General features: G+C 49.9%; 1 protein-coding gene and 2 non-coding genes across 5 annotated transcripts; all 3 read left to right on the forward strand.

Annotated features, from left to right (window-relative positions):
• Nucleotides 1–9747: 9747 nt before the first annotated feature.
• RAB11FIP4 (RAB11 family interacting protein 4) lies at nucleotides 9748–66561 on the forward strand. 3 transcript variants are annotated; one of them, XM_039914197.1, is made up of 15 exons: nucleotides 9748–9914; nucleotides 21040–21127; nucleotides 23566–23654; nucleotides 52837–53075; nucleotides 53651–53833; nucleotides 55716–55850; nucleotides 56364–56399; nucleotides 57928–58027; nucleotides 59032–59135; nucleotides 60122–60262; nucleotides 60986–61067; nucleotides 61870–62007; nucleotides 62109–62267; nucleotides 63668–63811; nucleotides 65201–66561. In XM_039914197.1, the coding sequence occupies exons 4-15, from the start codon at nucleotides 52924–52926 to the stop codon at nucleotides 65315–65317; spliced, it is 1491 nt and encodes a 496-aa protein (XP_039770131.1). In that variant the 5' UTR covers nucleotides 9748–9914; nucleotides 21040–21127; nucleotides 23566–23654; nucleotides 52837–52923; the 3' UTR covers nucleotides 65318–66561. The 3 variants fall into 3 exon arrangements, with proteins under 3 accessions (XP_039770131.1, XP_028935739.1, XP_028935740.1); XM_029079906.2 differs by lacking the exon at nucleotides 9748–9914 and adding an exon at nucleotides 14424–14477; XM_029079907.2 differs by lacking the exons at nucleotides 9748–9914; nucleotides 21040–21127; nucleotides 23566–23654 and adding an exon at nucleotides 38067–38220.
• A 13087-nt stretch (nucleotides 66562–79648) lies between these two features.
• Nucleotides 79649–79720, forward strand: TRNAT-CGU. Its single transcript has one exon. It is a non-coding gene; the product is annotated as a tRNA-Thr (tRNA).
• A 21224-nt stretch (nucleotides 79721–100944) lies between these two features.
• MIR365-2 (microRNA mir-365-2) lies at nucleotides 100945–101007 on the forward strand. The gene has a single exon (NR_127399.1). It is a non-coding gene; the product is annotated as a microRNA mir-365-2 (primary transcript).
• Nucleotides 101008–120927: the final 19920 nt, after the last annotated feature.

The raw sequence follows: 120927 nt of genomic DNA on the forward strand, positions 1-120927 counted from the left end.
GACCACACTGTCCCATTAATTAAGCTACTTCCACTCCTCATCCTTCTTACCGCCAGGAGCACTGACAGTGCACTGGCTCAGTGGGTGTCCTGGAATCAAGGCTGCAGAGACGTCAAGGCCGACGAAAATGGCAGCCAGTCCCATCCCTCAGTCGCTCTCGGTCACCTCGTCTTCCAGCCCGCAGCACATGCTCTGCGTGTTTTTTTCTTCCAGAAACGACACCGTGGCGGGGTGGAGGAAGGAGGGAGGAGAGTGAATAAGCCAAATAGGCCGAGAATTCCCCCAAGAATGCTTGAGTCTTGCCACACCTGGGTCATTTTGGTTCTTTGACTGGCGTTGCAGTCACGATAGAAGTGTCTTTGCCCAGTGGAAAGAGCAAGAGACTGGGAGTCAGGAGATCTGGGTTCTAATCAAGGCTCCGCCTCCTGCCTGCTGTGTGACCTCCAACAAGCCACTTAACTTCTCTGGGCCTCTGTTCCCTCATCTGCAAATGGGGATTCAGTACTTGATTTCCCTTCGCTTTAGACTGTGAGCCCTGGGTGGGCCAGGGACTGTGTCCAATCTAATTATCCAGTATCTACCCCAGTGCTTCGCACAGTGCTTGGAACATAGTAAGTGCTTAACAAATACCTCAATTATGTTCTTGTTATTACTAATAGAGTTAGTTTGTAATCTTGACAATTCTAGGCCTTCTTGCCTTAACCAATAAAGTCTGACATTGTCTCTTTTTGCTGAAGCTCGGCCTTCTGTTCTCCTGCTCCTCTGACCTAAGTTCCCCTGCAGTTGTAATTCTCCCAACTCTACCCCGTGGCAAGTCGGGATACTAACACAAGTCTCGTCGTGAGGACTAAAATGCAATAGGTGATGGGAAAATGCTTTGAGAAACCAAAGCATTCAAGGTGGTGGTAATCCGGAATGGGCCATTCCTGTCCCTAACCCCGCAATGTCTCTGGTGGTTTTTTCTCCGCTGGGCTGCTTGTCCCTCAGGCTTTTGCTGCCTCAGATCCAAATGCTCAACTTCCATTTTAACGGGTTGATGTGTCCCTGATCCATTGGTTCTCGTTTCCTCCCGAACTAGAATTAACACTGGGCTGTGGGCTGTTCCCCCTCCTTGCGATTCCACCCATAAATATTACAGAAGCTCTCCTCTGGTTGGCACCGCACTGGCTCATAAACTCTGCCTCGTGACTCGGGAAGTAATTGCTCTAGGGCCTTACTATCTACTTTATCATATTCAAATTTGACTTTTGTATGGGTTTCTGGCAGCTGTGTCAAGGAGGATGGTAAATTACTTCCCAGGCTGGCATGTATTTTAATTGGATTTTTAAGTGAAATCATTTGGCTAGTAGCTCCCATCTGTAGGGCTCCAAAGTTACTCGGTGATGCTGGAGAGAAACTTTGAAAGTCAATGGCGTACCTAAAGCCCGAGAAAGAGAGTGTTGGCCAATTCAAATGGGTTTCCATTCCAGTTCTTTCCCAGAGTGTTATTTCAACAAGAGCGTCCAGGCAGATCTTCCCGAGTTCAACACAAGTATCAGTGGCCACAGTCTTGCCTCAGTGCTATGAGGTCTCAAGGACTGTATTGAGCATTTGGGGAGATGATAAAGCAAAGACACAATCCCTGCCTTCAAGAAGCTTACAGTCTCAGAGGGAGATAGTAGGAACACATAAAGAACCGTAGTTAGGAGGGAGGGACTGATACAATAGGAATGAGCCAATAAATAGATGAACAAAAAATGGATAAAAGATAAACCGCTGGAGAAGTGAGGTGGCTGTTGGGATTTAATAAGGACTGCTTCTTGGAGAAGGCTGTGGCTTTTAAGAAGGCCAGAAAACGTGATCCTGGCCCTCGAGGAACTAACAATCTAGCCGAGGAGACAGCTAGGAGGAAGTAAGAGTACCGAATTTAAATCACGTAATTGCTCTCTTTTGGCATAAATTTTGCAATCCCAAAACAAGGGAGAGCCTCTTACCAAGGAAATTAAATTTGGCAATAAGGGGAGCAGGAGAGAAAGGAAATGGAAAAGGAGGGCACTTCTATACAATAGGCACTTAATGAATTGTGGTAATTCCCATCCCCGCTGATGATTTCCCGGGGCACGAACAATTCAACAAAAAAAATTCTCCACTCCACTCCAGTCTGCATCCTGGCTGTTCTGACCCTCCACCTCTTCCTACCCCAGCACAAGCCGCTCTCGCTGCTCTTAAAAAAAAAACCACCAAAAAAATGAACATAAACTTTGCTTTCCCCTTCAGAGATCTGGAGCGGCGGGAGGATTATGCAGTGGAGGTAGTTTTTTTTAATAGTATTTAAGCGGCTATTATGTGCAGACACTGTTTTAAGCAGTGGGGAAGATACAAGTGAATTAGGTTCGTCATAGTCCCTGTCCCCTATGGGGCTCACAGTCTAAGGAAGAGGGAGAACAGGATAACTGAGAACAGCACCACTTGTCCACTGTGTGACCTTGGGCAAGTCACTTAACTTCTCTGTGCCTCGATTTCCTCCTTTGTAAAATGGGAATTGTCTGTGACTGTGAGTCCTACACGGGCCAGAAACTCTGTCCAACCCAATTATCTTATATTTACCCCAGCACTTAGTATGGTGTCTGGCACATAGTAAGTGCTTAACAAAATATCATTTAAAAAAAATAACCTGAGACACGGAGAAGTTAAGTGACTTCCCCAAGGTCACACGGCAAGCATTTGGCAGAGCAAGATTAGAACCCAGGGCTTCTGACTCCCAGACCTGGGCGCTTTCCATTATGCCACACTGCTATTCATATTTATGTGAGTAAATATGCTACATCTAGATTTCCCACTAGAGGAGTTCTTAGTTCACTGATGGAGAAGACCCCTATCGTGCCCTAAATAGAAGTCCTCCGGCAAGAAGGGGTCAAGGATATTTATTTCTGTCTGAGCAACTCTATGGAAGAGGGAGGGGATTGCTCACCCCAAGCGTGGAAGAGGACCAGAAAAGGTGTCTCTAGAAATTTCCAGCTTCATCCCAAGCAACCAGGACTTATCAGGTCACTGTGATTAATGAGCTGTGTATCTGGGGTGCCAGAACTCCCCTCAGATCAGGCCCTTCAAAAACTCGTGGCTGATCCAGGCATGAAAATGCATTCTCGGGTCCAATTTGGCATTCCCCATTGACCAGCTGCAGCAGAAAATTCCCAGGCCTCTGCAGCCCAGGACCTGGTGTCCCTCTGGGAGCTCCAGAAAGCCTCAGTAAATCCCCTTTTTTCCTGTTGCTATGGCTAGTTCCCTTTAGGCCAAGTGAACCTCCACATAAATAAGGAAGAAAGTCAATTCTAAATTTCAGAGTGTCCTCTGTAAGACCCAGGAAAAAACTATGGCTTCCATTTGGGGTCTTTTCAACCCGATTGGAAACTCCCAAACCTGAGGAGGAGCATGGCCTAGTTGATAGAGCATGGGCCTCGGAGCACGTAACCCAGCATTTAGTACAGTGCTTGTCACATAGTAGGCAATTAAATTCACTGTGACTATATGATCCCTGCCCCACTTGCAGTCTAGTGGGGGAGACGGATACAAGATAAATGATGTATCGAAGGAAGAAGAGAATCACTCTGTTCCTTTATGCTATAGGTTGAAAATCTCAGACTCAGAGAGGACCCCGGAGAGCTGTATTAGGTTTTTGCTTTTGTTTGGTAATTACAAGGTTCCTCTCTCCAGTGAGATAAAAATTAGTCAAAGCAAATCACTGATTAGTTTTCTGCAGAGTCTCCAGCTTCTTCCTCAAAAGGGCCAGCCAGAGCTCAGTTTCCTTGGAAACGAAGCTATGTGAGAGAATAGGATTTCAGAATCTGACTCTGTTAGGAGGGCCACAGGCATCCCGCCCCTGGGATTTCCTTTTTGGGAGCTTGGGCTAAGGAGAAATGGTTTGTGATAGTGGGAAGTGGATGGAATTTCCCCTGTCCCTTTCACAAACTGATTCATCAAGTCTCTCCAGTGTGTCTTTTCCTGTCACCAGTGGCTCCAGATGGTGTGGGAGCCATGGGCAACTTCAGACTCCCTTACTAAAAAACATCCCTGCTCAACTCCTACGGAGGAAGTAGTAACTGTCTTTCCTGGGGCCCGCTGGGTGTATTGCCCTCTACAGCGGGCACTGCCGAGCATCTGGGAAAGCACAACTGTTCCCTGCCCACAAGGAGCTTCCGCTCTAGCGGGGGAAGACTGACCTAGAAATATTTACAAATAGAGTAATCAGAATAAATAATTTACAGTATAGGGTTGAGCTTCGAAGGGCCTTCATAATAACGATGGCATTTGTTATGCTCTTACTATGTGCCGAGCACCAGAACCAAGACTCGAACCTGGGTCTCCCGACTCACAGTCTCGACTTCTTTCCAGGAGGTCACACTGCCTCCCGGGCCAAAGATGTTTTCAGGAAGGTGGTGTATTGCTCTTGTCCTCTGTTAATAATCATAAAAATTATAATTACGGTACTTGTTAAGCACTTACAATGTGCCAAGCATCATTCGAGTGTTGAGGTAGATACGAGTTCATCTCACTGGGCACAGTCTCTGTCCCACAAGGGGCTCACAATCTAAGTAGGAGGGAGGAGGGTTTGGCCACAATTATTACTATTATTATTGTTCTCTGCGCCTCAGTTCTCTCATCTGGAAAATGGGGAGTGAGGCTGTGAGCCCCACGTGGGACAGGGACTGTGTCCAACCCGATTTGCTTGTATCCACCCCAGCGCTTAGTACGGTGCCTGGCCCCGGTAAGCGCTTAACAGATACCATCATCATCATCCCAGTTAACAAATGAGATAGCTAAGGCACATAGAAGTTAAACAAAATGCCCAAGGTCACAGAGCAGACAAGTCGCGGAGCCAGGATTAGAAACCATGTCCTCTGATTCCCAGCCCCATGCTCTTTCCCATAGGCCGTGCTACCAACAGAGGGATACCCCCTACAAGGATCTACCCCCAAATCTCTGAAAATGGGTGGCCCAAGATACTGACCGCTGCAGGGACAGCAGGAGCGTTCAGCACGTTGGACTGACAATAAATGAGGGAAAGCTGAGGGGTCGTTCTCAGCCCGGGGAAGCTGTGCACTCAATGAAAACTATATTTGCAACACAGGAATAATTGCTGTTACAGAACTCTGCCACCTAATCAGTTCACTGACCAGCGATACGACGGTAGGAAAGGAAGGAGAAAATCCGATCCCAAATTCCAGCATATCCTCTAGGAGGCTGTCAAACAGCATAGCGGGAAGGATGGTAACAGGCTACGGACCAAGGTTTAGGTCTCCACAGAGCTAGTGCGTTCCAATTTCCTCTACAGCTGTGAGACCTAGAACTCACAGAGCAGTCACATTTGCCTCCCTGAGCAGTTCCATCAGCATCATTTACAAACTATACTCTACATCAGATAGTGAGAGAGGATCACAGACGATGAAGTGTTTCTGGGAGTCGGAAAGATCTGGGTTCTAATCCCAGCTTTACCACTTGTCTGCCGTTTGACCTTGAGCGAGTCACTTTACTTCTCTGAGCCTCTGTCACCTCATCTGTCAAATGGGGATGGAGACCGTGAACCCCACGTGGGACGTGGACTGTGTCCAACCTCATCAGCTCGTCTCCACTCCGGCGCTTAGAAGCGTGTCTGGCACATAATAAGCACTTAACAAATGGCATTAAAAAAAAATGAAGCCCTAGAATGATGTCAGTCACCTAACACTGAGGTTCTGCTCATCTCAGTCCAGCTACAGCGGGCGGAAAATACGAGAAGAATGGATGACCGTGGGACAACCAAACAGCTGCTGATGGAGAAAGTGAGAAACCAACAACTGGAAGACAGAGGAAAAGTTTGAAGGACCCAGGAAAAAAAAGTCTCAGACAACACTGCATCCCAGATGAAAACTGGGAGTCAGTTGCAGAAGGCAGATCGGCACGGCCTACTGCCGTTGAGAAAGGAGTGGCTTTTAGGGCGCAGAGCCTCATAGAGATCATGAAACAAAGAGACAAAAATGAAAACAGTGCCAGATGCTGCAAAGAGAAAGAAACAATCTAGGTGTGCGCACAATGAAATAAGGCTTGGCCTTTTTAAACAAACACACCCACACACCCACGCACAGATTTCGGTGTCGTCTTTGTTAAAATGAAGGGCAGCTCTCTCTGTGTCTCATTCGGATTTATATTTATATTATCTTGTATTCATACTGTACTGCCCCAAGTGCTCGGTACAGTGCTCCGCACACTTTAAGCGCTCAGTGAATGCGATTGTTGGGTTGACTGATTTAGATTGACCTAAGAAAGAGGTGCAGAGAAGTGTGTAGCCACTTGATGGAGCAACGAGTCTTGCCATGTCTCAGATATGAGATTCTGTAAAGAGGGGGGCGGGAGGAATGAAAGCCAGGCCAGACTGGGGCCGGGTACTGCGGCTTCTCCGGGAAAAAGGCACGTTCCACTGATTCTGCTCTCCATCCCTTTCCCAGATGTTGCTTAGCACAACAGGCTCCCTAGGTATTGCCCGGGTGTCTGGTGGAACGGCATTCTGAGCGGCGAGAAATAATGAAGCCGGGTAGTTGAGACCCGGTTACTCACAGTGCAGCAAGTTTATCCTGTAAAATCCCCGAGACGGCGGGGCTTAGTGCAAAGAGCTTGGAACGGGGAGTCGGGGGAGCCAGGTTCTAGTCCAGGCTCTGCCTTTGGACCGCAGTGTGACCTTGGGCAAGTTACCTAAACGCTTTGGGGCTGTTTCCTCAACTGTAAAATGGAGATGAGATGTCTCCCCTCCCTCTTAGTCCACGAGCCGGAGGTCCAATCTGACTGTCTGGTATCTAGTCCAGCGCTTGGCACGTGGTCCGTGCTGCATGAATCTGTTAAGTAACATTATTGAGTAGCTGCTGAACTAAGCATCAGACTTCAAGACAGCAAACAGGAGCCGACCTGTCCCTGAGGCTGAGGAATTTGTGTTTTGCTCTTCCAAGGGGTTGGTAATTTAGTGTTTTGCATAGAGTAGGCATTCAGTAAATTCCACTGATGATGCAACGCCTTGATTTTTTTTTTTTTGGTTTTGCCCAGCATTTCCACACCAGTGGTCTTATTTTATCCCCACAGCATCCCTCTGAGGTACAGAGAGACAGTTTTATTATCCCTAGTTTACAAAAGAAGAACTGAGGCCCAGGGAAATTATGTAACTGTCCCAAGGTCACAGAGAGCAGGTCAGGGACGGAGCTAGGACTAGTACCTAGGTGTCCTGGCTCCCAGACCCATGCTCCTTCCACTCAGTAAGGCTGCTTGGTCGTCGACGATGACGACGATAGGAAGAGGAGTCAGTGGAAGTAATTTGCAAGAAGAAGCGATCAGGGAGCCGCAAAGACGGGAAAGAGCCGTCATAGAGTAATTGGCACTCGGCACCAAAGGGTGTCTGGAAAAGGCCTCACCCTCACCCGCCAAGAACACAGGACAGAGATAGCCAGCACCCTGAGCGAGAAGCAGATAGTCATCCCAAATAATAACCCAGGCAGGGTTGGTGCCAGGATGGGGAGTCATGAGGGTGGGAACGGAGTCCCTTTCGGAACGACAGACGGGCCAAACCTGGATAAACAATTCCAGCCACGGTGCCGGGGGCGAGGGGCATTAGCTAAGTTTAGCCTTTCGGGGGCCACCCACTCGTCCTCGGGCCCGTTTCCGGTTTGGTCGGTGAAGAGGATGCTGCAGCGGCCCAACATCTACAGCACCAAGGACACTTCCTCCAGGCGCTTAGCAACGAAAAGCTCGAGGGTACCGGGATGCTGCGGTCACAGCTGCCGAGGCTCCAGCCTGACAAATCCCCTCTCCGCTGGCCGGGGCCCAAGGACTCTGTCACTCTGGCCTGGCACCTAACCAAATAGGAGCTATCGGGGGAGGAATGATCCAAGACACTGGGGCGGGGGAGGGGGAAACCCAGATCACAAGGCTTTTTTCTTTGGGTGGTGCTAATTATTCATGATGTCAGGCAGCTCGTTAGCAGGAAGAAACCCGGAATAGCTTCGCTCCTGTCCCCTTTCCAACTCACACGGATCACGTATTTTTAATCAGTTTAGAGGTGAAGGCGAGAATCTCCGTCCCCTTCACATAGGGCTCGTAACCCTCTCGAGCTTTGCGGCGAGATGAAATCCAGTGGACTCTTCCTCTCTGCCCCCCAGCTACCGATACATCGTCGATCGATCGATCGACGCTATTAATCGGACCCGTACCGCACGCAGAGCCCCCAACTCGGCACGCGGACGTGAACGCAACCAGGAAAATACGCTTCCTGGACCCTCTGGGGGTTTCCAGTCTAATGAGGAAGACAGGAAGACATAAATTATTTAAAAATAAAGGGAGCAGGCCGAAGAGCAGGGCCACGGGAGACATAGCTGAATACGTCGGGATGAAACGGAATAAGTAATCGAATACACACAGATGCATACACGAGGAAGGTGGGTAGACATACACGAGTGCTAAGCTTCGCCGTCGGGGTGACGTACTTCGAGGCGTTAGGGCTTAATCGGGTAGGGCTTTCTGGAGGAGGTGGGTCTTCGAGAGGACTCGGGAGATGAAGTCCAACTCCTTCCTGAACCAACTCCCCCTCTACCGGAGAGAAGACTGAGAAGTAATTGAGTTACAACCTTCAAGCCCATGAGGGTGGTTGGTCACAGGAAAGTTTCCCCTCTGTTCTTCACCTCCACGGAGGCAGGGAGAGGTGAATGGAAGACAGGAACGGGTAGGTGTGTCTGCTGGGGAGAAAGGCGGGCTTTCCGACAGTGAGGCTGGTTAAAGCTGGAGGTGGACTAGCCTGAGAAGGACTGGAATCCGGGGTCCTCTGAGGCCTTTAAGACCCCAGTCGGGCGAGGCTCACCCTTCTGGAACCGGCGAGAGGGGCCTTCTTCAAGACTCTCTGAGCATCTGTTAGGCGGCCGGCTCACCTGCAAGCTTTGGGGGGGGGGGGCGCTCCCACAAGCTCTGAGAGGAGGGGAGAGATGGGGGAGCGGGGAGGAAGGGACGGGAGCGGAGGCCCCAGCGAAAGGTGAGGCGAGAGGAGAGCCGGGGTCGGATGAGGATGGGAGCGGCTCCGTGAATCCCTGCCCCGCTAGGCCCCTCTCTCCCTGCCTTTCTCTCCCGCTTCTCCAATCCTTCCCCTCCTCTGCTTCCTTACGGCATCGTTATCCTCTCCTCTCTGCCTATCCCGTCTGCCTCCTCCACTCGCCCCCCTCCTTCCTTTCTCTCCCCTCTCCTCTGCATCTTTCTTTCTCCCTCCTTTTCCATCTCTCCTCCTCCCTCCTGTCTCCCTCCCCTATCTCCTCTTCCTCCTCCTCTCGCCCCCCTCCTCCTCTGCTCCTTCCCTCCTCATCTTTCTTGCTCCCTCCTTTTCATCCGTCCTCCCCCGTCCCATCCCCCGTCCCTCCCTCTCTCCCCCCTCCATCCCCATCTTCCCTCCGGCTTCTCTTCCTCCGTCCCCTCCCTGTCCTCCCGCTCCTCCTCCCGCTCCTCCTCCTCCTCCTCCTCCCGGCCTCGGCCCCCTCCCTCGGCTCCCGGGTCCGCAGCGGTGGCGGATGACCCAGAGCTGCTGTCGGGGCGGGGGTCGCGGAGAGGAGGGGCGGTGCAGACCCCCGGAGGGCGGGGGGGAGGCGGCCGGGACCCTGAGCGCCCCGGACGGGGTGGGAGACGGAGGGAGAGGGGGAGATGGAGGCGGGGGTCCTGGGGGCGGGCTAGGCGGCCCCGCGCCCCCCGCCCGGCCCCGGGGGGCTTCCCGGATGGCGGGGGGCTCGGGCCGGGCCGGGGGGCCTGCGCCCGTGGAGCCCCTGGCCCGCTCGCTGCGGAGGCTGCGGGAGGTGTTCGACGTCTGCGGCCGCGACCCCGACGGCTTCCTGCGGGTGGACAGATTCGTGGCCTTGGCCCTCCAGTTCGGCCAGGGCGAGGAGGTAGGGACCGGGCTGGACCCCATCCCCTCCTTCCCCTCTCCCTCATCCTCCCTCTCCCACCCCATCCCCTCCCCCCCCCCCCCCCCCCCCGGCCCCTTTCTTTTCTCCTGATCACGATGACGATTACTCGGGACTGTGGGCCAAGCACTGTTCTAAGCGCCGGGGTGGAGTCCTTCATACATTCCATCCTATTTACTGAGCGCTTACCGCGTGAGGAGCGCTAGATCCGAGTTAATCGGGGCGGGCCCGGACCCCGTCCCACTCTGGGCTCGCACTCGTAATCAGAGGGGCACAGTGGAGAGAGCACCTTTCTTCTCCCGCACATACCCCGCTCCCAGCCCCGTGGCAGCCCCCCACCCCGGTCCGGACCCCGCTGAACCCTACACCCCAATTCCGTCCCCACCCTTCTGCACCCCCCAGGCCTCCGTCCACTCAGACCCCTGCTCCCCGGCCCCCTTCCCATCCTCCGAGCCCCCCATCCCCACCCCGACTCCCCCCCGGCGGAACATCTCCCCCTTCTCTCCCTCCACCTCCTCCCCTTCTGGCGACGTGGGCACGGGCGAGCTCAGCGTTCAGACCGTCTCCCCTTCCCCCAGCCTGCCTCCTCCCCAGCCTAACTCGCACCGTTCTCTGGGTTTCCCGGCCGGTCCCCTCGGACGACCCCAACTGGGCCCATTCCGAGGGGCATCCGGCCCGCTTGGGTCCCCTCTGCCCTCTGGTGACTCGTGGCTGGGTCTTTCCTTCTCCCTCTCACCCCCTTCAACCCAACCTTCCCCCATTCTCTCCTCCAGGGTGGGTGTGTATGGGGGGGGGGGGGCTGTCTCTGGAGCCCCCAAGCTGGCTCTTCTTGACTCTAGATTGGGAGTGGGGAGGACCACCCGCCTATGCTCCCGTAGCCGATCCGAACTGGGGAGCCCTAGAACTCCCCCGCCGTGTCCCGTTAGCACCTGTTCCCCTTTCCCCCCTCTGTTCTCCCCTCCCTACTGCACTGACTCACTTCAATCCGTCGCTCCCCTTCCCCCCAGTTATCCTTCCCCTTGTTCCTCTTCACCCACTCCAGTTGGGAAACGGCCCAGGGGCACCAGGCACTGGCACTCCAGTCCTTGACGCCCCAGAGCTGCATTCCCACCCTGTCCCTCCGAAGACCCGACAGAGAAGGGCAGAGTGGACAGTGCAATTCGTCTTTGGTCTCCACTGCAGCCTCCCACCTTTGGCTCCCGGGCAGGGAGCAGCTCTCTTGGGCAGGAGGGAGGATCTGGCTTCCTTGACCCCTCCGGGAATCTCTTGCAGCAAATATGAGTCGGGGTCTGATCCGGACGGAGCTTTTCAGCATCTGGCAGCTGGTCCTATGATTCTGCTCTGGGCTGAGTCGGAAACCGTGCCACCCCGAAAGCTGGACTGATCCCGGGGTGGGTTTCAGTCACTTAGGGATGGGGCGGTGGCACAGAAGGGGGCACTCGGGACAGAGCCATGGAATACCAGGCCGGCTTCCTCCCTCTCCATCACACACCTGTCTGTGCTCCCCACTTCCCGTCCCGGTGGTTACAGGACAGGTGGAGGGAAGAGGGACCAAATCGGTTGTTCGCTTAAATATCTTTGAAGGTGCTTTAGCGATGTGTAAAAATGAATTATTTGGGGGCAAGATGGCGTCAGCATTGAGGGGTGGAGATGGAGGGGAAGGGTTAAAACCAGCACAATCGCTTTACAATCACCCAGCCCACGTTTGGCAATCCTGAGGTAGCATGGGTTTCCCTGGACTGATTCTGCCACACGGAAAGGGAAAACCGGGACATCCCGTGTTGTCGGGAATCAGATTTAGGGGTGCCTCCCTCTCTTACCACCCAGCACCTCCTGGCACCTGCAGCGGCCAAAACAGGCAGGCTCACGTCGGTTATCTTTGCTGTATGTCTCCCTAGGCTTGACCGGCACTTTCTCTGAGCCTCCTCCGTCTGGAGTGGAGAAGCCACTGGTCCGGGTTTTACCAGACGGTCTGGTTTTTGGTTGGCCAGGCAATCAATCCATCACATTTACTAAGCGCTTAGTGTGCAGAGCACCATACTAAGCACTTGGGAGGGTATAATAGTTCGTAGATGCGATCCCTGCCCTCCAGGAGCTTACCATGTAGGGTGGTGGGGGTGGAGAGAGTACTAAAGTATACACAGGAGGAAGCGATTGAGTGTAAAGATCCATACCCAAGGGTAACGGGGGCATGTGAAGACCCAATGCTTAGGTGAATCAGCAGTGCTCAAGTGCTACTGGGAAGGGGCTCTAGGAGAGGGAGATGAAAGATTCATCCCTCTAAACTGCAAGCTCATTGTGGGCAGGGAATGTACACCAACTCTATAGTATTTTTCTCTCCCAAGTGCTTAGTACGATGCTCTGTACCCAGGAAGTGCTCAATAAATACCATTGATTCATTTAGTGCACACAATAGACGCTCAGAGAATACCATCCATTGGTTGATTTTGATTCCCATTTTTCAGAGGACTGCACAGAAGTGCCGAGGTGACATTTAGGGAATGTGGGATGTGCCGAGGTGACATTTAGGGAATGTGGGATGATTAGAATCCGGGTCCTCTGACTCTCAGCTCTTATATCCTTTCCACTGGAGCCCATGGATCTTCCCTACGTGAGGAATTTCTGAGCAAGCCCGCCTTGCTTGGAAATTTTCCTGTCGGATGTTGCAGACAAGCAAAACAAGATAAAAGGCTCTGAACTGGAAACTGCTCTCTTGGATCAGGGTAGAAATCATCAATAGCATGGTCTTTCACCTTTACTGCCTGAGGTGCGGAAACAATCTCCTGCTGCTCTAGATCAACCTAAGAGGGTTCATTTTAGTCTGTCATTTGGCAAGAAGCTGGCAAAATCCAGTCTTTTCTCCAAGATTCCCCAAGAGCCTACTCCTTCGTCCTGGCTCGGATGCTTCCTCCAAATCTTCTTTGCCTCCACTGTCTCCCTCTCTCTCTCCACTGTCCTTTCTCTCCCTTCATTCCTCCTTCCGTTCTGTGCATTTTCCTCCCTCTCCCCACATCTCCCTTCCCCTTCCCTTCCCTAGCTTCCTCTTTGTTTTTATCACCTTTCCACAGCCCATGTCTCTGTTGGTGGGATTGACTGACCTTTCCCCCCTCCCAGCCCATTCTGCAGTTCCAGAATTCAGTTCCTAGGGAGGCACGTAGGTACAGAGTTCCTTGTCCGCAGTGAGCTTACCGTCTAGAGGGAGAGACAGACGTTAATATAAGAATTTACGGACACAGACCTAAGTACAGGAGAAGCAGCATGGCCTAGTGGAAAGAGCTCGGACCTGGGAGTCAGAGGACCTGGATTCTAATCCTGGCTCCGCCAGCTACTTGCTGGGTGACTTTGGGCAAGTCGTTTAACTTCTCTGTGCCTCGGTTACCTCATCTGCAAAATGGGGACACTGTTCTTTTTGTTCCGTTCTTCCTCCTATTTAGACCGTGAGCCCCGTGTAAGACCTCATTATCATATATTTACCCCAGTGCTTAGTCCAGCGCTTGGCACATAGTAGGCACTTATAATAATAATAATGAGTGCTGTGGGTCTGAGGATGAGGTCAATACCAAGTGCACAAGAAAGAGCCCCTGCCCTCAATCAATGATATTTATAGAGCACTTACTGGGTGCAGAGCATTGCACAATACAACAGAGTTGGTAGACACATTTCTTGCCCACAAAGAGCTTACAGGGAGTTGATGATGTAGTGGGGGGGCGGGGTAGACTGACAAATTATTTACAGAGAGTGGGAAGAGGAGAAAGAACATCACTTCAGCTGTTGAGAATGGCAATGTGCCAGGGTATATAGGAAAATGAGTGTAAATGAGCACATCAGGAGATTACATAAGTGTCCGGCATAGGTGTGTGATCACTCTTCCACTTAGTTGGGTGTTATCCCACCTGTGTATGCTCAGGATATATTCGTTGGTGGAAACGGCTATTATTATTTCATGAATTGCTATTTTGGGAGATAGAATCGTTTCCTTAAAAAAACCCAACTTTGAATGATAAATAGAATACTTGTATTATCTCCTATCTTCTCCAGGGCTTAGGGATTGGCTCATGGTAAGCACTTAACAAATACCATTTGAAAGAAGAAGAGAAAAGATTTCCAGACTCTCTGAATTGGGTTTGATCTAGCCAGCAATCTGAAACTAATGTGCTCTCCTAACCAGGTGGACAGAACTGGCATTTTGCACTAGCTCTTGTCGGCTAATCAAGCGAACTGATGTTCGGCTCTGTGATTCTAGGGAACTCCCCTCCTCCACAGTGCCCGAACAACTCTGTGTTTGGACTCTGAATGGGCTGTGCTGACTCTGGCGTTCTTGTCGGTTGCCGGTTAGGGGGAGGGGCTGGGGCGCACAGGTGGGAAGAAAAGCAGACTCCCCGAGAGAGGGCCTGGATCTGCCCCCATTCCCGGTCCGTCCCAGCCCGCGGCTCAGCCCTCCGAATAAGTACACCGACATAATGATTGGGAATTGGCACTTCCAGAGGTTTTAGGGGGAAATCATCAATGTTCGGATTCAGGCTCCTGTCGGTGGCATCGGAGCTGGTGAGCTTCCGCTGATTTCAGTTCACTAGATCCTGGGGTTCGGAGGCCCTGAACCCAGAACTCGCCCAGGCCGTGGAAACGGAGCTAAGGGGGACTACCCTGTACAAGTCTCTGATCTTGTGAAACGGGGAACTCAGGACCAACTCTACCCTGTCTCCAGGCGCTGGTCAGTGGAGCAAACGCAGAGAATTGGGGTTAATTGGTGTCCTGATAGCAAACAGGCTCACGGCTCCCGTCGGTAACAATGGGGCTGTCTGTTCTCTCTGCTTATTTTCGGTCCTCGTGATGCTCAACACCTCATCCTCTGGTGTCGAGATGGGAGGATTTATGAGAAGAAGCTAGGAGATCGTATATTTTGGGGTCACTGTGAGGGAGTGATTTGGGCCATTCTAAGCATTAGGGATTTTTTTGAAACATCAGAAACCCCATGACCTTAGTCCCTATATTTGAAAAGTTCCAGTCCCCCCAACCCCTGCATTCAGGATTTATGGTTCTTTGTGTCAGTAAAACGTTAGATTTCCTGTCCTACATGTAGAAATGTGTCTTCCCCAGCCAGCAGGAGGGGGCCTCGCTATTTAAGTAGGATGCTTTGGGTGCCCTCAAAGGTTCCCTGCTATCTCAAAGTGAGAAGACTCCTCTCAAAGATCCCCTGGCCATGGTGGAAGAGGCTCCCATATGAGTGAGGACCTGGAGGGTGTGAGAGAAGACAGGGGTTCCCCCCGCTCCAAGAAAAATGCCCTAGGTTCAGGTGGTCAAATGGACTCCAGTAGCCAGCAAGCCCCACTGTCATTCCCCTCCTTATATGGAATCAGAGTTTGAAGGAATCCTTCTTGGGTTGAAACACATGGAATGTTCCCAGGACGGGGTGGAAACAGGCCCAAACGGGAACTCACTGGTCCCCTAGGGGACCTCAATAATAATAATACTAATTGTGGCATTTGTTAAACTCTTATTCTGTGCCAGGCACTTTACTAAGTGCTGAGACTGATATAAACAAATTGGGCTGGACACAGTCCCTGTCCCACGTGGGGCTCACAGTCTCAAACCCATTTTACAGATGAGGTACCTGAAGCATAGAGTAGTGGCTTGTCCAAGGCCACACAGCAGACAAATGGCGAAGCCGGGATTAGAACCCATGACCTTCTGAGACCCAGGCCCGTGCCTTATCCGCTACACCGTGCTGCTTCTCAAAATGGAGGTCCGGGGTTGATGGGGGAGACCCAATGCTTGCAGAGGACTCTGCTGCTTAAGAGAACCAGATTTTTATCCAAAACTCAGCTTTTACTCTGAACATAGGGAAATGGTCATCCGATTCCCTTTCTCAGTGCTTCCTGACCCAAAAAGATGCATGAGGCGGTCATCTGGTCATCCTCCTGCCTCAGGCCAAACCATTTCAGACAGATGAGCATTGACTAGTAATGGTACATATTGAGAACCTACGAGTGCATCCTGAGCCCTTAGAAAAACAGAAGAGAAACACCAAACAGGATTCTGTTTGTTAAAGACTTTCATAGGTGGCCTGGGTTGGAGATGATTTAATGTGTTTTCCCAGGCTGAGGGGATTACTTATCCTCGAGACTGTAAACTTGTTGTGGGCAGGGAACTGGTCTGCCAACTCTGCTGTACTCTCCCAAGCACTTAGTAGAGTGCTCTGCATACAGTAAGTGCTCAGCAAATACCACTGATTGATGGACTTAACTGACACATTTTCATTTGGGGTGGAAATAGGTCTACAAAGACAATGAGGCAGGAACTGCAAGAGTAAGGGAGAGCTGAGTTTGAAAGGGAGGGACTGGGGTGGGGGGGAGAGAGTCGAGAAGGGAGAGAGGAAGAGAGCGTGTGGGTTTCTGTGCATACGCGCGCGCGCGCACACACCCACACACAAAAACCCTGCCTCCGCCCTTACTTTGAGTGACGCAAGGCCTGTTCCTTCCGTTAGTTCGTAATAGAAAGAGACCAAACAGTCTCCTGTTATCTCTCAAGTTGAAGGTTTATTTGCATCAACTAAACTCTTATTTTGTCTCTGGGAACACTACCATCTGTCTAACTCCTAACGCATTCCTTCCCATTGAGCCAACGGTGACGGTAACCTTGTGCCTTTCCCATTTTATCCGAGTGACGCTGGGGAGTTTTGAGTGGGCCAAAACTAGAGCAATGAAAGTAACAAGGAGTAAATTGCCCCTGAGAGTAAACCTCTTCAGAGAGCCCCCCACCTCAAACCATCCACCCAGGGTGGAGCATCCCTGCTCCCTGACTGTGATGGGAAAAAATGTTCTTGGTCCAGACGATAAATATTAGAGGACCCGACCAGCAGCCAAGAGACAAGCTTTGTTATAGACTGTAAACCTCTTGTGGGCAGGGATTGCATCTATGCAATTCTGTCGCATTTTCCCAAACACTTAGCATATTGTTCTGCACACATTAGGTGTTCAATAAATACTATCCATCGATTAGAAAGACACCGGCATTCGTTAGAGAGGAACACACAGGAGATGTTTTGTTCAGTGCCAACAGCCTGGCCTTTTCCCCCTTCACCTTGCCTTGGGGGAAAATATGCAAAGCACATGCAAAAATAATAAGAGCAGCTGTTGCCCAGGCAAAATGCAGTACAAACGTATTCAACAACATCCTGTCTGTCAGGAACGCCAGTTCTCTTTGTGGCTCGGCAAGTCATTCGCATAAGAAGTCTTATTAAAACTAGACGATCTCCTGCTTTTTACCAGACCGGAGCCATCCCGGATGCGATCGGTATTCTCGGCAAAATGTCACCCCTTATTCAAGATCACTTTGGAAAATCACCTTCTCTGTGGTATTTCTTAAGCACTTACTACGTGTCGGGCGCCGCACTAAGCGCTGGGGTAGATAGAAGGTAATAAAGTTGGACACGGTCTATGTCCCACACGGGGCTCACGGTCTTCATCTCCATTTTACAGATGAGCTAACTGAGGCACCGAGAAGTTAGGTGACTTGCCCGAGGTCACAGAGCAGACAGGTGGTGGAGTGGGGATTAGAACCCAGGTCTTTCGGACACCCAGGCCCTTCTGAAAGAAGAATGCTTTTTACCCATTCCGATTTAGCGCAAAGTTCACGTGGCACTACGTTGTGTGTCTATCAGACCACTGCTTCTCCTCCCCTCTCCAGTGGCTTCACAGAAAACACACCCCCAGTCATCCGCCCACCCTTGCCTCAGCTGCCTACACCATTCCGGCACACACGCCAAGCTATTTTAACCCATCTTGCCTTGAGCTGCAGTTCTGAGTGACTTGTTCTTCACACCAGAAGACAGAATAGGCACAAGCGTCGGAAAGGCACGCGGGGCTGGCGTGAGGTTAGCTGGCACGCGTGTACCGCCTCAGCCCACAGAAAGTGAGCAGGATGAAGTCCCGTGAACATAAAGCAGACAGACACTGTATTGTCCAGCGTCAGTACCACATGGATGGATTTCTGGCTGGTCGTACCCAGCAGCAACGAGCCTGACTGGAGGGCACATCTCTGCCACCTGGCTTGTGGGACTGTCGCCAGAGAAGGAGGGCATCTGGAGGACTTATTCTTCTCCTTTTCCCAAAGTGCAACGCAGAGTTATCTCCTTCTGGGCAGGGAACGTGTCTATCGACTCTGTTATACTGTAGTCTCCCAAGCACTTAGTACAGTGCTCTGAAATGGGCAGGTTTGAGTTTCCCCAGAGGCAAAGCCTTACCTTACCTCGTCTCTGTGAGAAGGAGTGGACAAAGCAAACCTACTGAGAAATCTGCAGTCCAGTGGGAAGGAAGGACGCAGACACACATACATATAAACCACAATGGGCAATTGGCAGCGGGATGGTGTCTATCGGTCACACAAGAGAAGTGGCGACAGAACTGAAAGTTGGGGGTGGAGGGGAAGAAGAGGGCAGGACATCTGTCCGGGAATCTCTCCACTGAGAAAGAAAACATCAGAGAGATAGCTGTATGAAGTTAGAAGTGCTCCCTCGTCCCTCAGAACTCAAGGCAGCAGCACCACTTCCTCACCATTCATTCTCTAACCTAGTCTAATACCCCCTCCATTTCCCCAGCTGCCCCGACCCTGGCTGGGTGGAGACTCAGCCCTAAAGAAGAGTTTCCAGGTGTGTGAGAACCTCCATCTTTGACCCTTGATTTTAGCTCCACAACCCCCTACAAGTGTCCAAGGAAGCTCTTTCCCAGCCCCACCCTTCCCCAAATCCCAACACACGTCTCTCTCACCTCGGGGAGGAGTCAGACGACTAGACCCAGCTCCCCCTCCCCTCCCCAATTCACTGGTCCCAGGGAGGGGCTCGATCGAGCCTCGCAACAGGGACTGAAGCCTCCCGTTAGGGTTGTTCAAAAATAGCCTCCGCTTCTATGACTCTTAGGGTGAAGGAGACAAAAGTGGGTGGGGAAGAGGAGATGACGACATTTTGAGCAAAGCGTGTCTGTGGGTTTCAATTCTGTCAACAAGGTGGTTGGCACCGTCAGTGGGGGTTACAGAAGAGGTGGAGTAGTCTTGTTATGGGTCCCTCATTCACCCTGAACCCTCACCCCTTGAGGGTTATGCCTCAGCCTGCCTACACACTGAGCTATTCTAACCCACGTTGCCTTTAGCCGCGGTTCTAAGGAGTGACATTTTCGTCCCACCGGAAGACAGATTAGGCACAAGCATCACATAGCTGAAGTGTCATATGCAAGGGTTCCGCCGGGGGCGAGGGCGGAAGGGAGAGAAAGAGTGCAAGAAAGTAATTCCTTCAGAAAGCACGGAGTTACTGGGCTTTTAACCTGCCCTCTGTCTGGAGCGGAATAGCAGCCCTCCCACTTACTTCTCTCATTCATACTGGATATGGATTCTCAGCCTCAACTGGTCAATGACGTAATCATCAGGAGTGATAGAAATACCTCCATCATCCATCTCAGCTTCTCAGTCTCTCAACCCTAGTATCCCAGAAATGCCTCATCCCTGGGGATCGATGATGCCAACTCAACCCCAGGCAGCAGCCCTTAAGTGAAGGAGCAGAGAACCATCTGCACCCGAGCTCCATTTACTCTTCACTTTCCAAACCCAGGGAGGATCAAGAACCACCTGCTCAGCAGAGACTGAAAAAACCAAAGCCGAGGCCAACCCAGGCTTATATGAGGCGGGGTGGGGGCGGAGACCGGGAGCCATTTTTCCCCACTGAGGAGGAGCACCTGAGGAATAGGTGCTGCCCAGAAGTCCTTATCTACCCACCTAAACCCTGGCCTCTTTCGGACTTTCCCAGGACTGTAGATGGCACCACCATCTTTCTTGTCTCACAAGCCCACACCCCTGGCATTTTTCCCGACTCCGCTCTCTCATTCAACGCACATATTCAATCTATCACTACATTCTGTCGGTTCAACCTTTCCAACGCTGCTAAAATCCACCCTTTCCTCTCCATCCAAACTGCTAATCCAAGCGTCCTCGCTGACCTCCCTGCCTCCCGTCTCTCCCGACTCCAGTCCATACTTCACTCTGTTGCCCCGATCATTTTTCTGCAAAAACTTTCAGTCCGTGTTTCCCCAATCCTCAAGAACCTCCGGTCGTTGCCCATTCACCTCGGCAATCGGTCAATCAGTGGTATTTATCGAGCGCTTACTATGTGCAAAGCACTGTTGTAAGCACTTGGGAGAGTACAATAGAACAGAATTAGCAGACCCATTCCCTGCCCATAATGAGCAGGCAGTCTAGAGGCTGGAACGGCATCAAGCAAACAACCGTCGGCTTAAAAGCTCTCAATCACCTTGCCTCCTCTTACCTCACAACTCTTCTACTACAACCCAGCCCACACACTTTGCTTCTCTAATGCCAACCTACTCACTGGGCCTCGAACTCATCTAGCTCACCGCCCACCTCTTGCCCGTGTCCTGCCTCCGGCCTGGAATGACACAGTTACTTTCTCCCACTTCAAAACCTTAACGAAGGCAAAGTTCCTCCAAAAGGCCTTCCCTAACTAAGCCCTCTTTTCCTTTCTTCCACTCCCTTCTGCCTCTCCCTGACTTGCTCCCTTTATTCATTACCCATCCAAGCCCCGCAGCACTTATGCCCATATCTGTCATTTTCTTTATTTCTATTAATGTCTGTCTCCGCCTCTAGACTGTAAGCTCATTGTGGGCAAGAATGTGTCTACTATGTTGTTATTTGGTACTCCCCCAAGCATTTAGTACAGTGCTGTGCACACAGTAAGCACTCAATAATTACGATTGATTGATGGACTGATTAACTTCCCTGTGCCTCATTTACCTCCTCTGTAAAATGAGGATTAAAACCGTGAGTCTCATGTGGGACAAGGACTGTGTCCAACCTAATTAACTAATATCTACCCGTGCTTAGTACAGTGCCTGGCACATAGTAAGTGCTTAACAAATACAATTAAAATAAAAACCAAACAACCCTCTCTCCAGAACTCCCAAGGCTAAGTATAAGGCAGGGAGACAAGGAAAGATTGGGCTAGCACTGGGCAGGGGTAGCGGGTGGGGGGAAGAAGGGTCTCCCAGCCACAAGCAGCTCCCTCCCCGGCCCCTAACCTGTGTTCTTCCTGCTTCCTTCCTGGCAGGTGGAGAAGCTCGTGAAATTCTTGGATCCACATGACCTGGGGAGAATCACCTTCAAGGATTTCTGCCACGGCGTGTTCGCCATCAAAGGTGGGGATTTTCCTGGAGGAACCATGGCTGCTGGGTCCTCGGGCCTGGTGTCAGGGCGTTGGTGGCTTCCAGTGGGACCGGTCGTGCTCCCGATGTGGTCACTGCGGGATCTGAGTGGAGATAAATAGTAATTTAATTTAATTATGTATTTGTTAAGCACTTACTACTTGCCAAGCACTGTTTTAGGCACTGGCATAGATACAAGTTAATCAGGTTGGACCCAACCCCTGGCCCGCATGGGGCTCACACTCTCGATCCCCATTTTACAGATGAGGTAACTGAGGCTCAGAGAAGTTAAGTGACTTGCCCAAGGTCACAGAGCACACAGGTGGTAGAGCTGGGATTAGAACCCGTATCCCTCTGACTCTCAGGCCCACACTCCATCTGCTAAACCACGCTGCTTCCCTCTCCTTCCATTCCTTCCATTATTATTATTAATAATAATGAGGCTAGAGTGTATTAAGTGCTTATTATATGTCAAGCACCATCCTAAAAGTTGGAGTAGATACGATAGGATTTCAGTACCCATCCCAGGAGGGATTCACAATCTGAGAGCTGCGGAAATCAGGTAACATCCCCATTTACAGATGAGGAAACCGAGACCCCGAGAGGTTAAGTGACTTGCCCGGGGCCACAGAGCAGACGGGGAGTGCAGGGCACAGAGTCAGATCCGGCACTGAGGGAGAGTTGTCCCGGGTCCCTGTGGATATAGCGGACCGGCTCTTCCTTGGAAGAGGCCCTATCGAGCCACAGGCTGATGAATGAGAGGTCAGCGTTGCCCCGCTTGGGGGAGAGAACGAGGTCCGGCCTTTTGGCCCGAGAGCCAGGCCTGAACTGTGCTTTTCCCCAGATAAGTGCGAGCAAGTGCTATTGTCAGTCTTAAGCAGGTAAGACGGCCCTTCCCACAACCGACTGACAGCCTGTGGTGTGCAGAACACTGGAGTGTGCGCTTGGGAGCCTGGGCTCTGTACTGAGCTCTTAGGCACAGTCCCGCTGGGAGACTAGGGCAGTCTATTGAGTGCCTGGGTACTCAGGTGCTCTCTCAGAGCCTCCAGGATCTCTTCCACCATCACCACCAGCTCTGTGCCGCTGCTGCCAATGCCGGTGCTGCTGCTTTGAGCGGTCCTTCGGCGACCTCCCCGACCGCAGCGCCTGCCGGGCACCTCCCGGGGAGCGGCAGTAACTGTTGACTGCCGGTATCCCGCGCCTGCCTGTCGCTTCCACGGCCGGATGCCCCATACTTATGGCTGCCAAGGTGGCACGTTTCGGGGAGTCCTGCTGGCTGCCTTCCAGGTGGCAGGAAGGATGGACGGACGGTGAGATTCACGGCCCCCTTAGTCTTGCACAGTCATCTACAGGGAACTCCGAGAACTGACTTTTGGAGCCGATCCGGAGAGCCTCCCGCACCGCTAAGAGGAGCTGGCGGTTGTCCCAGCTCTGCCCCCGCCTTGCTGGGCGACCTAGTCAATTAATTAACCTCTCCTGGCCTCCGTTTCCTCATCTGTAAAATGGAACTGATAATACCTGCCTTGCCCTACCTCACGGCGATGTTTTAAGGATACGGTAAAATGCTTTATGAGGAAGCACTTTGCAAAAATTAAAGGGCTCTTCAAATTCAAGGTGTCATTATTATCGAGGTGGACGGGCCAGAGGCATCCAGTGGGTTTTGCTTTAACTCCGGAAGCACGGCCTAGTGGAAAGAGCACAGGATTAAGAGCCGGGAGCTCTTGGTTCTAACCGCAGCTCTGCTACTTGCCGGCTCTGCGGCTTTGGGCAAGTCGTTTCTTCTCTCCGTGCCTCAGTTTCCTCACCTGTAAAATGAGGATTAAATCCCTGTTCTCCCTCCTTTCATGTAAACCCCATGAGGAATAGAGACTGGGTTTGATCTGATGGTGTTGTATCTACCCCAGTGCTTAGAAGTGCTTGACACATATTAAGCGCTTAACAGATACCACAGTTACAATCACTATTATTTTTTAATGGTATCTGTTAAACACTTACTATGTGCCGGGCACCGTACTAAACGCTAGGAAAGATACAAGTTCATCAGTTTGGACAAAGTCCGTGTCCCGGGTGGGGCTCTCGATCTTATTCCCCGTTTTACAAGTGAGATAACTGAAGCACCGAGAAGTGAAGTGACTTGCCCAAGGTCACAGAGCAGACAAGTGGCAGAGACGGGATTGGTACCCAGGTTCTTCTGACTTACAGATCCGTGCTCTATCCATTAGGCAACACTGCTTCTCTGCCTACTATTAAGTTGTCTTGCTGCATGGGACTCCAGGATAGACTCCAGTTCAGTCCACATATCTGGGTTCCCTCCCTGCTCGGGACCAGGCCCCCGGCTGGCGTTTTGGCGGGGGTCTCCCCGACCGCGGTGGGCCCAGACGGGAACTGGGTGGAGCAGACGGAGGGTCTGAGCGGGATTTGTGTGTCCCTAGGGTGTGAAGAGCTGCTGAAGGAGGTGTTACCGGCGCAGAACACAGACACTGGAGAGAGCCAGCCCGAGTTGGAGGACTGTGACTTCCAGGTGAGACCGCGAAGGACCCGCTCCGGTGACAGTGACCCGGCCAGCCCCGGGGGCTGGTATTTATTGAGCGCTTACTGTGGGCAGAGCGCTCTTCTAAGCGGTTAGGAGAGTACCGTATAATAGAACTAGCAGGCATGGTCCCTCCCCATAATGAGCTTAGAGTCTAGAGGTGGAAATGGACAGTATTATGAATAAATTAATACATATGCATTAAAACATTAATATGGATGTTTAATATGAATGAGTATGAATTAATAAGAATGATTTTTTTATCAGATCCTAAGCCAGCTGTGAGTCTAATCAGTCAATCAATCACATTTATTGAGCGCTTACTGTGTATAGGGCACTGTACTCAGCGCTTGGGAGAGTGCAGTATAGCAGAGTTGGTAGATACATTCCTGCCCACAGTGAACTTGAAGTCTTAAGCGTCCAAGGGAAAGAACACGGTGCTGGGAACCAGGAGGCCTGGATTCTGGTCCCAGTCCCGCCACTGGTATGCTGTGTGACCTTAGGCAAATCACACGGTAAGCACACAGTTTAGCAACCGACCCCCGACGACAGCCCAGGACAGTGCTCTGCACACAGCAACTATCTGTTCCCATGCTCTGCACCCATTTGCTATCCAGTACAGTGCTCTGCACACAGCAAATATCCATTTCCACGCTCTGTACACAGTAGCTATCCAGTACGCTCTCTGCACACAATAGACGCCCAGTACAAGACTCCAAACACAATAGACACCCAGTTCAACACTCTCCATCCACCAGGCGTCCAGTACAATGCTCTGCACTCAGTAGGTACGTGAATAATGCTGTGCACAGAGTAGGCATTCAATTAATCAAGCAGTGGCATTTGCTGAACACTTATTTTTACAGAGTACTGGACTAAGGGCTTAGGAGGGTACAATATAAAAGAGTCGGTAGACATATTCCCTGCCCACAAGGAGCCTAACAGCCAGTAAATACTGATGAGGAGGAGGAGGAGGAGGAAGAGGAGCACCTTGGAGTGAAGGCATGCCTAAATGCCTAGGGCAGAAGGAAGAGCTGCTGAAATGGCAGGGACCACTGGGAGCCCGTGCCCAAGGCCATTCCAAACTTAGTAAGGCATTGACAGGTTTTCTGAGATTCAATCATCGGGAGAGCTCCAGGATCTCAGGAGGCCTGTCAAGCTCCGCAGGGCTTCATTCAACTTTGGCTGGATGAAGGGGAAAATCTCATTTATCTCTTAGCACAGTCCCATGTATAATGCAGAGGGGGAAAATATAGCTATCGATCGCACCTGGAGTTTTTATTAGTTCTGAAGCTGATGCAGGGAAGTCACCCTTGAGACCCGCCATTCGTCAGAGCGGAACATCAGGAGGGGGCCTGCGAAAGGAAAGAGAATGGGCCTGGGGAGTCAGAGGACCTGGTCCTAACCCAGCTCCGCCATTTCCTTGCTGTTCGACCTTAGACAAATCCCTTAACTTCTCTGTGGCTCCGTTTCCTCATCTGTAAAATGGGGTTTGAATTCCTGTTCTTCCTCCCCCTTAGACTGTGAGCCCGATGTGGGCCTGGGACTATGTTTTATGGTATTTGTTAAGTGCTTACTCTATGTCAGCCACTGTACAAAATCCTGGGGAGATCCAAGCTAATCAGGTTGGACATAGTCTCTGTCCCACCCAGGGCTAACAGTCAATACCCATTTTGCAGATGAGGAAACTAAGGCAGAGAGAAATTAAGTGACTTGCTCAGGGTCAGACAGCAGATGAGTGGCAGAGCTGGGATTAGGACCCAGATCCTTCTGACTCCCAGGTCCGGCCTCTGTTCTCTATGCCATGCTCCTTCCCTGCCCATCTTACTGTATCTACCCCAGTGCTTAGTACATAGGAAGGACACGGTAAATACTATTATTATTAATAACCTCAACGCGATAGCGGTCACCTCTAGGAAGCCGTGAGTTTTTCCGTCGGGGCAGTAGAGTCTAAATATGGACCCAGCACCCACGGGATGCACTGGGCACTGTATTAAGCGCTTGGGAAAGGACAACAGAAACTCATAAAATGGCAGCTTTCTGGCCTGTTTGCTCTCTGAAGTCTTTCCCCTCTCATTTCCACTTCCCACTAATTCCCCGCTCCCTTTGTGCCCCCCTACCCTCACAGAGAAAAGTTGGCACCCATGGCTCTGTATGTGTGTGTGTCGGGGTAGAGTTGCTTCCTGAAGATATGGACCATCCATTCCTGCCCACCCTAGCCTCCCGCCCTCTAGACCGCGAGCTCGTTGTGGGCAGGGAATGTGTCCGTTTGTTGATGCATTGTACTCTCCCAAGCACTCAGTACAGTGCTTTGCACACAGACAGCACTCAACAAATACGACAGAATGAATGAGGAGGAGAGTCCAGGGATTTTGGATACAGGCTCTGGAGTCGGTTGCTATGGCAAAGCACTGTGCACTGTCCACTGACCATCCAATTTAGAGATTTCCGAAAGGCTCTAACTCCTTCTTTGGCGGACGGCTCTTAATGAGGGAGACCCGGGAGCCGATTGCTTTAATTAGCAGCAGACACATCGTATTGATTTTCTAATTCTCTGGGTAAGTGCGATTTGAGCGGCAGTCAATAACTGGGGGGTTGGGAGCGAGTTCACACCTTTTCCTTCCCACCTCTCTGGATTTCCAAAGAGATGCTCGCTGGGCAGGGATCCGGGGGCTGACAGAAGGCAATTCTGGTGGGTGGGCGGGTGGAGGTCTAAGCTGGCTGAGTTTACAGATTCGGGTCTGGTCGGGCCGTTCCCTTCTTTCAGTCCATAACGATATGATCTTTATTCAGTGTTTATTCTGTGCCAAGCACTGTGCTAAGCAGACCCCTGTCCTCCAGGAGCTAACAGTCGTGTGGAGGATCAGCCAAATAATAGCATTAATAATAATGTTGGTGTTTGTTAAGCGCTTACTATGTGCAGAGCACTATTCTAAGCGCTGGGGGAGATACAGGGTAATCAGGTCGTCCCATGTGAGGCTCACGGTTAATCCCCATTTTACAGATGAGGTAACTGAGGCACAGAGAAGTTAAGTGACTTGCCCACAATCACACAGCTGACAAGTGGCAGAGCCGGGAGTCGAACTCATGACCTCTGACTCCAAAGCTCAGGCTCTTTCCACTGAGCCACACTGCTTCCCCGCATTAACTGAGCACCTGCATCAATCAAGCAATCAATGGTATATATAATAACAATAGTTCTAGTTAAGCACTTATTTGTGCCAAGCACTGTTCTCATTGCTGGGCCCGATAGAAGTTAATTAGGTTGGACACAGCCCCGTCCCCAATTTTTTTGACAGATGAGGTGACTGAGGCAGAGAGAAGTTAAGGGTCCTGCTCAAGGTGCAGATATGTCATTTCCTATGCGCAGAGCACTGTACTAAGTGCTAGGGCGACTACAATCCAACAGAGTTAGCAGAGACATTTCCTGCCTACACAGTATGTGCTCCTAAGCGCTTACTAAGAGCTTGGAAGAGGGCTGTAGAATTATTAGACACAATCCCTGCTCTCCAGGAGCTCACAAACCCCACTTCCCCTTGCAGGCAGCGTGGCCTACACATATACGAACGTCTGATGGTAATACCGACCTAGGCTAATCGATTCCATTTTCTGGATGACCGAGGCAGGCTAGAAGGACCCCTCACAGTCACTCTCCAGGGCCCATCCACGGAGATCTAACACTGAATGTCATTCCCCCATGTTCACGTGGCCACGAAGGGGCCTGGAAGCAGACGGTTGCTCTTAAGGCCGAACCGCTGCGTGAGATGAAAGACACAATATGTTTCAGCAAACAGCGAAGCGTTCTCAGATTGCGAGCAAAGCAGGATGTGCTGACAAAAGGCGTCGGAGTTGGTACTGGAGCCAAGAAGAGAGAGAGAATGCTGTACAGGTCCAAGTGCTACTTATTGGATGTCCCCCGGGAGTAGTGCTCTGACCTAATCGCTTGTGAAAGTATAAGGACTGTGAGAACCTCACGTGGGACGAGGATTGTGTCCACACTGCTCAGTACAGTGCTTGGCACATAGTAAGAGCTTAACAAATACCACAGTTTATTACTGAAACTGACGCACGAGGCCATTCCCCGTTTCCATTTATTCCAGGGAGGCAGACAAAAATATCTGCATGAGTTTTAAAATAATATTGATGGTATTTCTTAAGCACTTACTTTGGGCCAAGCACCGTTTGATGTATAATTAACAAATTTGGACTAACAATACCAGATCTCCAGCAGGAAATTTAGTATTCAGATAAAAAAATCTTTTCTTCACAGAGTGAAAATACACTGGTTTCAGGAGCAGACCCTGCCTCGGTTTGATTGTGCGGCAAACCTCAGCCAAACCCATTTATCAATCCACTAACCTAGCTCGTCTTTTTGCACCCCCAAATAAAGCCGGATATTTCCCCAGAAAGCAACATACTTCACACCGGTTTTCACCCATTTTTGTTATACTAAGAGTCGTACCCATTTCAGAAAAAAAGGAGGAAAATCAAAAGGGACAACCTCCCCTGCCCAACATCCACATCCACACACCCACACACACCTTCTCAAGTCGCTGCTGAAGGGAAGCAGGAGTGAGAGGGGCCTGCCTAGCCGCCTCCTCCTCTTCTTCTTCGTCAGCATCGTCATCATCATCATCATCATCATCATCATCATTAAGAGCAGTGGTATTTATCGAACACCAGCTGTGGACAGCGTACTGCACTGGGCCACTACAACTTGTAAACTGATATGATAGTAGTTAATCGTAGTGGAGGTATTTATTGAGCACTTACTGTGTACAGAGGACCGTAGTGCGCACCGAGAAAGGTGACACAGTTGGGAATTAGATATGGTCCTTATCCCTCAGGGAGGTCACAATCTAAAACTTGCTGGGCTCCTACTGCGTGCAGAGCACCGTACTCAGTACCTGCTGCATGGGGAGGACTGCACTGAGCCATCACTGTGTGCTAAGTACTGTCCTGGGGACCCATTACATACAGGGGGCTACAGTGGTGGGGGCTGTGCTGTATTGGGTGCCTGCTGCGTGTGGAGAACTGGGTTGGATGCTTGGAAACACCCCAGCAGTATTATCGCCAGTCTCGGGAGCCCCTCTCCCCGACCCAGACTGAAGTGGACCCCGGGTGGATCGCGTCCTGAGCTTTGGAGGGTGGAGAGCTGGAATCCTGAAATCTGTCCCTATCCCTCCCGTTTCGACACGTCCGGTCCCGTTACTCCACACCAGGCCAAACGCAGAGTCCCAGCTGGTTTCTAGAGATTTCCGGTCAGGCACCACCACCCCGCGATGGACCCCGGTGGGAGAGCTGGAGGGGTCCGGATGGTGGGGAAGGTGAGGACGGGAGAATGTGCGTAGAATGAAGAGCGGGCCAGTGGCGACTCGAGAGTCTCTAGGAATCCCGGCGACCTTTCCCATTGGTTAGCCGTTGGGAATTTCTCCTTCTAAAGGAATTTCTCCTTTCCCTGCCCACAGCTATTGTTGTGGCTTGTGGGCAGCATTATTTCCAAGCCTTCAAAATGCAAGTCACGTGCACCCCTACAGGGTGGCTCGGCAGGCCCCGTTTGGGCACTTTCAAATATTTTCTTTCCTGAACATTATTCTGGTCTTTTTCAAGCTCGTCTTTTCCAAGCTGTCGGTTGAGCGGTGGGGTGCTGGAGGAGCCCGGGAAGGAGGGGAGAAGGGGGGGCAGAGCCTTCACTTGCCCCGTGAAAGCCGACTATCAGGCGTGGCTATTTTAATGAGGAAACAGATACAAAAGAGGAGAAGCCCCCAGAGACCGGAGAGAATTGATCTGTGAAGCAATCATCTGCTGCCTCCAGAGAAAACCCCAGTGCTAATCCCATGGATTCCAGCAGCTTTCTTTCCTCATTTCGGTCAAGTTGGTGGAGCAGAGAACCCTTTCTCCTCCGCTCTCTCCACTCAGGGGACTGGAGGGTCTTTACTAAGCACCTATGTGCAGACTTTCGTACATAAGGGTTAGGGAGATATATATCCATAAGTTCTAAGGGTGGCTCTACACGAATAAGCATTAAGAATAACTGTATAGTATATGTACAATAATAATTTGGCGATTTAATTGCTTACTCTGTGCCAAGCACTGCCCTAAACCCTGAGGTAAAAACAAGATAATATGACAGGTCTCAGGAAGTCGTGATGGGTTTCAGTAGCAACGGCACACCAAAGACAAAATCCCCTAATTACCATTACGGGGAACATCATCCCTGAAAGGAAATAGGGAAAGCGTGGGCAGGCCATGGCTTGTCAGCAACGATCCCGCGCTCTCAGAGAAGCAACGTGGCTTCGTGGCAAGAGCTTGGGAGTCAGAGCACATGGGTTCTAATCCTGGCTCTGCCACTTGCCTGCTCGGTGACCTTGGGCAAGCCATTTAACTTCTCTGTGCCTCAGCTACCTCATCTGTAAAATGGAAATTAAGACCGTGAGTCCCACATGGGACAACCTGATTACCTTGAATTTACCCCAGTGCTTAGAACAGTTCTTGGCACATAGTAAGCGCTTAACAAATACCGTGATTATTATTATATCTTGTGGCCTGAGCAAGAATCAATCATCCATCAATTATTCATTCATTCATCCAATCCTATTTATTAAGTGCTTACTGTGTGCAGAGCACTGTACTAAGCCCTTTGGAAAGTACAATACAGCAATAAAGAGTGACAGTCTCTGCCCACAGCAAGTTCACAATCTGGTGGGGGGGCGGGGGAGACAGACATCAGTAAAAATAAACAGCAAAATAAATAAACAAAATTACAGATATATACATAACTGCTGCAGGGCAGGGAGATGGGAGGAAGAGCAAAGGGAGCAAGTCAGGGCTATGCAGAAGGGAATGGGAGATAAGGAAAAGCGAGGCTTAGTCTGGGAAGGCCTCTTGGAGGAGATATGCCTTCAGTAAGGCTTTGAAAGGGGGGAGAATAATTGGCAGATTTGAGGAGGGAGGGCATTCCAGACCAGAGATAAGATGTGGGCCAGGGGTTGGCGGCGAGACAGGCGAGATCAAGGCACAGTGGTTAGCGGCACAGAGGAGTGAAGTGTGCGGGCTGGGTTGAAGGAGAGAAGCGAGGTGACGTAGGAGGGGGAAGGTGATGGAGAGCCTTAAAGCCAGTGGTGAGGAGTTTTGGGAGGTGGATGGGCAACCACTGGAGATTTTTGAGGAGGGGGGGTGACATGTCCTGAACGTTGCTATAGAAAGATCTGGGCAGCGGAGTGAAGGATGGACTGGAGTGGGAAGAGGCAGGAGGTTGGGAGGTCAGTAAGGAGGCTGATGCAGTAATCTAGGTGGGATAGGATGAGTGATTAACATAGTATTTATTGACTGCATGAAGATCTCTGTACTAAGCACTTGGGAAAATACAATAAAATTAGTAGTTACGATCCTTGCCGGCAAGGACTTGGGGTGAACGACATTAAATAAATTACAGGTAGGGGGAAGCAACCAAGTATAAGGATAGGTACTTAAGTGTGGTGGGGGTGGGGTGGGTATCCAAGGATTTCGGGAGTACAGTCCCAAGCTCCAAGGAAATGCAGAATGGAGGGAGAAAAGGGAGAAGTGGGGATGGGAGAAGGAAAGGGCAGTCTGGTCAAACCCACCAGACAGACCACCACCCTCATAAAACCACCATCCACTCCAGAAAGCCTTCCCTGATTTCACTGTCCAGACACTAAATTGTTTCAACACAACAGCCACCCTTAGGACTTGGGCATTTATGCCCATCTTCTTCTTACATATATATCTATTTCACTCGGACATATTCAAGCTATCTCCCGGCACATCCTGCTCTTCCTCTTGTTCACTTATGCTCAGGAAAACGACCCCATTTTGCTATGAAGGTAAAATGGATCCTTCTTCAGGAGCAGACTCACATGGTAAATGCAATTCATGGAGGAAAAGCTAATATACTATTTGGTTGCAAGGTCCAGGATTCTTATCTGGTCAAGACTTTTCTAAACAAACCGGAAAGGTAGTCCTCGGAGGTTAGTGAAACCTTTTTCCCCAAAGGAGGAGGAGGTGGGGAGGGAAAGGGAGAGGAAAGGAAAGAGGAGGAGGGTGAGCAATGGTATTTATTGAGCAGCTTTCGAGTGTGATGCACTGTTGTAAACGTTGGAGAAAGTGCGTGCATTCAGAAAGCAAATTATTCTCAAACGAAGCAGCCCACGAATGAAATTCCACCAGCCCTAAGCGGGAGTGTTTCACTGCTGTCTAATGACTGTGCATGGGAACAGAGAGGCTGAGCTGGAAAAGCAATCTGTTGCGTGCCATTACGTAAAGTAAAATGGGGAGAAAAGCAGCCTCAATCAATCAATCAAATCATATTCATCTAGCACTTACTGTGAAAACCCACAGCCTTTCTGTTGTCCCACCTGTGGCTCACAGTCTCAATCCCCATTTTACAGATGAGGTTACTGAAGCCCAGAGAAATTAAATGACTTACCCAAAGTCACACAGCTGGTAAGTGGCAGAGCTGGGATTAGAACCCATGACCTCTGACTTCCAAGCCCGGGCTTTTTCCACTTCGCCACGCAACCAATGAGGATGGGTAATCTCGGCCATCTCTCCGGCATCTCGTGGTGGGAGATGACTCTCTGTCGGAGGTGCTTCGTTGTGAGTCCCACAGAACGCTTCCTTATAATAATAATAATAATGTTGGTATTTGTTAAGCACTTACTATGTGCAGAGCACTGTTCTAAGCGCTGGGGGAGATACAGGGTATTGGCTCTAAGAGACATTGTGTTGGGGTCAAGATCTAGGGGAAGCAAGACCAATACCACGTCGCAGTGGAAAGAGCATGAACAATCAATACCTGGTCTCCCTCCTTCTTAGACTGTCAATCCCACCTAGGACCTGATAATCTTGTATCTACCCCAGCACTCAGTACAGGGCTCGATAACATAATAAGCGACTAACAAATACCACAGTAAGAATTTTTTTATTATTATTATTATTATTGGTCTGTGGCATGGGAAGGATACCGAGCTGAGGTGGTCCTCAAAGGAGATGAAGCAGGGCTGGGGGAAATGGGCATAGGGAACACAATCCAGACCCCTCCTACTTCCAAATCAAGCTCACAGTCTAAGAGGAGGAAGAGCAGGTAACATCTTCCCATTCTACAGGTGCAGAGGCTGAGGCCCAGCGAGCTGTCGGCTGTGTGTCCTTGGACAAGTCACCTCACTTCTCTGTGCCGCAGTTACCTGATCTATAAAATGGGGATTGAGACTGTCAGCCCCACTCGGGACAGGGACTGTGTCCAACCCGATTTGCTTGAAACTACCCTAGTGCTTAGTACACTGCCTGGCACATAGTAAGCGCGTAACAAATTCCAGGTTTTTTACCTGAAACCCCACAGATGAGAGCTGGAGAGGTAAGAGAAAATGGTATCCACTCCCCAGGCCAATAGCAGGGGCCTACCTGTTCTTCCTCCTACTTGGACTGTGAGCCCTATGCAGGATAGGGACTGTGTCCAAACTAATCACCTTGTATCTATTCCAGCGCTTAGACCAGTGTTTGGCACATACTAAGCACTTCTCAAATACCATAAAACAAACAAACGATGACCGACACCTTCAAAGCCCCCAATCCCATGCCTGAAGCCTAGTCTCGCAGGGTTGTCGTCTCACAAATCCCAGCACCTAACAAACCCTCAATAAATAAAACAAAGTCAAATCCTTGCTGAACTCAGACTATGGCCCTGTGATGGTAATGGTAGGAAACTGATGCTGACATAGGATGAGCAGAAATTCATGAATGAGGACAACAAGGAGACCCTCAGACAGTGTGGGCCCCAACAGAGCTTAATTATCTTAGGGAAACGGTTCTCTTTCACGCTTCACAGGCCTTTAATCAGCCCCTTGGTAGAACCAGGCCCCTGATGATTCAGGGCAAATAAATTCGTTGCCACGATTCTGTGTTTTCCTTCTGATAGTGTAATTGTAGTCCATCACGTCAGGTCCGGTGTACATCTTTTCAGGGCCCAGCCTTGGCGCCCTGTCTCCCTCGCCCACGGCTCCTACGCCCAGTTCCACGACTCGGAAAGGGCGCCCGCGTCTGCAGGCTCTGGAGTAAGGTGGGGGGTAGAGGCATTTAGGGTCTCCCTGGTGACTGTCTGTTTTGTTTAAATGATGCCTGTTAAGCATTACTACGTGCCAGAGACTGTACTAAGCACTGAGATAGACACTAGCTAAACTGTCCGGACACAGTCCGTGCCCTTCAGCCTTAATCCTCTTTTTAAAGATGAGGTGAACGAGGCACAGAGAAATTAAGTGACTTGCCGAAGATCGCACCGCAGACAAGTGGCGGAGTCGGAATTAGAGGCCGGGTCCTTCTGACTCCCAGGCCCGTGCTCTATCTCCTAGGCCACATTGTTTCTTTACACTCTGCAGATTGCTGCCATCCTTTCATCACATTATGTAGTTTAAGGAATATATGGTGAATCTGACCCACCCCTGAGCCTCCTGAGATGCAGACGCGGACATTTCCAAAGGATCTGAAGTGACCACGCATGACCCAGGAGCTTTGGTCCCCTTCCCCTCTAGATTATACTGCCCCATTGCTTAGTAGAGTGCTCTCCACACACACAGTAAGCATTAGAACAGTGCTCGGCACATAGTGAGCGCTTAAAAATGCCATCATTATTATTCAAACCCCACTAATTGATTAGAGATGGCCGATCTCCGTCTACTGGTCTGGATCCCGGGAAGCAAAAGGTGGGGATGGGGCTTGGCGGGTAAGGAAGCACATGGAGAGGAGGAAAGGGGCCAGCACTTGCTGGGGTCTAAATAATAATAATAATGATATTAATAATAATTAAAGTACTTGTTAAGTACTTACTATGTGCTAAGCACTCTTCTGCTTCAAAGCCTTAGCCCCACTTCAAAGCTTTATTGAAGGCACATTTCCTCCAGGAAGCCTTCCCTGACTAAGCCCTCCTCTCTTCTCCCCCTCGCTTTTGCGCCGCTTATACCTGCTCCTTCATTCATCCTCCCTCCTTCCCCAAGGCACATATGTATATATCTGCAATTTATTTATTTATATCAATAATAATATTGGTATTTGTTAAGCTCTTACTATGTGCTCACTGTTCTAAGCGCTGGGTAGATAGAGGGTCATCAGGTTGTCCCACGTGAGGCTCACAGTCTTAATCCCCATTTTCCAGATGAGGGAATTGAGGCCCAGAGAAGTGAAGTGACTTGCCCACAGTCACACAGCTGACAAGTGGCAGAGCCAGAATTCGAACCCATGACCTCTGATTCCCAAGCCCGGGCTCTTTCCCCTTTTCCCCCTCTAGACTGTGAACTTGTTGTGGGCAGGGAACATGTTAGCCGTGGTTTGTTCTCTCACAAGTGCTTATTACAGTGCTTTGCACACAGTAAGTGCTCAATAAATAAAATTAACAATAGTAATTGTTGGACACAGTCCCTGTCATTCATTCATTCATTCAATAGTATTTATTGGGCGCTTACTATGTGCAGAGGACTGTACTAAGCACTTGGAATGGGCAATTCGGCAACAGATAGAGACAATCCCCTGCCCCATGACGGGCTCACGGTCTAATCTGCCCCACCTGGGGCTTGCACTAATAATGTTGGTATTTCTTAAGCGCTTACTATGTGCAAAACACTGTTCTAAGCGCTGCGGGGATACAAGGCGACCAGGTTGTCCCTCATGGGGCTCCCAGTCTTCATCCCCATTTTACAGATGAGGTCATTGAGGCCCAGAGAAGTTAAGTGACTTGCCCAAAGTCACACAGCTGACAAGTGGCGGAGCTGGGATTCGAACCCAGGGCCTTCAGACTCCCGGGCATGTGCTCTATATCCACTAAACCATGGTGCTTCTCTAACGAGGGAGGGTCTAAGCCTGTCAGACAGAGGAGCCCAGTTTGGCGGTCCTTTCCCCGAAAGGGAGATCTGAGGCAAAGAGAGAGCGGGAGAAGAATGTGGAGGCAGAGAGGACAGCTAGCTGTGGTTTCTTCTATTTTTTTTTGCATTTTTTCCCCTTGCCCTATGCAACTTTCTATTTAAACTCAGCATAAATATCAATTTGCTGTGTTTAAGAGGCCTCGCCTGCAGGGAAATTAGGGGCGGCACACTGTGGTGTGTGTGGACCCCTCCCTTTCTGCAGACCGCCACGCCAGCCTGTCCCTATTTCTGTCCCCCGGGCCCCTGGACTGAAGGGAGGCCAGTTGGATAGGAGTGGTCCAAGTCCCCGGAGCCCGAATTGTACATTCCAAGCGCTTAGTACAGTGTTCCGCACATAGTAAGTGCTCGATAAATACTACAGGGGAGGGTGCCATGCCAGCCTGTCCCTATTTGTGTCCCCTGGGCCCCTAGACTGAAGGGAGGCCAGCTGGATAGGAGTGGTCCGGGTCCCCGGAGCCCGAATTGTCCATTCCAAGCGCTTAGTACAGTGTTCCGCTCATAGTAAGCGCTCAATAAATACCACTGGGGAGGGATGGGATGCAAACAGTCGGGGACGAGGCCCACGGTCTCGGGAACGGTGAGGTGGGAGGCCGGGTGGGGTTTTTAGATTGTCGGTACTAGGATTAAGAGCACAGCCCCAAACTGCGTGGCACAATGGAAAGAGCCCGGGGCCTGGGAGCCAGAGGACCTGGGTTCTAATCCTACCTCTGTGAGCCCATGTGGGATGTGGACTGTTTCCACTCTGTTTAGCGCGTATCAACTCCAGTCCTTAGGACAGTGCGTGGTGCATAGTAAACACTTATAACAAATACCATCCTATCCTCCCCGCCCCCTCAAAATCCCCCAAACCCAGCCATTAAATAACTGGTGTTAAATAACTTTCTCCAACTGCGACAATTCCCCCTGAGGGCTTAACGGAAATACCTGTGGGATTCATCTTGCCGTGGTGGATAAAACCGGGGCCTGGGAATCGGAAGGTCTTGGGTTCTAATCCACGCTCCTTCACCTATCTGCTGGATGACCTTGGGCAAGTCACTTCACTTCTCCGTGCCTCAGTTACCCCATCTGTTAAAGGGGGATTATGACTACGAGCCCCACCTGATTACCTTGTATCTACCCCAGCGCTCAGAACAGTGCTAGGCACATGGAAAGTGCTTAACAAATACCAGCATTACTATTATTGTTATTATTATTATTCAAGCAATTAGTAGAGTGCTCTGCACTCAGTAAGCGCTCAACAAATAAGACCGAATGAATGAATTATTGTTATTATTACCTTAGCGCTTAGTACAGTGCCTGGCACATAGTAAGCCCTTAACAAAATACTGTAATTGTTATTATTATTACCTCATCTGTAAAATGGAGATGGAGCCTGGGAACCCCATGTGGCGTTGGGATGATTGGGGGGGTAGGTGGTTTCACTCTCCATATCCACCCCTGCGCTTAGTACAGTGACTGGCACATATTGAGCGCTTAACCAATACCATTATTATTTATCATTATTACCTCATCTGTAAAATGGAGATGGAACCTGGGAACCCCACGCGGCATTGCCTAGCTGGGGTCGGTGGCTTCACTCTCCGCATCCACCCCAACGCTTAGTACAGTGCCTGGCACATAGGGAGCGCTTAACAAATACCATTATGATTATGATTACCTCATTTTTGTCTGTCCATCTCCCCCGATTAGACCGAAAGCCCGTCAAAGGGCAGGGACTGTCTCTGTTACCGATTTGTCCATTCCAAGCGCTTAGTACAGTGCTCTGCACATAGTAAGCGCTCAATAAATACTACTGAATGAATGAATGAATCTGTAAAATGGAGATGGAGCCTGGGAACCCCACGTGGCGTTGGGTGGCAGGAGGGGGTGGGTCGGTGGCTTCATTCTCCGTATCCGCCCCAGCGCTTACTTAGCAGAGTGCTTAGCACATAGTAAGCACTTGACAAATACCATTATTATGATTATGATTACCTCATCTGTAAAATGGAGATGGAGCCTGGGAACCCCACGTGGCGTTGGGTGACAGGAGGAGGGGGTCGGTGGCTTCATTCTCCGTATCCACCCCAGCGCTTACTTAGCAGAGTGCTTGGCACATAGTAAGCGCTTGAGAAATACCATTATTATTATGATGATTATTATCATTATTATTATCATTATCATCGCGCCCAACGACCCGTTGGCCCTCTGCTGGCCACCTGGTGACAGGGTGAGTCACCTGAGCCCCGCCCCCGAGAAGACCACGCCCCCGGTGACATCACCCACGCCGACCACGCCCCCTCCCGTGACGTCACCAAGGTGTTGCCCGGCAACGGGGGAGGGCGGGGCCGCCGTTCTCAACCGTTGCCGGGCGACGTCCCACGCAGGCCACGCCCCCCCGGGAGGCCACGCCCCGTCCCCCACGCTCCTCCCCTCCCGCTCGTGACGTCACCGAGGTGTTGCTACAAAGGGCGGGGGGAGGGGGGGGCGCGTTGCCTGGCAACGGGGAGGAGGGGGGGTGGGGCTGCTGCTCAAGTGTTGCAGAGCGGCCCGGAAAGAGCGCGGTTGGGCGAGCAGAAGGGCGAGCAAACCTTCCCTCCTGTCCTCCCACCTGCCCCCGGCTACCTGCCCGTCCTTGTCTTCGGGGACCTCAGGTGTGTCTTTATCTCATCATGTGGCTATTTTCATAATGCTGTGCCTTAATGTTGGGGTTTTCATCATGGTCACGTTCAGGCACTAGTATTCTTGGAGCCCTTACTCGACTTGTAATCGGGGCTTCGAACCCCGGCTTGTCAGCTGTGTGATTGGGGCCAAGTCACTTCTCGTTCAGTTGTATTTATTGAGCGCTTACTATGGCCAGAGCGCTGTGCTGAGCGCTGGTAGTGATAATGTTGGTATTTGTTTCTCATCTCTAAGATGGGGGTGAGTAATCATAATGATAAATGGGGGTAAGTAATCATAAGAAAGGTTGGTATTTGTTAAGCGCTTACTATGTGCAGAGCACTGTACTAAGCGCTTATAATGATAATGTTGGTATTTGTTTCTCAGCTGTGAAATGGGGGTGAAGAATCATAATAATAAAGGTTGGTATTTGTTAAGCGCTTACTATGTGCAGAGCACTGTACTAAGCGCTTATTATAATAATGTTGGTATTTGTTTCTCAGCTGTAAAATGGGGGTGAATAATCATAATAAAGGCTGGTATTTGTTAAGCGCTTACTATGTGCAGAGCACTGTACTAAGCGCTTATAATGTTGGTATTTGTTTCTCAGCTGTAAAATGGGGGTGAATAATCATAATAAAGGCTGGTATTTAAGCGCTGACTATGTGCAGAGCACTGTACTGAGCTCTTATAATAATGTTATTTGTTGCTCATCTGTAAAATGGGGTGAGTAATAATAATAAAGGTTGGTATTTGTTAAGCACTTACTATGTGCAGAGCACATAATAATAATGTTGGTATTTGTTTCTCAGCTGTAAAATGGGGGTGAATAATCATAATAAAGATTGGTATTTGTTAAGTGCTTACTATGTGCAGAGCACTGTACTAAGTGTTTATAATGATAATGTTGGTATTTGTTTCTCATCTGTAAAATGGGGGTGAGTAATAATAATAAAGGTTGGTATTTAAGCGCTTACTGTGTGCAGAGCACTGTACTAAGTGCTTATAATGATAATGTTGGTATTTGTTTCTCATCTGCAAAATGGGGGTGAGTCTTCACCCCCATTTTACAGATGAGGGAACTGAGGCACAGTGAAGTGACTTGCCCGAAGTCACACAGCTGACAAGTGGCAAAGTTGGGATTGGAACCCATGATCTCTGACTCCCAAACCGGGGCTCTTTCCACTGAGCCACACTGCTTCTCTGAAGATTGGGAGTCTCACGTGGGACCACCTGATGACCCTGGATCTCCCCCAGCTCTTAGAACAGTGCTCTGCACATAGTAAGCACTTAACAAATACCAACATTATTATTATTAAATGCTTACTATGTGCCAAGCACTGTTCTAAGTGCAGGGGGGGAGATAGAAGATCATCAGGTGGTCCCAGGCTTCACCCCCGTTTTCCAGGTGAGGTCACTAAGGCCCGGAGAAGCTAAGTGACTTGCCCATGGTCACACAGCTGATAAGTGGTGGGGTGGAGATTAGAACCCACGACCTCTGACTTCCAAACCTGGGCTCTTTCCACTGAGCCACGCACTGGGTGCTGAGCACTGGGCTAAGCGCTCGGAATGGACAGTTGGGCAGCAGAGAGAGACCATCCCTGCCCAACGATGGGCTCCCAGTCTAAATGGGGGAGGTGGACGGTGTTGTTGTTGTTGTTTTAAGTGCTTACTACGGCATTGGGCAGGGATGGTCTCTATCTGTTGCCGAATTGTATATTCCAAGCTCTCAGTACAGTGCTCTGCACATCGTAGGCACTCAATAAATACGACTGAATGAAATGAATGTACCAAGCACTGTTCTTAATGCTGGGGGAGGTACAAAATAATTAGGTTGTCCCATGTGGGATTCAGTCTTCATCCCCATTTTGCGGATGAGGGAACTGAGGCCCAGTGAAGTGACTTCCCCAAGGTCACGCAGCTGACAAGCGGTGGAGTTGGGATTAGAACCCACGACTTCTGATTAGAGTGAGAGAGAGTGAGTGGAGTCAGAGTAGTGGATTCTAATCCCCACTCCACCACTTATCAGCTGGGTAACTTTGGACAAGTCACTTCACTTCTCTGGGCCTCAGTAACCTCATCTGTAAAATGGGGATTGAGACTCTGAGCCTCACATGGGGTAACCGGATCACCTTATACCGCCCACCCAGCGCTTAGAACAGTGCTTTGCACATAGTAAGCGCTTAACTAATACCATCATTATTATTCCAGATTGAGCCCTCCTTTTCCCTCCGTTCCTCCTCCCCTCCCCAATCCCCCTCCTCCCTTCCTCTGCTCTTCCCCCTTCTCCTTCCCACAGCACTTGTGCCTATTTGTATATATTTACTCTATTTATTTTGTTAATGATGTGTATATATCTATGATTCTGTTTTATCTTGATGGTATTGACGCCTGACTACGTGGTTTGTTGTCTGTCTCCCTCCTTTAGACTGTGAGCCCCTTGTTAGGCAGGGATTGTCTCTATCTCCTGCCGAGTTGTTCATTCGAAGCGCTTAGTACAGTGCTCTGCACATAGTAAGTGCTCAATAAATACGATTGAATGAATGCATGCTGCTAAAAATGCCCAGAAGCAGCATGGTCTAATGGCTAGAGCCTGGGCCTGAGAGGCAGAAGGTCATGGGTTCTAATCCCCCCTCCTCCACTTGCCTCCTATGTGACCTTGGGTCAGTCAATTCGCTTCCTCTAGGCCTCAATTACCTCACCTGGAAAATGGGAATTGAGACTGAGAGCCCCATGTGGGCGGGACTCTGGTTCAGCCCGTTGAGCATGGATTGTCTCTATCTGAACTGCACATTCCAAGTGCTTAGCACAGTGCTCTGCACACAGTAAGCACTCAATAAATACAACTGAATGAATATCGTATCTACCCCAGAGCTTAGAGCAGTCCTTGGCACGGAGTAAGTCCATAACATGGTTTTAAAGTGCCTACTCTGTGCTGAGCACTGTTTTAAGCACTGGGGTAGATACAGGGTAATCAGTTTGTCCCACGTGAGGCTCACAGATAATCCCCATTTTACAGATGAGGTAACTGAGGCACAGAGAAGTTGTGACTTGCCCACAGTCACACAGCTGACAAGTGGCAGAGCTGGGAGTCGAACCCATGACCTCTGATTCTGAAGCCCACGCTCTCTTCACTGAGCCACACTGCTTTTCCAAGCACTGGGGTAGATCCAGGGTAATCAGGTTGTCCCACGCGGGGCTCACAGTCTTCATCCCCATTTTCCAGTTGAGGGAACTGAGGCACATAGAAGTGAAGTGACTTGGCCAAAGTCACACAGCTGGGAAGCGGCGGAGTTGGGATGAGAACCCATGTCCTCTGACTCCCAAGCCCGGGCTTTTGGCACTAAGCCACAGGTCTTCTCTAATATATGCCATAATTATTATTAAACGGAGATGCTGGACCCTGGATCCCACCTGCCCATCTTGACCCCCTGGTGCCCCACCCCTCGTCCTGGCCCCTGCTGAGAGTCTGCACCCCCGGCCTGGGTCCTCGCTATTCGGAGGCCGCTCGACCTGGGCAATTGAGGTCACAGCCGTACGACTTCCTAAAGCCATATTCCTTAAACTTTTCCCGTGCAAAGTTATTGGGTGACTATCATGCGATGAGATCGGCCACTTGCCCGCTGTGTGATCTTGGGCAAGTCACCTAACTTCCCTGGGCCTTCGATTTTTAAAATGCGGATTCAAAAGGTGTTCTCGTCCACTTCAACTGTGAGCCAAGGGACAGTGTCGGACGGGATTATCTTCCATCTACTGCAGTGCTTAATGCAGTGTGTGGCACATAGTAAGCATGGAACAGATACCATCACCACCACACAGTCCCTGTCTGAGAGAGGGAGACCACGCATTTTAATCATGGAAGTGAGGAGGCAGAGGGCAGGAGAAATTAAATTTTTTCACTAAAGTCACACAGCATGCAGGTGGGCAGAGCCACAGTTCAAACCCAGGCCTCAGCACCTGGGCTCATCTTTGATTAAGTGGATGTTTGTCCCAGGTGGGTGGGCAAGTCCCTTCACTTCTCTGTGCCTCAGTTCCCTCATCTGAAGCAGCGTGGCTCAGTGGAAAGAGCACGGGCTTTGGAGTCAGAGGTCATGGGTTCGAATCCCCGCTCGGCCACTTGTCAGCTGTGTGACTGTGGGCAAGTCACTTAACTTCTCTGTGCCTCAGTTGCCTCATCTGTAAAATGGGGATTAAGACTGTGAGCCCCACGTGGGACAACCTGATTCCCCTGTGTCTACCCCAGTGCTTAGAACAGTGCTCGGCACATAGTAAGCGCTTAACAAATGCCAACATTATTATTATTATTATCTGTAAAATGGGGATTAACTGTGAGCCTCACGTGGGACACCCTGATTACCCTGTATCTACCCCAGCGCTTAGAACAGTGCTCGGCACATAGTAGGCGCTTAACAAATCCCAACATTATTATTCTGGTTTTGGTTCTCTGGGAGATGGCTAAGCTCCCCATCATCGTAATCAATGGCATTTATTGCGTGCTTACTGTGACGGAGCACTATACTGAGCGATTCCCCTCCTCTCACTCTTTCGGCTGCGTTCTTTAAAGGTGGTATTTGAGTGTTTAGGTGGGCAGAGGACTATTTGTACAGAAGCGCTGTGGAGGTGGGGTGAAAAATGAAGGCTTTAAGGGGTACAGATTCAAATGCATAGGCAGAAGGGAAGGTGAAAGGAGAAGTTAGGCTTAATCGGTCTTTTTTCCCCCTCTTGTTCTGCTGCTGGATGGTCTTTCTAGTCACAGAAGGGCTTTGTTGTTTTTTGGGTCATCCAGCTCAGGTGAGGCAGGGGATTAAATCACCGTCTCCATTCACTTCTCCCTAGGCTGATTTTCCAACAGGACTGGTTTAAGGATCTGAAATTCTAACATCCTCTCCCATCCTCCGCCCCCACTTTCTCCTTCCTCGCTTGCACCCTTTCCCTTCCTGAAATGGTGGCTACCCCAGGGTCCTGTAGACAAGGCCTGTGTGTGTGTGTCACCACCCCATCCCACTCCTAGCACCCCTCCCCTGGTGTAGTTAATGCTGCCCAAGTGAGCTGTCTCCGCTTTGACTCAGCCTGCCACCCACTAAGATTTTCCGAAATGCAGAGTGGGGAAGGCCTACTTCACTTTGCTGGGATGGTGATGGTAGAGGTGTGAGGTGTAGATGGGGGGGGGGGGGGGGCTTAGAAAACTCAAGTGATGTCTCCCCTGTTTAATTAGAGGCTTGAGATGGCCCCTCCCTTGTTCCAGAGGCAACAGGTTCTGGGAAAACCGGGCCCTTTAAGGTGAAAAAAGAAACAGGAGCTTACGGACTCAATTCAGTCGGTCCAGGCTGTCAATCATCTCTTCCCCTTTGGTCATTTCCTGGATAACCCATGACTTGTGCTTTTTTTGAGATTTCTTACAATTTGAGGTTTGTATCTTTTTTTTTTTAACCTTAGGGGCCAGACATTCAGTGCCTACGAGGTTACAAAAGCCGGGGATAGATCTGATAGAATCAGTTTGGCCACAGTCCCCGTCCCACCCAGAACTCACCTAAAACGGAGGCAGAGCAGGTTTCCTACCCCTGTTTAACCCTTGCAGACTGTAAACTGGTTGTGGGCAGGTAATGTCGGTTTATTGTTGAACTGTACATTCTTAAGAGCATAGTACAGTCTTGCACACAGTAATCACTCAAATACAATTGAATGAAGTAATAAAAATGAGGAAGTTGAGACCCCGTAGAGGTTAAATGAATTGCCCAAGGTCACACAGCAGGCCCGGGGACAGAGTGGGGATTAGAACCCCGTTTCTCCCGACTCCCAGTTGTAGGTTCTTGCCAGTAGGCCACGCTTATCAGTTTAAGGAGCTGTTGATAGCTGTAGCAGATGTTTGAATTCATTCGTTATTATTTTATCAATATTTATTGATGTGCTGGTAGCAGGTTGGACTCTGCATTGGCCCTAGAGGAGATAAGCTTCCTTCTCGCTAGGAGATGACTCAGACTGGGAGTCGAAACAGCATTTATACTTATTTATTGGATATCCAGGGTGGCTAGTCGTCACCATTAATGCAGGTGGAGGCTGGCCGATAATCAGGCTATAAATCTACACTCCTTTCCCAAGCTCCCTGTAGTCAAAGCAGCCACATCTGTCGAGTTTCCCTGGGAAGTTATCTTTTCAGCACTTGGGGGAAGTGCGACCGAGAACATGAGGGATGTTCTGTGCCTTCAAGGAGCTTACTCTCCAATAGGGGAAGTCTGGCATTGTCAGATGCCCAGGGCATTACTCAACAGGAGAAGAAAAGTAATGACTGTGGTATTTGCTCAGGGTTTACGAAGCCCTGTGCTAAGTGCTGGGGGTAGATCTAGTGCGATCAGCTCCAGCGGAGTCCCTGCCGCACCTGGAGCTCACGGACTAAGAACAACACCCATTTCGCAGATGAGGAAACTGAAGCCTAGAGAAGCCGGTGGGGCCTGACCTCATTTTTGCTGCCACTAACTGGAGCTGCTCGGCTTGTTTTTCTGGCCAAAAACTCCCCAAAGCAGCCCCCACAGCTCCCCAGCCAGTCACAGTGAGTCTTTTGCAGGACATTCCCCTCTTGTCCTCTATACCTCATTAGAGTTTCGATGGCACGGGGCCTGGGGCTGCTCTGTGTGGAATGACTCCCTCCTATGCAGCAGAAGGCAGAATCTGAAAAATCTGGAACCGCAAAAGGCATTCCAGAGGTCAAGACAGATCATCCAGCTGCCTGGAATGGGTGTTGGATTTCACACATCAAACAGTGCCTACCGATCAATCAATCCCTGGTGTTTATTGAACACTTACTGTGTGCCCAGAACTGTACCAAGTGCTTAGGGGAGAGACGATCCCTCTAGACTGTAAATTCTACGTGGGCAGGGAAACTATCTACCAACTCAACTATATTGAACTCTCCTGAATGCTTACAACAGTGCTCTGCACCAGTAAGCAAGCACTAAACATGATTGATAATCCCTGTCCTCTAGGAGTTGATATTTGATTCCAAGCACTCTCAATGGACCTCTGCTAACATAGATACAAACACAGGCAGTATATATGTCTTCCAACTATCACAGGGGCCACCTGAGAGTGAATTTATCTGTGGGTGGGGCAGAAAACATAATTGACTGTCCCTATCACACTTGCACACCCAAAATCTGTCCCTTTTGTGCTATATAACCACATAGACAAACCATCCGTAGTATTTATTGTGCATTTCCTGGGTTAGGAATCCTATCCTGAGCAATTGAGAGAACTATAAAGACATGGGGCTAGCCCTCCAGGAATTCACAGATGGTTTTGAGCACCCATTTTGTGCCAGGCTGAGATAAATTCCCACCTCTGAGGAGTTTACAATCGAAGAAGAGTCAGGATAAGTGCAACTATCCTAACCTACAAGTGAGATGTTCAGATAAGCAGATTTACAAGAACCCAAACCATCTCAAATTCTGTTGTTCACAGTTCTAAGAACATCACTTTTCTTCTCCAATTTGACTCCAGAATCCTAAACTCAGCCCTGCATTGTTCTCTTGTCTTGCTTTTTGGATTCTTCATCTTTGAATAGAATAGCAGACTGGGTTCATTTGGTAACACTTGAAAGAGAAAGGAAGAAAGAGAGGTACAGTTGGGGTAAGATGGAGAAATCACTTTTCCACTGCTGGATGGTCTTTAGGGTTGATGGTTCACAAGACACATTGTTCCTGTTCCCCTCCTCCCAGTCTTCCCCTAATCCCACCATCTTGCGGATTCCCCTTTGCTGGTTTCCTGCCCCAACCACCTTGATAAAAACATTCCATCCTTAAATTAAGCCTGCTTGAGAGTGCTTTACTCTAAGTGTTCACAGTACCCATTAGATGAACTCCACTGCTAAGCTATAAAATAATTGAGAGCAGTGATTCTGTCTACTAATTTACCCAAGTGCCGAGTAAAGTGCTCTGCACATAGCTAGTGCTCAATAGATGATAATGCCTATGCCAGAGGACCCTCAACACAAGATACTGACTGAGCTGGGTCTAGTAACTTTCCCTTTTCTGGAAAATTCCCCCTATGTCTAACCCAGATCCCTCCTGCTGTAGGGATTTTTTTTTCCTATGCAGCTGGAGGACATTCTTTGAACAATAGCCATTCACCTGACTGAGCACTGTTGTTATTACCCGCATTCTTCTCCTCTCACCACCAGATAATCCAGATTCTTTATGTTTGGACCAAGTGTTGTCTTGGAGAAGGCTCAGAGTTGAAAATCAAGGGTGGGGGTCCTTATCTATAGGCAACTTTTATCTGTATGGGACTCTTTAAAAAAAAAAAAAATGGTATTAAGTACTTAGTATGTGCCAAGCACTGTACTAACTGCTGGGGGTAGATAAAGGTGATCAGGTTGGATACAGTCCATGTCCCATTTAGAGAAGCAGCGTGGCTCAATGGAAAGAGCACAGGCTTGGGAGTCAGAGGTCATGGGTTCGATTGCCGGCACTGCCACTTGTCAGCTGTATGACTGTGGGCAAGTCACTTAACATCTCTGTGCCTCAGTTACCTCATCTGTAAAATGGGGATTAAGACTGAGCCTCATGTGGGACAACCTTATTACCCTGTATCTCCCCCAGCACTTAGAACAGTGCTCTGCATATGGTAAGCACTTAACAAATACCAACAAAATTGTTGTTGTTTGAGATTTATGCTTAATCCCTATTTTTACATATGAGATAACTGAAACACAGAAGTTAAGTGATTTGCCCAAGATCACACAGCCGACCAGTGGCAGAGCCAGGATAAGAATCCAGGACCTCTGACTCCCAATCCTGCCCTCTACTAGATGATGTTGCTTTTCTGTTCAGGTGGATAGAGGGCTTCCACCCCTGTCTCCTCCATTTTGAGCAAGTCTTTAGATGACCTCTGGTTTTCATTGGTCAGTCATTTGAGTGCTTACTGTGAGCAGAGCACTGTGCCGATCACTTGGGAGAGTACAAAGTAACAGACACATTCCCTGCCCACAAAGAGAGGACGCACAGACTGGCTGGGGATTGGAGAACAGGCAGTAGAAGACTTATACTCCTCTACCCCCAACAACTTCGCATTTATTCATTCAGCCATATTTGAGAGCTTACTGTGTGCAGAGCACTGGACTAAGCGCTTGGGAAAGTACAGTACAGCAATAAAGAGAGACAGCCCCTGCCCATAACGAGCTTGGCCCCGAGCTCCACATGGAGAACAGTTGGGTTGTTGACCCATCAGTCGATGGTATTTACAGCCAAGGGTCTCCCCTCCACTCTCTTGAAACTGTTCCTCCTCCAACCCCCAAGGCCGGCGATGTCGCCCCTTCCCGGGCTTGGGGGTCAGTGCTGCTGCTGCCTGGCACAGGGCCAGACCCCAGCCGGGTCTCCAGCTCCTCCCCGTTTGCCCCAACTGAAGAACCGCAAACCAGCCGGCACTATTGGGCATCTGCCAGTCACCACCTAGGACCTCTCCAGCCGAGGGGAGGTGTGTGAAAGTCGCTGTGGGTCTTGATATTCTTCTTGAAGTCTTGCAGGCCGCCTCCCCACAAATCCACCCTTTGTTTGGGCCGCAAATGCTCCATCTGCTACCTCTTGCCCCTGGATGGTGCTGGGGTTGGAAGCCCAGCCAGCCCAGGATGGCCGGAGCTGTGCTGGAAGGAGTAGCCTTCTTTCAAAGATGCCTGTCCTCATCCCCCAGCCAGGCTTCTTTCTCCCCTAAGAATCAATCAATCATATCTATTGCATTCTTTCTGTATGCAAAGCACTATACTAGGTGCTTGGGAGAAAAAATGAGAAATTTACCTGAGCTCAAATTCCATTGATCCTTCAGGCTAGGGATCTTTAAGGTCATCTGGTCCATTCCACTGCCTGTGGGAAGACCTGCACATAAACTAGCCCAGGCAAAAAGTTCCCAGCTCTTTGTCCAAGACTCTGTTGCTAAACCCATTCATGAGACTCGCCAATCTCCCCTCTAGACAGTCCTCCCTCAACACGTCAACCAACCGGTGATATGTACTCAGCGCCTCTTGGGAACAGAGCACTGTATCAAGCATTCCAAAAACAGCAGCAGTTAAAATGCGATCCCTGCCCTTGAAAATGGTACAATCTAGAGAGGGAGAGCCAGAAAATAATCAGATGGGAGGGAGTGGAGATTGGAAAAGTGGCTGTGTGGATAAGTATTGAGATGGAAGCAGATGTAAGGTAGTGCCTGCAGAAGTATGGAAACAGAGTTCACCCTACAGTAAAATAGCCATCTTTCCAAGGTCACCCCCAAAAGATGGGGTTGGGGGATGTTGGTGAAATGATTTTCCCAAGCTGGGGATTCCAGTCCTTAGGAACTTCCCCAAGATGCATGTAAAAACAAATGATAATAGCTATTTAAGTAAGTAATTTGTGCCAAGCACTGTGCTAAGCTTTTGCTAGGTATAAGAATCACGTCAGGTCTGCTGGGCCAGGAACCTGAATTTCCGGCACTGGCTGAGACATCCTGTCTGAATGGGGATCCTGGTAACCGAAAATCCCAGCTCCCAAGAGATTCAGGCCCTAACCGTGCTCCACCCTACCCGTCTGCCTCTAGTGCTGCAAGTAATCAGACAGTCCTGTGTAACAATGTGTTGCTTGAAAACTGTAATTTCTTGCCCTAAATAATAGCTTTCTCAGGGCGTTTAGGCCTGTGCTCGTTCCTCTTTGAAGACTTTGTCTTGTCATGGTGCTTCAAGCCTGAGCCAGAAGCAGCAAGAGGGACCGCTCCCTCCTCTCTCCCCAGGTTCAGGGGCTGACCCCCCTGGGTTGGGTCAGAGGGAGGGAGGCAGTGTGGCCTAGTGGGTCATCTCTGCCCCTGGTTTGCTGTGTGACCTTGGGCAAGCCACCTAACCTCTCTGGGTCCATTTCCTCATCTGTACCAATGGGAAGAAGATCCTCAGTCTTTCTATCCCCTTAGCCTGTGAGCCCAGTGTGGGACAGGGACTGTGTCTGATCTGGTGATCCTTTGTGCTCAGCACTCAATATAGAGTGAAAGTTTAATAAATTCTGCTTTTGGAAAAAAGAGGAACGATGAGGGGTGGGGGCTTGAGGAGGATGTTGAAAGTCCGACGGAGGGTTTGCGGACTGGTTTTTTTTGCCAGTCTCTTGGCTGTAGTTTTCTATCTTTGGGGAGACATGAAGCCATCCTGGGTGCCATGAAGGACTTGCTCCTGTGAACCTCCAAACGGCCTCCGAGACCTGGTTTTTTGGACTGCGGCTGGCCACAAGGTCCGAGCTGCTGATTGCATGTGAATTTTCTTCACTTCCTCCTTCTACAATTCCTCAAAAGGTTGTTGGACTCAGGCCTGGGGACTGTAACTCTGCACTCATGCCAGTTGCATGAGGGCAGGGTTCATGGCTAGTTGTCCCCTTAGTGGAAAAGTCGTTCAGATATTAATGAAGAGTTGAGAAATAGGCCAATCGATCTATACTACTGATTGATTGAGTGCCCTTGGTGGTCCAAGCACTAGTAGGGTGTTTAGTTATATCTCTATGTGCTGAGGAGATGATTGGGATGACATGATCTGGAGTGAAGAGAATTAGGCTATATTGTGTTCTTCTACGTGGTTAATATGCTGCTCTGCAAACAGTAAGCACTCAAATACCATTGATTTATAAACATGGTGGGATTTCAGAAACGCTGTTAGGCCAGGGAGAGCTATTGTTTGGCAGATGGAAGACAGTGTGGACTAGTGGAAAGAGAACAAAACTCGGAGTCGGAGGATGGTTTCTAGTACCACTGGCATGCTTTGTGACCTTGGACTCATCACATAATGCCTGTGGGTCTGTTTCCTCCTCTCTGTTTCTCTCTCGCTCTTTCTCCTCTCCCCCCCATTCCCCCTCCCAGCCACCCCCATTGTTGATTTCATCACTGTCCAGATCCTACTTCTTCCCCCTCCTCCCCCTGCTCGTTTCTCACACTACACTATCGCCCTCAGTGTAGTGAGTAAATGTGACGCACACTCTCAGTACACGTGTGCTGAACCATCGCGGATGCTCTTTCTTTGACGTTATTTTTGTTGAATGTTCTCGGCACAGGGTTGGCTCTCGCTCAACCAGTGCTCTAGCCAGAATTAGGGGGTTTCCGGCAGGGAGCTGGCTCTTCAGTGACTCGGTGTTGGTTCCACGGACCTATTCTGTGGGACCGACGATCTAAGTTCCGGAGGGAGCGTGGCTTAGGGAAAAGAGCGCAGGACTGAGAGTCTGGATACCTGGGTTCTAGTCTCAGTTCTGGCCTGTGCCTGCTGTGAGACCTTGGGTGGCACCCTTCACCTCTCTGGGCCCCAGTTTCCTCATCTGTAAAAATGAGACTAAGATCCCCGCACCCCTTAACTCTCAGGCTGAGCCCGGCGTGGGGCAGTGACGGTGTCTGATCTGATAGTCTGAATCTTCCTCAGCACTTAGCACCGTGCTTGGCACTTCGTAAGCGCTTCAGAAATATCACAACTAATTAATTGGTCCATCTAAAATGATTTATTCAGTTGCAGTGGGACCTTTAAGAAGCTCTTTCCTAACCACTACCCCACCCGGGTATGGGGAAGAGAAGAACAAGGGAGGAATGAACACTAACTTGGTCTCTCAAGCCTGGAGTCCTGCAGGGTCTCACTGCCATGAGTGGACCAGGGTGAATTGCCAGCTCTCCCCTTGACTAGAGGCCCGCGGGCGGGGGTGCCCCCTCCACATGGGCCCTGGGGAACAAACTTTCCTCTCTCAAACCCCCCGCCAGAGTAGGTCAATCTTTCAGGACTGGTTCTGGCATCTTGGCCCTGAGTTCCACCTCCAGAGCAGTTGGTTTGTTGAGCAATCAATCGATGGTACTTACTGAATGCCTACTGTATGCCTTCCTTGCTAATATGGGCCCAGGTGAGGTTTCAAAAGGGAGTAATTGCTTTTCTTTTTTCTCCACTCCCTTCCTGTATGAGGGGGCAATTTGGGTGTCAGGATTCCCCCCACCCTGGTTATTTTTTAGCTCCTGCCTTATCCCCTCAGGTCAATCTCTTTGGGATTGTTTGCTAATAAGACTGGCCCAAAGCTGAGCCATCTTATCTTGGAGAAGAAACCGGAGGTTTCTTTGGAGGTTTGGAGGGTCTGCTGAGCTGTAGGTGGAAAAAAGAAAAGATTGCCAACACGGCTGCTTTTCTCCCTTTTGGACAGCAATAATTCCTTCAAGGGCAGAACTTTGTCCAGAGCCAAGGTGGGAGAACTATGGGCTGACTGACAAGAGGGTGAGTGATTTGTAGTGGGTAAAATCTGCAGGGAAGGGTAGAATGTCATATAGCCCAGGGTCAAGAATGGAGGGTTTTAGTCTTTGAAATGTCCCCAGAGATCAGAGTCCACTTTGACCTGGGTGGGATCCCCTAAGGCACCACCCACCACTTAGAGATAACCCAGCACACAATGCTACTGCTCTTCAATCCCTTGGACCTCTGCAGAGGCTAAGGATTACGGTTGCTCTTGGGTTTGCACCCTTTATTCATCACACCCACAGCCCCACAACGTTTATGTACATAGAATATCTGTAATTTATTATAATGTCAGTCTCCCCCTCAAAACTGTGAGCTTGTCCCGGGCAGGGAACATGTCTACAACTGCTATTGTATTGTACTCTACCGAGCACTTAGTACAGTGCTCTGCACACAGTAAGCCTTCAGTAAATACCGTTGAGAGTTGAGAGTTCAGTAGAAGTCCAGGACTTATTCCCTTCCCAAAAGGAGCTTCCAGTTCCAAATATTGGTAGCCTTCATGACCCTCCTTGCCTGTCCCTCTGGAAACTGCCGAGTAGTGGCGTTTGTCAGAGTTGGGTCCAATGGATGAGGGCCAGCCGATATAAAGAAATAAATACCTTTTGTTCCGGCGGACTTGTTCTTCCTTGCAAGACCAGCATGAGTGGCAGGCCAAGAGAGGGATGGTCCCCTCAGGTTCTGGGAGTTTTTATTCCAATCTGGAAGCTCTGCTCTGCAGTGGCTCTAGGGAGCTGAAGCTCTCTCTGCCTGGATTTCTCCATCTGAAAAGAGAGAGTGTTGGCTTGGATGCTTTGTGTCTGGGAGTGGGCAGCCTGGGGTGTTGGCTGCATTCCAGGGAAAGTAGTACACGCTCCCCCAGGCCTTTTGAGAGGTGAGGATTGCTCTCTGGATGACTCTTGAGCAGGTGTGGGTGTCCAGACCATGGGTGTGGGGGCAGTGGTCCCCTCAGCTCTTCTAATGAGACCTCCACCCAGCTCAATGAGAAGTTGGGAGAAGGTCTTCAGTCAGGGCTGAGAAGGCACAAAATGGCAGCTTTCTACCCCCTTCCCAAACTTTACCCTCAACTGAAATCTCTGCCCCTTTTCCATCCCAATGCTCGAGATGAATGGTCAGCACTTGTACTATGGTATCCTCACCTGGCCCTCACATTTATCCCGACTCCTTGGAGCATGTGTTGTCCCAGCACGTGTGTTAGGCACACATTTCCTCCAGTGCCCCAGGTTGTTCTGTTTTACATATTCGAGAAGATGGGAGACAGGTGTGTATCTACCCAGCAGCTAAAGACATTGCCTTCCCCAGCCTGACGATTTCCCACTGCGGGGCATGGCATTCCCGACCGCCCCTCTGTCTCTGCCTCCAGGGCAGCGAGTGCCAAGACCCTGCCGCCCCCGCCTTGGATGGGGACGGGATCCCCGCCGGACCCGGCCTCTTCGCCCATGAAGACACCATGACCCTGGCCCGGCAAGAGACCCACCATGAACCGGACATGGACGGCGCCATCGAGAGTGCCCCGAGCTCCGAGGTGTCGGACGTGAGCCCTGGCGAGGAAAAGGACGGAGGCCTGAGTGGCCCGGGTGGCCTCTTCCTCCCCGGAGACAAGTGAGTGGGGCTGGAAATACAGTTGCATCCCTACCAGGGGTATTTACTGAGTGCCTCCTCGGTGCAGAGCACTGCACTGAGCACTGGGGAGAGTTCAGTAGAGTTACTAGAAAAAATCACTGCCCACAAGGAGTTTTCAGCCTAGTGGGGGAGATGGACACTAAATAATTTAAAGACAGAAGTAGAGGAAAAAGGCATTTGTAGATGGAAGTGCTTAAATACATTAGCAGTAGCAGTTTTACAGCATTCTGTGGAGTGCTCCTTCACACCTCTCCACTACTCAACCTCTCATCTGAGCAGGAGCTATGGAGCAGGGGGAGATGTGAGTGTTGGGAGTGGGATGGAGGTGAGATTGATTCCAAGGGAACTATGGCCATTGGGGGTTGGCCATTTGGGGTGGGTGGAAAGGGGAGGGGGTTGCCAGGGAGCAGAGCACAGTCTATGGGGTTTGTCCCCTCCCCTGCTGTGTGGGAGGGGGCCAGAGCTGCCTCTTGTCCTGGCTCACCCCCTGCCTCCATCCGGGATGCCCCCAACTCCTCGGGGAGGGACCCCAAAGGTTCCCCTCTCTCCTCCAGGTCCAGCTCCCACCACCCATCTGACCTCTCTTCACACTCCACGGCCTCCCTCGTCAGTAACGAGGAGCAGTTCGAGGACTACGGGGAAGGAGAAGATGTGGACTACATTCCCAGCAGTCCCTGCCCTGACGATGAGACCAGAACCAATGCCTGTTCTGACCTTGGATCATCTGTATCTTCCAGGTAGGAGCTGCCTATGACCGGGTGGGCCCGGCAGGGAGGGTGGAGCTTGGGCTGGACTGAGTGACTGCGGTCCGTGTCCTCGCCTTTGATTTACTAGTAGTTTTGTACTGTCCTTCCTCCTCCTCCTTCCTGCTGGGGATTCCCGCAAAACCCCCTCCTTCTACAGAGGCAGGGAAATTCCAGGCTTTCGCCACCCTGACCTGTGCTAGCCTCGGGCTGGTTCAGCCACTCTGCCAACCCTCCCACGAGGATAACCGTGTTGGAATGGCCTCTTGACCACCCCAGGGAGTCCCAGGCTCCATTGGGCCCATGCCACAGCAACTGGCGTCAAGCCTTCAGAGTTGGCATCGGTCCAATGGGGTCCACAGCCCTCCCCTCCATCGCAGCTGGTAGGAGAAGTGTGGTGAGCACTGGGCACTGGTTCCGTGGAAAGAGCCCTAAAAGGAGTCCCGTTTACTATAGGAAACAATGTCAAGGACACTGATGCATTCCCAAAGTCCAGAAAATGGTTCAAAACAACAGAAATGTAGCCAAAGTAATAGAAAAAGTTAACTATAACGATCTCTGTGAAATTAAAATGCTTACATGCCAAGTACCATACTAAGTGCTGGGGTGATACAGTCACAGACCCTGTCCAACATTCAATAGTATTTATTCAATAGTATTTATTGAGCGCTTACTATGTGCAGAGCACTGTACTAAGTGCTTGGAATGAAAAAGTCGGCAACAGATAGAGACAGTCCCTGCCGTTTGACGGGCTTATGGTCTAATCGGGGGAGACGGGCAGACAAGAACAGTGGCGATAAATAGAGTCAAGGGGAAGAACATCTCGTAAAAACAATGGCAACTAAATAGAATCAAGGCGATGTACATTTCATTAACAAAATAAATAGGATAATGAAAATATATACAGTTGAGCAGACGAGTACAGTGCTGAGGGGATGGGAAGGGAGAGGGGGAGGAGCAAGAGGGAAATGGATCCAGGATCCAGGTGGGGGCCGACAATATCCCAACATGGAGCTCGGAGTCAAACAGGGAAGGAAAAAAAACTTAATATCTAGCTGTAACTTGTAAATGCTAATGTATTGTTTTTATTACTACGGCTACTAGAATTTATGTGCCAAGCACAGTACTGAGCACTGGGGTAGAGGCAAGATGATCACATCCCAAATGGGGCTCATAGTCTAGGAGGGAGAACAGGTATTAAATCCTGATTTTGCAAAGGAGGGAACTAAGGTACAGAGAAGTAAAATGACCTTTCCAGGGTCACACAGCAGACAAGTGGCAGAACCAGGAATAGAACTCAGATTCTCTGCATACCAAGCCCATGCTCTCTCCATTACTAGTACATTGCCTCCACCACTCTGTATAGTGCCTGATACTAGGCCACAGTACTTCCCACTCTCCCACGTATACTCTCAAATAGCAATATAAACATTTATTAATAAAGTAGTGACACAATGAAATGCCAGAATGGACTGGCGCACGCACACGAGCTCCACGATTATCCTGGCCGCCGACTGAGCCAGTCCCAAACCTTTGCCCATCTGGAGGTGCGCTCCTTGAGCCCCCCGGTCCCCAAGCTTGTCGGATTTAACACCAGGCCCTCGGTCACTTGCTCTTTTCTGTGGTAGGATAATGGTAACTTGGGAAGGAGCTATGTCCTGATCTCATGTTTGCCACAGACCCTAAATCTCCAGTTCAGTGGCTGGGGCAGGGCGTAGGGGTATTTGAGTCTCAAAGGAGCCCACGGACAGGTGGGAAATGTTGGCTGTGTGCCCCCAACCCTCTCTCGGTCCCAACCACCCCACTAGGAAGGAGCTTGGTCTCATTGGGTAACGTCGCTCACTGCCCAGGGGTTGGTGTTTTTCCCCCCCGACAGTGCTGGACAGACCCCCAGGAAGGTGCGACATGTCTACAATAACGAGCTGCTGGATGTCTACTGCTCTCAGTGCTGCAAGAAAATCAATCTGCTCAATGATCTGGAAGCCAGGCTGAAGCACCTGAAGGCCAGCAGGTAAGTGGGAGCCGGGGCCGGGCGGCGGGGGGCACTTGAGACGGAGCGAGGAGGGGCGTGTTCTCGCACTGCTGTTGAGGCCACTGCCGGCCGTGCAGGCTCCAGGGTGCTGTCCTGTTTGCCGGCCCCAGGCCGGTGGCCCCGTGCCCACTGACGGGGAGCGGAGAGCAGATGAACTGTGACTCCGTGATGTCCTGTTGGTGCAGCTTGGACATGGGAGAGGTGCAGGGGAGCAGCGTGGGACAGCAGAGGGAGGTCAGCCCCAGGCAGGCAGAAGGGGGAAAGCTTGGGTGCTTGCTTTTCCCAGAAAGGAGCCTTTAGGATCGGAGGCAGGGTTGGGGGGCTGAGGACAGTGGAAACGGGCTTCCCAACCAGCAGGGCATCCATGCACAGTGCTTAGCAGGTAGTGGGGCTGGGACTGACCCTTCCCTTGGCCGGGAAATCGAGAGCCCCAGTGAAAAGAAAGTGGTGGGGAGAGAATCGGGTCTCAATAAGACTGCTTCCCTTCTACAGCCCCAACCGGAAAATTTCCAGCACGGCCTTTGGACGGTGAGTGAGTCTCTCCCCTTTCCCAGTTATTGGGTTGGGGGGGAGGGCGGGGGAGTGTGTGTGTGTGTGTGTGTGTGTGTGTGTGTGTGTGCGCATGCACGCCCACCCTTCCACCTTCCCTGGGGATCCAGGATCCAGGTGGGGGCCGACAATATCCCAAGTGACCGTTGCATCTCCCATATGTAACTTGAATACATGTGACCCCTCGGATGGGGTCAAGAGACCAGCTCCAGAACTCTGCGGGTAGAGAAATGCCCCCCCCGCCTTTCTACCGCCCACCCCGCACGCTCCGCTCCTCTGCCGCCCACCTCCTCACCGTCCCTCGGTCTCGCCTATCCCGCCGTCACCCCCTGGGTCACATCCTCCCGCGGTCCTGGAACGCCCTCCCTCCTCACCTCCGCCAAACTGATTCTCTTTCCCTCTTCAAAACCCTACTTAAAACTCACCTCCTCCAAGAGGCGTTCCCAGACTGAGCTCCTCTTCCCCCTCTACTCCCTCTGCCATCCCCCCTTTACCTCTCCGCAGCTAAACCCTCATTTTCCCCTTTTCCCTCTGCTCTTCCACCTCTCCCTTCCCATCCCCACAGCACTGTACTCGTCCGCTCAACTGTATATATTTTCGTTACCCTATTTATTTTGTTAATGAATTGTACATTGCCTTGATTCTATTATTCGCCATTGTTTTTACGAGATGTTCTTCCCCTCGACTCTGTTTATTGCCATTGTTCTCGTCTGTCCGTCTCCCCCGATTAGACCGTAAGCCCGTCAAACGGCAGGGACTGTCTCTATCTGTTGCTGACTTGTTCATCCCAAGCGCTTAGTACAGTGCTCTGCACATAGTAAGCGCTCAATAAATACTATTGAATGAATGAATGAATGAACTCTTGGAGTCCTTACTCTGGGGGCTGGCCAGGGCGTGCTGAGAAAAAGAGGAAACTGAGGCGGGCTTGGAGCCCAGTCGGATGGGTGGCCTTGGAGCTCCTCGAGGGCTTATGAGCCCCTACCCCAGGCTCTCGCACATCCTATGCAGGGCAGTGGCCCACCCCCGGGGCTGCTCAGACAAAGCTGCCAGCCGATGGAATGACCGTGTGGGGGGGGGGGGGGGGGGGGGGGCATTTCTCTACCCGCTCCCCAAGGTTCTGGCCAGCAACTCTGTGACAAGCCCCCCACACCCATATCTCTGAGAAGCAGTGTGGTATGAGAAGCAGCTTGGTTTAGTGGAAAGAGTGCTCAGTCTTGGGAGTCAGAGATCATGGGTGCTAATCCCGGCTCTGCCACGTGTATACTGCGTGACCTTGGGCAAGTCACTCAACTTCTCTGTGCCTCAGTTCCCTCATCTGTAAAACTGTGAGCCCTATGTGGAAAGGGGACTGTGTCCAGCCCAAAGGTCTCTATTTCAATGGGGATTAAGACTGTGAACCTCATGTGGGATAACCTGATTATTTTGGATCTCCCCCAGTGCTTAGAACAGTGCTTGGCACATAGTAAGTGCTTAACAAATACTATCATTAATATTATTATCTCTACAGCCAGCTCCTCCACCACAGCAACTTGAGCAGCAGCAACGGCAGCACGGAGGACCTGTTCCGAGACAGCATCGACTCCTGCGACAACGACCTTACGGAGAAGGTGAGGACCCCGTCCTCCGGCTGCCCCGGGCCCACCCGGCCCCGGCACCACCTCCTATCCCACGAGGACCCTCACCTCCAAGGCCCCGTGTAGGATGACTAACCACTGTGCTGTCTTCTCCCATCGCCCCCCCAGCTTCTACTCCTTGAGACTCCCCAGCTCGCTTAACCAGTAGGAGTGGTAGCACTTAAGGAGCGCCCCTGAGTACAGTGCACGCCACTAAGTGATGCGACACATTCCCTGCCTACAAGGATCTTCCACTGGAAAAGGGAAGATAAACGTAAAAGGACAAAAAGTAATCCAAATTATCAGATGTGCAGTTGATTAAACATATGTGCCCAAGTGCTGAGGAGGGTATAAATATGAATCCCACCGTTTTTTCTCTCAAGCCCCCATCCCAACCCTCCACTTCAGCTTGAAGCACCTTTTCTCTTCTGTTCTGCCAAGTCTCCTTCCTACCTGCTTTCAGAGTCCTCCAAAAATGGCACCGCCTCCAGGAGACCTTTCCTGATTTAATCCTTTCTCTCCTCCAAGTATGACATCCCACCAGCTGCTCCAGAACTCAAGTATTAATGTGTACAGTTAAAAATAATACAAGTAATTATAATTTGGCACTCTTATCCATAATATACTAATCCGTTTATCCGCTCCCCTCTTCAGATTGTAAATTCCAAGAGGGCAGGGTTCACGCTCCTTGAATCCGTCAGGTCTCCCATCAACTAATCCAGTGTTCTGGCCATTCAAGCCCAACCTTGCAGTTGAAGATTATCCCATTTCTGCTGTGTTTGGAGAGACATCTGCCCTGGGTATATCTCTTTTTATCCCTGCCCAGAGGTGCCTGGGGAAGTCTCTCCTCCCACCCAGTTGATGGGGTCTTCTCCCACCAGTCAGCTGTTGCACTCCAAGACTCCTCAAGGCCCGATGTTTCCAGCCATGAAGGGTCAGAGTTGGTCTCCGAGAGACCAACCTCTTTCTTCTTCCTTCCTACCTTTTCTCCTCCTCAGGTGAGCTTCCTGGAGAAAAAAGTGACTGAGCTGGAGAACGACAGCCTGACCAACGGTGACCTGAAGAGCAAACTGAAACAAGAGAACATCCAGCTCGTGCACAGGTAGTGCCCGGGGCGGGTGCAGGCAAGGTGGGCCTGGGAGGGAGAGAAGAGTTGATTTTGTCCCCTGAGAGGCAGCACTTGGGACCCAGGGAAACTCTGAGAACTGCAGGGGGCAAGTCGTGGGGGGCTACCATTTTCCAGAGAGCTGAGGGCCATCTTGGCCCGTCAGGCATGAGGGAGTTTGCAGGCCAGTGCAGCCAATCGGAACATCCAGTGACCGTGGCTCCCGCATGACGAGGGAGGGATCGGCCCACCTGTCTGCTTGCACCGGCTTACTCCGTCTTCCTCTCTGCCCCCGACTGGAAGGAGCCCTTGGGAGAATAGGAGCAGTGGGTGTGGAGGATGAGCGGGATCTTGGGGCCAGTGGGGAGGAAGAAGAGCAGGAGCCATGGGCTAGGGGGAGGAAGAAGAGCACTGACCCAGGACTTTGCTCAGGCTCTCCCTCCACGTCCCCAACCACCCAGTCCTTTTCCACCAAGACAGATATGTTCTGCTGCTTCTTAGTTTTCCCGGCTTGGTTATTTTCACCTCTTGGCTCAGGGCACCACAGCAGGGGCAGAGTGGGTTAGGGAGAGGCTAGTTGACGTGACGGTAGCCGATGAGTTCTCCGAGGGGAGTGGGTGTAGCTGGAGAAGAAAAGGGGACCCAGAAGTGAGCCTTGAGGGACTCTTACAGTTAGAGGATGGGAGGCAGTAGAGGAGCCCTTGCAAGTGAGAATGAGTGGCAAGAGAGAGAAGAGGAGAACCAGGAGAGGGTGGTTTCTATCTGTTGCCGACCTGTTCATCCCAAGCGCTTAGTACAGTGCTCTGCACATAGTAAGCGCTCAATAAATACTATTGAATGAATGAATGAATGGTTTCTGGGAAACCAAGGTTAGATAATGTTGCTGGGAGAAGGGGGTGAGTGTGTCCCAAAATGATAGGGCTGAGGGAGAAAGCCCGAGCTGATGGTGGGAGCCCTCTATTAGCATGCGGCCTCTCGTCCAGGGTGCATGAGCTTGAAGAAATCATGAAAGATCAGGAGACTATGGCTGAGCAGACCCTGGAAGAGGAGACCAAGCGGCATCGTGATGCCTACGGCAAGCTAGAGAAGGAGATGGGCACGGAGCTCGAGCTGCTGAATTCCAGGTATCGGGTGCTTGAGCCTCAGGGGGCCCTCCGTGCCAGTGGGAAGGCCGACTTGTAAACCTCTAGTCATCTCTTGAGTGCAAGGATCATGGCTGACTCTGAACTCTCCCAAGCAGTTGGATCAGTGATAATAACAGTACTATTTATTGAGCACTTCTTATATGTCAAGCAGTGGGGTAGATTCAGTACATTCAGGTAAGACATAGTCCCTGTCCCACATGTCTAAGGGGGAACAATAGATATTAAGTTGCTGTTTTACAGATGATGAAGCACAGGTAAGTTAAGTAACTTGTATTTTTTTATGGTATTTAATTGCTTACTATCTGCCAGGCAATGTACTAAGCTAGTCAAGTTGAACCCAGTCCAAGCTCCCCCGGGGCTCACAGACTTAATTCTCACTTTAGAAATGAGGAAAGTGAGGCACAAAAAAGTGAAGTGACTTCCCCAGGGTCACACAGCAGACAAATAGAGGAGTCAGGATTAGAACCCAGGTCCTTCTGATGACCAGCCCTGCACTCTTGGCACTAGACCTCTCTGCTTCCCTGCACACAGTCAATTGTAAGCTTCTTGAGGGCAGGGATCCCTAACTACTAACTAACTACTACTAACTACTAACTTGTGTACTCTTCCAGGCACTTAATACAGTGCTCTGCCACTTTAGGCTCTGAATGCATGGTAATGATTGGTATGGAATCCAACTAATGCAGCTCTCTGCTTCCTCAGAGTCCTGCAGCTGGAAGAAGAAAACGGAGACCTCAAAACCACAGTCACACGCCTCAAGTCACAAACAGAGAAACTAGATGAGGTAAGGGTATCGTGGATCTCTTGTTCTTTTAAAGCTCTGGGCCCCAGAAGAGGGAGCAGAGCGAGACTTTTGGGAGTTGATGATTCAGTCTCCAAAAGGGTCTCGGATATCTCCGGGTTCCGGATGTCGACTGGTTCCCGGGAGACCCCCTCAGAGTTGTCGGACTTCCCTTCCCACCTCTGGCAGTGCAAAAGGCATGGGGAAAGGGAGGTGTCAGAGTATCCAGTGGCATGGGGCCAAGCTTACCAGTGATGTGATGCCGTGAAATGACCCCCTTCCGCTTGGAGTACTAGAAAGCCTGATGGTAGAACACCTTCCTCACTTCAGTTGTTTTAAATGTGTGTTCATGTCCTGAATGATCTTAGATGTAAAAAATCAAAGTCCCAAATAAGTCAGGACATGTAGAAACCCTGGTTACTATGCCCTACTGTTGGATTCTAGGAATGTTGCCCTCGTAACAGCTGGGAACTGGAGGCTGGCCAGGGGAAGACTATAAATGGGGAAACTCCTCCCAACCCTGGGAACATGAGGGGTTCTGTGCATCTTTTTCCTTGCTAACGTCCTCCACCGCCAAAAACTCTGAGGGGCTTAGAGAAATCCAAAAGGAGCCTTGGCTTTGTTTTTCCAGAGAATCATATTGGTGGTCCAGGAAGACTGCTAAGGGATTGGAGGGAATTGATCCCCTAAATGTGTAGACTGAACGTCTGGGGTCTGGAAGAGGGTCTTGTGGTGCCGAGTGGCAGCTTTCCCAGGGAGCTAACAATCCATACCCCGTGCTCCTGCCGCCCCCTTCGTCTCCCAGGAGCGGCAGCGGATGTCAGACCGCCTGGAAGACACCAGCCTGCGGCTGAAGGACGAGATGGACCTCTACAAGAAGATGATGGACAAGCTCCGGCAGAATCGACAAGAGTTCCACAAGGAGCGGGAGGCCACTCAGGAGGTGGGTTTACCCCCCCCCCCCCCCCGCCCTCCCCTCAGTCTCCACCCTGTCCCCGGGCGGGGCGCTCGGGACCCCGGGGGTGACGGGTTCTGTCCCCGCAGCTGATCGAGGACCTGCGGAAGGAGCTGGAGCACCTGCAGCTGTACAAACTGGACTGCGAGCGGCCCGGTCGGGGGCGCAGCGCCTCCTCCAGCCTGAGCGAGTTCAACGCCAAGGCCCGCGAAGTGGAGCTGGAGCACGAGGTCAAGCGGTTGAAGCAGGTGAGTCGGGGGCTCAGCTGGGGCCAGCCAGATGTCAGGCTGCCCGGGGTTCCGGACTCTTCGCCGCCCCTCAGACCTCTCTCAGGGCATCTCTAATTCACAACCTGTTGAGGCTTTATGGGGCTCTGCACTGCTGGCCTGCTTTTATAGGAAGCCAGCTCCATCGAGGTGAGATGTTGGGCTGTGCTATCGGAACCTGACTCAATATAAACGCATTCATGTGGCTCTGTTACTCCTATAATTGATTGAATGCCCAGCTTTGTCAGTTTTTGATAAGACTGGAGCCTTTTGACCTCGGTTGAGGAACCAATCCTCTACTGACAAGGTTCCTATGGGGAAAATGGGGTTCTGACTCAAGTTGCAACCCAAGACCTGGCTTGTGGGAACCGCTTGTCATTCAGTCTGAGGGTTAATGATGATAATAATAATGTTGGTATTTATTACGCGCTTACTAGGTGCCAAGCACTGTTGTAATCACTGGGGTAGATACAAGGTAATCGGGTTGTCCCAAGTGGGGCTCACAGTTAATCCCCATTTTCCAGATGAGGTAGCTGAGGCACAGAGAAGTTAAGTGACTTGCCCAAGGTCACACAGCTGATATGCAGCAGAGGGGGCATTAGAACCCATGACCTCTGACTCCCAAGCCCGGGCTCTCAACACTGAGCCACGCTGCTTCTCAGGTTGTCGGTACCTGTTGAACAGCTAGGGTTGGGCTCTCATCAGCCCACTCCTTTGTCCCCAATCGGGACATTTCTGAAGACAACCCACAGAGTTGCTGTGGATGAGTCCACAAAAGCATGATGAACCGGTGGTATTCACGTACAGAAAAATCCCAAATTCACACCGAAGCCCGGGCTACCTGAGCGAATTATCTAGGTCATCTTAGCCAAAGACACATTTTGGGCCCAATTATCCAGGTAATTGAGGTGGTGCTGATAATAGGTCTCCATCCACCACTGAAATAGACTGTAAGCTCCTTGGGGGCAGGGATCCTATCTACTTACTCTGTTGTTCTCTCCCAAGTTCTTAGTTCAGTGCTTTGTGCAAAGTAGGCACTCAAAAAATACCATTGATCAACTAGTGGTAATAGTAGTAAGTGCTTAAAATGAACAAAGCACTGTACAGAGCATGGGGAAGGAGCACAGAGGTGAGATCAACAGTCCCAGCCTCTCAAAGGGCTGACAGTCTGAGTAGGATGGGGAAGAGGGTAGCAACAGACGGATCAAAAAAGAAGATAGAAGATGAAACACAACAGCAGAGCAGGGTTTCAAACTCCTCGCGACTCAGACCTAGCTTCCCGAAAATGCCAACCGCAGCCACGGTCCTAAACGTCCTTGAACGTGGCCATCCCAGGCTCTAAAAGGCAATTTATCTCATTTCCCCTCTCTGTCGCTCGGCAGGAAAACCAGAAGCTCCGCGACCAGAATGACGATCTGAACGGGCAGATTCTAAGTCTCAGCCTGTATGAAGCGAAGAACCTCTTCGCCACGCAGACGAAAGCCCAGTCGCTGGCCGCCGAAATTGACACGGCCTCAAGGGATGAGGTAACTGGGCCCGTCGTGACCTCGTGGGGCCTCTGGCCTGACCCCAGTCCCCAACCGGGACTCTGGGCCTGGCCTTGGAGGGGGTGTGCAGTCTAGCTGAACAGAGTGGCAGGGGAAAGGTGGTGGCTGGGGCAGGAATCAAATCTGAAGGAGCTATTTTTTTTCGTGGTATTTAAGTGCTTACTCTGTGCCCGGCATTGTACTAAGCCCTGGGGTAGTTACAAGTTAATCAGGTTGGACACAGTCCACGTCCCACATAAGATTTACTGTCTTAATCCCCAATTTACAGATGAGGTAACTGAGGCCTAGAGAATCAATCAGTGGTATTTATTGAGCACTTATTAGGTGCAGGACACTGTACTGAGCTCTTGGGAGAGTACAAAACAACAATTAGTGGCAGGTTCTCTTCCCATGGAGGGAAGTTAAGCCCTAGGTCACACAGCAGACAGGTGGTGGAACTGGGATTAGATCCCAGGTCCTTCCGACTCCTAGGCCTGTGCTTTAACCATTAGGTCACGCTGTTTGGTTTTCAAGATTTGGGATTCTAGGTGTCATGGTCTCTTTTAACCCAAGTTCAGGAAGTTCCCATTGCTGGCACACAGCAGGCCAGGGACAGAGCTGCGGCTAGAACCCAGTTGTCCCGGCTCCCAGACCCGTGCTCTTTCCACCAGACCACAATGCCTCTCTCAGGCCATGGGTCTGGGATCCTAATGGCCTCATTCCCAAATAGCAACAGTAATCACACTTATTGAGAACCCCCCAGGTGCTGTACACTTGGGAAATTCAAAATAAAGAGGTTGTTAATGGCATTTATGGAGCCCTTACTGTGTGCCAGGCACTCTGCGAAGCACCAAGGTAGAGAGAAAGCCATCAGGTTGGACACAGTCCATGTCCTAAAAGGGACTCTCAGCCTTAATCCCCATTTGACAGACGAGGGAACTGAGGCACAGAGAAATGAAGTGACTTGTCTAAGGTCACGCAGCAGATAAGCGGTGGAGCTGGGATTAGAACTCGAGTTACTGACTTTGAGATCTGTGCTCTATCCCACTTGGCCACGCTGCTTCCTTAGCTACAAGTTTGCAATCTCACAGGCCACATCTTTCAGTGGTATTTAAGCACTTATTATGTTGCAAGTCCTGGGGTAGATACAAGTTAATCAAGTCGGACCCAGGCCCTGTCCCCACATGAGGCCCACAGTCTAAATAGGCAGGAGAAGAAGTATTGAATCCCCTTTTTAAAGTGAAGAAGCAGAGGCACACAGAATCAAGTGACTTGTCCAAAGTCACACAGCAGATAAGTGGCACATCTGGAATTAGAACCCAGGTCCTTAGGACTTCCAGACCTGTGGGGCTTCCCCATGAGCCCTTTGTCTTTCTCTTTCTGTTCCAGCTCATGGAGGCTCTCAAAGAGCAGGAGGAGATCAACCTTAGACTGAGGCAGTACATGGACAAAATCATTCTCGCCATCCTGGACCACAACCCATCGATTCTGGAAATCAAAAATTGAAAGGAAGATTGCCCCGGCCTGCACATGCCTGAAGACTCCCGCACACGTCACTGGATTTAAACATCACTCAAACACTGTAAATGGACTTAAAAAAAAAAAATATATATATATATATGTATCTATGTTTGGCACGTGTGAGTGTGGATGAGTGAGTGGATGTTTGAATTCGGTTGGCCCACGGCTGATCTGAATCGTACAGATTCAGATTGGGTAGGTATTTGTGCACTTTGGCTGGGATGGGGGGAGTTGAAGAGTGGCTGCTGTGTATTAATGTAATAATAAGTAGTGACTGGAATCCTGTGTTTTCAGTCCTGGGTAAAAATGATTCTACCTCTGGTTGCAAGGATTCAAATATCTGGGGCAGAGGCGACCCGTTCTCTCCACCCTGCAATACCCACTCCGCAAAGGGCAGAGAACGATTCTTTTCCTTGGAGACCTTGACGGCTTCGCCTCCACACGGGCCCAGGTTGGAGGTGGCTGGCCCTCAGGGGAACAGACGTGGGTTTTAGTGTAGGTGTGGCACGGCCGGGGTGCCCAGATGAACGGGTCCATCTGCCAGTGTTGACCCGGTGCCTTTCAGCTCCTCTGATTCCCACTGGTCTATTGCATGCTCGGTGTGTGGTATCGGGGGCCCACTGGGACCAAAGGATCCTCTTCTACTTCTCACCTCCATCTCTCCGTGGGTGGGGTGTGCACGTGGCATTCGAAAGTCTTAGGGATCCTGGGTTTTCCAACCAAATCAGATGATTGGGGGAAGGAAGAGAAGGAGGAGGTGAAATGTCTTTGTCTTCTTGAAGCAAAGATGTCTGGGATCTCTAGCACGTCGGTCTCAAAGGTACCTATCTAGGACACTGTGGCTCATAGCCAGGGTCAGAGGCCGTGTCCACTCGGTGACTGGTCATCTCCCCCATAATGGGCTGGGCCGGTTGGGTCAGTGATTAATTTACAAACCGGATGAGCACGTAATCGGGTCTGAGGACTGTAGATGCCAGGCTTAGGGCACCCACACGGTGAAGGGAAGGGAATGCTAGGATGTCAGTGGGACAGAATTGGGGAAGTGAATGATTCCTGGGATGCAATAGGAAGTGATGCTTGCGACTTTTTTTTACACTTTTGAGGACTTGGTTCTCCACAGAGGGTCTGGTTCGGTGCCGCTGGGAAACTCCCAGGTTGTCGCAAATTTTTAATGTTGTTTTTTTGTGATGCATTTTCCTCAATCAAATATATCTCTCTATTTTTCTGCAGTTTGTATTCTTATCTTCTGTTTTCTAATGGGCAAAAAATTGCTTGGGAGACCTGGGGGAAGGGATAAGGTGGCCAGAAAATGGGGGGAAAAAAAACCCCAAAAACTATTTTCTAGCCTCTTCCCAAACCCGATGTCACAGGGGCGCGGGTGGGAACCATGGTGATGGGACCTTCATTCATGCCCACGGTTCAGGGGTTGATCATTTCATTAGGGCCCAGGATTCATGGGGTGGGATTCAGTGCGAGTTTTGTTTTTCTTAGCAAAGCACAGAATTTCCAACTCCATTAAAGATTGTCCTGATGGCACCACTTTTTGGTGATGATGCCGTAAGACTGGAAGCAACTTTGGAAAAGGATGGTCTTTCCGAGTTGGATCCTCGCAGGTGCTAGTCGGGTGGGGAAGGGAGGTTGGCTCTCAGCATAGGCCCAAACAGGCAGCACTGTGAGGGGACAGAACCATTTCTGGTGGAAATTGTGAGCCTTAGGAAGTGTAGAAAGAGCCCAGGCTGGGCTCATCCTTGACAGCAGGCCTGAACCTGGGCCAGGAACAGGGGCCCTCGGGCTCTTCTGGGGCTGTGGCTCAAAGCCCCAGCTACTGAGGCTCAGCCTGAGCCAGAACAGGATGTTACTCTGGTTGACCCTGTAGAATTGTGTGTTGCCTTGAACTGTGGCTGTGACAACCAGGGTAATGGTAATCCACAGAGGCACTATGCCTCACATGACTCAAGTTCCTTAAAGGCTTCTCACTATCAAAACAAGCTTCACCTGATCTCCATCCCCAGCCCTTCCCACTCCCACTGACCTCCAGGAGGAATGGGGGAAGAAAAATTATTTTCCTATCAGGTGCTTACTGTGTGCTAAGGACTGGGGTAAATACAAGGTAATCAGAGGGCCCATTCCCTCACCTTCCCTAGATGGCTACGTGCTAGGAGTGGCCGTTGGTTGTCCCATCAGCTAAGGAGACTTGGCACCATAATGGCTCTTTCTTGAGAAGCCCTCCGGAAAATCACTTCCTTATGTCCCCAAATCAGACAGTCTGATTTGAGTTTCTTTTTAAATTAAAAAAAAAAATGCTCTTCTCGCTTAAATAGCAGGAAAAGTAGGCCCAGCTGTATAGGTCCTATGGACCAGATCTCACTGGCCCGGCGATGGCAGTTCTGTAAGGGAAAGAAAGACCTTCCCCCTCTGGTTGCACATCATACTTTGTTGTGACTTTGAAGAATAAAGCTTTAGTGAAAACCCAGTGGGATATAATAATGTTGGTATTTGTTAAGCGCTTACTATGCGCAGAGCACTGTTTTAAATGCTGGGATAGACACAGGGGAATCAGGTTGTCCCACGTGGGGCTCACAGTCTTCATCCCCATTTTACAGATGAGGTCACTGAGGCACAGAGAAGTGAAGTACTTGCCCACAGTCACCCAGCTGACAAGTGGCAGAGCAGGGATTCAAACCCATGCCCTCTGACTCCAAAGCCCATGCTCTTTCCACTGAGCCACGCTCCTTTTTTTCCTATTTAACCAGTTACCTTTATGATTTTAATATCAGCAACCATCCTGAAATTTTGTCAGAGAAAAATGTCTCACTGGGTCTTGGCAGATTTAGATGGAAAGTTGCAGGGAGCTGCTGGTGTACCTCCTTAATTGGTCAGAGCTGGTGAGGTGACAGTCTGAGGCCTATGGCTATTAATGAGTCAGGTTGGTGTGGTCAGGGCTGAGGGGATTTTATGAGCTGGCCACTAGCTGCATCTTGGAGACCAACTCCTTTTAATCCCAGACTGACCAGTTGGTTACTGTTAGGAAGTAAATGAAACAGGAGGCTGACAGCTTCCTCCTCCTCCCTCATTCACCCTTGTTCCCTCTCTCTCCTTTCTCTCACTTACTCACTGTCTCCCTCTCCCTCTCCCTGTCCCTCTCCCTTTCTCTAACACAGGTAAAGTCCCATTACAAATAAAGTATCCATTGGACCTAAAATGAACCAAGGTAATGGTTTTAATTTCTTAGCAAGACTCAGGCCTTGAGAAGTGAGAACGGGGGAAAGAAGTTAATAAAACCTTGGATAAATCAAGAGTTTCTCGCCCAACTACTTTGACACCACATTTGGTTATGCTCATAAAACCCTTATGATTAGAGAGAGGTAGGGAACTGATGCCCAGAAAAGTTGGGACGTGCTCCGAGTTATACAGCAGGGTAGGGTTGGGATCAGAACCCGGGCCCCTGTTCCCTTGCAAGGCCGCACCGCCTCCCTCTCAGGAATATATCTGCCTCTGCTGGACTAGGAACCTGCAATTCCATTCTAGGTGGCTTCAGCAGTCCCCCAGATTTCAAAACTGGGACTGGGCTTGGGCTTTGTAGCGACTCGGAAGAACAAAGCTCTGAAATGCAGCAGTATGACGAGCTGGTTGGCTGCCGGGCTTAAGAAGCAGGGGATTGGGGTGATGGGAGAAGTTTGGGAAGGCGAAAGAAGGGGAAGAATTAGGTGGGATGAGGGAATGAAGCCACAGTGGTTGAGAGCAGGATTTGCGGTTTGATGCATTCACGGGTGAAGTGTTAGCGAGGGACATGACTGAAAGTAGACATGTCAGTCACGGTGTTGTTCCCCTAGCCATAGAGTGGAAGTTCCTTGTGGGTAGGGAATGTCTTGTGTTTCTGTTGTGCTTTCCCTAAGTATTTGATATAATGTGCTGCACTCAGTGAGTGCTTAATAAATATCACTGCTGCTACTACAGTCCTTTCCTCAGGAAAGGACGGTGCTACTGTCCAGTCTGGACAGCCCCCAGTAGAATCTGTGTGTGAGTGGGTGGGCCCCTCGGGGTTCAGTGATGCCCCCTTAGACTGTGAGTCCCACATGGGGCAGGAATTTTTCAATCTGATGATCTTGTATCGATTTCAGCTTTTAGCCCAGTGCTTGGCCCGCAGTAAGTGCTAAACAAAAACTACAGCTGTGGTTAGTAGTATGACCGGAAGGTGTTTGGAGGCGATGGAGCCCTATGCTTTATAAGTTGGGAAAACTTTGGTCAGGGGTGGACGGAGACCCTGTCTGGCCAAGGTGGTCTGCAAGGTGCCCCGGACCACGGACGGCTGAGCCAAGTTGGCACATTCAGAGGCCAGAGTCACGGAGGACCCGGGGTGGTCACGGGTGCCAAATCGGCCGTGGCTATCTGGTGCTCCTCGGCCAGCCTGTAACGGGGAGCTCCCGGGGACCGACGCCTCTGATCTTCAACCTCTGCTGGTCCTGTGGGATGCGACTAAAGAGGAGCCATCCCACCTTGTGACCCTGGGCAACCCCGAAAGTTAGGCCTGTCTGCCCAGGTCTGAAGGAGGGTGGGCCGATAGCATCTGGTCACAGGCCCTGGGAGCTCTGGTAGGACTTGAGGAGCCCGGGCCAGCCGATCATCTGCAACTCCTCATTGCATAGCCCCCACAAGGCCCAGGGCTCAGAGCACAGGCCTCTGCTACTCCACCGTTCAGATCTACAATTCTAATAAGGGTTTGGACCAAAGAGATGGGCCGACAGGATAGTCAGCTGCTTGAGGGCAGTGATGATGTTTGTTAATCCTACCGTACTCTCCCAAGTGCTTGGTGCAGGGTTCTGTCCTCAGGAAACCATAGATTGGTTGACTGATCCCCTATTGCTCATGAACAGACATTGGCTCTGCCACCTGTGTGAGCAAGCAGCCGGAGAGTGCGGGAGGTAAGAGCCAGACCCAAATTCATCCTACGGATGTTGTGGTGAAGCCGGCCACCTCAGGGACCTGGGCTTTTCCCGAAACTATTTCTTGGACTGAACCTCCCTTGCTGCTTCACTGGGAAAAGAGTAGGCCTGATGGCCGATGGCCTGGGGAAAGGTTTCTGCTAAACTCGCTTCCAGCCAAGCTCTGCTGGCTGCAGAAAGTTGACACTGGGCTAAAACTGGGTTACATCTTCCTTTGACTCGATGTCCGGCTCACTGATGTAATATTTCACAGGCTTTTCTCAATCCTCATTGTGGGGCAGGTGAGGTGCTTCGAGTGAGTTTGTCAATCCCTTGGCAAGGCAGCTGCAGTCATTGGGTCCCAGAACTGGGTGACTGTCTACCTTGTCACACAAACTGTATTACTGTTTGCATGATTTGCAGTCTTCGTGCCTTTACTTGAATGTCTCGATTGTACAGATCTTTTCATGTTACCTGCTATTCCGAGCCCTTTTTTTTTTTTTAAATACATATCTCCTGCTGATTCTGGTCCCGGTCTTCTTCCTGGACTTGGAGTGTGTTTTTGTAAATTAGAGGAGATTTGTAATTCATGTGCCTCAGACAGAAAGAAAAACTCTCCAAACGCCTAAAATCACCGGCCACTTCTCTGCAGCCCCAGTGCAGTAGGACCTTCAAGGACCAGAGAGACCCAGACGTGAGTTAGACCTGATCCCTGAGTGACGACGATTAGGGTTTGGGCTTGTTTACCTTAGGTGTTTTGTGTTTTTTGGGGTTTTTTTTTTTTTAGACCCTCTAGGGGTTGACCTATCCTTTGGCGATTTATTTTACAAGTTTTATGTACAAAGAAAAGAGGTGACGTGAGAAGAAAAGCCACCTCACCTTCTGCGAAGGTGGGGTTTGGTGAGAGGGGAGGGAGCGCTGACTTGACTCAGGCTCAGATTGCCCTTTGGATTCCACAGGAACTGCAGCAGCCAGGGGTTGGAGGCTCTAGTGTGGGAGTGGGTGTGACTTCCTCTCTCAGGTTGCTTTTCTTTGGGCTTAAAGGTTAGGGGGAGGAAGTCACGAGAGCAATTACCCTCTGAGTCACTTGAATGTGACACACATCTCCCGAACAGGTAGGTTGAGGTGACTAGTGGAAACCAGTGCGTTAAGGGAAAGACTCCAGACCGCGGGGCTTGGAAGTCGAAGCTAACTCAGGTGCTCTCCTGCTCCATTCTGGAGGCGGGGTGGCCAAAATCCTCCTGGGTAAGACCCTTGCTCCTGCTTCACAAACCATGGGAGAAGGGGGCAAGTTCTATTTCTCCCAGCAATAAATTCCTCATCGTGTTCCCTCAACACAGGGAGGGATGGAGGGGCAGGGCCCGACACAGCTCTACCCTCCCGGAGCTGCCTCAGGGATGAGACCTAGGTCTCGTTGCAGACCTGGAGTGAAGCCAGAGTATTGTGTGGCGGGGAGACATCCGGTGAATGGTTAGGCCCAGGCAGAGACCCGAGCCACAGTTGTTCCCACGGGGCCTCCCCACCTTCCTCAGAGTCAAGACCAGATCCCCCTCTCTGCCTTGGGGACTAAGGCGGCGGTACTTGTGATGTGGTGATGAGCAGAGATGTAAATAAATGACTTGTTTTTCCCCCTTATGTCTCTGAGAGTGTCTTTGGCTGGGAAAGGGGGTGGTGGGCGAGGGGGTGGTCTTGTTACCTGGGAAATTACATAATGATGGTATTTTTATGGATAATCTGATGGGTCCCAGGCCTACATGGGTCTCGCATCCTCTCTGATCCCCGTTTTACAGAGGAGGAAGCAGGCCCTGAGTGGCTAGGCGACGTGACGGAGGACCCACAGCAGTTCGAAGAGGGACAGTTCGAAGACCAGAGCTCGAACCTCGTGGCTCCCACTCATGTGATTTTTCCACTAGGCCATGCACAATTCCAAGCCTGAAATTCAGGCAACATCCTCGCACAATCCACGAAAAGATGTCCATGGCTTTAAAAGCCTTAAGAGAGAGATTGGAGAGATCCCCTTCCTGGCTTGCTGTCTCAGCAGGAGGGGGGCAGTGATGGCTCCGAGAGAATTTTGCACACCCTGGGCCCTTGGAAGAATGACAGTCAGGCACCTTTCCATTCCCTGGCCGTTTGGATGAGCAATAATCACACACCAAAGGTTGAAAGGTATATCCCACCCCCTGCAAGGCCCGAACTTGAGTTATTTTGGCAGCTCTCTACACTCCCAGGCCCATTGTTTTTTCCTCTTACACCAGCTAGTCATATGAGAAGAATTAATGGCCGTTCACTGCCCATGAGGGTGACCCACCTATGCCTCTTAATCCAGGGGAAAGCTTGCTCTACTCTGGGAGGATGAGGACAACCTGGTGGATTTTTGGTAAGTGGTGACCCTTCCTCATAGATGTTTGATGGCTCATGTTTGCTTTCATTCATTCAATAGTATTTATTGAGCGCTTACTATGTACAGAGCACTGTACTAAGCGCTTGGAATGAACAAGTCGGCAACAGATAGTCCCTGCCGTTTGACGGGCTTACAGTCTAATCGGGGTAGACGGACAGACGAGAACGATGGCAATAGAGTCGAGGGGAAGAACATCTCGTAAAAACGATGGCAACTAAATAGAATCGAGGCGATGTACATTTCATTAACAAAATAAATAGGGTGATGAAAATATATACAGTTGAGCAGATGAGTACAGTGCCGAGGGGATGGGAAGGGAGAGGGGGAGGAGCAGAGGGAAATTGGGGGAAAAGAGGGTTAAGCTGCCGAGAGGTGAAGGGGGGGAGCGGTAAAGGGAGTAGAGGGAGAAGGGGAGCTCGGTCTGGGAAGGCCTCTTGGGGGAGGTGAGTTTTAAGTAGGGTTTTGAAGAGGGGAAGAGAATCAGTTTGACAAAGGTGAGGAGGGAGGGCGTTCCGGGACTGCGGGAGGACGTGGCCCGGGGTTCGACGGCGGGAAGGGCGAGACCAAGGGTGGGTGAGGAGGTGGGCGGCAGAGGAGCGGAGCGGGCAGTTGGCTTATCCCAAAAGGTTGGGTTAGTTCCCCATTCTAGGGCTCCTCTGCCCCGTGGAGAGCCTGCTGGGGTGGAAGGCTCACACTGAGAGCTCCTCTTGGCCAGCACTGGTTCGAGGATGAACCTGGAGATTACTCAGCACCCTTTGCTTCTCCCAACTGCTGGCCCCTGTCACCTGGTTCTCTTCATTCGGAGGGTGAATCCTGGTCAAAAGTGTGGGAATATAACCATCCTGGCCAGTGCCCCCCTCTGCCCCATTGCTTGGAGCATAAAATAAAAAACAATATAGTGTTCTGTTTATGTTGTACCCGCTCCAGGGCTTGGCACATAGGGTGCAGTTAATTAACATTGATTATTACTATTATTATGCTTCAGAGGGCCTAGGTTCTGATCCCAGTTTTGCCACTTGACTGCTGTGTGACCCTGAGCAAGTCACTTAACTTCTCTGGGCCTCAGCTACCTCATCTGTAAAAGGGGGATGAAGACCGCGAGCTCCGGGTGGTACAGCGGCCGTGTCCAACCCAAATACCTTGTATCCACTCCAGAGCTTAGTACAGTGCCTGGCACACCATAAGTGCTTAACAAATGCCATTATTATTATTATTAAGCATTTAGTTTGTGTAGAGTAGTGTATTAAATGCTTGGGAGAGTACAATACGGGATCCCGGCTCTCAGGGAGCCTGTAACCCAGGAGTTAGACTTAAAATAAATTTCAGAAAGAGGAAGCAACTGAGGATAAGGATATGTATTTCAGTGGTGGGCTGGGGGATAGGGCCTAAAGGTTTAGGGGCTGAGACATTGCGTGATTGAGGCAACAGAGAGGGGAAAACAGGATGGCTGGCGAGTGAGAACTTAGTCCGGGAAGGCTTCCTGGAGGAGGGGTTTGTCAGGGAAGGCTTCCTGGGGGAGAGGTTAGTCCAGGAAAGCTTCCTGGAGAAGTTAGTCTGGGAAGACTTCCTGGAGGAGAGATGAATTCAGGAGGGCTTTGAAGATGGGGAGGGGGAAAGAGCCCACCACAGGAAAAGCCCTAACTTGAACATGATAAGAATTATGGTACCTTTTAAGCGCTATGTGTCAAGCACTGTTCTAAGTGCCGAGGTCCTGTCCCACATAATGATAATAATCGAGGTATTTATTAAGCGCTTACTCTATGACGGGCACTGGGCTGAGCACTGGGGTGGATACAGGCAAATTGAGGTGGACACAGTCCCTGTCCCAGGTGGGGCTCAAAGGCTCAATCCCCATTTTACAGATGAGGTAACGGAGGCAAAGACAAGTGAAGTGACTTGCCCAAGATCACACAGATCAAAACCGGACCTGACCGCGGCCTTCTGTGGCCCACAAGCAGCCCTGTCCGTTTGGAAATGAGTCGGTTAACAATTAATAGCCGAGGCTCTCAGGGGGGTGGGGGAGGGAGACTGGGAGAGATTGTGCCACTTGTCTGCTGTGTGACCTTGGGTAAGTCACTTCATTCCTCTGTGTTTCAGTTACCTCACTTGTAAAATAGGGATGAAGAATGTAAGCCCCCTCAGGGACAACCTGATTACTTTCTATCTACCCCAGTGCTTAGAACAGTGCTGGGCACATAGTAAGTGCTTTAACAAATACCATAATTATTATTATTATTAAGAGCACTTGGCACATAGTAAGCACATACAATTATCATTATTATTTTATTATTACTATCAGCCCTTGGCACATAGTAAGTGCTTAACAAATACCATAATAATAATTATTATTATTATCATCAACAGCACTGGGCACATAGGAAGTGCTTAACAAATACTATAATTATTATCATCGTTATTAGTATTAACAGCACTTGGCACATAGTAAGGACTTAAATACAGTAATAATTATTATTATTAACTGCATTTGGCACTTAGTAAGCACTTAACAAATACCATAACAATAATAATAATAATGATTAACAGCACTTGGCACTTAGTAAGTGCTTAACTAACACTATAATTATTGTTATTATTCATTCATTCAATCGTATTTATTGAGTGCTTACTGTGTGCAGAGCACTGGACTAAGGGCTTGGAAAGTACAATTTGGCAACAGAGAAAATCCCTACCCAACAATAGGCTCACAGTCCATTATTATTGTTAATAATAATAACAGTGCTTGGCACATAGTAAGTGCTTAAATACTATAATAATAATAATTATTATTATTATTAACCACACATGGTAAGTGCTTATCAAATATTCTAATAATAATTGTTATTATTATTAACAGGGCTTGGCACATAGTAAGCATTTAACAAATATTATAATAATAATTATTATTATTAGCGGCGCTTGGCACACAGTAAGCACTTAACAAATACTGTAATTATTATTATTAGCAGCCCTTGGCACACAGTCAGCACTTAACAAATACTGTAATTATTATTATTATTAGCAGCACTTGGCACACAGTAAGCGCCTAACCAATACTATAATTATAATTATTATTATTGTTGTGCTGATGATAGTGATCAATAGCAGCGCTTGGCACACAATAAGCCCTTCACCAATACTATAATCATTATTATTGTTAGGATGATGATGATGACGACGACGATGAATAGCAGCACTTGGCACATAGTAAGCGCTTAATTGTGTGACTTTGGGCTAGTCACTTTGCTTCCCTGGGCCTCAGTTTCGTCCTCTGGAAAATGGGGGTGAAGACTGGGAGCCCCCCGTGGGACAACCTGATCACCTGTCTCCTCTCCAGCACTTAGAACAGTGCTCAGCCCATAGTCAGCACTTAACAAATGCCACCATCATTATTATTATTATTGTTATTATTATTAATAAATCCGGTCCTAATGGCGGTGGGTCCTGGCTGGGCCATCTCTCTGTCTCTGCCTGTGTGTCTGTGGCCCCTGGTGACCAGTGGCGGGAGCGACACGGGGCCTGGAACGGGGTGAGCAGAGGGCCTCTGTGGGCAACTGTGGGCATCTGTGGGCATCTTGGGCAACTGTGGGCATCTGCGGGCAACTGTGGGCATCTTGGGCAACTGTGGGCAACTGCGGGCAACTGTGGGCATCTGCGGGCATCTTGGGCAACTGTGGGCATCTGCGGGCATCTGTGGGCATCTGCAGGCGGGCGACCGGGCAAGGCGAGGGGGGGCAGTGAAGGTGGCCGAGGTCGGTTCACCTCCCCTCGGCTGAGCCCCCTTTCCCTCTGCTCCCCCTCCCCTCAGCACTGTCCTCATCTGTATATATTATTTATTCCCCTATTTATTTTATTAATGAGGCGTCCATCGCCTTGATCCTATTTATCTGGACGATGTTGTCGTCTTTTTGTCTTGTTCTCTTTGGCTCTGCCGTCCGTCTTCCCCCCTTTGGGCCGGGAGGGTCTCTCTCTGTTGCCCAACTGCCCCTTCCAAGCGCTTAGGCCAGTGCTCTGCACCGAGTCAGGGCTCATTTGAGAAGCAACTTGGCTTAGTGGAAAAACCCCGCGTTTGGGAGTCAGAGGTGGTGGGTCCTAATCCCCCCTCGACCCCTTGTCAGCTGTGTGACTCTGGGCATGTCACTTCACTTCTCTGGGCCTCAGTGACCTTCTCTGTAAAATGGGGATGAAGACGTGGGACAACCTGATGACCCTGGATCTCCCCCAGCGCTTAGAAGAGTGCTCTGCCCATAGAAGAGAAGCATAGAGTAGCAGCATGGCTCAGTGGAAAGAGCCTGGGCTTCGGAGTCAGAGGTCATGGGTTCTAATTCCAGCCATTTGTCAGCTGTGTGACTGGGGGCAAGTCACTTCACTTCTCTGGGCCTCAGTTCCCTCCTCTGTAAAATGGGGATGAAGACTGTCACGGGCGATCCTGTATCTGCCCCAGCGCTTAGAACATGCACATAGTAAGTGCTTAACAAATACCAACATTATTAGTAGTAGTAATAAGCGCTTAACAAATACCAACATTATTATTAGTAGTAGGAAACGCTTAACAAATACCAACATTATTAGTAGTAGTAGGAAGCGCTTAACAAATACCAACATTAGTAGTAGTAGTAGTAAGTGCTTAACAAATATCAACATTATTAAGTGTAGTAGTAAGTGCTTAACAAATACTACCATTATTAAGTGTAGTAGTAAGTGCTTAACAAATACCAACATTATGATTAGTAGTAGTAAGCGCTTAACAAATACCAATATTATGATTAATAGTAGTAAGAGCTTAGCAAATACCAACATTATTATCAGTAGTAGGAAGCGCTTAACAAATACCAACATTAGTAGTAGTAAGTGCTTAACAAATATCAACATTATGATTAGTAGTAATAAGTGCTTAACAAATACCAATTAGTAGTAGTAAGCACTTAGCAAATACCAACATTATTAGTAGTAGTAGTAAGCGCTTAGCAAATACCAACATTATTATTAGTAGTAGTAAGCGCTTAACAAGTACCAACATTATTATTAGTAGTAGTAAGCATTTAAGTACCAACATTATTATTAATAGTAGTAAGCGCTTAACAAGTACCAACATTATTAGTAGTAGTAAGTGCTTAACAAATACCAATTAGTAGTAGTAAGCGCTTAGCAAATACCAACATTATTATCAGTAGTAGTAAGTGCTTAACAAATACTATCATTATTATTCATAGTAAGCACTTAACAAGTACCAACATTATTATTAGTAGTAAGCGCTTAACAAATACCAATTAATAGTAGTAAGTGCTTAACAAATACCAACATTATTAGTAGTAGTAGTAAGCGCTTAAATACCAACATTAGTAGTAAGTGCTTAACCAATACCAGCATTATTATTAGTAGTAAGCGCTTAACAAGCACCAACATTATTATCAATAGTAGTAAGCGCTTAAATACCAACATTAGTAGTAGGCGCTTAACAAATACCAACATTATTATTAGTAGTAAGCGCTTAACAAGCACCAACATTATTAGTAGTAGTAGTAAGCGCTTAAACACCAACATTAGTAGTAGGCGCTTAACAAATACCAACATTATTATTAGTAGTAAGCGCTTAACAAGCACCAACATTATTAGTAGTAGTAGTAAGCACTTAACCAATACCAATTAGCAGTATCCCAGCTCTGCCACTTGTCAGCTGTGTGACTGGGGGCAAGCCACTTCACTTCTCTGGGCCTCAGTTCCCTCATCTGTAAAATGGGGATGAAGACTGTGAGCCCCACGTGGGACAACCTGATTCCCCTGTGTCTACCCCAGCGCTTAGAACAGTGCTCGGCACATAGTAAGCGCTTAACAAATACCAACATTATTATTATTCTCTGGGCCTCAGTTCCCTCATCTGTAAAATGGGGATGAAGACTGTGAGCCCCACGTGGGACGACCTGATTCCCCTGTGTCTACCCCAGCGCTTAGCACAGTGCTCGGCACCTAGTAAGCGCTTAACAAATACCAACATTATTATTATTATTCTCTGGGCCTCAGTTCCCTCATCTGTAAAATGGGGATGAAGACTGTGAGCCCACGTGGGACGACCTGATTCCCCTGTGTCTACCCCAGCGCTTAGCACAGTGCTCGGCACCTAGTAAGCGCTTAACAAATACCAACATTATTATTATTATTCTCTGGGCCTCAGTTCCCTCATCTGTAAAATGGGGATGAAGACTGTGAGCCCCACGTGGGACGACCTGATTCCCCTGTGTCTACCCCAGCGCTTAGAACAGTGTTCGGCACATAGTAAGCGCTTAACAAATACCAACATTATTATTATTATTATTATTCTCTGGGCCTCAGTTCCCTCATCTGTAAAATGGGGATGAAGACTGTGAGCCCCACGTGGGACGACCTGATTCCCCTGTGTCTACCCCAGCGCTTAGAACAGTGTTCGGCACATAGTAAGCGCTTAACAAATACCAACATTATTATTATTATTATTATTCTCTGGGCCTCAGTTCCCTCATCTGTAAAATGGGGATGAAGACTGTGAGCCCCACGTGGGACGACCTGATTCCCCTGTGTCTACCCCAGCGCTTAGAACAGTGCTGGGCACATAGTAAGCGCTTAACAAAATACCAACATTCTTCTTCTTCTTCTCTGGGCCTCAGTTCCCTCATCTGTGAAATGGGGATGAAGACTGGGCCAACCTGCTGCCCCTGCGTCTCCCCCGGCGCTTAGAACAGTGCTCTGCACAGAGTGGGCGCTTAACAAACCCCAACATTATCAGGAGTAGTAAGCGCTTAGCAAATAGCGACATGAGGAAGGGCCTAACATGATGATTATGAAAGGCCGCCATTTTCTGTATTTTTAAATAAGACCGAATGGACGAATGGAGAGAAGACAAGGTCCCCCGCACCTCCCCAGCCCCCTCCCCTCAATGCCCCTATTTTTAGGGTGCGGGGGGGGTTGCGGGGAGGTTTCCACCGGCTTCCAGTGGGTCGCTGGGCGCGGGTTTGTCCGGCAGGCGCGGTGGCCAAGTGGTAAGGCGTCGGTCTCGTAAACCGAAGATCGCGGGTTCGAACCCCGTCCGTGCCTGCGGCCTAGGGGAGGGTCAGACCCGCCTCCCCTCGCACCCACCACCGGGGGGCCTTTTTAATTTTGGCGCCGAGAGGGGGGGGGGGGGAGGCGTCAGAGCCCGCAGTGGCTTTTATCCTCCCCTTCCGGACGGGGGGGCGGGAATTGCCTCTCTTTTCGCGGCGCTTTCCTGCCTCCCCGAAATAGGACGGACCGGGTACGGTCCTGTCGACTGAGCGCTTACTATGTGCGGAGCGCTGGGGTCGGCGCTTGGGCCACAGGTCCCCTGCCCGCTGACGGGCTTCCAGTCCAATCGGGGGGAGACGGACGGACAAAAACAGTAGCGATAAATAAAATCAAGGGGGTGCACTCCTCGTTGAAACAGTAGCAATAAATAGAAGCCAGGGGGTGGACACCTCGTTAAAATAATAGCAATAAACAGAAGCAAGGGGATGCACACCTCGTTAAAACAATAGCAACCAATAGAAGCAAGGGGATGGACCCCTCGTTAAAATAATAGCAATAAGAAGAATCAAGGGGTTAAAACCATAGCAACCAATAGAAGCAAGGGGATGGACCCCTCGTTAAAATAATAGCAATAAATAGAATCAAGGGGTTAAAACAAGAGCAAGAAATAGAATCAAGGGATGGACATCTCGTTAAAATAATAGCAATAAATAGAAGCAAGGGGATGCACACCTGGTTAAAACAATAGCAACCAATAGAAGCAAGGGGATGGACCCCTCGTTAAAATAATAGCAATAAATAGAATCAAGGGGTTAAAACAATAGCAAGAAATAGAATCAAGGGATGGACATCTCGTTAAAATAATAGCAATAAATAGAAGCAAGGGGATGCACACCTCGTTAAAACAATAGCAACCAATAGATAGAAGCAAGGGGATGGACCCCTCGTTAAAATAATAGTAATAAAAAGAATCAAGGGGTTAAAACAATAGCAAGAAATAGAATCAAGGGATGGACATCTCGTTAAAATAATAGCAATAAATAGAAGCAAGGGGATGCACACCTGGTTAAAACAATAGCAACAAATAGAAGCAAGGGGATGGACGCCTCGTTAAAACAATAGCAATAATTAGAATCAAGGGGATGGACATCTCATTACAATAATATCAACAAATAGAAGCAAGGGGATGGGCATCTCCTTAAAATAATAGCAATAAATAGAATCGAGGGGATGCACACCTCGTTAAAACAATAGCAACAAATAGAAGCAAGGGGATGGACATCTTGTTAAAACAATAGCAATAATTAGAATCAAGGGGATGCACACCTCGTTAAAACAATAGCAACAAATAGAAGCAAGGGGATGGGCATCTCCTTAAAATAACAGCAATAAATAGAAGCAAGGGGATGGACACCACGTTAAAACAATAGCAATAAATAGAATAAAGGGGAGAACACCTCGTTAAAATAATAGCAATAAATAGAATCAAGGGGATGGACACCTCATTAAAACAGTAGAAATAAACAGAATCAAGGGGATGGACAACTCGTTAACAAAATTCATTCATTCAATAGTATTTATAGAGCGGTTACTATGTGCAGATCACTGTACTAAGCGCTTGGAATGGACAAATCGCTCACAGATAGAGACAGTCCCTGCCGTTTGACGGGCTTACAGTCTAATCGGGGGAGACGGACAGACAAGAACAATGGCAATAAATAGAGTCGAGGGGGAAGAACATCTCATTAAAACAATAGCAAATAAATAGAATCAGGGTGATGTATATGTCATTAAACAAAATAAATAGGGTGATGAAGATATATAAATAGAATCAAGGGGATGGACATCTCGTTAACAAAATAAATAGGGTAATAAAACTATAGACAGATGAGCAGATGAGCACAGTGCTGAGGGGGAGGAACATTCATATTTATTAAGCGCTTACTATGTGCAGGGCATTCAATAGTATTTATTCATTCAATAGTATTTATTAAGCGCTTACTATGTGCAGAGCACTGTACTAAGCGCTTGGAATGGACAATTCGGCAACAGATAGAGACAGTCCCTGCCCACTGACGGGCTCACGGTCGAATGGGGGGAGACAGGCGGACAAAAGCAATAGCAATAAATAGAATCAAGGGGATGGACATCTCGTTAACAAAATAAATAGGGTAATAAAAGTATAGACAGATGAGCAGATGAGCACAATGCTGAGGGGAGGGGAAGGGAGAAGGAGAGAAGCAGAGGGAAAGGGGGCTTAGCTGAGGGGAGGTGAAGGGGGGAGCAGAGGGAAAAGGGGAAGCTCAGTCTGGGAAGGCCTCTCGGAGGAGGTGAGCTCTCAGTAGGGCTTTGAAGAGGGGAAGAGAGTGAGTTTGGTGGAGGTTGCCCCCGCAGCCCCTCTGAGCTCACCCGGGATTGCACTTTTTAAGCGCTTAGCCCAGTGCTCTGCCTAATAAATATGACTGAATGAATGAATTTATTAATATTTATCCTGAAATTCATTCATTCAATAGTATTTATTGAGCCCTTACTATGAGCTGAGCACTGGGCTAAGTGCTTGGAATGGACAATTCGGCAACAGGTAGAGACCATCTCTGCCCAGGGATGGGCTCACAGTCGAATCGGGGGAGACAGACGGCAGAGCAAAACAGAACGAAACAAGACAACATTATCACGATAAATGGAGTCAAGGGGAGGTACAGGTCATTAACAAAATAAATAGGGTAATAAAAAATACCTACAAATGAGCACAGTGCTGAGGGGAGGTGGGCACTGCACCAGTTGAGGCCCAGCACCCTGGAGAAACTGGCTTAGGTTCATTTGGAGGTTTAAGGTCACAGTGAATGCAGGGACTAACCTGTAGATTTCCAGGCCCAAAAGGGAACTTGGATTATTCTAGCTGGGGAAGAGAAGGTTGGAGGAATCCAAAAATAGCCTTCAAGGAGAGAAAGAGCTGTTTTACACCCCTAACCAAGTAGGATTCACTGGGTCTATGCTGTGGCAGAAGGCATTTGGGTTAGAATGAGGGTTGTGACAGGGAAAGACTGCGGATTCTCTCCTGGACACCTTCAAACCCATTGCTCAGAGGGCGCTGATCTACCTGCTTACTCCCATTCTAACACGCAGACCTTGGAGGGAATAAATACATTTATGCATTTTGTATACATTATGTATACATAAATACATTTTTTCATAAATAAGTAAAGATTAATTAATGAATTCATTCATTCATTTAGTAAAGACAATGGAATTAATTACATGAATGAAGGAACGCAGTAGGGCGCCACCGACGCTAGGGGGCGCCGGATGATGCCTGCAACCGACACCGAATAATAATAATGATAATGATGATAATAATAATAATAATAATAATGTTGGTACTGGTTAAGCGCTTACTATGTGCAGAGCACTGTTCTAAGCACTGAGGTAAATACAGGGTCATCAGGTTTGGGTCAGGATGTGGATGGTCCCTTAACTCACCTGGCAATTATTACTTTGGGATTTGTTTTTTAGAAGAGCCAGAGCTCAGCAATGTTTTCTTTCCCTTAGCTACAATTATTTTGGGTCTGACTCCCCCATCTAGAGTGTAAGCTTCCGGAAGGCGGGGATCATGTTTCCTAAGTTTATTGAATGCTTCCAAGCACTCAGTAAAGTCCTTTGTACACAGAAGGTGATCGATGGATATTACTGATGAATACCTGGGCTCTGTTTTCCTTGCGGTATCCTATAAAGAAACATGTGTTGGAAAGAGAGAGCTCCCTGTCCACGAATTTGGGGCCGCGTAAAGCTGCAGCCCCATCTTTCTAAGAGAAGCAGCGTGGCTCAGTGGAAAGAGCCTGGGCTTCGGAGTCAGTGGTCATGGGTTCGAATCCCAACTCTGCCCTTGTCAGCTGTGTGATTGTGGGCAAGTCACTTCACTGGGCCTCAGTTCCCTCATTTGTAAAATGGGGATGAAGACTGTGAGCCTCACATGGGACAACCTCATTCCCCTGTATCTACCCCAGCGCTTAGAACAGTGCTCTGCATGTAGAAAGCACTTAACAAATACCAACATTATTATTATTATTATTATTATTATTATTATTATTATTATTACCTACTTACTTCTATCCTCCCCTCCAATCCTGCTTTCCGCAGCTTCGGTTCGACAGCCACAGCACGTGGGGAGCTTGGCCTCTGGGTGTCGAGTACTTGTGTATATTTGTACATTTTTATTACTCTATTTTATTAAGGATGTGTATACATCTATAATTCTCTTTATCTATCTTGATGGTAATGATGCCTGTCTACTTGTTTTGCTTTGTTGTCTGTCTCCCCCTTCTAGACCATGAGCCCGTTGGTGGGCAGAGATGCTATCTGTTGCCGACCTGTACTTTCCAAGCGCTTGGTAGAGTGTTCTGCACACAGTAAGCGCTCAATAAATACGACTAAATGAATGACAGGCGGCTGGAGGAGCTGGGACGGGAGGAGATGCTGGGAGAATGAAGAAGCAGCGTGGCTCGGTGGAAAGAGCATGGGCCAGGGAGTCAGAGGTCGTGGGTTCTAATCCCCTCTCCACCACTTGTCTGCTGTGTGACCTTGGGCAAGACACTTAAGCAGCGTGGCTCAGTGGAAAGAGCCCGGGCTTGGGAGTGAGAGGTCACGGGTTCGAATACCAGCTCTGCGACTTGTCAGCTGTGTGACTGTGGGCAAGTCACCTCACTTCTCTGTGCCTCAGTGACCTCATCTGCAAAATGGGGATTAACTGTGAGCCTCATGTGGGACAACCTGATGACCCTGTATCTACCCCAGCGCTTAGAACAGTGCTCTGCACATAGTAAGCGCTTAACAAATACCAACATTATTATTATTATTAACTTCTCTGGGCCTCAGTTCCCTCCTCTGCAAAAATAGGGATTAAAAAAATGCGAGACCCACTTGGGACAATCTGAGTATCCTGTATCTCCCCCAGCGCTTAGAACAGTGCTCTGCACGTAGTAAGCGCTTGACAAATACCATCATTATTATTATTATTACGGTGCCTGACCCATAGTAAGCGCTTAACAATAAGTTCATCCCCTCGATTCTATTTATTGCTATTGTTTTTGTCTGTCCGTCTCCCCCGATTGGACTGTGAGCCCCTCAAAGGGCAGAGACCGTCTCTATCTGTTACCGATTTGTCCATTCCAAGCGCTTAGTCCAGTGCTCTGCACCTAGTAAGCGCTCAATAAATACTACTGAATGAATGAATAACACTAAAAATAATAACCATTATTATAAAGGGAGACGGAGGGAGAGATAAGACGAGAAATGGGCCAGCAGGGAGGAAGAGGAGGGAGGGATGGAGGGAGGCCGTTCAAATGGAAACAAGAAAACTTGCCTGTTGGGTGACTTTGGGCGAGTCGCTTCGCTTCTCGGGGCCTCAGTGACCTCATCTGTCAAATGGGGATGAAGACTGTCAGCCCCACGGGGGGGGGGGGGCCACCTCATCACCTTCTATCGACCCCAGCGCTTGGCACCGAGTTGGGAAGCAGCGTGGCTCAGTGGAAAGAGCCTGGGCTTTGGAGTCAGAGGTCATGGGTGCAAATCCCGGCTCGGCCACTTGTCAGCTGGGTGACTTTGGGCAAGTCACTTCACTTCTCGGTGCCTCAGTGACCTCATCTGTAAAATGGGGATGAAGACTGTGAGCCCCATGTGGGACCACCTGATTCCCCTGTGTCTCCCCCAGCGCTTAGAACAGTGCTCGGCACATAGTAAGCGCTTAACAAATACCAACATTATTAGTTAGGGCTGAATAACTAGGAGCATCAGCGATAGCCGCCCCGCATTCCATCTTCCCGCCCCTTACTTCAAAACCCCGCGGGTTACGTCATCGCCCCGCCCCTCACGCACAGTCCCCCTTACGTCATAGCCCCGCCCCTCACGTCCTCACCCCTCCCTTTACGTCCTCGCCCCGCCCCTCACGCACAGGCCCCGCCCCTCACGCACAGGCCCCGCCCCTTACGTCATCGCTCCGCCCTTTACGTCCTGACCCCTCCCCCTTACGTTATGCCCCCGCCCCTCACGTCCTCGCTCCTCCCTTTACGTCCTGGCCCCGCCCCTACCCCCGCCCCTCACGCACATGCCCCGCCCCTCACGCCCTATCCCCCCTTACGTCCTGACTCCTCCCCTTACGTCTTGCCCCCGCCCCTCACGTCCTCGCCCCGCCCTTTACGTCCTGACCCCTCCCCCTTTCCAATATGGCCCCGCCCCCTGACGTTCTGGCCCCTCCCCTCACGCACAGGCCCCGCCCTCACGTCCTCGCTCCTTCGCTTACGTCATGACCCCTCCCTTTACGTCCTGGCCCCCCCGCCTTCACGTCCGTCTCCTCAGGCCTTCTGGCCGCCATTGAGGCCTTGTCCCCCCGCTTCCTGACTTAAAAGGGGAGGACGTGGTGGGAGGTGGGGGCGGTGAGAAGCCCCGACGGGCGGGGTGAGGACCTTGATTCTATTTATCTTGATGATGTTGTCTTATTTTGTTCCGCTGTCTCTCTCTCCCCCGTTTAGACTCTTATCTGGTGCCGAACTGTCCGTTCCAAGCGCTTAGTACAGTGCTCTGCCTATAGTAAGCGCTCAGTCAATAGTGTGAACGAATGAATGGCCTGAGGGGCGGGGCTAGGACGTAAGGGGAGGAGAGACGACGTGAGGGGGCGGGGCCGTAACGTAAGGGGAGGAGAGACGACGTGAGGGGCGGGGCCGTGACGTAAGGGGAGGAGAGATGCGTGAGGGGCGGGGCCAGGACGTGAGGGGTGGTGAGACGGCGTGAGGGGCGGGGCCATGACGTAATGGGAGGAGAGAAGACGTGAGGGGCGGGGTCATGACGTAAGGGGGAGAGACGACGTGAGGGGCGGGGTCATGACGTAAGGGGGAGAGACGACGTGAGGGGCGGGGTCATGACGTAAGGGGAGGAGAGAGAACGTGAATGGGCGGGGCCAGGGCGTAAGGGGGGAGAAGACGTGAGGGGCGGGGGCATGACGTAAGGGGTGGAGAGACGACGTGAATGGGCGTGGCCAGGTCGTAAGGGGAGGAGAGAAGACGTGAGGGGCGGGGTCATGACGTAAGGGGGAGAGACGACGTGAGGGGCGGGGGCATGACGTAAGGGGTGGGGAGACGACGTGAGGGGCGGGGCCAAGACGTAAGGGGAGGAGAGACGGCGTGAAGGGGCGGGGCCAGGACGTAAGGGGAGGAGAGAGGGCGTGAGGGGCGGGGTCATGACGTAAGGGGAGGAGAGAGAACGTGAATGGGCGGGGCCAGGGCGTAAGGGGGGAGAAGACGTGAGGGGCGTGGCCAAGACGTAAGGGGAGGAGAGACGGCGTGAAGGGGCGGGGCCAGGACGTAAGGGGAGGAGAGAGGGCGTGAGGGGCGGGGTCATGACGTAAGGGGGAGAGACGACGTGAGGGGCGGGGGCATGACGTAAGGGGTGGGGAGACGACGTGAGGGGCGGGGCCAAGACGTAAGGGGAGGAGAGACGGCGTGAAGGGGCGGGGCCGGGCCGTAAAGAGGAGACGGCGTGAGGGGGCGGGGCCAAGGCGCGAGGGGCGGGGCCGAGGCCGTGTTGGGCGTGTGTAGGCCGCGAGGGGGCGGTGTGGGGCGCGTCGTGAGGTGGAGCTTGTGGGCGGGGCCGTGTCCCCCCGCACGTGGGTTGCCCCTCAGGGAAAGGCGCCGGAGCTGAGGAGAAAAAGGGGAAAACTTTCGAGGCAATTACATGGGGGCTTTTTTTTTCAATTGTTGTTGTTTTCCTTGGTTTCGTTTCATTCTTCTCCCCTAACTTGTCCGGCAGCAGCGGCGGGAGGGGCGGTGCGGGTGTTTGCGCGACCGGTCCTTCCGTCGTCCGGCCCGGCGGGAGCGACGGGGGCCCAGTCCGGAGCCAGGTAACCTCCCCCGACGCCCCCCGGACCCCCGGACCCCCGGCCCGCGGCGGGAGGACGGGGCCGAGAGCCGGGTCTTTGCGGGCGAGGTGAGGGCTTTCGGTTCAACTGGCCTTCAAAGTCCCAGTCCTCGCCCCCCAACACCGGCGCCTCCGCCCGACCCCCCAGCCGCCCCGACCCACGCACCCACATCCCCCATCCCTCCCTCCATCCCCTCATCCTTCCCCAGCCCTCTCCTATCCCTCTCTCCATCCCCATCCCTCTCTTATCCCCCCATTCCTCTCTCCATCCCTCCCTCCATCCCCTCATCCTTCCCCAGCCCTCTCCTATCCCTCTCTCCATCCCCCATCCCTCTCTCCATTCCCCCCGTTCCTGCCTCCATCCCTCCCTCCATCCCCCTTCCATCTCCCCCATCTCCCCATCCCTCCCTCCATTCCCCATCCTTCCCCATACCTCTCCTATCCCCCTCCATCCTCCCCAAGCTTCCCTCCATCCCCCATCCCTCTCTTATCCCCCCATTCCTCTCTCCATCCCTCCCTCCATCCCCTCATCCTTCCCCAGCCCTCTCCTATCCCTCTCTCCATCCCCCATCCCTCTCTTATCCCCCCATTCCTCTCTCCATCCCTCCCTCCATCCCCTCATCCTTCCCCAGCCCTCTCCTATCCCTCTCTCCATCCCCCATCACACTCTCCATTCCCCCATTTCTGCCTCCATTCCTCCGTCCATCCCCACATCCCTCCCCAACCCTCTCCTAACCCCCTCCATCCTCCCCACCCTTCCCTCCATCCCCTGTCCCTTTCTCCATCCTCCATCCCTTCCTCCATCCCTTCCTCCATCCTTCCCAACCTTCCCTCCATCCCCCATCCCTCCCTCCCTCTATGCCTCATCCATCCCCCATCCCTCTCTCTATCCCCCATCCCTCTTTCCATTCCTCCATCCCCCCTTCATCTCCCCAACCCTCCCCCATCCCCCCTCCATCTCCCCATGCCTCCTTCCATCCCCCTTCCCTCTCCCCAGCCCCCATTCCTCTCTCCATCCCCCCTCCATCTCCCCATCCCTCCCTCCATCCCCCTTCCATCCCGCCCATCTCCCCATCCCTCCATCCCTCCCCCCAGCCCCCATCCCTCCCTCCGCCCCCTTTCCATCTCCCCCAGCCCCTCATCAGTCTCTCCTTCCCTCCATCCCTCCTTCCCTCCCCAATGGAGGGCCGAGGGGCAGGACCTAGGGGTCCAGGTTCCAGGGCCATCAGGTTGGTCAAGTGGTGGTAGGGGGTCCTGTTGCCCTTTTTGTCCCTGTGTTGAGGAGAAGGTGACAGGGTCTGGTCCCTCGAACCCAGTGGGTGGACCCTTCTCCCTCCAGACTCCACCCCTCCTCCAAGGGCTGGGGCAGGGGCAGGATCCCCCCCAAACACACACCCAACTAGCCGCCTCCCGCTTTCTTAGATGGTATTGGTTAAACGCTTACTCTGCCAGGCACTGTACTAAACGCTGGGGTAGTTAGACGCTAATCAGGTGGTACACAGTCCCTGGCCCACACAGAACCTGCCACCCCCTTCTTCCTTGGCACTGAACCCGCTTCTCCCCCGCCCCTGCAGCACTTTCCTCGCACGCTTGGTTTGTGTGGGCGGTGACGAGGCCTCCGGATGGCTTGTGGAGCCTTTTAAGTCAAGTGACCCATCAAACAAAAGTATTTATTATATAGAGAGCACCGTTCCCCGAGCTTGAGAGACTACACTCCCTCCGGCCCGTGAGGTTTTGGCCCGGGGGTTGCCGGGCGGAGGTGACCATCCGCTCTTCGGGCCCAAAAGGTCTCAGGGGGCTGGGGCGACCCTGAGCCCAATCCAGCCATCAGTCAATCAATCAGTCAATCATTCCAGTTCGCCTGGTCCAGATGCGACCACCGTGATCTGTGGGTCCAGGAGGAGGACGGAAGAGGACGCTGCTTATGGGGACCCGAAGTTTTCGGTCTGTTAGGAGCAGGTGAGCGGTAGGTTAGCGAGGGACCAGGACACCCTGGCCCCCGCCACTTCCTTCCTTCCGTCACCAAGAGAGGAAGGCTGATTATATTGGAAGTGAAATGCGCCCAACCCAATTCTCCCTCTTGTCGACAGGCGCCATTTTTTCCATATTCAAGTCCTTTCGCTCCGTATTTTAGTCGTGCCGTGTCTGGTACTTACTGTGTCTGATCGCTGTTCGTTCATCTGACCCTGCGAGGTTGATTACGGGTATCTACGTTCAGTAAGTTTTCGCCGTAATGATATCGGTATTGGTGAGACTTTCACCGAAGAAAGTTGCCTTTCTGCTTGCCCGGTGGAAATCGCTGCCAAAATAGTGTGAAAGTCCTTCCGTTTAAGTTGTTTTACAGAATTGAAGATTTTTGTCATTCCTCTGAAGTTTTTTGTCATCTCTTTCATGATTTTTGTCTTTTTTTCTCGCTCAAGATTTTATCGCATGTATCATGTATTGGTTTCGGTCTTCAGTAAGCCGAGAGTAAGCAGTTGAGATGTATGTAAATATGCGTTCGAGAAATTCTAGACGTCATAAGCTGAGTAATGAAACACATACAAATAAAATTTGCCTCTACCGAGCACCCAACTGCACGGGGAAAATCACTCCAAAAAAGTATTGACTTGGGCAGCCAAGGGTGGCGGTGAAGAAGGAGGAAGGAGGTAGGTTGGGAGGAGTGGGGAGGATGAAAATAAGCTTCTCTTTTCCCTTATTCTTTCTTTCACCTTTCCTTTTTCTTTCCCTCCACGCTATCCCTCCTCTCAACCTCTTTTGCCTACTTCTTTTCTTCCTCTCACTCTGTTTCCACCCCTCATTCTCCGACTCCATCTCTTCCTCCTGCCCTTCACTTTCCCACTGCATCATCCCTTCCTCTTGCCCTTCACTTTCCCACTGCATCATCTTTTCCTCCTGCCCTTCACTTTCCCACTCCATCTTCTCTTCCTCCATCTCCGCCCCAAGTTACTTCAGTAACTGTCAGAACCGCCGTTGGCTTAAATGCAGTACCACTGAAGCACAGCCGATAGCAGTTTTGCACTTCCCGCTTTTTCTTCCGTTTAAGGCCATTGTCATCCACTTCCCGTCTGGGCTGAGCCACACATAACTGCGTAACTTCCGCTCAAATCAACCTCCTTCAGCTGACACGGGGCTCTCCTCCAGTGTGTGACAGAGTCTTCATACGTTCTGTTCCATCCACGCTTTCTATTTACGATTTTTAAAAAATTGACCTAAGTTCTCCTCTTATTAAACTAAACTCCATTTTTTTCTCCCCTCCAAGATGGCGGCGTGTAGAAAATCTGATGAAGCTGCCGAGTCTCGGTCCCTCCTCTTCCACACAGCCCCTCGGGCCAGCACTGGTTCAGAATCGGCCCCCTGCCCCATGTGGTGCTCAAGGTGAAAGAGAGAGGGAGAGCCGGTGGGTGTCTTAATCCCATTTTACAGAGAAGGAAATCGAGGCCCAGAGCATTTAAGGCATTTGCCCGAGGTTGCACAGCAGTACCTGTTCCACCTCTGCCGCTCTCCTCACTCCCAGTCTCGGACCCTTTCCTCTGGGCACCGCTGCCTCCTTTCAGCCATGTGATCTGAAGTCCTCCCCTCTCCTCGAGAACCTCCAGCGGTCGCTCATCAAACAGAAACTCCTCACCACTAGCTTTATAGCTCTCACTCATCTCGCCTCCTCCTGCCTTAGCTCGCTGATTTTCATTCAATTGTTCCACCGTATTTATTGAGCGCTTACCGTGCGCAGAGCACTGGACTAAGCGCTTGGGATGTACAATTCGGCAACAGATAGAGACCGTCCCTGCCCAACGACGGGCTCACGGTCTGAAAGGGGGAGACAGACAGCAAAACAAAGCAAGTAATCAGGCATCAATACCATCAAAATAGATAAATAAAATCATGGATATATACACCTTATTAATAAAAAAAAGTGATAAATAATATATATAAATATACACGAGTGCTCTGTTACAACCCAGCCCACACATGCCACTCCTCCAGTGCCAACCTACACAGCATACCTCTATCTCATCTATTAGGGAAGCAGCGTGGCTCAGTGGAAAGAGCACAGGCTTGGGAGTCAGAGGTCATGGGTTCGAGTTCCGCTCTGTCATTTGGTAGCTGTGTGACCTTGGGCAAGTCACTTAACTTCTCTCTGCCTCAGTTCCCTCATCTGTAAAATGGGGATTAAGACTGTGAGCCTCACGTGGGACAACCTGATTACCTTGTATTTACCCCAGCGCTTAGAACAGTGCTCTGCACATAGTGAGTGCTTAACAAATGCCAACATTATTGTTATCTCATCGCCGACCCCTCGCCCACATCCTACCTCTGGTCTGGAACACCCCCAGCGTAGCTGACAGACCACCATTCTCTCCACCCTCAAAGCCTTGTGAAAATCCTCTCTCCTCCAAGAAGCCTTCCCCAATGAAACCCTCAATTCCTCGTCTCCCTCTCCTTTCTTTTGGGCCCTTCCACTTTTATTCACCCCAGCCTCGGCCCTAAAGCACTTAGGTGCCTATCCAAAATTTATTTTAATGTCTCACTCCCCCGCCTCTAGACTGTAAGCTCCTCATGGGCAGGGAACATATCTCTCAATTCTGTTATCTTGTACTCTCCCAAGTGCTTGGTACAGGGCTCTTCACACAGTACATGCTTAATAAATATGATTGTGGATAAATATAATATGTGGATTGACTGCTCTGCACTGAGTCGATGCTCGATAAATATGATTTGATTGATTGATTCATCCAATAAGCCAATCTCCCGAGTTACCCTTCCAATGCCCGAGAGTCCATGGTTGGACATAGGAGGTTGGAGTGAGTTCTTCTGCTTGATTAACGTGCCCGATGTCTCCGTGTTTGAGATTCTCTTTTAATCACCAGGCTGTGTATTTATTTTCCCACTGAAATTCTTACCTCCCCTCATGGATCCGAGAGTTCAAACGGGCTTTCTTCAGGAGTCCCAATTTTGACGACCTCAATTTGGAGAGGTCTGCTCAGTGCTGAAACAGCTTGGCTGTCTCTATTTGTTGGGGCTTTTGTGGGGAGCTTTCAATCCTGTCAGTCTCCTATTCTGTCAGGCTGGGTAAATATTGGGCCAGTCTTGCTTCTTTAGCACGAAAAGACCATTATTTAGTGATGGCAAGAGCCTCAAAGTGAGTTGGTGGTAGGGATCGGTTCATTTTTTGGAGGGTTTTCACTTGGTTGATTCAGAAGAGTAACGTTTATTTTTTTAGCTCCATTGTCGGTCAGTCTGTCTGAAACCCCTTTCTTCTGTATCCTCTAGCAACACCCAGCAACACTCTACTACTTGTTTTGTCACCAGACTACTTGATTTGTTTTGTTGCGACACTCTCCTCCGTGTTTTGTCGCCAGACTACTTGTTTTGTTTAGTTGTCTGTCTCCCCAATTTAGACCAAGAGCCCGTTGTTGGGCAGGGATCGTCTCTATCTGTTGCCGAATTGTATATTCCAAGCGCTTAGTACAGTGCTCTGCACACAGTAAGTGCTCAATAAATACGATTAATGAATGAATGAATAATGTAGAGAGTCCTTAGAAGGGATGGGGTGATGAGAAGGGTGGGATATGAAGATAGGGAGAATCTACCTGACAAAATGCACATAGCTGAAGATGTATTTTAAGTTTTGACCCAAATTATCCTGCGTGGTGCGATGTCTCTCCTCTCAAACTCCCCCCATGAGTTTTTAAAGGGCGGCACTCAGGCTTTTTGCAGTTTCTTTAAGCTCTCAAATCGGGCCGCTACGCCTCAGGTTTCAACTCAATTCGAAAGATTTAAATTAAAAACAAAAAAGGATTAATTGTTCCAGAATTTAGTTGAGTAAATTGCATTACGTTTTTTCATTATGCAGCTGTAGAGGAACCTGAATCTCCTGACTCTCAGCCCCTGGCTCTTTCCACCAGGTCGTACGGCCCCCTGATTTGTTTTCTGCTCAGAGACGGCAGGGCCGAGGCTACAACGAGGAAGCCCACAGGGTCTGTGGTTTGGGCTAATGCAGCTTCTTCCTCCCAGCCAGAAGTTTTGGTTTGAGACGTTGGGTCCGGGTCACATGGTGTCTGAGAGACTCCAAGATTGGGGATTATTCCTGAGAACCGTTCACTCCAACACCAATTTTAAATTTCCCGCCGGGCAAAGGCCTGGGGCATTTTCTCATTCAATCAATCAGTGGTTTTATTGAGCCCTTGCTGTGGGCAGAGCCCTGTACTCAACACTTGAGAAAGTACATTAGATCGGTAGATCTGTGGTTTAGGTCCCCAACATAGGATGGGCTAGTGGAAAGAGCCTAGGTTGGTGAGTCAGGAGACCTGAGTTCTAATCCTAGTCCTGCCACTGGCCTGTTGTGTGACCTAGGACAAGTCACTCTCTGCGCTTCAGTTTCCTCATGGTAGAGTCGGGAGAAGATACTGCCTCTCCCTCAGTAGAATGTGAATCCCGTGTGGAACAGGGGCCGCGTAAGAAGCAGCGTGGCACAGTGGAAAGAGCACGGGCTTTGGAGTCAGGGCTCATGAGTTCGAATCCCAGCTCTGCCACTTGTACGCTGTGTGACTGTGGGCAAGTCACTTAACTTCTCGGTGCCTCATTTCCCTCATCTGTAAAATGGGGATTAAGACTGTGAGCCCCACGTGGGACAACCTGATTCCCCTGTGTCTATCCCAGCGCTTAGAACAGTGCTCTGCACATAGTAAGCGCTTAACAAATACCAACATTATTGAGAAGCAGCGTGGTGCAGTGGAAAGAGCACGGGCTTTGGAGTCAGGGCTCATGAGTTCGAATCCCAGCTCTGCCACTTGTCAGCTGTGTGACTGTGGGCAAGTCACTTAACTTCTCTCTGCCTCAGTTCCCTCATCTGTAAAATGGGGATTAAGACTGTGAGCCCCATGTGGGACAGCCTGATTCCCCTGTGTTTACCCCAGCGCTTAGAACAGTGCTCTGCACATAGTAAGCGCTTAACAAATACCAACATTAAATTAAATTAAATTAAATGGATCATCTCATATCTGTTTCAGAATTGGGCACCAAATTTGGCATCCGAGAAGCCTTTAACACACATCTTCATTATTATTTTCATGGGTATTTAAGTGACTCTGATGTTTCCCTGGTGAATCCAGCGGGCACCGAAACAGGTTTGTTCTGCCAGGCTTCAGTGCAGGATTTGACATAGCCTAAAACAGAAAGCAATCAGAGCCCCGCTGGGCAAGAAAAAATGTGGTCTCTCTCTAAGTCCGATTCACCCTGTTAACTACAAGCTCTGGGAAAGAAATACGGCAAGTAGGAGAGAAAGCTATTCTTTGGCGTGGAACTGAAATTTTGGGAGAAGCTCATTCTGTAGCCTGTATTTGCCGTGGAATTTTTCTTACCCTTCAGGAGGGGACAGGAAGAAGTTTTGGTAGCACAGGCCATTCTGGAATGTCACTGATGAATGATTTATAGCTGTGTGGGCAGGCTTTGCTGTGGAGAAATGTGAAATGAGTGTCTTGTGTGAGAAATCGGAATGAAGGTCCTTTCGATTGGAACCGAACAGTAAGGCGAAAAGATTCTTGGAGCTAAGGTTTTGTTCAGTCAAAGCATTTGCCTGTCAAGTGTGTCCAGCTCAGACAGGTCAGTTACCTCTGTAAAAATAATAATAATAGTATTTAAGGGCTTACTATGTGCCAAACTCTGCACTAAATGCTGGATTGATGATGATGACAGTATTTGTTAAGCATTTACTCTGGGTCAAGCCCTGTTCTCAGTGTAGGGGTAGAAACAAGCTAATCAAATCAGGCACAGACCCTTTCCCACATGGGCCGACAGTCTAAAGAGAGAGAACAAATATTTAATCCTCGTTTTACAGGTGAGGAAACTGAGGCACTGAGAGGTAAAGTGACTTGCCCAAGACCACACAGCAGGTCAGTGGCAGAGACGGATTTAGAACCCAGGTCCTCTGACTTCCAGACTCCTTTTTTTCATTGGGCCACGTTGCTTCTCACCTTAGAGTTTGCTTTCCCCGTGATTTGGACATCAGACCTGGGCATCGCTCAGCTCTCGAAGGCCCCGCTGGTCTGGATGTCCTGAGATTTCGGCCAGATTTCTGAGGGTTGAAACATCCATTGCAAGCCCCATATTTCCACCCCAGTCATTTCCTCGATCAGGAAATGCAGATCAAAAGATCTTAGGGAAAACTTTGAGCCGGGAAGTGAACCTGCGATCGCAGTGAGCACCGGCAGTGCAGACGAACAATACGTCGTCAGGGATTGAGAGTTTGGTCTCTGGGAAAAAAAAGCCCATGCCAAAAGGCCGATGTGGAGAGCTGAGGTCTCCACCCCAACCCACCCCGTCCGATGCCCAGACCTACATATCCAGAGCGAGAGGTCTGCGGGCAACAGAATCTATTCTTGTCTCCTCTCCTCTTGTCCCTGGGGAGTGGACTGCGCTCCAGTTAGACAAGTGCTAGCAAGCCAATTTTGGATTTTCTTCTGCCAGAGAGGTGGAGGGATTCTCATCTAGAAAATGAACATTATTAAGGTCACATCTTCTCCAAGAGGCCTTCCCCGATTAAGCCCTCTCTTCCCGGGCTCGCTCTCCCCTCTGATTTGTCAATGCACGTGGATCTGTGACCTTTGGACATTTGATATTTGCCCCACCCTGAACCCCACAGCACCTGTGCACATATCTTTAAATGATATATTATAAATTATTTTTTCATATTAATGCCTGTCTCCCCCTCTAGATTGTAAGCTCATTTTGAGCTGGGAACCTGTCGGCTAATTCTGTTGTATTGTACTCTCCCAAGTGCTCAGGACAGTGCCCTGCATATAGTAAGCACTCAATAAATACCACTGATGGAATGATTGATGGATTGAGAACCCAATTCCTGGCTCAGGAAGCAAGACCGGGACGACAGATTAGTTTTTGAGTGCTTGATTCAATAGGGACAATTTTATTGTGTTGTTTCCCAGAAAATATAATACCATTCTGCTCCATTTATTACATTGAACACATAATTACATTACTGCTTAACAGCCCTAGTCCCACACCCAGAGTTTTCACTGAAGCACATTACAAAAAACCCAACGTGAATGGTATGCTTGCAAATATTTCAGAACATTCCAATGCCTTTTGTTCTATTTCACTAAATGGAGTTACCGGTACCCAGGCGATGGGGCTTTTATATCACTTTTCATTTCGATCTTTTTTTAAAGGGGGAAGGGTGTGTGTCTAGAAAATGCTATAGCATGTATTTTTCTAAGGCTCTTCAGCAAGTTGCAAACAGATTTCCCAAAACATCTTCAATAAGGAGCTTTTAGGAATTCGGCTTAATGTCATTCCACGTAGCACCACCCAAACAGAAAGCTGGCTTTGCAGAATCACGTTTTAAAAGCTTGCCTGCTGCAGTTCTCAGCGGCAAACAGATTAGAAGGCGGTTGCTCCAAAATCTCGAGTAAATTTTTCCTTGGGGCATAGAGGCAATCCCCTTGAGCGGTTCAGTTTGGTGAGTGGTTAACATGGAGAGTGAATTTCTCTTGTGTGAGAAAACGCACACACACTCACATATGTTTATTGCATTTGTTTTGAAGGCAGCCAGAGGTTTCCAAATATGTTCTGCAGAAAAAAAAAATGCCTTCAACTTGATTGAATTTCTTTCTCAAGCTCACTTGAAAACCACAAGAGAGTCCCTACTTCTGTCTTCCTGAGTCTTGTTTCACAGACCAAAGTTGCCCCTTGTCAGACTAAAAACACCTCTCCAGAGGTTGGCACCTTAATTAGGGGTCACTGGTCGTGGAGATACTCTGGACTTGGAAATTTTTATCCCAACAGATAAAGTTCTGGAGCCATTCACTTATAGTGAGCCTGGAGAAATGAGATTTTGCAATATCCGAACTCTGTGTCGCTGATAGGTTTTATTTCCAGGACAGCCGTGGGGATCTTCTGGAGTGATCTAGTTAGATTTTTATGACATGCTTTGTCTACTTCAACATGAACTAGAAATCTCAAAGGAAACAGTGCTTTGCATTTTTTTTTCCCAAGCAGAGGTGGCTGGAAGAGTTTTCTTACAGGCCACCCAAGTCTTTGATTGTGTTAATTTTTTCTCCTGGTTTTGGTCAGCGTACTATTTCATTCATTTTTGGAGAAAGATTTGGAAGAGGTGTAAGTACCTTGTTCCGTAAACAGAGATTTAGTTGGAATAAAGCTGAATCGCCAAATGAAAACTTTTATGATCAACCAATGATGTGTTGGGAATTCCCAATAAGGGAGTCTGGGCAATGTTTGCCAACTAGTCAGAGAAGCAAAACTGTATTAATGACAGTTATTAATATTCCTGCATAAAGCAGTCCTTCAAAATTAGTGATGGGAAACAGAGATTTAGTTAGAATAAAGGTGAATCACCAAATGAAAACTTTTATGATCAACCAACGATGTGTTGGGAATTCCCAGTAAGGGAGTGAGGGGAATGTTTGCCAACTAGTCAGAGAAGCAAAACTGTATTATTGTCAGTTATTATTATTAATATTCCTGCATAAAGCAGTCCTTCAAAAACAGTGATGGGGAGCAGAAGACATTCTGATCATGTTTTTTTCCATTAAAATGCCCTCTTCCTCACAAAGCCCACACAACACCTACGTGAAAGAATTCGAGCCCCAGAAAGTGAGAGGGATAAGAGAACAGGTGGCTTTCCCTGTCCGGTCCCGTGATGCAGAGACTAAGGCCCAGGGTGAACAAATATATGAGCGCATGTCCTTTCTCTTCTTGTTTCCAACTTTGGTTGCGCTAGATTTTTAAATGACGCTTCAGGCTCCCTCGCAAGAAGCTGATATGGCAGCCAAATTGCAGCATTATTTCTGTTAGTGGGCTAATACCCACACATCACCTGCCTGAACAATTGAGGAAGCAGGTGGGAGAGGCCGGTCTGGGGCAGGGGGAGGCCGTCTCTCTCCGGGCCCCCTGGAGTCATAGTTCAGAGCTGTTTCTGGGTGGGCAGACTCCTCTAAGCTGCTGAGTCTATCTGGGAGGAAGAAGAGGGGCAGGGAGGGGATTTGCTGCTGACACATACACAAAATATGCAGCTCAAACTCGCCCGGCCTCTGCGCGGAGACTCAGTGTATGAACCGAGGGGGAAAGGGAGCCAGCAGCATCCAGGAAGGAGATGTTTTAGGGGATCCTGGCTGGGATTTGCTGGAAAACTCAGGGAGGAAAAGACCCCTGGGAGGCAGCAAAAGTTTCTCACACTGGGAAGGTCTGAAGAGCGGGAGCCTATGACCACCCTCAAGAGCTGTCTTGAGGATCATCTAATGCTTCTTCCTTTCCGCTTCCTTCCATCTCCCATTTTCAGCCTCTCAGATTAAAAGCAAAACTAATTAGTATATTTAGTAAGCATTAACTGTGAGCTACGCACTGGATAGGTGAAATTGGCCAGTCTCAGTCCCAACATTTGTTTTCTCCCCATAAATATGTATTTAGCAGTCATCATCCCCCGCTGCCCCCCGTGTGTGTATGCACAAACACACTCTCTCTCACTCTCTGTCTCTATCGCTCTCTCTGCTGCCACTTTCCTTAGCTGTGGGGCACAGCTACGGCGTGGGCCGGCTGAAAGCGAGGTGGCATCCCAGCCCACCCAACCCCAAGGGCTTTGGATGTGAGATGCAGCCCAGCCTTCAGCTTGGGTCCAGTGTGGATGGCGCTGAGCTTGTAGAGGGCCCTGTTCTCTCCTGAGTCCCTCCCAAGTAACCCGCACAATCCCACCCACCACCCTAACTTCCCTGAATCTGCCCCCTCTTCCCTTCTGGTCACCCCACACCCACCTCTCTGCAGAGTTCCCTCCAAGCTACTCCCCCCCAGTGCTCACATTCCCATCCCGACTCTCTCTGAAGTCCCCTACTAACCCCCATTTCCCCCTCACCCCCAACTCCCTCTTAGCCATCCCCATCCATCTCCTGCGTTGGAACACAATTTGGTTAAGCGAGCAGCTCCAGCCTTCTCGGCACATTTCTGATTTCCTTTCAGAGAATATTTTGTTTTTCTACTTTATTTCTGGACGTTGCCCTCAGCCTGAGTCACCAGCCCCCTCACCCCCTTCGGCCGACGGTGTGCCGGCTCAGAATCACTTTTACTTAGCGATGCCATACAGGGGCGCAAAGCCCGGCATGGCTTGCTTTCCTTTCTTTTCCTTTCTCTTCTCTTCTTTAAGGAATGTCACATTAATAATGAAAACCCTCTCTCCACCTGTTCTTGGAGAATTTAGCTGCCCCTGAAGGGGGTAGAAGTCTGTCCCTTGAAAGTGGAACCCAGGCTGGTCTTCTAGGGGTAGAATCACTTAGGATGAATCACTTGGGCCCCGGGAGGTCTCTTCTTAATAATAATGATACTTGTTAAACACTTTTTATGTGCCAAGTAATCAGATCAGACACAAGATCTTGTCCCACATGGGGCTAGCAGTGGAAGGGAGAAGGAGGGCAGGTATTTAATCTCCATTTTAATAATAATAATGTTGGTATTTGTTAAGCGCTTACTATGTGCCGAGCACTGTTCTAAGCACTGGGGTAGCCACAGGGGAATCAGGTTGTCCCACGTAGGGCTCACAGTCTTCACCCCCATTTTACAGATGAGGGAACTGAGGCACAGAGAAGTTAAGTGACTTGCCCACAGTCACACAGCTGACAGGTGGCAGAGCTGGGATTTGAACTCATGAGCCCTGACTCCAAAGCCCGTGCTCTTTCCACTGCGCCACGCTGCTTCTCTAATTTTACAGACAAAGAAACTGAAGCAAAGGGAAGTCAAGTGACTTAACCAAGGTCATGCTGCAGGCAAGTGGCAGAGTCAGGGTTCCTTTCTCCCAGTCATGTGCTCTTCGGACTAGGCCATCATGCTTCTCACTTTCCATGTACTAAATGCTGTGGTAGATAGAGTATGTTCAGAGGGGACGAAGTCCTTGCCCCACATAGGGCTCAACATCTGATGGGGTGGGAGAGAAGGATTCTTACTCCTAGTTTTCAGAAGAGGAAACCGAGGCCCAGAGATCCACAAAGAAAGGTCCAAAACAACAAAATGGCATGAGAAAAAAAGAACAACAGTAATGATGATAAAAGCTCCTGCGAGTTCTGGACGAGGTTGCTCTTTTCGAGGTTCCCATCCCTGAAGCAGCCTGGTCCAGAGTCCAGCTCTCACGCCTGGCCCAGTCTTCCCAGCGTTCTCAATATTTGAGTGGGACGGCATCTCTGGTTCCCCAGTGGACAAGGCAAGCCCCCGCAGGGGGTGACGGGTCTGGGGGGGGGCGGGGGGAGACTCTACGTGGGGTTGGACTGTTCTTTGCGGCCGACCGTCACAGCCGGGGAGGGCCCGGGTCCTCCTAACCCTGCCCCATCCTCGACGACTCAAACGGCAGCAAGAAAAATGAGGGACTTTCAGGGGCAGCTGTGTTTTACTGACCCAGTCATAATGCCCCTAAAAATCCTTATTGTTCTTGCAATGTGCATCTGGCATCTACTCACAGAGGCTTCCTGGATTCAGCCCCAGCCGGGATGGAGTACCGCTAAGCCTCGGAGGGAAGGCGGGGGCTCTACAGGGAGGGATTCGGGGGTGGAGGGGGGAACGGGCCCGGTGCGGTTTGGGTGTGTGGCAGAAGGGAAGTAGCGAGGCCCTCTCACGGGTTCGGGGCCGGAAGGAAGAATTTGGTGCCGGATCTGGCGACGCGTCTCTCGGGGAGCAGCTGCAAATGACAGGACGCCCGCTTCCTCCGTCAAAGGCGTTGGGTTTCACTGGGGACCCAGGACTTGGCTTTTCTCCAGTGAAGTCGGAGGGACTGGCACCTCATCTGGAGCCCTCACTAAGGCCAGCTCTGCAGAACCAAGTAGGTGAGCCGGGTCTTTGCCGATGCCACCGTCTCTTCCCGGGCCCTGCCCGCCAGAGGGATTATAGGAAATCACCAGAGCCTTTGCGTGGGTACAGAACTGGTCCTCCTCTAAACTGCCCGCTCACTGGATGGCATGTCAGCACAGCACTCAAGGCAGACCAGAAGAAGGGGAATTCTTCCTCCTGCGCCTTCCAGGATGGCGCTTCCAGCTATCCAGAAGGGCTCCACCGACATGACTACACAAGAGCCCCACGGGAGTCCGGGATATTGTTTCATCCCGTCTCCCGTTCCCAACGGACAACATCCAGGCCATCCACGAGACGGGCCTTGTGGCCTGGGATTTACTAAGGCCCACCAGTAAGCCTGCCAGCTCTGTGATCTTGCTGACCAGCTAATGGACAACTGAGTTCTCAAGCCACAAAAGTGTCCGGGCTCCCCATTTATGGATTTGCAGGGTTCTGCATCTGCTATATTTACCAGTGTGAACTCTGCATGTGTGCAATGCAGTAAAGTGAATTAGCCTGACGTAATGTAATGATACACAACCTGGGGAACAAACCCACACATAGAGATCCATTCACTGCTTCTTCCCTTCCTCAGTCTCAGGCCAACACCCCTTCACCCTGCCTCCCCGACACCACCGCCTATGACCTCTTTTTCCTGACCCACCGTTTCTGCCATCTCTCCTCTTCCTGCCCTCCTTCCCTCACCACTCTGTTTCTGACCACCTCTCATCCCACCAGAGAATAAGTGCATCAGAAAAAATTTAACCAAAAAAAAAAAAAAGCAAGCACAAAAGCATTTTTTAAAATTTGTATCATCTATCCTTAATATCAGTAAAATACCCTGCCGTGTGGTAGTTTTTGACTCAGAGACCTGCGCTGATTATTAAAATCACATCTCCAAAAGGCCTTCCCTGACTAAACCTTCATTTCCTCTATTCCCACTCCCTTCTGCATCACCTGTGCTCTTGGATTTTTGCAGCGTGGCTCAGTGGAAAGAGCGCGGGCTTTGGAGTCAGAGGTCATGGGTTCAAATCCCGGCTCGGCCACTTGTCAGCTGTGTGACTTTGGGCAAGTCATTTAACTTCTCGGTGCCTCAGTTACCTCATCTGTAAAATGGGGATTAAGACTGTGAGCCCCCTGTGGGACAACCTGATTCCCCTGTGTCTACCCCAGCGCTTAGAACAGTGCTCGGCACATAGTAAGCGCTTAACAAATACCAACATTATTATTATCACCCCGCCCTCAGCTCCACAGCACTTATATACATATCCTTAATGTATTTACATTAATGTCTGTCTCCCCTTCTAGGCTCTGAGCTCGTCATGGGCAGGAAACGTATCTATCAACTCTGTTGTACTGTGCTCTCCCAAGAGTGCTGTGCACATGGTAAGCATATAATAATAATGATAATACTCTAAGTATTATACTCTAAGCACTCAGTGATTGACTGACTGATTTCTCCTAATGATGGCATAGCCCCAGTAGGTATTAAATGATTCTCCTACTTCTTGCAGTTTTCCCACTCATCCCTGGCCCTCCGGGGTGAGGTTGGACTTTGCAAGGGGGGGAGAGAGACTCAAGCCATGTGTGGGTGACTCTTGGAATCTTCTTCCAGCCACTCATTCCCCATGGAGCCTTCTCCCAATTAGAGGTGGCAGAGGTGACAGTTGACCCAGTCCAACTCGATTTTATATTTAGAAGTCACTCATATCCCAGTGACTGCCCGGGCTTTGGGCTACAGGGTGGGTGGGGTAGAGCAAGGAGCTGGACCTCCGCCGACTCCTTGAACTACAGGCCGGGCCCCAGAGACCCTTTTGCGGGTGGGCTTGCCCTGCTTCTTGACCGTGGGGGCTGGGAATCCTCGACTCCTCCCCGCCGTTCTATCCCATAACCCGGTGCCTGCCTCTGATGGCAGTCGGCCACCTGCCAGGCCCAGCGCCAGCCCAGCGAGCTCACAGGCTAACCCGCACATTGTGTGCTGCAGGAAACAGCCCAGACTGGGGGTGGGGTGGAGAGCCACTTCCCTGCCTATTCTCACCACTCTCTGAATATAATGCAAATAAATTAGGCACGGAGCCTGGCCGAGGAGACAGAGCAGGTTGTAAGAATCAAGACTTCCTCAGGCTGCAGGAACCCTGCCAGGCTTCCGAGCTTCTGCTGGGTGGGACTGTGTACCGGCGCCGGTATCCAGGCCCCCCTCCCTTTGCCCAGCCGGGAGGGCAGAGCCAAGCCTGGCAGGTCTGTTCACCATCCGGCCCTGCCCCTATTTCCCCGGGGCTCCCGGGAGCAGGTGTCCAAGGTGGGCTCAGGTTAACCCAATTAAACCTGCTTCCCAGAAAACGGGGTGGGAAGGTAAGGACCCATAGGAAACGGGCCAGTGGATACCAGGACTAGTAGGCCCTTCAGTCCCTCGTTGGGCTCCTCTCCCTCGCCACAGACAGGGCAGGCAGTGGGATCTGTTTGATTTTCTGGGTGTTTTTTTCCATTTTCAAAATATCACCAGCTGGAGTACCAAGCAATTCGAGCACCAGCTTCCTGAGTAGAGTCAAATATGGTAGTCATTTCATTCATTTAATACTGCTTTATTGAGCAACTACTGTGTGCAGAGCACGATATTGGGCACTTGGGAGAGTACTACTTAAATATAAGGTAACAACCTGCCCTGAAGTACTAGTATTTGTTAAGCACATATGAAACTCTGGGAAAGAGTATATAAGTGGGAATTAGACTCAGACCCTCGAGGGGCTCACAACCTATGAATATAGGTGGGGTGGGGGAGGACGAGAGGCAGACACACCTGGAGCAATGAAATGTTCCTGACGGCAGAGCAGTTAAGGTAAACTGAGAGACTGGCCCCAGGATAACCCTTTGATACTTGACACTTGATTCCATTAACCACAATCAGGCAGGTTTCGGGCCGTTCCTGAAAAAGAGGTGTAGTCACCACTGCATGCCGAACACTGTACTAAGTGCTGGAAAATGACATATAGGTGGGAATCAGACATGGTCCTCAACAATTTGTGGGACTCACAATCTGACTTCGCCCTCCTCCCACCTTCCTGGCTCCAGGGCCTTGTGCCCAAAGCCATTGGTATTTGAGGATGGAGACATTAATGATTATCTTTTTAACTCCTCTCTCCCAACCCCCAGTTGGGGTGGGGCTGGAATCTGGATGGGTCTCCTTCTCCCCATAATTTATTTTATTGTTCAACTCCCCTGCTAGATTGTAAGCTCCTTGAGGCAGGAATCGTGCCTGCTCACCCTATTGTAACAATAATAATAATTACTATTATTATTATCATGGTATTTGTTGAGCACTTACTATATGTCAGGCACTGTACTAAGCGCTGGGGTGGATACGAGCAAATTGGGTTGGACACAGTCTCTTTTCTCATGTGGGGCTCATAGTCTCAATCCCCATTTTACAGATGAGGTCAGTGAGGCACAGAGAAGTTGTGACTTGCCCAAGGTCACACAGCAGACGAGCGGCGGAGCCGATATTAGAAGTTCCCCATAAGAACAGTTTCATCTCATGAAGCCAGGTCCTTAGCAGAATATTTTCCACTCTCCCTCACCCCACATCCTGTTGCTCTCTCAGCCCGGTGCTTTGCTGTCCCTGAAGATGTCTCTCCACAGATGTTAAATGATTGTTCAGCCCTGGAAAAGGCCTTTCGGGACAGCCTATGGCTGGCAGCCGCCTGGATGAGAAATAAGAAAAGCAGCAATCAGTGGGATTTATTGAGCACTTAATGCAGCGGGTGCTAGGGGATGGAGTAGGGGCCTGGGAGTCAGAAGGACTTGGGTTTTAATCCCGGCTCTGCCATTTGTCTGCTCTGTGACTCCAGCAAGCCATTTAACTTTTCCGTGCCTCAGATCCTTCATCTGTAAAATGGGATTAAGACTGTGAGCCCTACGTGGTACAGGGACTATGTCCAACCCGATTTGCTTGTATCTACCCCATCGCTTAGAACAGTGCGACACATAGTGAACTCTTAACAAATACCACAGTTATTACTATTATTATTTTGTGCAGAGTATTAGAGTGGAAATAATTTGCCCCGGAGTTTTGAGTCCAGAAAAGTGTGAAGGAGATCCCGATTGAACAGTTTCAATTGTCACTGTTCTCTGCCGAAACTACCACTTGTCTGCTGTGTGATCTTGGGCAAGTCATTTTTGTAAATGGTATTTGTTAAGCGCTTCTAATGTGCCAGGCACTGTTCTAAGTGCTGGGGTAGATGAAAGCTAATTAGGTTGGATACAGTCCCTGTCCCACACAGGGCTCACAATTTTAGCCCCCATTTTACAGATGAAGTAACTGAGACCCAGATACATTACATGACTTGCCCAAGGTGATCCAGCAGACAAGTGGTAGAGCCAGGATTAGAACCCAGACCCTTCTAACGCAGTCCTGTGCTGAATCCACTAGGCCTTGCCGCTCCTCTGTGCCTCCGTTACTTCATCTATAAAATGGAGATTAATAATAATAATAATAATGTTGGTATTTGTTAAGCGCTTACTATGTGCAGAGCACTGTTCTAAGCGCTGGGGTAGACACAGGGGAATCAGGTTGTCCCACGTGGGGCTCACAGTCTTCATCCCCATTTTACAGATGAGGGAACTGAGGCACAAAGAAGTTAAGTGACTTGCCCACAGTCACACAGCGTACAAGTGGCAGAGCTGGGATTCGAACTCACGAGCCCTGACTCCAAAGCCCGTGCTCTTTCCACTGCGCCACGCTGCTTCTCTAATCTCTAGATTACTACTGTGAGCCCCGTGTAGGACACGGACCGTCTCCAACCTGATTAGCTTGTATCCTAGTACAGTGCCTGGCACATAGCGCGTAACAAATACCATTAAAACAAAAACAACTCCAGCTAGACACCTGGGAGAACCGGAATGGACAGTGTGAGCTGCTGTTATGGTCTGCAGAATCCTCAGGATGGAAAAACAGACACCTTGAAGGAGGTCGCTTGTCTGAGGAGTGTTCAGCTTTCAAATCTAGAAAGTGGGATCGATCCAGCACAGAACAGCACACCAAGGTATGAACAATGCAGGGACTTTGGGCAGGGGAAAATCATGTTATTTTTGGCAACGATGGTCGGGCCGGTTGTCCGTGTGCCACATGAGTGGGGCCGAAAACTAGCTCGGGCATGGGATCTTGGCCAGTGAATTCACTGGCTCTAGGACCCATGCGGCGGTGACTCAATTCGGTCCTTCGGAGCAAACAGCCCGAGCCCTGACGTGGAACGAGTTCAACGAGTTCGAGCACTGAGGCCACTGGCCACTCCTCAGGGTGCCTGCTTGCTGGTGGGAGGGAGCAGAGGGGTGGGATGGATCACAGGAGACTTTCTCCGCCTGCAGGGCATGCGTTTCACACAGACGTGAAGAGGACCTCCACACCCAGAAGGTCTGTCAACTCTCCAGAGAATCTGACTCAAGCTTGTGCACACACAAACACACACTGAATAATATCAATAATAAAAATAATGACTGAAGTCAGCAGGCCACAGCTCCCGTTGTGGGTGGAAGTCAGCCAGCCCTTCCCAAGGCAGCACATTTAGACTCAGCAACCACCTACCGCCCTAAAACTCCAGCGTGGGCAGGGGCCTTTGAGGAGTGGTCAGGACCCAGCCTCCCACCCCAAAGGGGGGTGAATTCCAAACATGCAGGAGAGACCATTTTTTCCATATTTAAAGACCATCGGGATGAAGGTGCCAAAGTCCCCCTTGGGTCTGTTCAAGGGTCAAGCCCCTCTGAAAACCAGGCAGTTTGTTCTTATGTCTCCTGCTTGCAATCAAACCCAGTCCCTCTTGGAATAAATATCCTGGATTTTGGTTTACAGCCTTTTTGAAGGCTGACGTCGTCACCATTCCCTAGGTTATCTTGTTGGTTCCCCCAGCAGCTCCGGGACTAGGGTGGGAGGGAAGAGGCCAGGGATTATTAACCCCATTTTGCAGGTGGAGGAACTGAGACCTAACATGCACAGTGTCTCTCCCAAGTCCTCCGGGGACCCTGCGAGGCCCTGATAGGAAAGCAGAGGCGAAGGCACTTACCGTTTGAGAAATTAAGAGCGTCTCCTTTTGCAAATTCCTGAATTATAGACCCGCTCTTCAGAAATGACTACTTTTCTGAGAACCAAGCCATCATTTCAAAAGCTGAAAAAGAAACAACAAACCTCATAAAGCACCCTGGGGCAAGGTTGGGGAAGGCAATGAGGGGAGAGGGGGGAGGTTATAGACTTCCAGTAAAGGCTGCTCTGTCATTTCACTATAGAATCCATAGACTATTTCCCTCCCGGCCCCATCGCTAACACGATAATCACACCATGCCCTCGGGCTGTATCTTCATTCTGGTCCGAGCACTGTGTTAAGTGCTGAGATGGATATAAGACGATCAGTTCTGACACAGCCTCTGTCCCACACGGTCGAAGAGTGGGGAGAGTGACTTCCATTTTGCAGATGAAGACATTGAGGACGAGAGAGGCGATGTGACTTTGTCCAGCATGGAGAGGGGAACCCTCCTGACCTGAACAGAGGAAATCTTCTCACTCTCTGCCCTTCTTACAAGACTCTGTGCCTTCTCTCCATTTCAGCTGGGACCTTAAATGCCCCCAGAAGTCATGGGTGAGGGAGAGGCAGAGTCAAAGGAGACGTTAAGCAACTCCCAAATTCTTAAAAAGCTGGCCTGCGGATCCTTATTGTGGCTTTGGGGCCATTCCCACCAGAATCTTTATTTCCACGGAACTGGGCCAGACACAGTCAGTTACCACAATCGGCCACTCCCTTATGGCCACTTCTAGACAGGGGCAGAGAGCAGGGAAGATTCAGAGAGGCCAAAGACGGAGCGGGTGGCGGGGAGCCGGCTGGCCTCCAGCTGCACACAGGACAGAAGCAGAGGAAATCAATGAATCCAACAATAGCATCAATTCAGCACCCACTGTAAGCAGAGCACTGTGAAAATGGGAGGGTCTGGGCTTCTAGTCTCCCTTCCTCCTTACACTCTGAGCCCCATGTGGGGCAGGGCCCAATCTGATTATCTAGTATCCGCCCCAGCCCTTAGCACAGTGCTGAACATAGAGTAAGGGCCTAAACAAATACCACTGTTACTCTTATTATTAGAAAGCAGCGTGGCTCACTGGAAGGAGCTGGGGCTTGGGATTCAGAGGTCATAATAATAATAATAATGTTGGTATTGGTTAAGCGCTTACTATGTGCCAAGCACTGTTCTAAGCACTGGGGTAGACACAGGGGAATCAGGTGGTCCCACGTGGGGCTCACATTTTTAATGCCCATTTTACAGTTGAGGTAACTGAGGCACCGAGAAGTTAAGTGACTTACCCAAAGTCACACAGCCGACAAGTGGCTGCGCTGGGATTCGAACCCATGACCTCTGACTCCAAAGCTTGTGCTCTTTCCACCGAGCCACGCTGCTTCCCCATGGTTCTGGGTCCTAAGGGTCATGGGTTCTAATCCCCGCTCCGCCGCTTGCCAGCTGTGTGGCTTTGGCCAAGTCACTTCACTTCTTTGGGCCCCAGTTCCCTCATCTGTAAAATGGGGATTAAAAATGTGAGCCCCACGTGGGACAACCTGATCGCCTTGTAACCGCCCCCCCCCCCAACACTTAGAACAGTTCTTAGCACATAGTTAGCCCTTAACAAATACCATTATTATTATTATCGTTAGCGTTCCTCCTGAGGGAAGCTGGGAGGTTTCCAGAACAAGGCAGAAACAAAGATTTGCGTGATCAAGGCGGTGAAGAGGCAAGAGGGAAGGTGGAGGTAGCGGAGATCTAACTGTGAGGTCTGTGGGTAGGAATGGGTGAACTGCAAGGGACAGAGACAGACCCATATACACAGAGACAGAGGGAGAGAGACAGCAAGAGATGCACACACAAAATGATATATGAGAGGCACACAAAGGGAGAGACATACACAAAAATAAATTGTGGTATTTGTTAAGCGCTTACTATGTGCAAATCACTGTTCTAAGCGCTGGGGGATACAAGGTGATCAGGCTGTCCCACGTGGGGCTCACAGTTTTTTAATCCCCATTTGACAGATGAGGCAACTGAGGCACAGAGAAGTTAAGTGACTTGCCCAAGGTCACACAGCTGACTAGCGACGGAGCCGGGATTAGAACCCGTGACCTCTGATTCCCAAGCCCGCGCTCTTTCCACTGAGCCACACACAAAGACACACAGGGAGAGATACAGGCACAAAGAGACACACAGAGACAGAAACACATAGGGAGAGACACAGACAGGGAGAGAGAGTGAGTCTCACATGGCCCAGCTGATTCCGCGGCACTTCATTGATTAAATCTTATTTACTGAGAGAATCCTATTTAGAGAAGCAGCGTGGCCTAGTGGAAAGGGCTTGGGAATCAGAAGGACCTGGGTTCTAATCATGGCTCCACCACTGGTCAGCTGTGTGACTTCAGGCAAGTCACTTGACTTCTATGTGCCTCACTTCCCTCATCCGTAAAAAGGGCTGAAGACTGGGAGTCTCACGTGGGACAACCTAATGAACTTGTATTCCCCCCCCAGCCCAGCGCTTAGAACAGTGCTCGGCATATAGAGAAGCAGCGTGGCTCAGTGGAAAGAGCACGGGCTTTGGAGTCGGAAGTCATGGGTTCGAATCCCGGCGCGACCACTTGTCAGTTGGGTGACTTGGGGCAAGTCACTTCACTTCTCGGTGCCTCAGTTCCCTCATCTGTAAAATGGGGATGAAGACTGTGAGCCCCACGTGGGACGACCTGATTCCCCTGTGTCTACCCCAGCCCTTAGAACAGTGCTTGGCACATAGTAAGCGCTTAACAAATACCAACATTATTATTAACCAATATCCACATTACTATTAAAATGGGGATGAAGACTGTGAGCCCCACGTGGGACAACCTAATGATCTTGCATCCCCCTCATCGGCGTTTAGAACAGTGTTTGGCACATAGTAAGCGCTTAACCAATACCCACACTATTATTAAAATGGGGATGAAGAATGTGAGCCCCACGTGAGACAACCTAATACGATGTTGGTATTTGTTAAGCGCTTACTATGTGCCGAGCACTGTTCTAAGCGCTGGGGGAGATACAGGGTCATCAGGTGGTCCCACGTGAGGCTCACAATCTAAATGCCCGTTTTACAGATGAGGTCATTGAGGCATAGAGAAAGGAAGTGACTTGCCCACAGTCACATAGCTGACAGGTGGCAGAGCTGGGATAGCAGAGCCGGTCACAACCTAATAATAATAATAATGTTGGTATTTGTTAAGCGCTTACTATGTGCCGAGCACTGTTCTAAGCTCTGGGGTAGACATAGGGGAATCGGGTTGTCCCACATGGGGCTCACAGTCTTCATCCCCATTTTACAGATGAGGTAACTGAGGCCCAGAGAAGTTAAGTGACTTGCCCACAGTCACACAGCTGACAAGTGGCAGAGCTGGGATTCGAACTCATGACCTCTGACTCCAAAGCCCAGGGTCTTTCCACTGAGCCACGCTGCTCCTTCTAATGACCTTGCATCCCCCTCCTCGGCGCTTAGAACAGTGCCTGGCACATAGTAAGCACTTAAGGAAGAGCAGCATGATTATGATTAGGCCCAGGCCGGGGCTCCGTCCGTTAGGCCGCGCGGGGGAATGGGGGCGGAGCGCCACCTGCCGGCGGGGGGGGGGGGGCGGGCAGAGCAGGATGGCCAGGGAAGGCTCCTGCCGCCGGGCCTTTCGGCTGGCGGGGGGGCGGGGGGGAGGGCACGTGGCAGCCCGAGAGCGCATGCGCGCCGCCGCCGGCTGGGCGGGAAAGTTGAGGGCGCGCGCCGCCTCGCGCGCCTCTTCCTCGCGCCTCCTCCTCCTCCTCGCGCCTCTTTCTCCTCGCCGCGCCGCCTCGCGCTCCTCCTCCTCCTCCTCGCCCTGCCGCCTCGCGCGCCTCCTCCTCCTCCTCCTCGCGCCTCCTCCTCCTCCTCGTCGCGCCGCCTCGCGCGCCTCCTCCTCGTGCCTCCTCCTCCTCGCGCGCCTCCTCCGCGCGCGCCTCCTCCCCCTCCTCCTCCTCGCGCCGGCTCGCGCGCCTCCTCCGCGCGCCTCCTCCTCCTCCTCGCGCCGCCCCGCGCGCTTCGCGCGCCTCGGCAATGGAGGCCCCCAGCTTCCCCTCGGCCCAACATTCATCGTCATCATCACAATCCTACCAAGAAAAATAATCATAATAATGTGGTTAAGCCCCGACTTCTGGGCCAAGCCCCGGCCCCAGCGCCGGGGAGGGGGGCGGGGGGAGACAGAAGGGAAATGACTCGGCCCCAAGGCGGGATTGGAACCCACAACCTCCGACTCCCCAGCCCGGGCTGGAGAGAAAGTGAGTAACCCCGCATGGGACCGACAGGCCCAGCACAACGGCCATCAGGGTGACCCTGGTCCTGACATTCTTTCAGCGCTCACTCTCAGCTAAGCGCTAACACCCCTGAGAGCTCACCCCCTCCAGGAGGCCTTCCCAGATTGAGCCCTCCACCCCGCTGCCCTTGGGCCTATTTTTATGGAATAATGTTAGTATTTGTTAAGCGCTTACTACGTGCAGGGCACTGGACTAAGCGCTTGGAATGGACAAAAATCGGTCACAGATAAAAAAAAAAATAAATGGTGCTATTTGTTAAGCGCTTACTATGTGCTAAGCGCTGGGGGAGATACAGGCTCATCAGGTGGACCCAAGGGAGGCTCACAGTTCATCCCCATTTGACAGATGTCATTATTTCTTACTCAAATAATATATATATATTATTTGCGTATTTCATGCAATAGTATTTATTCATGCAAAAGTATTTGTTGAGCGCTTACGATGTGCAGGGCACTGGACTAAGCGCTTGGAATGGACAAAAACCGGTCACAGATTAAAAAAAATAAATGGTGCTATTTGTTAAGCGCTTACTATGTGCTAAGCGCTGGGGGAGATACAGGCTCATCAGGTGGACCCAAGGGAGGCTCACAGTTCATCCCCATTTGACAGATGAGTTCATTATTTATTACTCAAATAATATATATATTATTTGTGTATTTCATGCAATAGTATTTATTCATGCAAAAGTATTTGTTGAGCGCTTACGATGTGCAGGGCACTGGACTAAGCGCTTGGAATGGACAAAAATCGGTCACAGATTAAAAAAATAATAAATGGTGCTATTTGTTAAGCGCTTACTATGTGCAAAGCGCTGTTCTAAGCGCTGGGGGAGATACAGGCTCATCAGGTGGTCCCAAGGGAGGCTCACAGTTCATCCCCATTTGACAGATGAGGTCATAATTAATTACTCAAATAATATATATATATTATTTGCGTATTTCATGCAATAGTATTTATTCATTCAGAAGTATTTATTGAGTGCTTGCGATGCGCAGGGCACTGGACTAAGCGCAAATGGTGCTATTTGTCGAGAAGCAGCGTGGCTCAGTGGAAAGAGCACGGGCTCTGGAGTCAGAGGTCATGGGTTCGAATCCCAGCTCAGCTACTTGTCAGCTGTGTGACCTTGGGCAAGTCACTTCACTTCTCGGTGCCTCAGTTACCTCATCTGTAAAATGGGGATAGAGATCGTGAGCCCCAAGTGGGACAACCTGATTCCCCTGTGTCTACCCCAGCGCTTGTATATAATATTAAAACATTATTTATAATTCATAAATTAATATTATATATAATATTTATTGAGAAGCAGCCCGGGCTTGGGAGTCAGAGGTCATGGGTTCGAATCCCCCATCTGCCGCTTGTCAGCTGTGTGACTGTGGGCAAGTCACTTCACTTCTCTCAGTTCCCTCATCTGGAAAATGGGGATTAACCGCGAGCCTCACGTGGGACAACCTGATGACCCTGTATCTCCCCCAGCGCTTAGAACAGTGCTCTGCACATAGGAAGCGCTCAATAAATGCTATTGAATGAATGAATAGGTGCACAGCTCTTCTGACAGCACAAGGGCGACTGACTTGATGACGGTGGCCATTTATCGTGGTGGAAGGCAGATCTTGAATTTTGCAAAAACCAAAGCAAATAATGTCGTTACTCAAAAATTGGCAGGGGCGTGGAGAAGTGTCATTGGAAAAAGCTAGCCAGGTCGACATCGCCGACTGAAAACAACCCAAGTTGAAGTTATAATGAAATTATATAATATATAAAATTAGATATATTAGATTAAGATTAGATTCGATTACTATGTGCCGAAGGATCTGGAATAGTTACTAGGTAATTAAATCAGACATATAATAATGTTGGGATTTGTGAAGCGCTTACTAGGTGCAGAGCACTGTTCTAAGCGCTGGGGTAGTTACGGGGGTCATCAGGTTGTCCCACGTGAGGCGCACAGTTTTAATTCCCATATCCCCATCCCACATAATTGAAGAGGTAAAGAGAGCAGGTTTGTTAGGCCCAGTTTAGAGAATAAAATAATGAGGTACAGAGAGTTGAAGTGATCTGCCCAGGGTCACAGAGGTGGGATTAGAACCCAGGGCTTCCGACACCCAGTCATTATGTGGCAAGGAGAGGGCAAAAGAGTTAGGAGCTCTGCTGTTTCACTAGGCCTCAGTCGCTCCTTATGTTGATATTAATAGAGAGGACAAAATTATTACTATTATTATACATGTTAAGCATTAACTCTGCGCCAAGCACTTTTCTAAGCACTGGAAGAGATACACGTTAGTCGGTTGGACAGACTCCCTGCCCCACATGGGGCTCACCGTCTTAATCCCCATTTTACAGATGAGGGAACTGAGGTTCAGAGAAGTGAAGTGACTTGCCCAAGGCCACACAGACAAGTGACAGAGCCGGGATTAGAACCCGGGTCCTTCCGACTCCCGGGCCCATGCTCTATCCGCTAGGCCACCCTGCCCCTGTACTCTCAGCAGATGCTGCCAAACAAGACAGAAGACAAATGAGGCTGTAAATGTGTTGTGGGCAGGGAACATGTTTACCAACGGTATTGTACTTGCCCAAGCACTTAGTACAGTGCCTTGCACATAGTAAACGCGCAATAAATATCGTGTGATTTGATTCTGTTGTCCTTTCCTGAGCATGTAGAGCAGTGTATTAGAGTTAGTGGGTGCTCACAGCATGGCTCAGTGGAAAGAGCACGGGCTTGGGAGTCTGAGGTCATGGGTTCGAATTCCAGATCCGCCACTTAATAATAATAATGTTGGTATTTGTTAAGCGCTTACTATGTGCCGAGCACTGTTCTAAGCGCTGGGGTAGACACAGGGGAATCAGGTTGTCCCACTTGGGGCTCACAGTCTTAATCCCCATTTTACAGATGAGGTAACTGAGGCACCGAGAAGTTAAGTGACTCGCCCAAAGTCACCCAGCTGACAAGTGGCCGAGCCGGGATTCGAACCCATGACCTCTGTCTCCAAAGCCCGTGCTCTTTCCACTGAGCCACGCTGCTTCTCTACTTGTCACTTGTCAGCTGGGTGACTGTGGGCAAGTCACTTAACCTCTCTGTGCCTCAGTTACCTCATCTGTAAAACGGGGATTAAAACTGTGCGCCTCACGTGGGACAACCTGATGATCCTGTATCTACCTCAGCGATTAAAACAGTGCTCTGCCCATAGTAAGCGCTTAACAAATACCAACATTATTATATACTGCGACTTCTTGTGCAGAAATATGGATCGCAGTAGAATCAGTCACACGTCCAAGTGTGACATCTGAGCTAAGAAACCGAAACCTCTACCCTTCCAGGATCCTTATCCATTTACCTTTACACTTCATACCCTACCTGTAATTTATTTTAGTGTCTGCCTCCTCCCCTAGGTTATAAACTCCTTAAGGACAGGATTGATGTTTTTCTTGTATTGACTCTTCCAAGGATTCAGTACAGTGCTCTGCAGAGAGTAGGGGCTCGGTAAGTTGATTGATTGAGGGATTCAGGTCTATTACAATGATAAGAAGTTGTGCTCCAGGGAGATCATCACCATTGCAGCACCCTGTCTAGAGCATTTGATTAAAAAATACAAGTCTAAAGTGCATAGCACAAATGCCACTTACATTACATGAAAATCGTGATGGCAGATAAAAGGTGAACAATTTTTGCGGAGGTTATTCATCGAGATAGCTCACCCAAAAGTGTCAGTTGGAATGAATTTCTAGGTGTCACAAAGAGAGGTTGCTCACCTCTTCAAGAGAATAGTCATGAAGGAAGAAAAATAGGATAATCTTTGACCGTGACCAAGTAGTGAAGTCCCTTATCCTGAAATGAGACATGTTAATGTTCGTGGATAGGAATAAAAAGGGATGGAAAAATACAGTATAGATATTAATGGTATTTAAGTGCTCACACTGTGCTACATGCTAGGATAGGCACAGATTGCAGATGGTCCCTGCCCCACAAGGCTCACAGTCTAAGGGGAAGCTGTGTGGCTTAGTGCATAGAGCACAGGCCTGGGAGTCAGAAGGATCTGGGTTCTAATTCCAGATCTTCCCCATATCTGCTGTGTGACCTTGGGCAAGTCACTTCACTTCTCTGGGCCTCTGTTACCTCAGCTAAAAAATGGGGATTAAGACTGTGAGCCCACATGGGACAAGGAATGTGTCCAACCTGATTAACTTGCATCTCCCTCATCGCTTAGAAGAGTGCTTGGTACATAGTAAGTGCTTAACAAGTACCATAATTATAATAATTATTATTATTGGGACAAAAGCAGGTATCTTAATATTACAGAGAAGATGTTGCAAGTTATTCTGTCATCTATTGGCACTTGGGTAGCATCTACACTAATACGGAAAAAACTAAAAATCTTGTGAAAAATGTCTAAAATAGCAGTAGGCGGGTTTGTATACAAGGGGAAAAGTTTTGTTGGATTGATTACTATTCAAGCCGACCAGAAATTGCAAAACTGTGCTGAATTGAAACTCTCTATAAAACCTTATTTGAGGTAGTTGTATTTTCTACTTATCACAGTCTGAGGTTATGAGAGGCAGGGGACTGAAATTTAGTAGCCCAGAGTTTCAGAGGTTTTTTACTGGACTGTCACTTCCTACCTGACACATTTCCAGGCTCATCAGAATCGAGACAAACTATCTCCAAGTGGAGTTACAAAAACGAGTAAAAGATCCAGGAGAAGTCTGGGCATTATCAAATTACCAAGTCACTCTGCTGGCAGCTGGACGGATACCATAGGAATCTTTATTTGGGAGGAAAGTCAGAAGCAGGTTTCCAAGACGTTTGGAAATGAAGCCAAGGTGCGAGAAAAGCTGAGACCCCTCAGGCACTCTCAGTTTGCCCAAGTTGAACGAGAATGAAAAAGTCTGCTGGAAATGATTGGGAAGCTATCGCTGTTGAGCGGAAAGTGGCTAACGAGAGGCGACATGGCCTCGTGGGTCAGGGCTTCCACGTTCTAGTCCCCGTTCTGCCACTGACCTGCTGTGTGACCTTGGGCAAATCACTTAGCTTCTCTGGGCCTCAGTTTCCTTGGCTGTAAAATGGGGTCACGAAACTTATACTTCCTACCTCTGTAGACGGCGAGGCAGAGACTGGGGCCGATCAGATCGTCTTGTGTTTGACGCAGAGTAAGTGCTGAATAAAAATATAGTAATGATTCACCGCAGAGCTGCCCGCATCAGCAGTTTGCGTTTTTATGGGGCTGGGAGAAGTCTGGAAGGCTCAGCTCCCACACAGAGCCGTGGCCAACGCTGGCTCTGTATGGACCTGGCTCCATGTGGTGCTTTCCTGGGATGAGCTCCAGGTACCTGGAGATAGAAAACAGGGAGAGTGGGAAGTCATTAACTTTGACCGCTTCAGAGCTCACTAAAGGCAGGGCGAATTCACCCAGCCACAGGCTGCAAGAGAGCTTTAATTTTTTCAGTTCTGGTTACCCCTCCGGGACCTAGGACAACTTTCTTAGTCCCCTTGGACCTCAGTTTCCCCACATGGAGACTACAGGAACACCTAGCGTGTGTGGCCGTGAAGTGGCTCAAATGTGATATGACTGCAGAAATGCTCGTTTCAGAAGTTTTAGCGACACTATTTTCTGCTCATCTGCATGGCATAGGGAACTAATTGCAACTTTGCTGCCATTATTTCCTAGAAATTGAACTTGAAATTGTTGCAGCTTGGTTCCCCGAACCATGCTAATGAATTTCAGAGAAAGTATCAGACCGTGCAGTTGGCTTGAAACAAGCTTTTTCAGGTTCCCCTCGGACAGTCATTCGTATCTGTTGAGCACTTGCCGTGTGCAAAGCACTGTACTAAGCACTGGGAGTTCTCTATGCTTGGGAAAATATAACAGAGCACAAGACAAGATTTTTGGCCTTAGGGACCTTACACTCTAATGGCAGGAGCAGTTTGTGAAAATGTTCACAAATGGAGTACATCCGAATATATAATCCAGATATACATCGTCTCCTTTTTCACCACCGAAAACAATGGCAAAGCGATTTGGGGTAATATACAGGTTTTCAAGAATACAACTTGGCCGTTGTGGGCAGGACTGATTGTATACATAAAGTGATGCCCCGACCCTCAGGGTACCGAGCGTCTGAAGCCTGAAGGAAATTCTGTTTCCACGTGTTACCCAGTCTTCCCTCCCTAATGAATTTCCCTGGAGAAACTTTTGATAAAATGGCAGTTTTAGAACTCAGCTTCACTTCCAAGGGTCAGACTAGGCATTCCAAGGTGTTCAGACCACAATCCCTGGCCCCCTGCAGAGGTTAGTTATACTTCCTTTTTTTTGTGCTCGTAATGGTGGCATTTATTAAATGTTCACTGCATGCCCTTCACCGTACTAAGTGCTGGGGTTGATTTAAGATAGCCAGGTTGTACACTGTCCCCTGCAGACTGTAAGCTCTTTGTGGGCAGGGATTGGTCTACAAATGATGGTGTACTGTACTGTATCAAGTGCTTAGTAGAGTGCTGTGCACACAGTAAGTGCTCAGTAAGTACTATTGATTGGATTCATTCGTTCAGTCGTATTAATTGAGCACTTACTTTATGCACAGCACTGTACTGAGCGGGGATGAGTGTCTGCCCCACACAGGGCTCCCAATTTGACACCTCCCGGGCTGGGGCTTTGGTATTTGGATGGGTTTTTTCCATCCAGACTCCAGGACCCAAGAAGTCCCAGGTCCACTGTGGCCATGTGTCATGTTTTGTACCAACCAGTCGGGTTCTGCCCTGTCTGGTTCAAGTTACAGCACCGGATGACTTTCTCTCTGGTATTTTGATTTTCTTCATCCAGATTTCCTCTGTGCGCCACGGCTCGGCAGCGGCGCCCAGGTTCAGAGGGTCCCGAGAAGGGCAGTGCAGCAGCTCTGCACCGGGGGGGGGGGGGGGGGTCAGGGGTCCCCTCCCCCAGAAATACCCTCAACAACTTCTACTGGTCCTGCCAACCTCAGCATTGAAGTTAAATTATGGGCTTGGCAGTGGGGGTCCAGGAGACCATAGTGCCATTCCTGGCCACCCTACGTACAGAACTAGATGGGGGGCGCGAGAGTCCGGGGTTATTATTATTATTATTGTACTTGTTAAGCACTTACTATGTGCCAAGCACTGTTTTAAGCACCGGGGCAGATACAAGTTAATGAGGTTGGACACAGTCCCTGTCCCACAGGGGGCTCACACTCTTAATCCCCATTTTCCAGATGAGGGAACTGAGGCATAGAGGAGTGAAGTGACGTGCCCAAGGTCACACAGCAGACATGTGGCGGAGCCGGGATTAGAACCCAGGTCCTTCTGACTCTCAGGCAGGGGCTCTATCCACTAAGCCGAGCGGTGGGGCACGAAGGAGCGATCAACTACATAAGAAAATGAATCCAACAACCAATAACCTCCATTTTTGCCTTTTAATAGCCTGCTCAGGGAATAAAAGGACGAGATGACTGATAAACGAATAAAATGCATAACAGCGTTTTTTGAAATCCCTCTATCATCAGAGCACTTTATTGACTCATTAATTCTGACGTTCAACCCAGTTTGGATTAGCAGAGTTGTTAAGTGTCCATAGCCAAGTGCTGAGGCAGGAAAAGGAATGATTTTCTGGAAGGCTGAAGGGCCACCGCCTCACTGTTAACCCCTTGTTCATTCATTCATTCATTCAATAGTATTTATTGAGCGCTTACTATGTGCAGAGCATTGTACTAAGCGCTTGGAATGTACAAATCGGTAACAGATACAGTCCCTGCCCTTTGACGGGCTTACAGTCTAATCATGGGCTTACAGTGCGGGACCCCCACACCAGGATGGGACGTCAAGTAAGCCTTGACCGTATGTTGGGGCTGTGGCAGTGGCCTGGTAATTACGTACACAATTGGCTTAGCAGATAGCCTTTAATGGGACTGGAAAACAGCGGCGCCTAATGGAAAAAACACGGGCTTGGGAGTCAGGAGGACCTGGGTTCTGATCTCGGTCCCGACACTTGTCTGCTGTGTGACTCTGGGCAAGTCGCTTAACCTCTGTTGTGTCTCAGTTCCCTCATCTTTAAAATGGAGATTAAGACTCTGAGCCCTCTATGGAACTTGGACTGTGCCCGTCCTGATTAGCATGTGTTTACCTCAATGCTTAGAACAGAGCCTAGCAGGTGGTGAGCACTTAACAAATACCATTAAGGAAAAACTAGGGCCAGGATTCCAACTGATAGAAGGGCTCTGGATCCTCCTCTCAGCCCTGGGTGAACCTGATAACCGGCTGGCAACCCCACACCAGGAAGAGACCTGTCACTGGGAATGGGGCAGGTGACAAGTGCCCAGCCGGGGCTCAATAAATGTTAACAATTGATAGCAGGAGAGCCTACCGAAAGACTAGAAAAAGCAAGTGGAGAGAAGAAATTTCCATAGGAAGTTTTCGGTCCCTGCCGCCTCCATACCACTCTCCGGGAGCCTTTTTTTTCTGAGCTCTTGGACCACCTTTACTGAGAAATTCTACCTCTCTGCCATTGGTCTCACAGCCAGGTGTGGGACCGAAAAGTAGCAAGTCTTCCACTTCAACTGAGCCGTGTCAACCCTCTAGACTGAAAGCTTGTTGTAGGAAGGGACCGTGTCTACCAAAGCAAACGTACTCCCAGAAGCACTTAGTCCAGGGCTCTGCACGCACAAAGCGCTCAATAAAATGATTGATCCATTAACCCACCTCGAGTAATAGTTGCAGTACGGAGGGTAACACCGGTAAGTTCAATCGCTCAGCACTTAACCATATATCGAACACTACCCTTTGTTCACTAATCTATTTTATCTAGTCGTCTTCTCCTACTCCTGTGATTACCAGTTTTGCCACCTTTCCTTCTGCCGTAAATCATTTCTATAAATGGTTCCCGTTAGGTAGAAATTCCATGAGGGCAGGGGCCATGTGTTTTTGCTTCTTTTGTACTTTTCCAAGTGCTCCTTTTAGCACCAGACACCTTAGGTGCTCAGTAAATGTGATTGATTAATTGATTGACTCCGTCACCAGCTTCAAGAACAGGATTGCAGCTGGCACCGGTCCGGGTTCCTTCCAAGCCTGGTCCCTTTTCAGGACAGAAGAGAAGCACCTCTCCCCACACCACCCCTCTTCCTTACCCTCCCAATCTCTCTCCGCCACTGAT

The sequence above is a fragment of the Ornithorhynchus anatinus genome, chromosome 15 (genome assembly GCF_004115215.2).
Source record: "Ornithorhynchus anatinus isolate Pmale09 chromosome 15, mOrnAna1.pri.v4, whole genome shotgun sequence".
Classification (NCBI taxonomy): Eukaryota; Metazoa; Chordata; class Mammalia; order Monotremata; family Ornithorhynchidae; genus Ornithorhynchus; species Ornithorhynchus anatinus.

Coding starts and splice junctions, on each gene's coding strand:
- RAB11FIP4 (XM_029079906.2), top strand. CDS start 14,439: ATGTTCGGATTCAGGCTCCTGTCGGTGGCATCGGAGCTG. Junction 58,028..59,031: donor ACAACGACCTTACGGAGAAG/GTGAGGACCCCG, acceptor TCTCCTCCTCAG/GTGAGCTTCCTGGAGAAAAA. Junction 63,812..65,200: donor ACACGGCCTCAAGGGATGAG/GTAACTGGGCCC, acceptor TTTCTGTTCCAG/CTCATGGAGGCTCTCAAAGA.